The following is a 121896-nucleotide window of genomic DNA, read 5'->3' as shown; positions in this document are numbered from 1 at the left end:
CATATTTTTAGTAGAGACGGGGTGACGGGGTTTCATCATGTTAGCCAGGATAGTCTCTACGGTCTCTATCTCCTGACCCCGTGATCCGTCGGCCTCGTGATCTGCCCGCCTCGGTCTCCCAAAGTGCTGGGATTACAGGCGTAAGCCACCACCCCCGGCCCACTTTGGGTAGTTCTATATAAACAGAAAAATAACCATGACTCTTAAAACGTAATGGCTCAACACCATAGGAAAGGTTTAAAAAAAAGTAATGGAAAAACCATGTAGATTGGAATTGAAATAGTGCTCTGCAAGTTGTAGATAATAAATGTTGAAAGTAACATTTTATTCATGCATTACCCAAGAAGTTAGAGAGAGAGAGGGAAAAAAGTAAAAGCTAGTAGCAGCTGCTGCAATTACAATCAGACTTTGGAAATCAAGGCTGTTTAAACTGGGTCTTCTAATAGGATTACTCCTAGTCACTCATGCTCATGTGGGTTTTGAAGCACAGGGTGCCCCAAAAGCACTCTCTTCTGAACAGTTAGGCTGCTATGGATTTTTACACATCTGTTACCATGTTTAATAAATTTTCAGTTGTGAATGAATTTGGAAAGTTAAAGCTTTTTCAAAAAGTTTTTAAAAAATGTACAGGTTTCCAAATGTGCAGATAGAAGTGACACGATTTTTGAAATTATTATTGGTCTCATCTTTTCCTCCATTTTCCCCCTTAGCTCAATGATTCACTTCCACTCAGGAAGCCTTTCCCAACTTCTAACTCAAGTTAGGATAGATACCCTTTGGAGATGCTTCCTTGGCATACATTCCTCTTCTGTTACAATGTAAAAGGGGATCCCTTTACTCTTCTCTGTATTGAGAATGCCTAGCACAGAGCTCAAATGGATTCTGAAATGAAAAAATGCCTGCTTCTCTTCATGAGGCTTCTGAAAAACATGTTGTGGGGTCCCTCTTGTGAAGGTCACCAAATGAGAAGTGGAGACAAACTCTATATCCATCTTACCATTTGTGGAAGACAGAGGCAAGTTTCCATTATCTACCTCAAAGATGTCAGAAAAAATTGAAAAATCTTTTCACATTTATCATAATCTAAATCAGGTAGTACTGAAAAAGTAGTGAGGAAGGTTATGTGAATGATGGTGGAAGACGGGAATGAGGACAGGATGGAACAGCATGTCCTGAGGTAGCTGTTCACTGCCCCTCTCCCCAAGAGTGAAACACGCAACTGAGGAACACCTATAGAAAGGGGCATTCTGGTGGCATATGGAATAAACTCCTCTACCCCCAAAAAAGACGAAAGAAAAAGCTCTTTTTCAGTTTGACTCTACCACCTACATTAAGAAGCATCACAGCTTAGAAAGATATAGTCCTAATTTTAAACAAAAAAGAAACAATATCAGAAATGTTCATCAGAAGCTTGCCTTTTCTTGACCAGCTCTTGTTCAAAATGTTCTGTATAATTACTGTTAATATGCACTGAAGGGCAATGACACACCTGCAGGCATAATCCTGAAACCTGAAAGGTCACTAAAATTGTATTTCCCCATTCTTCCCTCACATTAATGTTAACATACAGACATGAAAGCAGACTTGAGGAAATTAGGACTTATCTGTGAACACATGACAGCTTTAACCAAGAATATTGGCCCTGTTTGTATTCTAGCCACATGTTCCTACCTTTTCAACAACCTTGAAAAATAAATATTTGAACTACAATCTTCAATAAAGTCCCTCTACATTTGTTGTCAGTCTTAATCACTTTTTTCTTGTCTGCTTAGTGCCTTTAACTCTTAGATGTTGCACCTGGAGATTCTTGCTTACTTTATGATGTAGGTTTATACACCCTTTAATTGAAAGCAAACCGCCTTAGATAATCGAGTGAAAAACAATGTTACAAGGTCCACTTTCCGTTCAAAGGCAAATAGAAATATTAGGCTGTTCTCTAAAATGAACGAAAACACACAAAAATACATCATAATCTACCACTCCATTTCCTTTATCAGAGATAAAATCCCACAGCCTAAAAAGGCCTCTTTTGTTAGCATGTTTTGTCCCCCAGCAGGGGTGGCAGATACAAGGGACTGCAGTTCTCAATGACTAGTCTTTTCTCTGTCCAAAGAAAGACTTTAGTCACACAGTATGTTAAATATTTTTATATTCACGTTTCTGCAATAACCATAAAAACTAACCCAAATTTGCTTAATACTTTAATTATCATGTACTGAAAGCACTTCATTAAAAAAAAAAAAAAGTAAAACTGATAACGGAAGGATGACAGGAACGTGTACCTCACCCTTAAGTAGTGTGTGATTTTTTTTTAATGTGAAGGTTAAAGTGAGTTTATAAACTGACAGGAAGAAACGATGATATGAGAATTTATCTTTAAGGCAATATCATTTGTATAAGATATCTTTAAATAGCAATATGACAATGGATCAAAGAGGAAACAGGGCCTATTTCTACATGACTGTGCAGAACACGTGAATGGCCATCCCTAGAGTTGTTAGTGTACAGTCTCCATGGATGGACCCTGTGACTGCATGCACTGAGTGGAGTTCTACATACACCAATGCAAAGAACTCATTAAAAAAAGAGAGACAGAGACAAAATAGTTACTGCTGATGGAACTGTTAATGCAATAAAAGTTCAAGCTTAGCACTGTCTCCTAAAAACTACTGAGACATTTCAGTTAACATTAAAAATTGTTACACTATGGAGGCACACACTGGAAATATTTTATTAAAAACCTAACAACTGTTTTCAAAAAAATCAGAGCAGGAAAAGCTTTCAAAGTTATATAAAGTTAAATGCATACAGTGAGTAGATAGATATCTATTCCTCTGGGATTACTATCTTCCACCCACATTTTTTTGGTTTTAGGGAAAAACCAGTAAGCCTCCAGCTTTCTTTTTGATTAAATGAAAGACACTAGACAAATGGATTCCATTCTTGACCCCATCAAACAGCACTTACTAGCCAAATCGCCCTGTCTAGTAGGCATAAAATAGGGACTCAAAATATGGTTCTATTTTTAGTGAGCATTATACAAATGTCAACATGTACAAGTTTGCCTGGTATTTCATGGGGTTGCTGCTCTGCCTCTAACAGTTCAGGAGCAAGTTGTTAAGACCAGATTTGTGGTGGTGCGTGTGTGTCATTAACATTTTTCCTGCCAAGGTTAAAACAACCAAATATAAACTGAAAACAAAATAAAAAGCAAGGTCTCCTTTGCATTCAATCACACTGATATTCAACATCAGATGGCATGTCACTAGGCAAATCATTCAAACTACAGTTGGGAGGCACCTTCTAAACACTGTGAATTTGAGAACAAGGAATTTAATGGTAGTGGAAATCTCTCTGTTCACTGTCCTCACAACAGTATCCATCTTCTCATGAATTAAGAAATCATTAAATTTTTTTTTTAATGGGAAAGCAGTTTCAAGATAAAAAAGTATTGCTATAAGTTATGGTAAATATCTTTATCTCCGACTTCGACCCTTTCCCACCAGTGTGAAAAGTGAATAAAGACAGCAAGAGTTTTTAGAAAGTTAACTTATATTAAAAAAGTATATAAACAATTTTAATACTACAAAGTAGTATTTCAATACAAAGCAGTTCAAATATTAACTGTTCTTTAAACTGTTAAACTTTATTATAAATTAAAATTTCTTTACAAAAAAATTGCACATAATATTTGACCACTCTTAGGTTCTGATGCACTGGCATTTGCAATAGTTTCTTTAATCTTCAAGTTAAACAGTCTCGGCAAGGAGTCCAGAACGTAGAAAGGGCAATAAACAACCCTGATAGAGCATTCAAGTGCAACTAGCAGACTTGTGGCCATGGCAGTTACACTTTCCTTAAGATGGACTGCTATAGTTTTAAATCCTGAAATGAAGAATCTCAAAAAAATTTAAAAAGGAAAAACTAAAAGGGACTGCCTGCTTTTTTACTGTAAACACAGCCCTGGATATTAAATCCCAAACAGGAATCTCTCAGGCATCAGAGAGTGTCAAGTGAATCAGGAATAACACAAAATAAAGGAATGGGGGAGAAAATAAAAAACAAAAACAAGGCAAAATTAAAATAAATGTCAGTCACTTTGAGGAACTATACTTACGTATATGATGTTATGAGAATCTGGCAGGGCCTAGAAGCAGGCCAAACAGGAAGTTCATTTATCCAACCGAAGAGGATCATGTTCATTGCTTCCGGTTTTGAGGACAGGATATTGTAGGGAACTTGGTATGATCAATAATGCTTGTCTGCCTTACACAGACCTTAGCCAGGGATCAGCCTAATCTTGAAGAATCATTCAAATAATTTTGGCAATTATTATAAGGACTTAGAACTGACTGCACCCAGTGTTCAGTGATTCTTGCTTTCTGTTTTGTTACTGTTTAAATTTAAGAGCTCATTTAGGCTGACTCCAATCTCTTGGCACTTGGAAACTAGTTTTCTCAGGTTATCAGTTTTACCTCCTTCTGATGCTTCAAACAAGAGTTGCTGTAAAAGACAGGGAAGCATAGAAGTAAGACTTAGCTAGAGTTTGAGCATTACCACATCAATGGATATGGCACATGCAGAAAATTTACAGGAAAACATCGAGATAAAATAAAAGATAAAAAGCATTACATCTTTCCACAGTGATGCACAAAGAGGTAACTTCTGTAAGGCTCTCTGATATAAACGGTGGACCTGTAAGATAGACATACACACAATTCCATCAGAAAATATAATGAAAAACACCTTCATAATTCTATCTGTTTAAAGAATGGTAATTCACAGTAACATCTGAGACAAAATGGTTATGCTGAGTTTTGGAGTTTCCGAATATTTGGTGCTCTTAAAATGTTAACTACTTTTGTTTCCCCACCTGGTTCTTAGTGTGCATGAAATGTTAACTTCTGTGCTTTAATTCTTTTAAATTGAGAAGTCAACAAAAGGGACAGAAAAACTTTTAAAAAGTGACCCATCTGAGATTCAACCATGGCTTACCTCTCTTTGTCCCTTTAGAACAATCTCAGCAGCAATGGCTCTAAGAAAAAAAAAAAAGGAATACAGAAAAAGGAAAAGAAAAATTTATATATCTTTGAACAAAATGAACCACCACCACTGGCAGAATACTGACTGTGGGAATCTGAGTACAAAACTTCCTGAAAGTTAACAGGCTAAACTTCCAAGGAGGAAAACCTATAGTGAAAAGAAAAATTCAACAATTTTTATCAACTTTACAAGAAAAAAGCAGATCAGTGTTTTGAACATAAATAACGTTCACGAGAGGAAAAAAAAACAAAAACAAAAACAAAACACCTCATAATTACTAGTCAAAAATACCTAGCACTAACACCTTTAAAAGAAAGAAGAAATCAGACTATAACAGGGTAGACACACCACATTTCAAAAGAGGCGGTCTTAAAATGACTGTAGCAGATTTGTTTGATAACAGTACTGTTACTTAAATGTTCTCCTTCGAAGAAAATTAAAAGTCTATGCTTTTTGCTTTTAGAGGCAATTTTGAGTACTCACTCTCATTAAACCTCAGTAAATGCTAAAAACAAATCTAAATTAAGAACAGCAATCTGTCCAGGAAAAAAAGAAAAAAAAATACATATATATATAGATGTCATTTCAGATTTACCTGTCTGGAGCAAACCTTATAAATAAAAGCAATAGCTATAAAAACATGTACATGATTGTTGCATTACATTTTCCAGGTGGCCAGGCATGTTGGGATATTATATGTAAACATCTTGGCTTGAAGTTTCAGAATCTGAACATTGCTTTCTTCCCATTCATGTTGAAGTAACCTGTAAAGTACATTCAGGAAAATGAACAAAGCATTGCAAGTGTAGGGAACCCCAAATGTGCTCTATGAGCACAATGATTAAGTATAAATCTTTTTTTTCTTTTTTTTTTTTTTTTTTTTGAGACGGAGTCTGGCTCTGTCGCCCAGGCTGGAGCGCAGTGGCCGGATCTCAGCTCACTGCAAACTCCGCCTCCCAGGTTCACGCCATTCTCCTGCCTCAGCCTCCCGAGTAGCTGGGACTACAGGCCCCCGCCACCTCGCCGGCTAGTTTTTTGTATTTTTTAGTAGAGACGAGGTTTCACCATGTTAGCCAGGATGATCTCGATCTCCTGACCTCGTGATCCACCCGTCTCAGCCTCCCAAAGTGCTGGGATTACAGGCTTGAGCCACCGCACCCGGCCAAGTATAAATCTTGATTAGTTAAATTCCATAAAGGCTACCCGGCAAATATTTCAGAATGTCTCTTACAAAAATTACCCTGGGACAGGAATGTGCAAACTACGAAGAGGTCAAGTCAAGATCTATGCTCATCTTACCAAACTACACTAAGGTGCATGTATTTCTATAGGACATGAAAGCATTCCCACCAAGTAAGAGTCCCTATTTCCCATCCCAATTTTTTTTTTAAACTAATGGCTTGATACTAATGCAATTTCCTGGTATTTTTCTTTCTTAGAGTATGATCAATCTTGAATGTTTCTTGAACTAAAATGCATGTATAGTAACTATTAAAGTTCTCTATTCTCCTGGAAAAAAAGAACAGGGATGACCAGAGGAAATAAGTATCAAAACACAAAGGTAGGGATTTACCAACAAAATAAACAAGTAAACTACCAACATTCTAAAATGCGTATCACAATAGAAAATTATGTCAAAATATGACCACATTTTCTATTTCACATTTTATCAAAGGTGTTTCATAATTAACATTTCTGTAATGAGCTTCTACAGATTGGCAGGCTTGCCTAAGAAAATTGTAAAATACTACCATTATGTTTGTCTCAACTGTAGTTTTTAAACTTTTATACGATTTTCCCCACATACATGCTAAATGAAATGTAAATCCTTTAAAACATAAGGGAACATTTTATAAATATTTTAGGCATCTTATGATCCATAAAACGATAAGATACAACTGATGCAGTGGGAATGACTGTACAAGTGGAAGCCAACGCATTAGCGTGCAGAGTATCTTTTTGAATTAAAAAGCATAATTCTTGTGGATGAAAGTGGGTTTGTTGTATCAGAGCAGAGAAAGTACAAAGAAAGGCTAAGAAATCTCGTTCTGATTGAATATATGAAATCCCTAATCAGTGCTTCAAAAATGTGGTGTGAGGGCTCAAGGTCAGGAATCTACATTTTAAATGAGCATCCCAGGAGATTCTAATGTTTGCCAATATTTGAGAGCAACTGACCTATGTGAAAATATGAAAACCTCTTAAATAATATTCCCTTGCCATGGAAAACAAGCTTACTGCTTATAATGCACATACTAAGGACAGATGGTGTGTGTTTAGGAAACACAGATGAACTTTACTTGAATGGAATTACTTGCTCCCTTGTAACTTGAAGTTTTCTGAAGCAACCAGAATTTTTACACTGACTTTTGAATGAAGAGCTATATATTGGCTTAACAACTCTGAAATTAAGTAGTATATATTCATGAGGACATAATGGAACAACAGACTATTTTTATCAAGTTTTCAAGAATAATTTTATATGAAGAGCCTATTCCATTAGGCAGAGAACCAAAAGAATGTTACTTTTTCTTACCTCAATGCAAGTCCAGAATTAGCTGGCATAATTGAACAAAACCGTTCCAAGGTTTTGGAATGCTGGGTCTTTGGAACACAGCTCAAATAAAATAAAATAACCTGTAAAGGTTGAGGGGGGCGAAAAATGAATGCAACCAAAATGTGAAATCCAATTACCTATGTGTTTTAACACGAAAACCAAAATGGTCTTTAAGATATGGATGTATAAATTATAGTAATGTATGATGTTGTAAGTTACAGTTCCTACCATTAATTTTATTAGTGACTTTCCAAATATGAATTAGGAAATATGGTCTAGTGATGAGAACCATGGGCAGAACACTGACAAGAAGCCAGGAGTCCGGGTTTTCATTCCTGAGTCTACCTTTACTTGCTGTATAGCTCGGCAAGTCATAGGGCTAATAATACCTGCCACATCTTGCTCATGGAATGCCCGTGTGTAAATGACTTAATGTCCATAAAGTGGTTTGAGATCCTGGGATAAAGAATGGCATAGAAGTACAAGCATAATAATTGGTTATCCTGATTAGCAACAAAACCACCCCACCAAAAATAAATAAATAAAACATATATATGTTTTAGTCTACAATGAGCTTTAGCAAGGAGCTTTTTAGCCTATAATGTGCTGAATAAAAGTCGTGCCTGAAAAAAAAACTTTTTAAAAAGGTAATCACAAAACTATCTTTAGATTCTACTTTTAGAATTATATGCAGCACCTAATTTTAAACTTCCTTATGCCTTACGTATAGCTATATTTGCTTGACAAAATATTTACAAAAAGAGCAGCTACAACATAAGCCCATTCTTACTTATTTTGAAGTTACTAAATTTTTCATTCAGTAGAATTTTCAACTACTCAAGCAAAACATTACAGGTATTACAATAGAATCTTTGATTTGATGTGTTTTTTCATTAATACGCATTACACCTTAATATCCCTTCTATTTTGCTTCAAATGTTAAATTTTCATAACTATAACATAGTAATTAATGCACATTTAAATTGAGCCTCAAAGGGTTCTATTGCTAGACTCGAAATAGATAAGAAACACGGTCAAGAATAATAGTGAATGTTAAGAAAGTAGTCCTAGAAAAAGCTCTCTTGATATAAAACAGGAGTTTTGCTATCATTTTTAAAGTCTCTTTGTTTTATACAAACATCTAAAGAAAAAAGTTTTGAGTTCTTACCCTATTATGAAATTCATAGTTGGACCAGTAATCAGCACTGCTATAAGGAATGGGGTATCGGGCAGGGACTGTAACCAAACATCTATTCACTAAATCAGTAAAAAATTTGAATTCTTGAACTTTGTTTCTGGATCCAGCAGCTCTATTATTCGCAAAGACAAGATAACTGCCAAAAGAAAAATATTATAATTTAGAATAACTAAGCCAGTAGTTCTCTCACCAAGAAAGCTGGTCACCCCTTTCCCAACCATACCCCTCTATCCCCAAATCCCATTCTTATCAAGAAAAATTAAACTTACTCCATCCATATCTTCTGTACTATATCACACCTCATGGCCACCCCTAATGCTGCCTCATATGCCTCCACTGTCTCTTTAATACTTGATTGAAGAGGATGACAAAGGCTGTTTAAAAAATGAAGGAAAACATGTCTATCATTCAATTCTGTTGGGTGAAGGAATGACAAAGGATTTTAAACATTACAGATGTTATTACAATAGAATCCTTCTTTTGACCTTTCTTCTTTAGTATATAGTAAACCTTAGCATCTCTTCAATTGTGCTTCAATGACTTTAACATCAAGTTAATTATAACAAACACAGTGTAATTCAATAATAAACAGCAAATGCAGGCCTAGTATGCAATATCTCTCCACAGTGGATGTCTCACCAGTAAATCAGCCACAAATAAGGAACTTGGTGGTTAAACATATCATCATCAAAATTCCCTTTACATAAACGAGATGGAATGTCAATTGGTCCTGGAATATTTAAAAGATACCTGAAAAAAAAACCAAGTATTGTTTTAAATTATGCCTATACACACATGAATTATACACCTATTTTTTAAAATCGTTAGTTTCACTTAAATTTCATTTAAATATTTTTTAGAAAGCAACGAGACTTTCTTTTCATATGCATACCATACCTCTTTGGTCACATCTCTAGGGTTACACGTTACTCACAATGTTTTTTTTGTTTGTTTGTCTTTCAGACAGAGTCTCGCTCTGTCGCCCAGGCTGGAGTGCAGTGGCACAATCTCGGCTCATTGCAGCCTCCACTTCCCAGGTTCAAGTGATTCTCATGTTTTAGCTTCCTGAGTAGCTGGGGCTGCAGGCATGCACCACCACGCCCAGCTAATTTTTGTATTTGTAATAGAGACGGTGTTTCACCATGTTGGCCAGACTGGTCTTGAACTCCTGGCTTCAAGTAATTCACATGACTCAACCTCCCAAAGTGCTGGGATTACAGGCATCAGCCGCTGTGCCTGGCCACAGTTTTATTATTTTATACCTATATGAAAAACTCTCCTCCTAAAATGAATTTTTTATTCTATCCCCAAGATTAAACAAAACCCCATAATCCTCTAATTAAATCTAGTTTAAAAAGAACAAATGAGTCTACCAAGTATCTGAATTTTTCCAATGAAATCTGTACTTTCTTGTTAAAAAAAGATTTACAAGGCCTTGGGCTGTGGCTCACACCCGTAATCCCAGCACTTTGGGAGGCCGAGGTAGGTGGATCACTTAAGGTCAGGAGTTCAAGATCAGCCTGGCTAACAACTTGGGTGAAACCCCAAGATCTCTACAAAAAACACAAAAATTAGCCAGGCTTGGTGGTGCATGCCTATAGTCCCAGCTACTCCTGGGCTGAGGTGGGAGAATAGCTTGAACTCAGGAGGCAGAGACTGCAGTGAGCTGAGATCACAACACTGTGATCCAGCCCATGTTAAAGAGTGAGACCCTTTCTTTAAAAAAAAAGGATTTACTAAACCTTATGTCTGAAAGTAGTCTCTCTCACATACAGCCATATACACATAAAACCCATTTAAGTTTAATTTTAGACATGATATCAAAGTGTATTCTGTAACACATTAGCCCATAAGGTACCTGTCAAAAGAGATCTATGATCAAATAAGGTTGGGAAATACTACAAATTATAGCCCCTTCTTGAAAAACCACAATACTTACTAGGATTGTAAGTCGATCCCAGTAACTCTAAAAAGTCAATCAGTAAAGAATTCTACTGGACTAAGTCCACTTTCCTTCCAATGTATTTTAATCTGTGTGTAAGATACCACCATCCTTAAGAATAACATTTTTAAAGGAAATACATTGATCACAAAAATGACAATCTAGTATAACTATTTGTCTTAAATTTTTAAATAACTGCAAGGGGACAAGTCTCAATGAATTAGACAGGCTGCATCAGGGGCAAACATAAGAAAGAGAAGAAATAGAACATCTAGAAGTCAGGTTATCATCCTGACTTTGCCAAGACAAGCTACATTACCATGAGTTAATCCCTTAACATCCTCACTGAAAACTGAGATGGTCAGAAGAGATAACTTCAAATCTAATCTACTTAAAGACTATAATCCCTAGTTTAACTTTAGTAAAGTAAATGATATCCCCAAATTAATTTTTCTAGCTATCTACTTAATCTTCAAATTGACTTGAAACACATGAAAATTACCTATCTAGTTCCTTCTGCCTGCCATCTTTATACTAAATGTCACATAGAGAGTTGATTCAACTCCAGGTAAAAATTACAGTGCTAAGTATTTTGCTTAACAATTTCTACTCATGAAATTTTTAAAGTATTTTGAACCAATTAAGAGCAGATTTCTCCTATTAATAAACATCAACAATTTATAAATTTTAAAAACTTGTATCAATATACAGTAAGTATGGCAAGGCCAAAAATTATCTCATCTATCGTCATTCTCCTAATATCTGATGAAAAAGACTTTCTAAATTAACAGAAATGCACAATCTTTGTGTAAACAAGGCTTTCATTATTGTCGAAATAAGCTATAAACAGAATACCTTTTTCTCTTAATTCTCAGTGAATTATGACTATTTCCACAAAATAATTTAATAAAGATGACTTAGTAATGAGAATATATATGGAGACAACTCATTTTCAAATTTTTATTGACGCTTATGTATTCTGCCTTATTAAGCTGAAGATCTGAAGATCTCTGATTAGTTACCAAGGCAGAAATTGGTAGCATTTTCTTTTAAACTAAACCAATTATCTCCGTGCCCAAGGGAAGACCAGAACCAGCAATCTCTAAAGAGCTTGGTTCAGCCTTGAATTAGTCCTTTGCCTCAGCTTGAGATGTTACAGTAAACTAATTTAAACGAGGAAGAAATTGAGTATGGAGAAGCTGAAAAGCCTCTAAATTCCTTATAGAAGTTTAATTATTTTCTATTAATTTGCATTTAGAATTATTTCATTTGTAATTATTTGTAAATATTAATATGGATATAACAGAGGAGAAAGAAGGGTCCTTTGGGAAGGGCACTAAAATCGCTATGGCAATAAATTGCTACCATAAGAGGACATATATAAAGACTCAAGTCTGGAAGGGAATAGTGTCCCCAAATCTCAAATGAAACTGCCATGTTCACAAAAAGTTCCAGGGTGGGCCGGGCACAGTGGCTCACAACTGTTAATTCTAGCACTTTGGGAGGCTAAGGCAGGCGGATTGCCTGAGCTCAGGAGTTCGAGACCATCCTGGGTAACACGGTGAAACCTGTCTCTACTAAAATACAAAAAATTAGCCAGGTGTCGGGGGTGTGCGCCTGTAATCCCAGCTACTCTGGAGGCTGAGACAGGAGAATTGCTTGAACCTGGGAGACGGAGGGTTGCAATGAGGTGAGATCGCACCACAGCACTCCAGCCTGGGAGACAGAGTGAGATTCCATCTCTTAAAATAAAATTTTTTAAAAAAACAAAAAACAAAAAACAAGGTCTAAGTTGGATAGATCACTTACTTAACAAAATTTGGGCTTTAAGATTCTATTTTCACTCATCTGTATTTTCTACAATAAATTTTTTTGGGAGATATTCAGCTTAGGTCTTTCTTCTTTCAGTTCTTCCTAATACAAAATAGAGTATGTCATGATAAAATATTTTCCTTTTGATGCTGCTTTAACTTAGGATCAGCAAACCATGCCTATTTTTGTAAACAGCTGTACTGGAACACAGTCATAACCATTCATTCACATTTCATCTGTCTGATTTCTCAATAAAGCAACATAGTAGAGTAGTGGTAATAGACTACATGGCTACATGGCCTGCTAACCTAAAATATTTACTTTCTGGCTCTTAAGAAAAAAGTTTGCTAACCCCATAAAGAGATGAGGAGGACAAAGGAAAGATAATTTTAAGAGGCTCCCCCCCAAAAAATCATTATTCAAAACCTGCCACAACCTCTTATTGTTGGAATAGGAACTCTCAGGAAAGACAGTAAGTACAGCTCTATATGAGCTATTAAGAAATTAATGGTTGAGAAAAGGATGCTCTGAAACTTCTTACTCCATGACATATCAGGGGCTAGAGTAGTTCTCTTCAGAATTAAAAAAAGAAAAAGGCGTATTATTTACATTCACTTTGATTGAAAATATATTTTGTAAAAAATCACTGAGATTGCCTTGGGATAACTAAGTGCTATAATATTCAGTACTAAAATTAACAACAATAACAATAAAGTAAAAGAATGAGTTACTATGGTTATAATATATGCCTTACTTTGTATAGTGTGTTTAATCCAAAGAATGTTAAAGAATTTTCCATCTTGCCTCCATTTTTATTGTTCTATTTACTCTGTTTCGAGTATTCTGTTAAGTGGGTATTCAAGTACTAAAAAGTCAGTCTAAAATATAATCATATAAGAAAAAAACTGTAATCTTTCTACTGAACTGTGCTATCTCTCATTTCTCTACAAACTAAGAATTCTACAACTTACCGAAACAGATCCAAGTTATTATACTTCTCAAACCCCGGTTTAAAGAAGGATGCAATAAATTTCCGCAAAAATGGAAGAAGATTATCGCCTCGATTCTATTTTAAAAAGAGGGAGGGGGATATATATCAGGCTTACAATGTTTAATTAAAATGTCACAAGGGAGAAAAAAAGCCTTAAAAAAGTACTCATTAGATTAAGTTTCTTGGGTGGGTAAGGGGCGGAGGGGATGAGTTTGAGACATACTCAGAAAATTGTTATTATATTTTACTCTCTGAATTGAGTTCCATTAACGATTAAACAGCTTAACCTCTAATACTACCATAGGCTCACATTTCATCCACCAATTACGTATTAGCCATTTAGCACTGTGGTAGGCATTGGGCTGCAAATATGAGTAAACATGTATCCTTGCCTTCAAGAAGTTTAGTATAGCATATATTAAAGTAGCTAGGAATAAAATTACAATGCACTGTAGTAAGTATTAAGGTAGAACTATGGCAGAGAGAGAAGGAACACCTAACACAGCTTGCAAAGGGTAAAAGGACCAGGAAACACTTCCTGGTGCTTACAGGGAAATTTGAAATATAAAAGCATCATATTTAAGAATTATGCATTATTTTTTACCTGTAAGATGAAGAATTTGCACATATGATAAAAAACCTCTGCATTCTGAGGATTTTTTTCAAATGCAGTAAGCCACAATGTTCTGGCTTTGTCATGCTGATTTGTTTTCAAATATAATGCAACGAGGGCTTCCAGCAACTGGCAGTTAATGGGACATGATTCCAGTAAAGATTTACAAAGCTCCATTGCAGCCTCATACCTTAACAAAAACAAAAACAAAAAGGCTAAAGACATGAAAATATCACTTTTTAATACAAGGTTAGCTGCTTGGCAATTAAGTTGTACCTCTCCAGGAGTTGGTGCAGAGCAATCATGTTTGTGTAAAGTGGAAGGCAGGCCTCTATTCTTTCCTCAACAGTAAGGCTCTCATCTGTGCAAGCTTTCACCGCATCTACTCAAAAACATCACATGAATCGTGTCAATCATAAAAATGAAATATTTGACTGTGTTACTTCAACTCCTAGAGGCCAATGGGAAAAGATGACCCCTCCCTTTGATTACCCATCCATCATCTTATTTTCCTTTACTGAGCTTCTGGCTTTTACTCAAAGGAAGTTATTCAAGCAATCTCCAAAATCCTAAAATTCAATTCCTTTCAACTTTTCCTCAACTTCCCTGGTAAGAATAAAGTCATTCCATATGAGCTTTTGCATCTATCAGTGTTTTCATTTAAACAAGTATCTCTGTTGTAATTATCCTAAATTCTTTAAAACCCATCTCAAAAAAAAAAAGTTATAGAATAAATTATCTTTTCATCTTTCCCTGACAACTGCAAAGGAAGTCTTGCCCTGCTGCCCCACAGCCATTTGAATGTCTCTCCAAACTAGATCCTTTCCTTACTCCATCAAAACACACTTTTCCCCTTGTAAAGAGTTCTTTCTTGATCTTGTTGCTACTTACTAAATGGTACAGTGTTTTACTTTGCACAGCTGTGACCATTTCCTCCTTACCCAATGGTACCACAACTTCCCAGATCCGTGGAGTTTAAAAGTGAATGCAATCACTTTAAAACTACACTCCTGAAGTTCACTTATAAGGACTCCTATCTAACCAAACAAAAGCTCACCTCTACCTTCATTTTATTTAACATTTGACAGTGTTCCTCCCCTTCTTCTTAATTTCTTCTTGCCTCTGCTTCCAAGAGATTGTTTAAATTTCCTCTTACTCCCATTTTAATGACTCCACTGTCCCTTTTACTCCTTACTGTTATGCTCTTAAATCTCATTTCCTCAGAGAAAATATCCCATAGCCTCAATTACTGCATAATTTACTTCAAAAGCACATTATAAAAACTGTAAAGCATTCTGTAACACAGTAACTTCTATGTGAATAACACTCAAATCCACTTATGTATTGATAATTGTCCAAGTAAGGTCCACTTCCTTTTTTTTTGAAACAGAGTCTTGCACTGTTGCCCAGGCTTGAGTGCAGTGGCACAATTTCAGCTCACTGCAACCTCTGCCTCCTGGGTTCAGGCAATTATCCTGCCTCAGCCTCCCGAGTAGTTGGGATTACAGGCACACACACCACCATGCCCGACTAATTTTTGTCTTTTTAGTAGAGATGGGGTTTCACCATGTTGGCCAGGCTGGTCTCAAACTCCTGACCTCAGGTGATCCACCTGCCTCAGCAGATTATCAAGTGCTGGGATTACAGATGTGAGGCACCACGCACGGCCAAGGTCCACTTCCTTATTTCCTACCGCCAACAATCATTTCCACTTGAATGACCAATTACAATCACAAATACTACTCCTACCATCAAAATCAGTCTTCCCAACTTACCAGTTTTCTACTAATGACATTTTCCTTTTCCCAGTCTCAAAACTCTGAAATCTTTCATTACTCCTTCTCCTCTTCCCTGATATTTAATCTGCAACCCGCCCCCGCCTCCCCCACCTCCCCCTCACATATTTCTATGTGATAACTTAAAACGTCTCTAATATCCTCCTTCCCAGGATACTTTTCTTGTACTTCAGTTACTGCCATCAGCTTCTGGTTGGTTTTCCTACCGTTGGTGTAATTTCTCTTCAAGCACATTCTTTCTTAAAGAACCTCTACTGCCATCAAGTCTACCACATTTTCAAGGTTCTTAAAAATCAAGTATCATTCTACTTATCAGGCTTAATCACTACGATTGTCCAGCACAGAACTCCCAGTTTGATAAGACCTATCCCTTTTCCCAATCACACTTCAAATCCATCGCATAAATTCCCATCTACCTGTTGCTTTTTGTTTAACTCCCCTAACAATAATGTCCTTTCTTTTCTTTCCTTCCTTCACTGGGTATTTAACAAGCATTTAATAAGCACTTAATATTTTGTCACACATCCTTACAGGCCCTTAGAAGTAAAACGATAAATAAGACAAGGGTCCACCTCCATCTCTGAGGAGACCCACTTTGTCATATTGATAGCCATGCTTCAACATCTAGCTCCAGGTCCCCATTCTTCTATGAAGACTTCCTTTATCATGTCAATCTATAATAATCTCTTTCCTTTGGGTTTATGGCCAGTATCAAATAATTCTATAAATCACAGATCCTAGTCTCTTTTTTTTTGAGACTGAGTCTCAGTCTGTTGTCCAGGATGGAGTACAACGGCGTGATCTCAGCTCACTGCAACCTTCGCCTCCTGGTTCAAGCAATTCTTGTGCCTCAGCCTCCTGAGTAGCTGGGAATACAGGCGTGCATCACCACGCCCAGCTAAATTTTGTATTTTTAGTAGAGATGGGGATTCACCATGTTGGCCAGGCTGGTCTTGAACTCCTGACCTCAGGTGATCTGCCCACACCTCCTTGGCTGGGATTACAGGCATGAGGCACTGTGCCCGGCCCTAGTCTCTTTTATGTAGCATACAGTTTAGACTATATACTAACACACAGTTATATGACCTTGTATGTTTAATAATTATGACAAATGTATAGATTTTATCTTCTGACTAGGCTATATACTTCTTTTAGGAACAGGTTTTACATCTTTTAATGTGTTCCACAACAGGCCTATCATTTAATATAGAGAAGCAACCAACCTCACTGACTCCTGGAGAAAATATTAATTGGTTGAAAAGATACAAATCTTTAAACTTCCACCTTAATGGACTGCTAAAAAAAAAAAAAGGTGCCTAGTTCTCTGATTTAATCAATTCATCAAACTTACATAATTTATTTTCTCTACACATTTAACAGATACCCTTTGCCACAATCAGAAAGATAATGTAATATCATGCAGTTATTGGTTTTCAAAGATGCCAGTGTCCATCTTCTCTGATTCAATACTTAATTTGCCTTATAAATTATGAAACTAAAACTTGCAATACAGAGATATCACTTTGCTCCACTTAATTATGGAGAATCACAATAATGGGTAGTTAATGTTCTAAACACTGATGTTATAATATAACAGTTGATATTAAAATTTATAAACTTTATACTTACCTTCAAAAACTGCTAACAACATGTCAGGATTAGTCTTTACATCTTTAACTGCTTGCCATGGCATTACAAATGATTCTGTGTTAACAATTCTTGAAGGATTATCATTAGATGGATCATAAAATTTTGAAGGGAGAATGTTGAATTCAATAAGATGTATGTAGGCCAACCATGCCAAACATCGATCACTTGTTTTAAGGTATTCAGCAACTATTCCATCATTAGCAGATTTCAATGCATTCTAGGAAAAATTTAAAATTTTTTGATAAAAAAATTAATTAGAGATGTCAATACCAGATAAACATAATTTTTACCATGCTAAAGTTTATAAAATAAAATGGTCACATTTGTTGGTACATCTTAAGTGTCCTGATACTTAAAATCTAGTAAGACAAAGACAAAATAGTAAAAAGAAAAAAAATTTTTTACACCACACTCATATAGATTATTTTCATCAGACTGATTTTTTTCCCTTATGGCTTGAATCTTGAAGTTTATCTGTGGATACTTAACATAAAATACTTTCATTGAAACCTTATAAAAACTCTACTTATTATAAAACTCTACTTATTAGTATCTTATAAAAACTCTACTTATTAGTATCTTATAAAAAAAGATACTACACCCATCAGGCAAATGAGGAAATAAAGTCATAGACTTACCCAATGTTACACGACTTAGCAGTAAGTGGAAAAACAAGGATTCAAATCCAAATCTTGTGCTTTCAACCATTAAATAATGCTATGGATAACGGTGTAGACCTTTTAAACTTTTTCTACAAAATGCAATTAAATGCTGTAACAAGTGCTTACCTGTAAAATTGCCAGTGCACTTTGGCATCTTCCAGTAAATATGTGCAGTTGAACTCTAAACAAAAGAGCCTCTAAAAGCTGAAAGGACAAAATATTGGATGTTTCCTGCTTGGCTGCTCCCATTAGAAACTCCAACATTCTCTCACATACGTAATCCTTCTCTTCAAAGGTGCTTTCTAGGTGTAAAAACTGCCCAAAGGGCCTTTATATTATTACTCTTGACTTACAGGAATAAACCAAAACTACAGACTTTACACATTTCATTAAAAAACCATCTCATAGTAAATCTTCAACTTCTGCAAAAAGGATAATTGTAAAAATGTATAAATCCATCTTCTAGTACTACAACCTAGACTCCCTCTTCTATCACATATCGAAAAGTGGAATCAGATGAAAACTAAAACAATACAGATATACTCTTATAGTCATTACTGAAGCAATTTCATTTTTCTTTTCCCTGATTTAAAAGGTAAATCGCAGCAAGATCAGGATGAATATCCAAAGTTCACATTTATTATCACATACAATTTGTGTTGCTTAGGTGTGTGACTATATAAAAGTTTTGAGAATAGATTTATATTAGAAATATGCTGGGCACAGTGGCTCACGCCTATAATCCCAGCACTTAGGGCGGCCAAGGTGGGTAGATCACGTGAGTTTGAGATCAGCCTGGCCAATATGGTGAAACTCCATCTGTACTAAAAATACGAAACTTAGCCAGGCTCAGTGGTGCATGCCTGTAGTCCCAGTTACTTTGGAGGCTTAAGCAGGAAGACCGCTTCAACCTGGGAGACGGAGGTTGCAGTGAGCCAACATCGCACCATTGCACTCCAGCCTGGGTGACACAGCGAGACTCCGTCTCAAAAAAGATTTTTTAAAAAAGAAAGGAAATGCATGACAAAATACATTAAAGACCAAACAACTTCAAAGAAAAATATTACAACTTTTGAATATTCTACACCCTATAAAATCTTGTGGTGATCAATAGCATTCACTTTGGTACAAAGTGCTCTAGGTTTTAAAAAAGAAAAAAAAAAAAAACAAGCATCCTTTACTATCTAAATCTGTTCAGTACCTACGTTCAAAGAGTAAGAAATAGAGTAGGAAGTTTATTAAGGGGTATCATGTTATCTAAATCTATCAGGTTCACAACTTCAGTTGGTAAGTAAATGACACATCTGACAGCAACAGACTTATTTAAAAATTTATCTGAAACTAATGGCTCCCAAGTTCAGGTGATAAAAGTTCAGGTGAATATTTATTTTATTTCTCAAGTGGATCAATTATAATTTTAAGTCTGGGTAAAAAACATCCCATTCTTGGCTGGGCATGGTGGCTCACATCTTTAGTCCCAGCACTTCGGGAGGCCCAGGCAGGAGGACTGCATGAGCCCAAGAGTTCAAGACCAGTCTGGGCAACAGAGCAAGAACCCATCTCTACAAAAAAATCTAAAAACTATCCAGGCATGGTAGCACCCATGTGTGGCCCCAGCTACTTAGGAGGCTGAGGTAGGAGAATCGCTTGGGTCCAGGAGGTAGAGGCTGTAGTAAGTCATGACTGCACTACTGCACTCCAGCCTAGGTGACATAGTAAGACCCTGTCTCAAAAATTGACAGCCAAAAAAACCATCTCATTCTCTTGGAGAAAGAAGAAGAGGCCACTTTTTCTCAATCAAATGTTTTTAGCTTGGCAACTTTAGATATTAGTGTGAATTACAGATTGGGATTATTTCTATAAGCATGGAAACAAATAATAAAAAGACAAAAATGTTTCCTGGCAGTCATTATAATTTTATAGAGGCAATTTAAGATAAATTTAAAAGAAACAATTATTTCAGGTGTTTTGCAAAAGCTACACTTAACTTTGCCCAAGCTAAAACTGTGTAAATATAGGTAAGTGTGAAATTTTTAATAATTTTACATTTTTTCTTTACTAATAAAGTTAACAAAAACAAAAAAAACACTGCTTCACTAAATATTTTCTTCTTGCTTAGTCTAAATTCTGATCCAGAAGTGGCTTTGTGGTTACTAGAAACTGAAAGTAAGGTTATTATATCCATATTCGGATAAGGCATATGCTCTATTAAGCGACATATCAATATTTAAGATGATCCAAAGGATTACACACACACGCACACACACACACGCACATGTACATTATCTTTTCTACTCACAGTCCAAAAGCTTTGATAATCTGGAGCATATTCAACAGCTGTTTCACACATTTCCTGCACCTCGTCCTTGGTTCCTCTTTTTGAGAACAATCTGAGGTAATGGCACCAAATTTCTGGATTATCTTTGTTATTTTCCAATGCTCGCGCCAGAACGTTTAAAGCAGAATCCAAGGATTCTGAGCACTCCCTGTATATATAAAAGAAAAGGCGGGAGTGCTTTTTAGAACCTGCTTGAAAATTTAAACAGGGCTAATACAATGAATCAATTTTAAAATTCCATTTTTATTAGAATTTACCAGGAAGCCAGGATCACTTATGAAAAGGGGTACTAGATTAAGATTTTAAATCACGTGTCTGAAAGTTTCTGATTTTCCACAGACTCAACAATGTTTTAAGTGAATGTTCAGTAAGTATTTACCACAGACAAAAGTACAGTGTTATAAAACCACTAAGATTATCAACTTCAAATGTGCTTTATGTCCATATTCAGCAACACCTTTTATGATTTACACTGTTCAAGAATGGGAAAAGTTAAACAACTCTCTCTCAAGGCCAGCTACTGCAAGTACAAAATATCAAAGCTTTCAGTATAATAGTTCTTTTCAACGGTCAAGGGCTTGCTATCTCTTGGAGAAGATAATTCTTTCTCATGATCCTATTCATAAAATAATGTACGGTTCTTTTGGTCTTCACTCAGCAAATGAGTCAGAAAAGAAAACACTGTACTTATCCCATTAACATGGAAATGACACACAGGAAAGTTAAATAAGCAACACATCCAGGCATGTGTGGGTTTATTAGCACTCTGCAGCACTGCTTTATTTAAAAGCTTTTAAGATAGTCAAATATTTCAAAGAAATGTGTAAAAAAAAAAAAACCCTTGAATTATTGTAACTATAAAGTTATAATCATGAAAAGACTATTCTTGGCTTATTTATACTACCAAGAAGTTAGAAGATGCCATTTGCAATACAAACTATTGGTTGTATAAGTTATTACTATTTACCTTATTTAAATACATATAATTTAATACGACACTGAGACAAAGAAAATTCACCATAACTTGGAGGTTCTCAGATAAGCTTTAAATATCCATTACAAATTAACAAAATTTAACCTGTTCCACCATTATTTTATCATAATTTTATTTAAAAACTATGACTACTATGATTTTTTAAAAAAACAATAATCAATCATTCCACCAGTCAGAATTTACTGTTTTAACTAATCCTACTTTGAAATAAGAGCCTACTGGAGTAAAAAACTTTAGTATAATTTATTACCCATACACTGAGCCATGCACACAAACTCAAGATCTAATCTTAAACTTGTCTAATAGCTTTTAAACAATAAAATGCTTTTGGCTTTGTCAAAAAACAAAGACTCCATTGATACTAGAAAAGAAACCTAACTGATTACCAAAGGTAAAAAAAACCTCAAACATAAAAATATAAATGTGCAACCGTTTACACAAAGATTTGAAGCTGACCTACCCCTCATTTTGATTCAAGTACTTGTACGCAAGCTTGAGCCAAAGTTGTACATGAGAAGGATTTTCAAGCACACTTGCTTCTAAATTAGCGATGTCATCAGTCTCATTTGTAAAGTATCTGACATCATCTGGAGTGACAACTGTATCCAGAGCTGGAACATTTATTTGGTTCTCTGGCTGGAAAGCTATTTAAAAAAAAAGTGTTATTAGCTTCATATTTTCTTTAGTCCACAGATGCAAGAAAAAGAAAACAATTGTTCTCATCTTTAAAATAATTTAAAAACCTAAAGATTCTAATGATATGTACTAGCTCATAGCTTTAAGGTAGAGCTATGACATAATTTACTGCCCAAACCAGGACCCTTCTGAGTGGAAAGAGGAGCTATTAAAGATTACACCAGAACAAAAGGAGTAATTAGGCCTCTATTATTTTAAGGCTAAGTGACATTACCTTTTCAGTCGACTTATCAGTAACCATGATTCAACTGCTTTTTCATTATTATCAAATGAATTCACATTTGTTAAATTGCAAATTATAATTAAAAAATTAACAGTCATACTTTATAAAGATTATTTTACTATATCTAAACTAGAAAAAAAGTGTTACATTAGTGTAAATAAGTATATAATAGTATTCATCTCTTGGATACTTGCTAATTCACAAATAACGCAAACTTGAAATTAGGAAGTAAAATGTGCCAAACATACAGGCACTCATTCATACATTATTCTGTTCATTAGTTCATCTATCATTTGTTCATTCTCATTTTTTGAGCCTTCTGCATGTCAGAAAACATATTCAAAGATTAAGTAAAATAGAACACCTGCCCTTAAGGAGGACACAGGCTAGGCAGTGGTTCTCAAATGGAAGCTACCTTCCCAGACAAATAATGTATGTTTGGAAATATCTGAAGCAGTCATAATTATTTACTAAGCAGTACTGCTTGCATTTACTGGAGAGAAGCCATGAACACAAATATTGTGCAATTTCAGAGGAATCCTGCACAGTGAATTAACTGTATTGCCTAAAAACCCAATGGCATCGTTTTTACAAAAAAAATTTTTTAACTAGGCAAGCTGATACACCAAAGGATTAGCAAAGTGTTAAATAAAGATGGAACACCACAATTTAATAATTCTGGATCTTAAATTACATAACTTCTTACCATACTTAATTGGTCCTGTAGACTGTTCCTCATCACTACTGACGCTATTATCTGAAATAGGTTTTCTCCAAAACTTTGGCTTCCACTTTCTTTTATCTTTGTAGGTTGTAAATGGAGGAGCTAAAGTAGATAGGAGAAGATTGTTAATTGACATAACTAGTTTTTTTTTTTTTAACATTTTGAAGGATATTCAATATTTGAAAAGAACTACATTCACTCCATCTTAAAAACAGTACGTATTTTTTTTTTTTTTTTTGGACACAGAAGTCTCGCTCTGTCACCCAGGCTGGAGTGCAGTGGCGCAATCTCTGCTCACTGCAACCTCTGCCTCTTGGGTTCAAGTGATTCTCTTGCCTCAGCCTCCCAAGTAGTTAAGGCTGCAGGCACACGCTACCACCACCCAGTTACTTTTTATAATTTTAGTAGAGACGAGGTTTCGCCATGTTGGCCAGGCTGGTCTCAAACTCCTAACCTCAAGTGATCAGCCCGCCTAGGCCTCCCAAAGTGCTGGGATTACAGGCATGAGCCACCGCACCCAGCCTGAAATGATATGTATTTTATATTAAGAACATAATACCAACAAAATCTGTCATACAGAAACTAAAAAGTCCTTTTCATAAAGAGATGCAGTACACACACACACACACACATACACATACACACACTCTTATATATGTACTTACTATGACCTTTACTTTCATTGATATTGCTAACAAGGAGAACAGCCATCTGGTCCATTGACATTCGATCTTTGTTTACTCCAAAAAGTTTCTCAATGTATTTTTCTGAAATACATGCAATGCAATCTTCATGACAAATATCAATTACAGACTAGAATAATTAACATGTATGACGTGAATTCGTTTAAGAATTAAAGGCGAGTATATGGTACTAGGCAATAACACCTATGGCATTTGAAAGGGCAAAGCCTGTATTATCTTAACTACTATAGCAAATCCTACCACATCATATACCCAATTTGGGCTAGAAAAAAAAAAGTTCCTGAAATGAACTAAATAATTAAGTTAAAGTTCCAATTTGGGAGCAATAAAATAGATTCAGTGACATTACAATCACTCTGGGCTGTGATAACACCAAATTTAGTAATTATTATTTCCTTTACTTTCAAAAGATTTGTAGCTTAAGGTTTATTACTTGGCACCAAATCTGAGAAAAAGTTTAATAATATTTGTGCACAATGTGTGACAGTAATCTCTGCTTTCTACAAAGTGTATGAAGTCTTATTTCATTATAGAATTGGAAACAACAGCCATCGTAATTTCCAGCCTTCCTCTATTTTTGAAAACAGTAAGTAAAAATAGGGTCCTATGTTAAAATCAACAGGAAAGTTTCTATACAAACAGCTTAATATTTTCTTTTAAATAAATGGAACTAAATATTTAAATGAGCTCTGTCCAAAGAACTTTCTGCAATGTTGGAAATGTCTTAAATCTGTGCTGGCATGCACTTGCCACACGTGGCCACTGGGTACTTGAAATGTGGCTAGTATAACAGAGGAGGTAAATTTTTACCTTAATTATACTGGATACAGCAAATCTAGATAAAGCATTATGGGTAAACACACTGAATTATAGTAAGTATTTTACAATTTCAACAACTAAACATATAATTTTTAAGTTGCCTAAATTCAATTTTCATTTGAGAGAGAATAAGAAATCTTTAAAAACCTGCTGCAGCAGTAATTTCTTCACTAGTACTTGTCTCTGCACAACCAATCAAAGACAGATTATATGACAGAATGTCCTGGAATAATTGTTTTCGGCTAAGCGTATAGTCTTGTATATGCTGCCTAAGATAAAAAAAAAAAAACACAGAAAAGATAATCATGTACATATCAAAGTTAAGCAAACAAGGCCGTTTTTCAAATTACAGAAGGTTCACAAAAACTACTCACCATTGACAATCATCATCATTACATGTTCCTGTTAAATCAAAACGGCAGAAACACTGATCTGGTTCAATCATATTGCTGTAAGATACTGAGCTCAGGGGAAGTTTTTCCTTGGTTCGATAGTATGGACTAAATCTAAGGTGAAAAGAGTGAACAGGTATATTATGCCCAATTAATATTCCTCTGAAAACTAAGAAAACTTTAGTTTTTCTTTTTCAAGTTAAAATTTCCATACTTACTATTTATGAGGTTTTTATCTAATTACATTAATGCCAAAATTAATTCGAGAAACGACCCAGAATATCAAGTGATAGAAACAAGCCGCTTACCAAAAGCATAAAACAGTTGAAATAGAAAAAACCTTGTATTCTAAAAGTAGTTTCTCACCACATGATAAAATACTATATAATACTGGTATTTCTTACACACATCACCAGCTAAGACAAGAAAATCTGGAAAAAGTCTATACTACCTGGAAGGTGCTTTACAATTTTCAGATAAAAACATGCAACCCTTTAACATTCTCACAACTTTTAAATGTCTAAAAACTTTGGGGGACCCACAAAGTTAATCATTTGAAAACATCTAAATACTCTGAAGGCTGGCCAATGCACTTCTTACCCTGAATAACAGTAAAATTAAAAATCAAAAATCAAAAAAACCTCTAAGACTCCAATTATTTTTCCTAAAATCCCTAGCAAACAGAAATCCAAAATTCTCCACATTTCTACCAATAGCCAGAAACTGGAATTTGATACGAATTGATAAATCCAAGAGTGTGGTTTGAGCCCAACAGCAGGACACTTAATTTTTACGTTCCTTAAAAGGGTAAGTCTGGTTATCGAGAGCAATGATTCAACTGCTTTTTCATTATCATCAAATATTCAAGGTAAAATATTAAAAACCAAAGAGAAATCCTGAAATTCAAGCTTATTGAATCTTTCTTTTATACCTGTAGGACTTAAAAACTAGAAGAGGACTATGGTAGGGTCTAAAAGGACATGGCTTCACTTCCATTGTTTTACTTTGTGCTGTGACAAAATCCACATCTACAGAAATCTCCTGCAAAAGAAAATAATAATTCTGTAAGGCAAATAAGGCCGGGGTGAATTTCAGATTTTAGAGAAAACATGAAATGTTCAATTACCTGACCATGCAAAACCTTCTCTGTAATGCCTGTGGTGGTTTTTAAAATCAGCTGTTTTAGGCTGTCAGCTTTTGAATATAATTTTTGCAATTCACCAATTTTTAACCCTAGAAAAAGTTCTGGTTTTTCTACCATATTTTTATTAAGCTTGTTTATGCATTCTTTGTTAGTGGTATCAGTGTGCTTAAGGTTAGGTTTAGTAAAATAATTGGATTCTAAAAAGGATCTTCTTCGCTCTCTGCTTGAACCAGACAAAATTTCATCATCAACATCATTTTCTTCAGTGTCCAGGGTTAATTTATCTTGTGTCAGATCATGAAGTGAGGGTTGAGGTAAAGAAAATTCGGGTTCCTCTTCCACAACTGGAGAGATATTTTGTTGTTCCTTTGCTTTAAGGGCCCGGGCTTCTTTTAATTTTTGAATTTTCAGGGCATATTCATATTCCAGCTTTTGTAACCGTCTTTTCTCCATAGCAATTAGTTCTGCTGAATGCTTTCTTGGACTTGATACTGGAGAACCGTCCAGTCTCATCATTTTGTTTGGCTAAGGGAGAAAAATGATATAAATACTTTACATCACTGTGATTTTATAAACAACTTCTGGTAAGATAATTGTGCTATCCCCACCATACAATGCTAACATTCCAAAACTAAATCAATATGGAGAATAAAACAGAGTTTAACGTAAGTAGCCAAAAGTTTTGCTAGTTAATCTATGACTTATGAAAAAAACAAAGTCAAGACAAAATAACAAAGTAGGCATCCAAAAATGTGGATGTCATTTAAAAACAAAGCTTTAATCTTAATCTCTTGGAATTTATAGCAAAGAGTTACTTTATATATACATCTTACCCTTAAAACTATCATAAAAACTTTCTGCTTTCTAAAAGTAAAATATTTCTATAAAAAACTCACCCCAAAGCGATCTTGTTCCAGTTTACGTTTTCCTATTTCTTTACTAGCCACTGCCTTTGCCCGAGCAAGCTCTTCTCCATATTTTAGAGTCAAAGCTTTCTTAATTGTAACACGCTGTTGAACTCTGTGAATCTGAAAATATAGAATAATCCCGAAAATGTAAATGAAAACCTTAAAACAGGAAATTTCTTCTTCTCAAATACCACAGCTTTATTCAACTGAAAATAAAAATATTCCAATATTATTTATCAATAAGAAACTATAGGTTACACATATTTTGCTGGCTTTAGTATATGGTGGTTTGTTTTACAGAAAATTTGGCCTATAAAAATGTGTAGTAAATGGGAGGCTAGAGTATTTTAAAATAATTACTTGTTCCTGAAGCTTCTTCAAAAACATTCTGTTAACATTAAGAATTTTTTCAGTTGCTTGAAGCTGTTCTGTAAGTTTTGTAATCTTTGCTTCAGCATTTCTAACAGATTCTTTCTTCTTGGCTTCTTGCTGCACAAGATTCTTTAAAACAGATTCATCTTTCATCAAGAGAATCCTAAATGAGAAATAACAAAATTCTTGTTAATGTTTCCCTACAAGAGCAGACTAACACTGTCAGAATAAAAAATTTTCAAAGTAGTAGCACAATTTTTAAAAATGCATCTACAATGAGACACAGATAAAAATTTTAAGGGATGAATATTTTTATATTCATCACACAGGTATTTGAAGTAACACCGCTGCACTGATAATAGTAACTATGAGGCTGATCTCTTAAAAAAAAAAAAAAAACCATTTAAGCTTGAGGTAATGTCAATTACTGTTGAAAACTTATAGTAAATATTCAATGTTGGGCCAGGTGCGGTGGGAACACATTTCCCCGGTTGAAGCGATTCTCCCACCTCAGCCTCGCAAGTAGCTGGGATTACAGGCATGCACCACCATGTCTGGCTAATTTCTTTTGTATTTTTAGTAGCAACAGGGTTTCACCATGTTGGCCAAGCTGGTCTCAAATTCCTGACCTCAAGTGATCCACCCACCTCGGCCTACCAAAGTGCTATGATTATAGGAATGAGCCACCACGCCTGGCTGGTATTTTTATTTAAACATTAATTTCATTACTTTATGTAAATGTAGTATCATTCAACAAAATGACAGACTTCTACATTCTACAAAGTTTAAGTGAGAAAATGTATAATTCTACAGTATGCTTATTAATAACATATATCACAAAAATATATTTCTCTACTACAGGAACAATTAGATATGTGAAGATAACAAGGCTCACCTATGTTTTTTCAGTTTTGATTCTGCATCTGTAACCTGCTTAGTAACCATTGCTATCCTGCCAATACCATCAATTTCCACATCAGAGTTTGCTGGAGATGATGAACTTGTCTTCAGCTGATCTGATTTAATCAAACGCTGTTTCTCACGGCTAAAATTATCAAAAAGGATCTATGCATTATACCCAAGAATAAACTTAAACTAATTTTAAAACGTATTCTATTTCACGCAGTAACAATATTAATCACACCGACTAATAATAAAGATGATGACCAACATGCATGACCCAAGTTAACATTCAAAGTTGATAGTGGAGTCCTTCTCTTTGAGAGTTTTCATCCTTTTTCTAAGCTGGTTATGTCGCAGCACATCACTCTATTCAAGTCTATGTATGACCATCCAGCTCCCTCTTCTGTGTGAGTTATAAAACATTAACTCTGTATCTTGGATAAAACTATCATCACTCATTTCCCAGTGCCAACGAACTCTGTAAGAGAAGTTTTGAAAACATCACATACTTTTAATGTAAATTACATAAAATTACACTTACTTGGCAATCTCTTCCTTTAACAATCTATATTCAATCTTCTTTTCTTCAGGCAAAGCCTCCGGTGTTCGCAAAGGATCATTTTCTTTTTCAGATTTTGGAGGTACTTTCGGTTTTGAAGCTTGCTAAAAAAAAAAAAAAAAAAATTTGAAGTCAACTAGATCATCAGCTTTCCAAAATTCCATACTAAGATTTATATTTTACATTGCAATCCAGCATATACTGAATTTATTTAGAAATACCTGAATGTCTTCATCATTTTCTATTCTTTTTTCTAAAACAATGTTGGTTGATAACTACTAAATTGTATATGCCACCAAGTAGTCAAGATCTACAGTCTGAAAATCATTGTATTAAATAATAGCTAAACAACAACTGAAATAGGGAAAAAAGGATAAAAGTTGTACTTAGATAATAAATTTTAATAAAAACTGTTTTCTGGTAATACAACACAACTCTAAAACAACAGTCTCTCTACTACAAAGAACAATTATCCAACCAATTTTCCTATTTTGAAAAAGGAAGTACTTAATAGGAAACACAAATAATGGAAACTTTTAATAGTAAAATGAATCTACATTGATACATGCTTCATTACATAAAGTCCTAATAGCACAAACACTTAAAATATGTCCACAAATCAATGCTATTAAAAATCTATAACTTTATGGTTTAATTTTCAGGAGAAAATAAATTTTACTGATTGTCAAAAGGTCATCTTTCTTACCACCTTTAATTATTGCACTTACCTCAGCAGTTCGTCTTGCTTCTTTAATCATGGACTCTAATCCACCAAAAACACTATTTGTTGACTTGGAAGCCTCTCCATCAGATTCGCTATCATCTGAATCATTTAGTGTTACAACCACTGATTTATGCTTTGGAAGCTGCAAAGACAATATATTTATTACTCGTGATAACGAAAGGACATCATTTAACCTCTCTGAATTTCAATCCACAAAAATAATGGGCTCCAAGTAGACAGTCTATGTCTCCTTCTAGGGTTGTATTATATAATCCACTGTGTCAACCAATACTGGTTATATGCCCGAGACATAAAATGTTGTATATTCTTTAAGTCTTTCTATACCATAATTACTCTCATTAAAATTTTATTTTCGCTTTCTATATAAAGAACCACAATGCAATTTAACTCTTTTAAAACCAAAGAAAAATTATTTTGTTAATTTTACATAATTATCAAAATTCTGTACTTTGTGGTTACATATAGAGGGTAAATTGCCAAAACTGGCTTACCTAACAGAGGCAAGATTTCAACTTGTCTTTGTTCTATTTATTTTACTTTGAAGCCATTAGAAAACAAGATAGAAACAAACTATCATTTCAACCTCCTTAATAAACATCACTAATAATTTCTTTCATAATAGTGTAGTCATTGATTGGAAAACATACACAAAGTATACAAAGAGATGGGAGAAATAAAAAACATGTAATTTGTTAAAATTTTGACTCCAAAAAGATAGAAAATCTGAATAAGCCAATTTCTATAGAAAAAAAGTTGAAGAAACGACAGAGGAAAGTATACCACTCTGATGAAAACAATAACTCCCCCAACACACTATCACCAAACTTTACCAGTTTTCAAGTGAAGGTGTTGCTCTCATTTTATCAATAAATTAAAAATAAATTTTAAAAATTTGTATTTATATGTGAATATATGTGTGTATATAAATAAACTAAGGGGTAGAAAACAGGACAACTAAACTTCATAGAAATTTCTCACAACTGTTTGAATAAAAGTAGCATTAAATTTTTGTTTTTACCGAGATCACAGTTCGTGGAAGACGAGGTCCTCTGTGAAACTTTGGATTCTGTATCCTAGGCTGAGACACTGTGTTAATACTGACTATTGATAGATTGCTTCTTGGCACAGTATGTGAATTGTTCAGAACTGGAGGTGAAGGTGGGTCACTATTACTGGATGTTTCCTATATAAGGAAGAGAAAGATATGAAACATTCCTAAATAAAAATAAATTTCTGCCACCTTTAAAAATCTGGAGCATGTTAGAATTATCCCCACTTGGCAGAAAAGTCCAATGAAACCCAAGTAACCAGAAAAAAGTAGGACTACCATAAAGCTAAGCTCAAGAGCACCACCTAGAGGTTCAGGTACCTAAATTACCTCTGGCTTAAAAGCTCTTTTATTTGCTAGAGATTTAAGTAGTTCTTCTCGAAGCAGCATTTCTTCCTCCTCTTCCTCATCTGCAAAAGGTGGTTTTGGAGGCTGTTCTGGATCTTCAGGTGGGAGAGGTGGTAATGGTGGTAGAGGAGGTAGAGGTTCAAGAGAAACACACAAGCCTTCCACATAAGGCTGGCTCAAAGGTGGCAGAGACTATGTTTTAAAAAAAGAAATAATTACAATGCAAATTTTATCAACTCAAATGCTTATCTCTGCAGCAATATTAAACTAGAAAAAAATAAACTTTATATTATTATTTTAGCTGTAAGTATAGTAAGCTAAGTATATGTTAACCTCAAAACAAACCCAGAAATCAATAGCCAACCACGAAAAAGTGTTATTTTTACAATAAAAAAAAAATCAACAATATTTGAAACATTTATTAACTTCAAGGAAAATTATAGAAACTTCTCTGTTCTCATTCTTATATACATTTAGCATTCTAGAAAATACAGATATCAAACTATACAAGGTCCTTCCTTCTAGATGACTACCTGAAAGCAAGAAGAGATACTGAAACCCAAGACATATTTCAGTAAAAAATAAAAATTAGAAACCAAGGGATTCTGTGAATAATAGTGCAGAGTACCTTAATCATTAATTAAGTATCAAGAAGAATCACCACTACTCTCTTAAAATGGCTTCTTAGAGAATATCTATAAAGGAAACTAATTTTACACAAATCCCTGAATTTGGGTATGTATTTGCATCAAAGATCTTCCAGTATTTCTCTCGGCATTTAGTTCATTTATTTATTTCCCAAAAAGAAAACATTACAACGAATAAAGTGCTGTTTTCTCTCTCACTACTGGCTCTAATATTCGCCTCACCATATATGTTCTAGAAACACACTACGCATCTTTCCTGAAACGGAAAGTTTCCCTCTTACACCTACTGAGTGAGAGATACTCAATTTGATCTCTAGGCTCTCACAATCTAAAAATAATGTCAAAACTTTTAATGTCTGATTCCTCTACTTCCTTTTTTTCCTTTTCCTGTGTTTTCGTTTTTTTATTTTGTTTTGTTTTTGTGGGAGGACTGGAGACAGGGGAAAAGAAATTAACTTCATAGAAAATGCTTTTCTTTTGCTGGATTTTCAAGTTAAAAATAACCATCTTTATGAAAAGAGGAGAAAGGAGAGAATATTAATTTTTAGAAGCATCCTAATGCACATAAATTCCAATTCCCTAAAAAAGAGACAGTCCAAAACAGTAGATAACTTCTGTTTTTGAATAAATTTTCTGAGTAGCTACTAGATGAGAGTAAAGAGAAGAAGGAAACATGATAGGTACCGAAAAGTCAACATGAAATTAAAAATTAGCTATGAAAAAAATCTACCAAACGGATAGCTTGCTGCTTTAATCAACTGTTTATTCTACATATTTCAATGCTATTAATTCTCGTAAGCAATTCTGATTTTTTAAGCCCTCTTCAAACCTAACCATTCATTTGTTTTTAAAAACAAATTAGAAAAGACAAGACAAAATAATTTTCTTAGAAATCAATTTTGACTTACAGAAACCTGAGGTGGTGGAGGCAAAGAAAGAGACGGTGCTGGAGAAAAATACCCCAATGAACATTCAGAGAAAAATGGCGGTTGCACTGGTGAAGGAGCTGTAAACAAATTTTTTGTTAAGAGTTTAGTAACAGAAATATTTCACCAGGAATACATTAGATTTATGTTATGTTTGAAGAAATACATCTAGGTGGAGTGCAAATTAGATTTTATCAACCTCTGACAAAATCTTTAACGCTCATAAGTCCATCTCCAGCCACTTAAAATTGTCATATCATCATAAAGTCAGCCATTCACTTCAAACTAACGATTAGTCCCTCAAAACTCTCACTTTGTTCCACTTTTAACCTAATGATAAGAGCAGGGAATAGAGCAGGAAAGGCTAGAAGCATACTTTAAAAAAAAAAAGAAAGAAAAAAAAGCACACACATACACACACACAAACAACAAAACCACAAGCATACTTTTCAAGAAATAATGAAACAAAAAATTCCCTTGAATCCTGCCAAAGTGCCCTAGCCAAAGGAAAACAATGATGTGGTGACTTCATTATTCCCTTCTTGTGGAGCAAAAAGAAAGTTGAGGACATGGACTATATAAGCTGTGTTGAAAGCAAATAAAACCAGGAATGAGAAGAATTACTTAGTGTATTTAGTCATTAAGGTGGACATTTTTTCACATTTTAATTTTGAAATAATTACAATTGATGCATCTCAGCATTTTTCTTCCTTGGTAGCAGATAAAAATAATTGTGTATTTTATCTTCAATGACTTGTTAGGCTCACTGAAATATAGCAGTTTCAAAGACTACTCTTACTACCCTACCCACTAACTATATAATCTTAGAGAAAATCTAACATTTCTTCTTTATCCCAGTTGTCTCACAAGTCAATACATTATTATCCACATGCCTTATATGGGGTTGACTTGAGTCCCAAATGAGATCATCTGAATATACATTATCTTTGGAACATTTTACATAGTGCTGCAAATGTGGCTGCTGTGTCACATTTCTGTTATTAGGTGGCAGAGAGAGGCTATGTCTATGCTCAGTGTTCTGCCCCATGAACATCTGAATGTTTAATAGTCTGACATTTGATGGTGCTCTCATTTTATGGACTTGGCATGTTTTCCCTTCCTAGTATCTGGGAGAGAGGGTGGACCTAGTGAGTGCACTGATCTCCAAGGAAAGCCCTCCAGCTTGCACTGTCCTCATCCAGATTTAACCAGCCCTGACTCACTGCCAGGTGCCAGGAAAGGCTTCTGAGGACTTTCTAACCTTTGTGTTGGGCCCCCACTAGGGGGTCTGAAAGGACAGTGGGAAGGTAGAGGGTGCCCTCAGCAAGAGGAGCCTTCATTCATGAATGTTAGAAACTACTGGCAGGAAAGATGAAGTCCATTACGTGCTGGTTCATGCTACCCACCATGTCAGGATCATCCAGGAGGACAAAGAACTGGGAGTGTTTGCTGGTGTTTGATTCAGTTAATAGTATTAACAGTAAGTACTTCTACTGTGCTCTTGATTCTGTGTCAAGCTTTCTTGTTATTTATTTATTTTTGAGACACAGTCTCGCTCAGTGCCCAGGCTAGAGTGCAGTTGCGCAATCTCAGCTCACTACAACCTCCACCTCCCAGGTTCAAGTGATTCTCCTGCCTCAGGCTCCTGAGTAGCTGGGACTATAGGGGCGAGCCACCACTACTGGCTCTAATTTTTGTATTTTTAGTAGAGGCAACGTTTCACCATGTTCATCAGGCTGGTTTCGAACTGTTGACCTCAGGTGATCCTCCCACCTCGGCCTCCCAAAGTTCTGGGATTATAGGTGTGAGCCACCGTGCCCAGCCATTCTTGTTTTTCAACACAGGAAGGAAGTTGACATAACTTGTGATTGGCTTATAGTATGAGCACTGGCCAGAATGATGAGGTGGACCAGCCCCAGCCCAGATCAAGATGCAGAGGCCAGGATGTGGGCCTAGCCCTGTGCCAGGAGGCTAGTTGGAACAGAGGTGCAGATACAGGCTCCACCTGCTCTGGGACCACCAGTGGTACTCAAAGTATTTGCAGCCTCAAAGCCTGGCTTTCCACAAGTCCACCCGCTCCCAAGGCCATGCAGCTGCAGTTCCTGCTCTGCTTTCATTACATGGATGGGCAGGCTGGCATTGGGATGCCCACTGTCTCTGACCCTGGCCTCTCTACCTTGGTGGCACTGTGTGCTCCAGCTGGACGGGGCAGCTGCCGGGACCACCCCATAATTTTAGTATTCTGATTTTTAAGTTGTTCTGCCATTGTGGTATCCTGGTGAAAAAAAAAATAACCTTCCAGGAATTTTTGAACTGCCTGGAACCTCAGATCCTAAACTGATTTTTTACTGTATTTGAATTATCTTGTTTTTTTAAACTTTTTTTTAATACAAGATAAAGTGAATTAAAAGACAGTTTTAATGCACATTTCTTCAAATAAAATACGTTTGTGTTGGCAAAATTTGAGAAAAAATTGATCTTGAATGGAAAAAAATACATATATATAAATATCTGCAGTTAATGTGGCAAAAAAATTAAAATTTGACAAAGCTGCATAGAGTACGTTCTCTACATGTTTCACAAAATCATTTAAAAAGCATAGATCATAAAGTTATTTTATAGAAATAAAGTATGAATAACATTGTCGATACTTGGGAATTACAAAAAATCATCTCCAAAAATCTGAAAATAAGAAAATTAAAGATTGACCAAAGCAAGTTAAAATATGTTATCAAAACATAATATAATATAAGACTATCACATACCAGCTTACAATAACAACCTGAAAACTGAGCATTTTGGTAAACACTAGCCAAATAATACATATTTTGTTTTGTCTCTAGTCTAGATACACCAAAGTAGGATTCTAGTTTTGATTTGGTCTCACCATGTGACTACAGGGAGAAATACACTGATCAGGTGTTCTTCCAAATTCTCCAGTTCCTGGAATGCCAACTGCATTCTGCTATCTGCCTCAGTCTTACGTGTTTTAAATTATTTGTGAAGGAATAGGTCTCTCACAGCCAATCACCACTGAACATCAACAAAATCAAGTCTCTGGCCCTCAAAGATAAATCAGATTCTAGACAATGCAACCTAAAGGAGAGTTACAGCCCTGACCAGTTCTAACTAGTCTTTCCTGAGATGCCACTAGTATAATTTTGTCTCAAAATTTCTACAAATTGTCATACTAGAAAGAGACAGGAAGCCAAATAGCAAAAAAGGTCTTTTGTTCTTTGACTAAAGCAGAATGAATCTTGGATATAAACATCAAGAGTTTGTTTTTTTAAAGAGTAGTGTTCTCATCTTTCCCATTCTTCACTTTTCATTTTATTTTTTGAGACAGAATCTTCTCTGTTAGTCAGGTGGGAGTGCAGTGGTGCGATGTCAGCTCACCGAAAACTCCACCTTCCAGGTTCAAGCAATTCTCATGCCTTAGCCTCCCAAGAAGCTGGGATTACAGGCACATGCCACCACACCCAGCGAATTTTTGTATTTTTAGTAGAGACGGGGTTTCGTCATGTCAGCCAGGCTGGTCTCCAACTCCTGGCCTCAAGCACTCTGCCCACCTCAGCATCCCAAAGTATTGGGATTACAGGCGTGAGCCACTGCATCCGGCCCAATCTTCACTTTCTAGAGCAATAGTTAACAGAGTTTAAACAATGCCTTATTTATTTATTTTTTACTTTAAAGGCTATCTAGAAACACTTGGAAATAAAGATTACTATTACTTATTTGAGGTTTGCTCTCTAAGTATTCACAACAACAAATAATGTCTATCATCATACAGTTCATCAGCAAATCTCACTTGCATTACACATTTCTTTCAAAGTTTTGAGTACCATAATGACTATTCTCTACTTAATACATGTAAATACACAAAGGTTTCAAGTTTTGGCTCATACCTGGAGAATTGGTTTCACTATCTGTATCCATAGCAACTTCTTCATAGTTATCATACTGATAAATGCCTCCTCCACTATCAGTAGGTTGCTTATCTAAGGATCGCCTCAGGTCAGGATCTGAAGACTAAGTATACAACACTTTTTTTTAGTTTCAAAGCATTTTCTCTCTTGGGTTACAAATCACAAAAGAACTGATGGTTATCTTCTAGGGAAGAGTATCAAAAATCATGGTGATTCAGTTAGATGTGCCTATCACATCTTTGGGAGATTCAATTTAAATGACAGCTACACTGGCTGACATTTCGTAACTGTATAATGAGATAGATAATGGAATTTCCAAAATACTAGCTATACAGATGAAATCCCCCACTGTTAGCTAAGCCACTAATTAGCTCTTCTTGTAAAAATGACATCAAACTCTTGTACACTTATGACTTCTGTATGATTAAGAAACTAGAGGAATATAAGCAAGTTTTACATCATCATGACTACATAGAGAACATTTCTCTAAAAATTCAAAAACATTTTAATTATGAATAAATTAATGATACCTGAAAACTACAAATTCTGGGTAAATGTGTTTACCTATTGTATGCTGTTTTCTTATCTACTTCTTACTATGTTTCACTCAGAGACAGTTTATAATAAACTAAAAACTTGCAAAACCTCTTGAGGAGGTAAAGAATAATGTGCAAATAATACCATATTTATCTCTAGTAAAAGATTCTATTGGCCCGGTGCGGTGGCTCATGCAGTCAGGAGTTCGAGACCAGCCTGGCCAACATGGCGAACCCCGTCTCTACTTTTAAAATACAAAAAAATTAGCCAGGCGTGGTGACGGGCGCCTGTAATCCCAGCTACTCGGGAGGCTGAGGCAGGAGAATCACTTGAACCTGGGAGGCGGAGGTTGCAGTGAGCCGAGATCATGCCATTGCACTCCAGCCTAGGTGACAAGAGTAAGACTCCCTCTCAAAAAAAAAAAAAAAAGTTCAAAGTATAAATATTTACAATATTCCTTGCTTAAGCAAATCTAACTCCAATTAATGAATTTACTCTTTAATATCCCTCTATTCTTCATTAATACATTCTCAAGTGTACTCTTTTTGGGCTTTTTTTCTTCTTTTTGGGTGCACAGGGTAAAAGAAGGGAGGGAGAGAGAAAAAGAGAAGACAACAAGTATATTCATATACATAGTAAATGTTCAACAAATGCTTGACCACTAAACACAAAATAGCCCCATGCACTAAGATTATTACTATATGATGATTTAACATTAAAATAGTCCATACTAGTCATGACACAATTCTCAATCTACATTACTAAACAATGAAAAACTAATGAAATTCTACCCCTGTACTTAAGAAACAGCCATTTTGTTTTCACAATTTAGTAATCCTACTTTCACCTAAACAGAAAATGGTAAGAAAGCTAAAAGTAGTCTCTGCTAATCATAATTTTAGCCTTCATTTTGTCCTCTAATACCTACGACTACAAAAGATGCTTTCCCAATTATAACCTACCTTCCTTTCTTCCAAGAGTTATTTATAAAATAAGCTTTCTTATTTGACAGAATCTATGAAATAAGACTTTAAGGAAACTTAGAGTAACGTTTTGATTTTATATTTTTGCATTTCTTACTTTACTTCTTGATCTCCTCTTGCCACCAACCAATTTCATGAATCGATTGTACTGTTCTTCCTGATTTGAGAGATCTCGAATTTTTCTGATTTCTTCCTCTCTTTTCCTTCTCTCTTCTTCTTCAGCTTGTTTCCGCTGATCCTCTTCTTTCTGTCTTTCCTGTTCTTTTTGTTGTTGTAGTTTCTTCCATGCCTTTGTTTGCTGCTTCCTCAATGCTTGTTTAGCTTTAAATAAAAAATACATAAACATTAGTATCTGTCAGGAGATAAAAGAAAAATAAGAGTCTTTAAAAATATTTTCATTATCGATTCATCAATGATGATGCTCCTCTTAAGTTGTTTATATAAGACTGTTTTCCATTTTAGGGCCCTATAATTCCCCAAACTCAAAACTCTGATTTAAAATCCCAAAACTATACTGATACATGAATTCAGCTAGAAGAATTTAACAAGCAGTGGCTCACACCTACAACCCCAGCACTTTGGGAGGCCAAGGCGAGCGGATCACCTGAGGTCAGGAGTTTGAGACCAGCCTACCCAACATGGCGAAACCCCGTCTCTACCAAAACTACAAAAAATTAGCTGGGCGTGGTGGTGGGCGCCTGTAATCCCAGCTACTTGGGAGACTGAGGCAGGAGAATCACCTGAACCCGGGAGGTGGAGGTGGCAGTGAGCAGAGATCACACCACTGCACTCCAGCCTGGGTGACAAGAGCAAAACTCTGTCTCAAAAAACAAAACAAAACAAAACAAAAACAAAAGATTTAATAAAAATGATCACCTGTAGTGCTAACTTTTTTGGCCGAATGTGTTTTTGTACTTGTTTTAACTTTTTGCTGTACAGTTTTCGTCTTAGTCAACTTTTCTTTGCTTTCTTTCATCACCTGCTGTTCTTTTTGTTGCCATTTTTTACTGGCTGACTGAAGGGCCAAAAGGCGAAGCTGTAATTCAGATAGTTCCTCTTCATCTTCACCAAGTTTCTTTAAAGCAAAAAGAAAGAGCTAAAATTTTTAATTCTATTATTTAGCTTATACATTTTATCAAGTCAAATCCTTTATAAGATAAAAATTTAAAGTTTGAAGGCAAATATGACAAGGCAAATACAGATAACATAAGTAAACTAATTTACTTCCCACAGCCTAAGACTCTAATGTAATTCCTAAAATACGAATAGAAGTTCAGTCTGCAGAAGGTATGTGTATATAGGTAATGTAGGGTTGGTGAGGCGGTACAACTGATAGAACAGGATAATGCAAAAAATAAAAGAGTTAGTAGCTAACATTTAAAAGGGCTTCCCAAACCTGAAAGAGTAAGTCTGATGGCAGCAAATGCAATGAAGAAATAAGACCCAGGAGAGGTAAGGAAAGAAGAAGGAAGTGGTTCCCTGATCACGTGCTTTGCTGGCCTCACCAGTAATAGAGAACAACAGACATCCTCAAGATTCAAATGTACAAATTTTCTTTTATGTGTATATTTTTTAATTCTTTAAATTACTAGTGAAGGGAAAAATCTACAGAGATTTGCTTACAGCTGACTGTTATGTGTTCTAAGGCTACAGATATTTATCTGAATATTTTATATATTTTGAAAACAGACTTTTCTTCAGGAAAGCTAAAACAGGACAATAATGTTAAAAGCAGATGTCTGAGACTTTTTTCCAATTGAAATAACTTTTGCATTTCACTTTCGAAATATTCTCCACATGATAGCAAAAACAGAACTGAAAAATGGCAGGTTCCGAAGAGGTTCATAATTAGAGTCCATTGATTTTAATAAGGGGTGGGAGGATAGCTTTGGCTTCCCCACCCTTGAAGTTAAACACAAACTCTGCTTTTTCTTTATGTATGCGCAAGAAAGGGAAAGGAAGAGTCAAAAAAGATTCCAAAAGATGAAGGCCTACTTATCTAATAACTTTTTCTTATAGGTAAATTATAATTATATTTTCTCCTAAAATCCAATTAAATTATTTCTATTGTTAAACATAAAGAAAACAGTGGATACTAACTAATGATTTCACCTGAATATGAACTACTATAAGCCCTAAACTACTGTCATACACTTCAGTACTTCAATTTAACCAAACCAGAATAGTTACCCTTTCCACTGTTGGTAACTACATGTAAGCAATAATTGTAAAATTATCATGATTCTTTTTTAAGTTCTCAGTCACTTAACTGTATCAAATTCTATTGCCTAGTACTGAAATTCTAGAGCTGTGCTGTTCAATATGGCAGTAATGAGTCACATGTGGCTATTTGAATTTAAATTACCAAAACTGAATTTAAAAATTTGGACCTAAGCCACACTAATCACTTTTCAAGTTCTTCATAGCCACGTGTAGCTAACAGCTACCATATTGGAGAATACAGCTATAAAACATTTCCATTATTGTAGAAAATTCTATTAAATAGTACTCATGTAGAGAGTTTAACTAAAATAAAGCTATCCTCACTGTTCCACTGAGACAAAGTCTTTTTGTTTTCTTTTGTTTTAAATTATTTAATTTTTTTCAAGTTGGGATCTCACTATGTTGCCCAGGCTGGTCTCAAACTCCTGAGCTAAAGTGATCAATCCACCTCAGCCTTCCAGAGTGCTGGGATTACAGGCATAAGCCACCACGCCCAGTGAGACTTTTGATTATTTTTTGCAACTACTTCCTTTGGAATGAAAGAAACCACTGATTCTGTCACCCACCTATATGATACGTGAGGTAGTTACTTGAACAGCAAGAGCACAGAGCTAAGCTCGTTAGTTCCCATTAGTCAGACATGCTCATTAAATTACTTGCTCTGACACTTAATTCCTATATAACTTTAGGCAAGTCACTTAATCTACTCACAGGACTCTTACATCATCCATGAAATGTACATAATGTCAACTTGATTCACAGGGTTATTGTGAGGGTATTAAAAATGTGTATGTGTACGTTATAGTATCATTTCTAAATTCAGGGCCATCTTTTTCCTAAAGCTCCTAGACCATTTAAATCATTTCAGTTTATACAGAAAAACAAACTGAAATCTCAAAAGAAAAAAACTACAGATATTTCAGATCTCTAATTCAACAAACTGAAAAGGCTTAGGTTATTGAGTGACTGTTACATGTCAAACACAGTGCTTGATGCTTCTGTATTTCATTATACTGAAGCTTCACAACAACCCAGAGGACAGAAGACATTAAGTTCATTTTGTAGAAAAGAATATAGAAGCAAGCAAAGGCTAAATAGTTTATACAAGGTCACTCAGCTAACAAGAAGTGGAAATAGAATTTGATACCAGGTGAAGGTCTACCTAACTCCAAAAGCTTACCCATACAGGATAACCCACAAAAAATGGAGAAAATATCTGGATCAAAATTAAAGGTTTCAAAAAAACAAATGATAAAAAAAGATCCTGTATGAATATATATAACATTTAATTAAACATCATTTGCAGAACCCAGGGAAAAGAGACTCCAAGATGTCACTACAGAATTTCTTATCTTTAAGGCTTATGTCCAAATGGAGTTATAGGAATGATGAAAGAAAATGAGTGAAAGTAAGACAATTTCCCTTACAAAAGAACAAAATAAAGCAATGTGAAAATGGGTCTTACAGAGATGATACAGTCTCACAAAGCAGCATCTTACCTTTTCAGACAGAATATCTGAGGTACTAATTCTTCTTGTTAAATTTTGTTCTTTATCTTGTAATCCTTTAAAATAAAATAATATTTTTTGAATACTCCAAAAGATAGCCACAATCTAAAATAAAATAATCCTATATAATATCTGGTAATTATTTTAAAGATATCATTAAAGGGTCTCATTTTCTCAATCTCTCAACCAAAGGAAAATACCATTAAAGAGAACAAAAATCTGAACAAACTTCTTATCAGCCTCATTCCTGAAAGTTATAAGCCAAAATGATTCAAAATATTAAAATAAAGCCACACTTTTAATAAAATGACTTCTGAACTACAGTCATTTCAAGTAAGAACAGAATTTATAAAGCATAGAAACAAGCAGCAACACTTAATTATCAACTGGATTATCCACACTGATAGATTATAATGATGACTAAATTAATCCAGTCCTCTAAACTGAAATAAATTCAATGTCTACATTTGTGCATTAGAGAACTGGTCTTTTATTTACCTAGAAAAGCATCGGTAGAGGCAGCTTAAGTATCAATAAAATTAAGTCCATCCATACATTTTTTTCTGAACATCTAGCCTTGGGCCCAGATGACTGATGAAACAATGTACAAAACCTTATTTATATATTATGTAATCTACAACAGCTTTAAACATCACATAATAAAGTTACAGAATATCTACAATCCTGTTGAGATACTTTTGTAGCTAAAACAGATTATGTTAAAAATTCAGAAATCTTTCCTTAAGATGACAAAACTGAAGTTGCAAAGCTAGGATTTAAATTAGATCTTAACTTCAAGCCTAGTGTTTTTACCATAACACCACACCTGTCAATGTTCCAAACATCCTAATTTGACTGCTCAAGTGAACCAAAGAATATGCAACTTATTCAATAAATAGAGAAATGACTAATCAAGCACCTCAATCAATGTAAATAGAAGGCAATGACCAAATTTCAAGACAAATGAGTTCTGTTGAAAGGCTTAGTCTATAAATGTGAACTTGTTGCAACATGATTGATACAGTAGAAAATAATTTGAGCAACCAGGTGCAGTGGCTCATGCCTGTAATCCCAGTGCTTTGGGTGGCCGAGGCAAGTGGATCACATGAGGTCAGGAGTTCGAGACCAGCCCGGGCAACATGGCAAAACTCCGTCTCTGCTGAAAATACAAAAAATTAGGCATGGTGGTGCGTGCCTGTAGTTCCAGCTACTAGGGAGGCTGAGACAGGAGAATCGCTTGGAGCTGAGAGGTGGAGGTTGCAGTGAGCTAAGATTGTACCAATGCACTCCATCCTAGGCAACAGAGTAAGACTCTGTCTCAAAAAAAAAAAAAGAAAAAAGAAAAGAATTTGAGCATAACACAAATTTATATGTGTGATTTGTCTCAGAGAAACACTAAGACTGCAGAAAACTGCACCCAAGTGATCTGAGCCATGTAGGAATACACAAACATACACTTCAAACACCTATCAAATACCCAAGTTCATTGTGTGTGTTATAAGGCACATACATCCACATCTGGTACTACAATTTACTGTCTGATTTCAGGTAACACTCGTTGTTTTACTTCATAATAACTCATAAGTAGCAAACATTCCACTTCCACAGGTATACTTCAGGTCTATTTCATGGAATGCTGACAAGTTTACTTTAATATTTCACACTTTTTCCCCCCCATTTCACATGCAAAGCTGTGCTATCATTTTTCATTTATTCCTATCTTTTATGTGCCACGGATAAAGTTTTTGAGTGCTGATCCTCTAACCTCATTTTCTCCACACACCCTATTGTTTTTATTGCACAATTTTGCAGTGTGGTAATTTTGGGGAATGCATATGTCCCACTGTAGCAAAAATGATCATGCTTTTAAAAACAACACAATAGTAATAACTATCAGACAAAAATAAACAGGGAAACATTAAACACTAAATTATTCTCCTACATGAGAAACTTATGAGTTTCATTAGGTCATGAGAAATCTACTGGTCGATTAGGATCTCACTTGTCTATACAAAATGGCAGCACCTCCCTTTAATGTAGCATAGAGGCAAACATCTATTAACATAACAGGTACCTTATGACTACACTGCTACCTTCAAAATAAACACAATAGGCCGGGCACGGTGGCTCACTCCTGTAATCCCAGCACTTTGGGAGGCCAAAGGCAGGTGGATCACGAAGTCAGGAGATGGAGACCATCCTGGCTAACACGGTGAAACCCTGTCTCTACTAAAAATACAAAAAAATTAGCCAGGCATGGTGGCGGGCACCTGTAGTCCCAGCTACTCAGGAGGCCAAGGCAGGAGACTGGTGTCCATCACAGAGATGGAGCCTGCCGTGGGCTGAGATAGCGCCACTGCACTCCAGCCTGGGCAACAGAGCGAGTCCGTCTCAAAAACAAAACAGAAACAAAAACAAAATAATAAATACAATAAATTCAATAAATACAAATTTCAGACAATAAATATAACTTTACACAAAGATTATAAACGCAGGTTTAAAGTGATCAAATGGGTAGCTAGATATTGTTCTACCACTGTCATAGGTCTGTACAATAAAATTATCTCAAGTTTTACTCAAAACCTCCAAAATGAACACTGTTCTTGTCACACAGAATTTAAAATATTACCCACTAAAAGTCTAATGTGAGCTAAAGTCACCAGCACAGAGGTAGTAGTTAAAACCACAACAATGAGAATACCTCTAGAAAATGGGACACTGAGGACATGACAAATTAAGAAATTACATAGGAAAAGTAATTATTTAAAACAAACAAAAGACAGAAAAGGAAAATCAGGAAGTTATTTTTAAAATCTATTACAGAAATCCCAAAATTTCAAAGGAAGAAAAACATCACTGAATATAGGTGAGATGTCTACCCCAACAGAATATTCTCAACAATGCAGCCAGAGTGATGCCTTAAAAATATAAAACAGATTATGTCAGTCCTTTGCTCAAAACCCTGTAAGAGGTCACCATTTCACTAGGAATAAAAAAACAAAGTTCTTATAAGGCTCTGTCTATAAGATCTGCCCCCTCTTGCCATCTCCAACAGCTTCTCTCCCATTATTCATTCCCCTCACTCTCTCTTCTGTATTAGTACAGGACTCCTGGTTCTTCCCCAAACATGTCAGGCATCCTTCTGTATTATGGTCATTTCTCTAGTTCAGCAATGCCCAAACTTCAGCATGTAGCATAATCAACAGAAGGGCTGAATACAGATTGCTAGGCCCCATTTCCAGAGCTCCCAGTTCAACAGATCTAAGGTAGAGACTGAGAATTTGTGTTCTATCAAGTTCCCAGATAATGCAGTCCCCAGAAACCACATTTTGAAAATCACTGCTCTAGTTATTCCTTTTGTGTAGAAGCCTCTTCCACCAGAAATCCATTTGGCTATTCCTTTACTGTCTTCAAAGTCTTTCTTTAAATCTCACCTTCAAATAGATACCTATGCTAACCACCCTATTAGTGCTGCAAGCTGTATCCTCAATATCCCTTTCCGACTTACCCTGCTATACTTTCTCTCTTTCGTAACAGTTAATTTACTCATCATGTTTACTGTTTTACCTTCTAAAACGCAAGCCCATGAAAACAGAAGTGACTATTTTGCTCACCAATTTATTTCCAAGAGTGTGGAATAAAGTGCTCAACTAATTTTTGAATGAATGGAAGAATGAAATAAAAAACATCCACTAAAATTTGCAATTAGGTCACAGAAAACTACCATGAGTAGTTTCAGTATTGTGATGGGGGTAGAAAAGCAAACTGTATTGGGCTAGTAAGGAAATGAGAAGTAAAGTGAAAAGCTGGTACAGACTACACGTCTCAGAAGTCTTACTGAAAAGAGGAAGAATACTTGACATAATTTAAGACAGAATGTAGGATAAGGTGGAAGAGGATTTCCATTTTTGGATGGAAAAGTCAAATATATTAAGAACACTCTAAGGAGACAATGGTTCAAGATAAAGTAGAATAAATAAAGCAAGGTCCCAGAGAAGGCAGAAGAAGTTAGAGCCAGGGGAACAAGTTAAAACAAAATGGTCATGAACAAGAGAATCATTACCCTCAGGATGAAAGAACTGAAGTGAAAATTGATATGGATTACAAACAAGTTTATGGTCAGGAAGTGAAAAGCTGGAATTGAGTGTGATTACCTCAAATAAGAGACAAGCTTATATACTGACAATAATAAAGTTTGAGTAAAGGGCCTGAAAAAGTTATGAAGGTATAGAAGAGTTGTCAAGAGATATGGAAAAAAGGCTCACCAATAAAATAAGTTTGATAGTAGAATCTTGGTGAGGATTGGTGGGGAAATATACATGTAGAAACAATTATATAATTTACTGATTCAGATGACATTTTAGCTTCTTTGATTTTCCTCCAATCACTCTTCCATACTGATGCCAGTTATTTTTCTAAAACACACATCTGATCACATCATTTTCTTGCTTAAAAATATTTAACAGCCTACCCAATGTTTAAAGGACAAAATTCAAAATCTTTAGCAAAATATTAAACATCCCTCCCAATCCAACACTAACTTGTCCTTTTATAATTTTATATCCAACCACTCACCTAAAAAAACACCATTATCTCTCACACTGCATACATATTTGATGAATCTCAATGCCCTTAAAAAGCCCTCTGTGCCTATCTGCTCATTGGGTTCCTTCTCACTTCCCCAGTGGAAAAGATTCATTTTTCCAGAAGTATATCAAACATTTACATCTCTACAAAACCTTTCTAAATCCAGGTGAGGATATTTAATCCTTCCTGTGTTACTCTAGGCTTTCACACATAACTCATATTATACTCCATGATAGTTATTTGTGTGTCTTTTCTTAATCATCACTTAGGTTTACAACCAAATTCACACTATACGGGCAGCCAGTGAGGGCTGAACTGATTTCAAGGCTAAAGTCTTTAGCAAATTCTCTCTGGGGAATGTATCTTTGTCCCAGGTCTCAAAAACTTCCCACTACTAAAATTCAAAAGAAAATGACCACCTCACATTAAAACAAAACAAAACAAAACCACTAAATGTTCAAGAAAGAAAGTACCAAAAATGAGTAATAACAAAAACAAACATCAGAAATCAAACTCCCAAAGACCTCAGATATTGAAAATTAGCAGGGATAGGAGATAAAACAAAACAGACCTATGGTTAATTTGTTTAAAGGAACAAAGATAAAGCTGAAATTATAAGCAGGGAGAAGAAAAGTGCAAAGAATGATCAAAGTGATTTGAAAACAAACAAAAATGAAATAAAAATAAAAACTGTAATTGAAATTTAAAACTCAGTAAGTGGGCTTAAGGCAAATCAGATACAGCTGAAGAGAGAATCAGTAAAATGAAAGATGTATCAGAGAAAATTTTCCAGAATATATCAATTACAAAGTGACAGAAACTTAGAGAAATTAGGAGACATGAAAGATAAAGTACGATGACTTAACATAACATACATCTATACAGAGTTCCAAAAAAGAGAGAGAATGGGATAATATTCTAAGAGATAGTGATCATTTTTTCAGAACCAATGCAAGATCCAATGCAGATTCAAGAAACAACAAATTCCAAGCTGGATACAAAAAAAGAAATCTACAATCAGCACATCACAATTCAACTACAGAATATCAAAGACAAAAAGGATATTTAAAACAATCAAAGAAAAAAGATTATCTTCAAATTGGAAATCATTAAGACTGATAACTTTTGAAAATCAACAATGGAAGTCAGAAAATATTGTTAGTAAGAACATAATTAGGGGCTGGGTGTGGTGGCTCACACCTGTAATCCCAGCATTTCAGGAGGCCAAGGCAGGAAGATCACTTGTGCCCAGAGTTTGAGACCAGCCTAGACAACATACTGAGACCCTGTCTCTACAGAAATTTTTAAAACATAGCCGGGCATGGTAGTACATGCCTGTGGTCCCAGCAACTCAGGAGCCTGAGGTGGGAGGATCACCCAAGCCCAGGAGGTCAAGGCTGCACTGAGTCATGATCACACCCCTGCACTCCAGCCTGGGTAACACAGTGAGACCTTATCTAAAACACACACACACACACACACACACACAAAGAGAATGTATTTATACATATATAATTCCAGACATAATACAAACAGTGAGCCAAGAAAGTGCTAAAAATATAGGCAAAACTTAGCAAACATCATTCTTTGTATTTTGGGGAAACGGTAAGGTTCTTGATTAACTTTAAACATTGGCAGGAATATAAGACCAGAAATTTAGTATTTAACTTCCAAACTAGCAAATGAAAAAAAAAATTGTGTGAAGAAAAATAAGAGACTAAAAAGAAAAAAAAAAAAAAGAAATAAAACCAAATGTCAATAATCATAAAAAATGTGAGTAGACTATGTTTAAGCTAAAGGACAAAGATTGTCATACTGAATTATAAATTAAAACCAGCTCTATACTATGTACAAGTAATATCTGAGACATGAGGATATAGAAAGACTGAAAGGGTGGGAAATTATATAAAGAGAAAGATGATGTGGCTATTAATATGTAAGACAAAATAGTCTTTTAGGCAAAAACGTCAGAGATAAAGTCACTACATAATGACTTAATTACCCAGCTTCAAAGTATTTAAAGCAAAAAGTAAAAATCACAAATCCATCATCACACTGGCAAATTTGAACAAACTTCTCTTAGTAGCTGATCAAGCGTATCAAAAAATAAAAAAGTGAACAACACAAAAAGCTCAAGTAATCTACAAATTTCTTTCAAACATACACAGAACTCTTACAAGAACTGATTACATACTAGACAACAAAGGAAGTCTTTAAGTATTTCAAAAGATTGGGTATCATAGCAATCTTATTTTCTGACAGTATGATCGACTTAGATATCAATAAAAAACACTGCTAGACAACCTACATGTTTCGAAGAAACATACTTTCAAGTAGCCTACAAGTCAATGAAAAATAAAAATTTAGAAAATATTTAGAATGAATGAAAAAAGTTAAAACATCCCAACTTGAGACAGAACTAAAGTCAAATTTGATGGCCTAAAATGATCTTAATAGGAGAGAGGCTGAAAAACCTCTGTACTTATTTCAGGGGAAATTAAAGAAGACAGCAGGGAAAAAACCTATGTACTTATTTCAGGGGAAATTAAAGTTTAAGAACCTATGTACTTATTTCAGGGGAAATTAAAGAAGAGAGCAGGGGAAAAAAAGGTACAACTTACAAATACTACAGATAAAGTAAACAATTCTTAAGAATAATTTTTATAACTTCTATAACTTATAGGAAAGACACATTACAAAAAATATATAGTTTACATAAACTGCCTTAACAGAAATAGAAAACACAAAAAGTCAGATTAAAACCTTCTTGGAAAAAAACTCTACCCAGGCCCAGACAATTACCAGCAAGATCTACCAAGTATCTCAGAATGTTTCCAATCTTAAACTATTGCAGAGAAAAAAGATGAAACCAGCCCCAATCGATTTGAGTATCACAACCTTACACTACAAACTGGCAAGGAAAAAGAGGGGGGAAAAAATTACAGGCTATGAACATAGCCTGTAAAATTCTAAATAAAACACTAGCAAACCTTCATTTGTAATTGCTGAAAGTTGGAAAAACCCAAACATAATTGGGAAATGGATAAACTATAGTATGATGGGATACTCAACAAAAAAGAACTACTGACATATACAAGTACATGAATGAATTTCGAACACATTATGCTCAATGAAAGAAGTTATAATCAAAGGCAATATACTGTATGATTCCATTAATGTGACATTCTGGAAAAGGCAAAACTATAGGGACAGATCAGTGGTTACTAGGTGAACTAAGGGCTGAGGGAGGGGATAACTACAAAGACACTTGGAGAAACTGTTTGAGGTTGATGAAAGAATTCTGTATATTAATGGTGGCTGGTGATGGTTACACACTGTCTGCATTTGTCAAAACCTGAAGAACTACACACACATTTATAACGTTAAAAGGTAAGTTTTACTGTATATAAATTATATCTTAAAAATAAAGAGGAAAAGAAAAAACAAGCCAAATCCATGATTTAAAAATGGTATATCATAAACTGTATTAAACGCAAGCATACAAGGGTGGTTTAATACTAGAAATAAATTACATAATTCATTACACTAACAAATTAGAATAAATTAGATGCTCATCCCAATAATGAAGAAAAAGGATTTTGTAAACTTCAACATCCATTCACACTGAAAATTTCAAACTAGGAATAGGAGTAAAACCCTCCCTTACCCCATAAGGGATACCTACAAAAAAATTAACATCATATTTAATGACAAATGTCAAAACCATTTTCTTTAAATTAGGAAACAAAGGTGTCCACTATTATCACTTATGTATAACATTCTATTATAGAGGCCAGCATGTCAGGCAAAAAAAAAAAATAAAGAAATAAAGACTAAAAGTAAACAAAATTAGTAATTATTCAATAATATGTCTACACAGAAAGTACAAAATTTACAGATAATTACAATCATTTAAATGAGCGTACAATCATTTAAATGAAGTACACTACCAAAACAAGTAGTTACTCCTTTAGAGAAAGAACAGTCATTACTAACTGAAATATTTAATTCCATTACCTTGACTAGAATCAGTAGTGTCGGATTTCAGGGAAAGCGGTTTTGCTCCATCTTTAACTTTTTTCAAACGGTTCTTATCTCCTGGTAAAGTCAATTTTTGCCTGAGTGGTTTTAATTCAAATGCCTGAAAAGTTTTGACTTGTGTTTTCTCCTCAGGAGCTATTTCTTTACTTGAATCCTTTGTAATACTGACATTATCAGTGCTAGTTTGGTCCTCAAAGTTCAATGTTTTAGGATCTTCCTGCACATTCTCTTCTTTGCTACTCAATGCTAGTTTTTCATCCTTATTGATGCATTCTAGTTCCAATTGTATTTGCTTATACTTTAGAAGCAAATCTTCAAAAGTTTCTTCCACACAGTTTTCATTTTTTGATGAATAATTTTGTTTTCTTGATGGAGACCTTCCAAAACTTTTGGCTGAGCAGCATATTAAGGAAACCAGTTTCCAAAAATTTTCCACAGTTAAATTTAACAACAACAAAAAAAAAACCACATAGATTATGGATGAATTTTCTCCCTTTTTAATTTTTCAAGAAAAATGAATCAATATTTTTAAATTACTAAATTCCATTTAATGTATGTGCAGCTAATACCCACTTTCATTATGTGTCCATACTTGAATTTAGTAAGTACCATATAAATAGTACACTTACAAAATCACTAGTGTCATAATTACCAGTAGTATCCATAGATAGTCCACCTAGTTAGGTTATATAGCATCCTTCCTTCTGTAAGTGCCAGGAAAGTCATAATTAGCTGTATGTTAAAGATTATTTTCTGAATGAAGAAGGGAGAAACTGAATGGTTTGTCACGGATGTGGATAATTTACACTTCAGGGGGCCGGGTGCGGTGGCTCACGCCTGTAATCCCAGCACTTTGGTAGGCCGAGGCAGGAAGATCACTTGAGGTCAGGAGTTCAAGACCAGCCTGGCCAACACGGTGAAACCCCATCTCTACTAAAAATACAAAAATTAGCCAGGCGTGGTGGTGCAGGCCTGTAGTCCCAGCTACTTGAGAAGTTGAGGCAAGAGAATTGCTTGAACCCAGGAGGCGGAGGCTGCAGTGAGCCAAGATCCCACGGCTGCACTCCAGCCTGGGCAACAGAGGGAGACTCCGTTTCAAAAAAAAGAAAACACTTTAAAATAGTACTCAAAATATATCTCCTATTTTTCCCCTACAGAGAAGGGAAAATGTAATGAAAATAATCTGAAGCAACTGTTCTTATTTTCTTCTCTAACACAGTGATACACGAAAAGTAACTTCTTCCTTAGAAACAGCTACACAATTTCAAACTACAATTTTTATTCTAAACAATTCATACATGAGAATTGTTATACCTCATTTTTCCAGACCAGGTATTAGCAAGAGAAAAGACAGCACTTCCTGGGATTTTAATATACCATTTATAGATTTTTTCCTTTTTTTGAGACAGTCTCACCCTGTCAGCCAGGCTGTAGTGCAGTGGCGCGATCCTGGTCACTGTAACCTCCGTCTCGCAGGCTCAAGCAATTCTCCTGCCTCAGCCTCCTGAGTAGCTTGGATTACAGGTGCGTGCCACCATGCCCGGCTAATTTTTGTATTTTTAGTAGAGATGGAGTTTCACCATGTTGACCAGGCTGGTCTCGAACTCCTGACCTCAGGTGATCCACCTGCCTTGGCCTCCCAAAGTGCCGGGATTACAGGCATAAACCACCACACCCAGCCTATAGATCATTTTCAGTTGGCTAGGATGTAACAATACAGTACCCCAAATATGGTTCTTCTATTTAAACTCCTCACAGGACAAGCAGCAGAAAAGGTTTTTAAACTCTCCTGATGATCAGTTCTAAAAATGAAAATTACCATCATTTGAGAAACAAAAATAAGCAGTAAGTACATCTGAAAATCTTAACAGTTCTACAGCAAAACTGTTCTAGTAAAGCTCTGGTTTTCTGATCTCTTCAAAGTCAAGTTTCTTGCAAGAAAACCAGTTTCTCTGTATCCTTCTTACCAAATGGAATCTGGTTTCTGTCCCATTAACCTAGAGAGACTGCTGTGGCTAAGTTTCCTTATCAATGTTTCCAAACCTTATTTTTTTTTTTACCTGACCCCTATGAGAATCTGACACCATAAACCACTTCTCTTTTGGCTTCCATAACTCCGTTTCCCTTTGTTTCCCTGTTTGTTTTTTGTCTTTTAAGTCTCCATTGAGTCCTTTCTAACTTGTGAAATAATGGTGCTCTTCAGAGAGCACTACTTAGCCTCTTTCTCTTCTTATTTTGAGCATTCTAATGCACCTCCACCGTTTTACCTACCACAGGAGAGTTTACCCTGGTGAAAAGATATTTCTCTTATCTCCTACAAGCCATCCTTCGTACTGCTGCTGCCAGAGTAATCTTTCTAGAATAAAAATATAAGATTACTCCCCTTGTTTAAATTTCACTAATAAAAAAGTCCAAAATCCTGAGAATAAATATAATCTGACCTGTGCTTTCCTTTCCAAACTTACTTTTTCCCTGTTCATCACAATTTTTGCATAGCTTTGTGTCTAAGTTTGTCTGTTCTTCAACTTAACCCCAATTCGAGCGTCACCTCTATGAAGCTGGAGTTTCTCACTCCCCCTTCCCCTCTTATGCACTCTTTGTACGTAAGTTCTGTAATTATCCGCATTTATATCTTACTTTTCACTGGAGTCATTTAAAGGCACAACTGCAGTTAAAAAAAAAAAAAGACTGAAGACCTTGGAAATATCTGCAAAGGGAAATGATTAAATATACTAATAAAAATGCTAAATAGAAAAATAAGGAAAAGCAATTGAGTTACAACTATAACTGACTAATCTCCTTTAAGGCTAAAGAAAATCTATCCCTATCTATACAGAATAGCTAAGATCAAACCAACACTTACCAGATTTAATTTTATGCTTGTCAAGATACAATTTCTAACTGAACCTTGGTTTAAACAAAAAGAAGTGCTATTCAACCCCTTCAGCTACAGCTGAAAATGGAATGACTTTTTACTGATGAGAGACACTGGCCTAATTATGTTAGCTCTCATCAGATTTGAAAGTTTAAAAGAGCAGTCATTCAAGGGAGACATGCTAAGATGTACTGACAAAGTGTCTATCATTAAGAAAAATTAAGGATGAAAATAAGAACTGCAATTGAATCTAGTTTATTCTATTTCTTTAAAGTTGCAACTAGCATATCTTAGTTATTACAGTGAAAGGAGTTATGACAAAAACAGAAATAAATAAACCCTATACTCAGGCTACTTTACTTCTAAATTATAGAAATATGCCACAGAGTAACCTGCATTATTTCTTTATACAGTATTTGCAAAATAAAAAAGGTATTATTATATTATTATAATCACACAGTGGAAATATGAATTAAACTGAGTACAATCTTGATATTAAATAAATTTAAATAAAGTGTTGTAACAAATATTTTGTTTGCTCACATTATACAAAAGTAGCTGGGAACTACGTTTTCCTTCTCAAATTCTTAAAAAGAACACCACCTCTAGGATGAATCAGTGATACTCCATGAGGAAAACAATGAGCAGAGAAATAAGCATCCTTTTAAGTGCAGCATCTGTGAAAAGAAAAACAGTAAGATACCTTATTTATGACAAGTTACTACAGAAATCAAAGTCACACAAGACTGGATATTTCCCGGTACTTTTTTTTTTTTTTTTGCAACATCATATGCCAGTTTACTAATAAAAACGTACAAGCTTATCAATTAATAAAAGTCTATGGTAGAGGCCCAAAATAGTAGTGAATAAACACGCAGAAGGAGGACAAAAGCAGAAAGCCCACTCACCTCCCCCTTTTCTAATACAGAATAAAAATTTTAAGAAAAATTTTTGAGCTCCCATAGTACTTTTTATACACATACCTCAGTTTCAACTTTTTACACTAAACTACAACTACTTATTTTCATTTGTTTCCCTAATACAAACTACAGGTTTCATCTTTGTACCTTTACAAAACACATAGACTGGTGGCTCTCACCTATAAATCCCAGCACTTTGGGAGTCCAAGGAAGGAGGATCTCTTGAAGCTACAAGTTCAAGATCAGCCTGGGCAACATAGCAAGACCTCGTCTCTTCAAATTTTCTTAAATAAATTTAATAAAAAAATTTTTTAATTGAAAAAAATTTAAAATCATACACACACATATGCTCAAACAGCCTTTCTGGCTTTTGGATTGAAAATAGACTACAAATCCATGGATTAAGAAACACCGTGGGCAGAGGTTTTCTAACCTTCTTGGAAGAACCATTTTAAAAAGTTAAATATCTACATAATTTTCTTTTCTTTTCTTTTCTTGAAACGGAGTCTCGCTTTACCTTGCAGGATGGAGTGCAGAGGTGCAACCTCTGCTCACTAAAACTCCGCCTCCGGAGCTCAAGCGATTCTCCTGCCTCAGCCTCCCGTGTAGCTGGAAATACAGGCGCCCAGTGCCACGCTGGCTAACTTTCTTATTTTTAGTAGAGACAAGGTTTCACCATGTTGGCCAGGCTGGTCTCGAATTCCTGATCTCAAGTGATCAGCCACCTCGGTCTCCCAAAGTGTTGAGATTACAGGCGTGAGCCACCACGCCCAGCGCCTACATGATTTTCTCTGAAACAATCCTAAAATGTTCCTAACCCAATTTTTGGTTGCAGAAGTAAGGTTTTTCGGGGGACTAGCATCAGAAGCTGCCGTTTCTTACCTAAATGTACATTCCTTGCCCCTTTTACATCATGACATTTGAGAAAGACCTATTTTGGACCTAAGTGTTCTATAAAAGTAATTCTGATTGTCTTCCAAATAACTGTCATTACTTTTAAGTTTCATATATAATGACGAAATTAAAAATCACACTATGGGAATTACAACCAGTAATGAAAGTCTTTAAATTTTTGCAATGGTCACAGTGTAAGTCAAGATAGGTTTTACAAACCCATTATAAAACAGGAAACCTTCAGATGATTGATTCCTCTGTATAAATCCTGAGTAAACTCAGTAACGTTTAAAACTGAGAATAAGGTTAGAAGTAGCAAAAATCTGGTATGTTACTATTTCCTTTCTCAACGTATCTGTAATCTCCACCCTCGCATACACATTCCTTCACTCTAACATATTAAAATAAAAATGCTGATAAGTTTATCTTTCTCTTTCTGGCCCTCATTTGGTCAGCACGAAGAGTTACACAATGCGCGAAAGTGAACACAGATACAAACGTAAAGGAGGTAAAGCGTTCCGAAAAGATCAAATGAATCAAAAAACTCTGAAACAGACTTGTTAAAGACACCAGAGTGTTTTTTTAACCTCCCCACCCCCCCCCTGCAATTTAAAAGGCAGCAACCGGAATAAATCAAGATAAAAACAGAATCACGAAAATAGTGCAGGACTGCGCAGACTGAAACTTTTACAATTTTCAATGTCAAACCGCAATATGATAAAGCAACAGTATTTTTTGTTTATGAATATTTTTTCTCTAACAATATGTCAACTTCGCATAAAATACAAAGTTTCTGTCCCAGCAAAAATACAAATGCTAATGAAACTTGGGCTTCTACGGTATAATTACAAATCAGACTTAACTGTCTTAGATTTCATTAGCTTAACCCAATCCATAGCACGTTAATATATCCAATGAAGCAGTCTTAAGAATAACGCTATAGTGTGACACACGGGGAATTACCAAAGAACAACTTACTTTAAGTATACTGACACAGGGAGAAATCAGCGGTTCTGATGATTCAAAGTTACACTCGTCTCACAGACCTAGTAATGACGCTAAAGGGAACTTTGGTAAGTGACACACCCAGCGCCGACCGCCACGTTAAGGATACAGCTCTTCCGAGGTGGAGAGGGCTCTCGCCAGCTCTGACTGCTGCTGAACCCGGATCCTGCTCCTCCTCCCAGAGGGGGTCTGCACCCCGGCTTGCCTCCTCGCTCACCCACTCCTCGCCCCCGACTCCAGCGACTCCCACCCCGGTAAGGCCTGCCTCGAAAGCGGAAACGGTCCAAGGCGAGGTGGCTCCGCTCCCAGAAAGACGGCCGGGGACTGCTTTCGGACAGTGAACTCGAAGGCATCCGTACAGAGGGCGGATGAGACCGGAATGGTTCTTTGGGTCGGTAGCTGCTGGGTCCCCTGAGGTGGCCCCGCTCAGACGCGTGCCGCGAGCGTGAGAAATTCCTCAGCTGCTGCTGAGAAGAGGACGATGACGAGGAAGAGCCACCGCCTCCGCCGGATCCACCGCCCCGGGCCGAGTGAGGAGGCCTTCGCCGCGGATAGGGTAACAGCCCGCCGCCACTGCTGCTGCTGCTGCTCCGGCTCCGTATCTGGCTGTTATTATCGTCGTCACTGATCTCCCCATCTTCAAGCTCCCCTTCTTCCTTCGGCGAGAGGCCACTGGAGGCCGGGGCCGGAGTATCTGCGGTCGCCATCCGGGGAGCAGCGCCTTCCACACAACCTTAGCTCTCCGGCCGGGGATCCACCCGATAATTGCCTCGTTTCCGCCGGGTCGGTGCGGTCTTACCCTACTCGCACACCTAGCGGCCTCTGTTCCCCAACTTCCCCACACCCCAGCTTTCTCTCGCCGGACCGTCGCAACCCAGTTCCTTTTCCTAGCGCCCCCTTGCTCCTCAGCGATCGGGGTTCTTCCGCCTCGCGAGAAAGGGACTCTGGTAGCGGCTGTACCCGAAACGTCACTTCCTGCGACACGCAGGAAACAAAGGCTCACAGTTCACGCGATAATAAGACCACTCGATACTCACTAGGATTTGTAGTCTTTCTTCTTTCTTCGGGTTCACTCTTCCGGTCTACGGGTCAGACCCACTGCAGGAGCTGGCCTGGTACAGCTGGGTGCATGCAGAAGTAGGTGGAGCTGCTCTTAGTTGCATCCTTGAGAGAGTTTTATTGTAAAACTCTTATAATTTATAGTAATCGGAGGGGAAAACACTTCCTTTTAATTGCTGTGAGGACCGCTGCCAAAGAAACGCAGTAGATCCGCTCTCTTTTGGGGGCGGGGAGAGAGAACGGGGTTGTGTCCGCCATGTTGGTGAAGTCAAGCGAAGGCGACTAGAGCTCCAGGAGGGCCAGTTCTGTGGGCTCTAGTCCGCCATATTAATAAAGAGAAAGGGAAGGTTGGCCCTCCCTCGCCTCCGCCCCCACATACACACCCCTTCTTCCCACTCCGCTCTCACGACTAAGCTCTCACGATTAAGGCACGCCTGCCTCGATTGTCCAGCCTCTGCCAGAAGAAAGCTTAGCAGCCAGCGCCTCAGTAGAGACTTAAGGGCGCTGAATGAGTGGGAAAGGGAAATGCCGACCAATTGCGCCGCGGCGGGCTGTGCCACTACCTACAACAAGCACATTAACATCAGCTTCCACAGGTAACCTGGGCAGGGAGTGGGGGTGACGGAAATTGGAGTTCCTATTCTGGCTATCGCTTGTGTGGAAGGAACAGGAGGATTCTCCTAATTCTAATAACTTTCCCAGCTGGTAGCAGGGAAGCATGATACGTCCTTTGTTTTTCTCAAAGCCGTCCAATTTTTCCCTGCTTTCGGGGAAGCTTTACTCATTTTCTAAAAGAAATCCAAGTACTGTTTGGTGATTACCCCTTAGTAAAAAAGTAACAGGAGGATATCGTAATTTTCTACTCTTTTATTCCTCTGTTAGACCGGGTCTTGACATGAATGACGCCGTAAGGGAGAAAGAGATCTTCCCATTCAATCAGCAATCACCGTAAAAGCCTGCTGTGTTCCCGTTAAAATTAGGAAATTCTCACTAGATGAATTGACTTGGGAGGCATTTAGATTTCTAATAGTCACATAGTAATTCTGCGAAGGAATTGAGTCATCTTTGATAGCCATGGAATTAAGCGATGTTAATTAAAGTGCAAAAGATAACCTTTCTGTTCTTACTAGAACAGAGTAATAAAAAGAACCTAGGTTTTCTTTTGTTTGCTGGAAGAAAAATCAAAATTATTTAGTTCTGTCAAACCAGAACTCTTGAAAGCACTTTGAACAATGCTTGGAAAATAACAGGTACTCTGTAAATGTTTACCTTCTCTGCAAGTGCCTGCCACGTGCCTGAAGAAAAGACACATTAAAAAGTTAAGTGACACCGGTCCTGATTTGATATATTTTATATACCTAACAACGTATGTGATGTTAGTATGTAGAAATTATATCCTTGACCTTTTTCCCTACCTCACTATTACGAACTGTACTTTTATTAAAATCTGCCACTTAAAAAAAATCTTGTGATGTTTCTGTTTTTAAACTAGTTGATGCATATATAGTGCTTTGTTCATTCATCCATCAAGTATGTACGGAGTTCCTAATTACCTGACATTGTGCTAAGGATCCAGAAAGGTCTAATCCTCCTGGAGTTTAGAATTTAGTGGTGGAGAAAGACATAAATCATTATAATTAAGTGCCACAGAAGAAACATTCAGAGACCTGACTTAGTCTTGGAAAGTCAAAAAACACTTCTCAAAGGATGTGATATTTCAAATGAGACCAAAGGATGACAGATTTGGTCCTGCATGCTACTTAAGTATTTTCTGTTTTATCCTAAGAGTACTTAAGAAGCCATGGAGGGTTTAAAAAATGAATGGCACGATTACATTTGCATATTAAAAAGTCCTCTGGTTGCAGTGTAGAGAATCGTAGTATTACTGAAAGTGCTGGTCAAGCATCATCGGGAATGAACTTGATGAGAAAGGAACTTATTACAGAATATTAATGTACCTATTTTTTCCTTCACAGGGAAATCTTGTTACAATGTCAACTAAACTAAATCCTGTACTCAGTTGCTGGCACAATCAACATTGGATTAGGGAAGGTGTGAGCTGACAGAGAAAAACTAGTTAGGAAGCTGTAGTAAATAAAACAAGGAAAGTCCACCCAATTTTCTAGACTAGGGTGATATTAGAGTAGAATTGGAGAGGAGGGGACAGATTTGAGAAATGTTCTAGGAGAAACTACTGAATTTAGTAATTTGGATAGATGAGGGGGGGTAGTCCAGACACCAATAACAATGTTTAACCCAGTGTGTTGGCTCACACCTGTAATCCCAGCACTTCGGAAGGTCAGGGTGGGCTGATCACTTGAGCCCAGGAGTTTGAGACCAGCCTAGAAAACATGGTGAAACTTCGTCTCTACAAAAAAATTAGCTGGCCGTGGTGACGCGTGCCAGTAGTCCCAGCTACTTGGGAGGCTGAGGTGGGAGGACTACCTGAACTGGGGAAGTTGAGGCTGCACTGAGCCGGGATTGTGCCACTGTACTCTAGCCTGGGCAATACAGTGAGACCCTGTATTGCCAGGGTCAAGAAAAAACAAAAAAAAAGATGGATGGTGGTACAATAACATGCATAAAATTTGCCTATGAATTGAATATTTTCATGTGTAACCTCAGAAATTTAGGTCTTAAAATAGTATTCGTTATAATAAAAATACATTCCTATTTCGTAAATACAAACCAGGTTCAATTGATTCACTCCTTTACTACTGGGACATTAGTAGACTTTTTTTTTTTTTTTTTTTTTTTTTTGAGACAGAGTCTCATTCTGTCACCCAGGCTGGAGTACAGTGGTGCGATCTTGGCTCACTGCAACCTCCACCTTCTGGGTTCCAGCCATTCTCCTGCCTCAGCCTCCCGAATCGCTGGGACTACAGGTGCATGCCCACATGCCTGGCTAATTTTTATATTTTTTAGAAGATACTGGGCTTCACCATATTGGCCAGGCTGGTCTCGAACTCCTGACCTCGTGATCCGCCTGCCTCGGCCTCCCAAAGTGCTGGGATTACAGGTATAAGCCACTGTGCCTGGCCATTAGTAGACTTCTGTATCTCCATGTGCAAGTTATTTTGTCTAAACTTACTGTCTCTATCTTTTTTTACCTCTTAGCCAACTCTAGTCTTAAGTCTCCCCAGTAATCTGAAATTGCTCTTGCTAACATGACCTTTATGTCTCTCTACATTCATTTTTCATGGTGTGTGATCATTTCCTCCTTGAAATACTCTCTACTTTTAATTGACACTAATTTTATGGTTATCTTCTTACTTTTTTGGCCTGTCTTCAATCTCCTTTGCTACTCTTCTTTCTACTCCTTAACCCAGGTCTTCACACTCATATCAAAATAATTTCAGCTGTTCTGTGGTCTCAGCATCTACCTGTTGATGCCTCCCAAATCAGTATCTCCAGTCCATCTCTGTCTAATGAGTTCTAGACCTATAGGCAAGTGTCTACTCAGTATTTCTCTGGTCTTTTAGTTACCCAGATTTGTTTTTTTTTGTTTTTGTTTTTTTTGTTTGTTTGTTTGTTTGTTTTTGAGACGGAGTCTCGCTCTGTCGCCTGGGCTGGAGTGCAGTGACCGGATCTCAGCTCACTGCAGGCTCCGCCTCCCGGGTTTACGCCATTCTCCTGCCTCAGCCTCCCCAGTAGCTGGGACTACAGGCGCCCGCCACCTCGCCCGGCTAGTTTTTTGTATTTTTTTAGTAGAGACGGGGTTTCACCGTGTTAGCCAGGATGGTCTCGATCTCCTGACCTCGTGATCCGCCCGTCTCGGCCTCCCAAAGTGCTGGGATTACAGGCTTGAGCCACCGCGCCCGGCCACCCAGATTTGTTATCTATATTGACAAACTGCCCTTCCCCAAACATACCCCCACTTTCTGTACTCTGTTTCTCAGTAAATGAAGACACTACCCATCTGGAAACTTGGAAGTCTTTCTCCCTTGACTTCTCACCATTACACCTTGATTAGATTATTACAGTAGGCTTTTAACTGGCTCACTGTTTCCATCCATGCACTCCTAGCCACTCTTCTATAATCAATAGTATGTTGCTAAATATTTAATAAATGGTTTTCTAGGGAAGAGAAAAAGCCCTGATTTGTAGTGTTTCCCCACCTTCTATGATGTAAATACTACTACCAAGTCTAGTTTCAAGCTATCAATATAACGTCACTGATTATGGAGTTGGGAAGAGATGTGCAGTCTCACACTATTCTATAGTATTTCCACCATACAGATACAACAGACAACCTTAAGAGTAAAGATAACAGTAAAATCACTAGGAAATTTGGGGATTTTGGTATTCATTACCTTTTCATTTTAATTTATTTAATTGCAACTTTATATTTCATTTTAATAACGGCTGTGTTTAATAACAACTGGCTCACAGATTTTCTGTTAACAATCAGCTCTCACAATTCAGCCTTTTAATGGCTTACCATTGCCATTTTGGATAAGGTGGACAAGGTTCAAAATTACTCTTTGACTTAGAACGTCCTCCAGCATTATTTCATAACACTATTCTCTGTCCCCAAGATATTCTTAACACTCTACTGACCCACCCTAACTTTCCTAGCTGATTCCTATAATTTTTAAGGCCTCCTGACTAGACTAGCTCTTCCTGTTTTATGATTCCATACAACCTTGTACTTACCCTTTTATAAGACTCATGGACACTTGTAGTTACTTTTATTATAATAATAAATAGCATTTATTTAGTATTTAGCAGGTACTGTGCACTGGGCTAAGCATTTACTGACATTTTTTCATTTAATCCTTATGACCACACTAGGTGCCATTCTTATTACCACTTTATATATGATAAAAAAGAGACCTAAAAAGGTTAACTTGCCTAAAGTCACCCAGATATGCAGAGGAGCCAGGATTGGTGCCCTGGTTTGAGTCCAGAGACAGTGACCACTGTTCTATTGCATCCAACTAGTTGATTCCCTACCTTCCCCATTACAGTATACACTCATGAAAGAGAAGTACTATGTCTATTTTGTTTACTACTGTGTCTTCAGTGCCTAGGACAGTGCTTGGAATGTATGAGGCATTCAACTGATTATTGAAGATGCACACAACATAGCACTGTTTAAACTACTGAGTGACTTTTCAAAACATCAAATATTTGTAAGAGCCTGGTTCTATTACTGTATAGATAAGAATATATCCTTCTCTTACCATAATATTAATTTCGTCATATTTATGTGATGATTTATTATTAAGGTGAACTTAAATTTAGCATATGGCTATATCTCCCACTCTTTGAATGTGCTGAGAAAAGTCCAAACAACACATCCAAAACATGATCAAGGTTAGTGCTGTACAAAAACATTACACCAAAATTAAATATAAAATCATTGATTATTCATATTCTGTTTCAGCACAGAAAAATCTAAAGACTAGTAGTGCCAAATTAACCCCATTAGTTCATTGATTCATTGATTCAGAAAAGTTCATTGAGTGCTTAACAGGTACAATGCTAGATACTATGCTAAACTCAGGGACAAAGCAGTGAAAAACATAGCTCCTACCCTAGAGAAACTTACAGTCCAGTGGGAAAGATAGAAAAGTAACCAAAAAACTGTGATATCAGTGCTATAGCAACATCTAACCCAGTCCTCTGATCATGGAAAACTTCCTTAATAAGATAGGATTCCTTAACAGTCTTAAGTAGAATTTGGTCAAGTTAAGGTTTGATACAAGGCATTGATTTCCTAATTAAGGAGCTAGTTTTTAAAAGAGCTTTAAAAGAAAGAGAATTAAGGACCTGAATAATATCTGAAAGACAGTCTTAGAGTGGAAGAGTCTTACACAAATAATACAATGATAGTACTTATTTATTGAGTCTTTATCGAGGCCCTGACAAGAAGAAATATGTTTAAAGCCTGATTTTTAGCTTAGTCTTTAGGAAATATTTCCAAACTGTCAAATACTGGGACAGAGATCTTTGAAATGAGACTAGATTGTTGTTAAGAGGTGAGGCTAGGCAGAGTAAGTAAGTTATCAGAAAATTATTCAGCCAGGCGCGGTGGCTCACGCCTGTAATCCTAGCACTTTGGGAGGCCAAGACAGGTGGATCACCCAAGGTCAAGAGTTCGAGACCAGCCTAGCCAACATAGGAAACACCGTCTCTACTAAAAATACAAAAAAAAAAAAAAAAAAAAAATTAGCCAGGTGTGGCGGGCACCTGTAATCCTAACTACTCAGGAGGCTGAGGCAGGAGAATTGCTTGAACCCGGGACACAGAGGTTGCAGTGAGCTGAGATCCTGCCACTGCCCTCCAGCCTTGGCAACAAGAGTGAAACTCCGTCTCAAAAAAAAATAAATAAAATATCTATTTTCTTGTAAAATAGAAAAAAATGCATATGTGAATTGTGGAGTGATATACAGATGTTAGTATCTTCAGATCAGGGTGCCTATAGGGTTGAGGGGGATGGAGACAGAAGATGGGAGAGTGTTGACTGTAAATCCAGACATTCATTTCTTTGTGCCCCTCATTGCTGGTAATGTTAGCAAACCTAGTATATGCGATATACCCAAAGCTGTTACCTAATGAGGCTGCATTTGGGGGCTTCTGAACCACATGATCTTCTAACTTGGATTTTGTGGTTTTTTTTTAAGCACCAGTCATTTAATAATTAATATCTAAAGGATAATGTAGTCAAACCAAAGAGTTTTACACAAGCTTACTACATGCGACTGTTGATTCTTATATTTCCAAGTTACTGGTATAATTTTTAGAGACAGCCCCTTATATTTGTCTCTTCCTTAACAGGGACACACTGGATGCATATCAGTATATAGTTGACCCTTGAACAATACAGGGTTTAGGGGTGCAGAAGCTCCCTCACCACACAGTCGAAAATCAGAGTATGACTTTTGATTCCCCCCAAATTGAACTAATAGCCTTAAACAATAACACAAACAATCAACACATTTTTTATGTTACATGTGTTCTATACAGTATTCTTACAATAAAGTAAGCCAGAGAAAAGAAAATGTTACTAAGAAAATCCTGCCAGGCATGGTGACTCACCCCTGTAATCCCAACACTTTGGGAGCCCGAGGCAGGTGGGTCACCTGAGGTCAGGAGTTCGAGACCAGCCTGGCCAACATGGTGAAACCCTGTCTCTATTAAAAATACAAAAATTAGGCGGGCGTGGTGGCAGGTGACTGTAATCCCAGCTACTTAGAAGGCTGAGGCAGAAGAATCACTTGAACCTGGGAGGTGGAGGTTGCAGTGAGCCGAGATGGCACCATTGCAGTCCAGCCTGGGCAACAAGAGCAAAACTCTGTCTCAAAAAAAAAAAAAAAATCTTAAGAGAAAATATATTTACTATTGATTACGTGGAAGTGGATCACTATAAAGGTCTTCATCCTTGTCGTCTTCACATTGAGTAGGCTGAGGAGGAGAAGGAAGAGGGGGGGTTGGTTTTGCTGCCTCAGGCATGGCAAAGGTGAAAGAGGTGGAAGGGGAGGCAGGAAAGGCAGGCACACTCGCTCTAACTTTATGGAAATACATCATAATTTCTGTCTTGCTTTTTCATTTCTCTAAAAATGGTTTTATATTGTACCAATCCTTCTTCCCTGTTTGCTTTAGTTTCAGTGACCCTATTATAGAAGGGTCCATGTCATAAAAGAAGTCAAAAGCAGTCTTAAATAATCAGAACCCTTCTGCCAGATTTTCTAATGTCAATTTTTCTGGCATTGCTTCTTCTTCAACTTCTTCCTCATCATCTGGCAGTGGTTCAGAAGCACTCAGCTCCATCAAGCAGTCTTCTGTTAATTCCTCTGGTGTGGTGTCTTAAATCAGTTCTTGAATTTCTTTAAGATCCATATCTTGAAACCTGGCATTGTCCACCTTTTTTGCCATATCAACAATCTCTTTCATGATTTCCCTTATCAGCTCTGTCATAAAGACTGTGAGGTCACGCACAAATACACAGTTTTCTTTAACAGGAATTTATTGTTTTGGGCTTGGTGTCTTTCACCACTTTTTCTGTAACAATTTTCAATGGTGCAGTCCTTGTATACTTTCATGATGTTTTCTATCTTTGTTGGGGTTTTTTTCCATCACGTTGGCAATCCTTTCCATAGAGTACCATGTGTAATGTTAAAACTTGTGACCCTCTGATCTAGAAGTTGAATTAAATACATTGAATTTGAGGGCAAATAGACCACTTTGACATTTGCTGTGTTGGACTCACGGATCTTGGTGGCCAGAGGCATTGTCCAAAATGGAAAGAACTTTAAAAGGCCGTACCTTACTGGCAACGTGCTTCCTAAATTTAATGGAACCAATCCAGAGAAAGGGTTCTCAGTGTCTGGGCCTCTCATTTTACAACAAAAAGACTGGCAGCTGGTGTTTATCTTTCCTTTTCAAGGCTCAGGGTTTAGCAGGTTTGTAGATAAGGGCAGAATTGATATAAACCCAACTGCATTTGTACAAAACAGTGTTAGCCTATGCCTTCTTGCCTTAAGTCCTGATGTTTGCATCTCTTCCTTACTGATAAATATCTTTTGTGGCATTTTTTTTCAAGAAAGAGCATTTTTGTCTGCATCAAAAACCTGTTCAGACAGATAGCCTTTCTCTTGAATGAACTTAATGGCATCGGGGAACATCTGCAGCCTCTTGGTCAGCAGAAGCTGTCTCTCTCTTATCTTGACATTTTTTAAGCCAAACCTCTTTCTAAAATTATCAAACATCCTCTGATGGCATTAAATTTGCAGCTTCAGATCATTCACCTTCCTTTTGTTTTATCATATGACAACCTCACTTTTTCTCCAGAGTTCTATATAAACTCTAATATGATTTTTCTAAAAAATTTTCTTTCTTAAAAAAAACTACCTGTAGCCCTGGAATATAGGTATGACTTTCTTACAGCAGTTGTGCACTCACATAAAAGCTGCATTTCCAATATAGAATAGAAAGACATTTCACAAAAAGTGCAAGATCTTTGTACCTGCTGGCATAGCTGTAGCAACAGCTTGACGATTTTTTTTTTTTTAACAATGGTCCTGGATTTATTTATTTTGAAATGGCAGGCAACCACAGCTGCAGACCTAAATCTGTGGGGGATATATATATCTCTCTCAAGCAATTCAACTTTTTCTTGTATTGTCATGACTCTGCTTCTTAGAGCATATCCATCATCACTAATGGCACTTCATATGGGTATCATGGTGTTAGTTAAGGTTTATGATATTGCACTAAATACAATGAAAAATATGCAAGAACTGCGAGAAATCACTTTCTGCCATGATACACAACTTACTGGAGAGACAAATTGCTCAGACAGAGAGAATTAGCATCACATGGCACTTTAAGTGAGTACTCACAGCACTTATTGAGCTCACCACAATAGAAGATGGCTATGAAATTATTACAGTAGTACAGTATGTACTGTAGTTGGTTTTATGCAGTTATCATTATACTGCATCTTTGCAGTATAATGCATTCTTCTGGACTGAATGATGCCATGTATGGTCTCTGTAAAATTTGATAATTTTAACTTTTTAAAATCTATATATTTCACGGTAGTAAATGACAAAATAGACTAGTATGTGTACATTTTATGGTAGTAAATGATAAAATAGACTGGCATCTACATATATTTTCTATATTAATGACATACCTTTGTCTTAATTTTTTCAATGTTTCCAGGCTACGTGGTTTGTCTGCAAGTTTTTTCCAATTGTTTCAAATTCCAATGTATTTATTGAAAAAATGCACATATAATTGGACTTGTGTAGTTCAAACCCATGTTGTTAAAGCGTCAACTGTATTTTATACTTGAAATATGAAAGGAAAAACATTGCTACAAAGTATTTTACGTTTTTGTAAGTTTGCTTTCTGCTGCACTACATAATTAAAGAGTTGACTTTTTAAAAATATTTGCTGTTTACATACAGAATATTATTATTCTGTATTTGTATTAATTTAGCAAATTTTGTTGAATCCCTGCTGTTTACAAAGCATTGTGCTAAGTGTCAAAGATAAATACATGCCAAGATATAATGATCCCTGTCCTCAAGAAGTTTATAATCTTTATGTCATTGGAAATTAAAATGGAAAAATTACAAAATAATGTGGTAAGTGTCATAATGATGGGACATAGAGGAAGGAGTACCAGCATCTGCCTAGGCTTTCCTTGACAAAATTTAATCTTTAGATATCTGACTTTTCTTGACTACATATATCAGCAGCAGATTAAAGCATGGTGAAATTACTCCTGCTTATAATGGTTCTACTTAAACTTGATCTAAATCAGTTTAGTCATGTTTTATTTTACTGCCCAGATTAAGGGCTAATTGGGAAGAAGTGTCTCTTTTTAAAAGCCCTGAAATATAAAACGACTCAAGTCAGTTTCTGACTAAGTTTTTCAAACTTATAAAACATTACCATGAATTGGTTTCTGTTTCAGTGTCTGGATATTGTGAGTTTAACATTTTCTGTGTAAATGGGACACACTTTTAATCATCTTCGAAATTTCTTTTAATCATTTAGGTGCAACCAGAATTATGATAGTTGGAACTTGAGTTGCATATTTTTTTTGTTTAAGGTTTCCTTTGGATCCTAAAAGAAGAAAAGAATGGGTTCGCCTGGTTAGGCGCAAAAATTTTGTGCCAGGAAAACACACATTTCTTTGTTCAAAGCACTTTGAAGCCTCCTGTTTTGACCTAACAGGACAAACTCGAAGACTTAAAATGGATGCTGTTCCAACCATTTTTGATTTTTGTACCCATATAAAGTCTATGGTAGGTAATGTTACTCTCTTGTTTTTAAAACCATTTTTAGAACCCATTCCTTTTTGTTTATGCAGTTATTAACTGAAATTCATTTATAGTGATATGCCTCAAAAAAGTTGCAGACCTTCCTCTTGTACAGTAAAGGTACAGGCTAGAATCAGAGTTTGGGTTTCCTGACTCCAATATTCTTTCCCCAATCCAAATTGTTTTACTATATTGGAATTTTACATTATTACCAATTATTATTAATAATTGCACCACTGGTAAAACTGAAAAATCATATGAGTAATGAAACTTCCAGCATCACTGTGTTCTGATTTTAAAATGACATACAAATAACATGTGTAAAGTACTTTAAGAGCAGCACAGCCAGAGTTACACCAAAGAATGTAAGTTCAGAGGGAGGCAGACATAACAGAAATCTTCAGAGAGCTTGGGCATTTAGAGTGGGCTTTTGAAGCCTTGGGAGTTTAAAATAGAGGAAAGGGATCTTGGCTTTGCACAGAATAATTACAGTTGCATGATGAGATCAAAAACCAGTGGGCTGAGGGGTGAGTAGGAAATGTTAGCAAGTGATATTTGAAAGGAAAGAATGAAGAAAAAATGAAGCAAAAAAAGTAAAATTTAAAAATGAAAGAATTAAGATATAAGATGAATGAATTAAAACAATGTTTTATCTAGTTAGGGAAGATCTGACCAGAGAGGAAAACCTAGCTGGGAAAGACAGGGTCACCAAGGGTAAGAAAGGGTAAAATGAACACAAATAGTTTAGCTTTGAAAGGCAGGGCAAACATGCTTTCCTCTGAGAGAGGAAAAACTACTGTTTTTCTTGTTTGTAACAGTTAAACTTTTAAATGTATATGAGTTATTATCTGAATGGGAGACCAGGTTGTAGTAAGCTAATTACCACTGATGTTAGAAAAGCTCCAGGAGGGCAAGAACTTAGTCTTTTTCATGTGTGAATCCTCAGCACCTCAAACAGTGTCTGGGACATAGTATATACTCAAATACTGAATTTGAAATGTACCTTATTTTTGACATTTTGATTATTTATTTAATAAATACAAGTAAACTTTCCATTATGCCAGAATCTAAGCTCAGTGCTAGAGATACAAAGATCAAAAAAGAGTCCCTGTCAATTCCCTAGGCAGAGGGACTAACTGAGGTTTCATGAGGATAGGAACCATATTGTCTTATTTGTTCAGTGTTGTGTCCCCAGGAATTCATAGTATGTGTTTCAAAAATGTTTATGAATAAAAGACACAGACTTATGAGGACATGATATAATCTGGAAACTCTCAGTGGCTTAGTATTGCTGGAGTATAAATCAAGATGGTAAATTGCAGAATGGGGTGAGATCCTAAATTGTATAGTATGCTATGTAAATATTTTTTTTTCCTTTAGATAATAGGTAGGCAAAGAATAATTTGGCCAGAATAGAAATGTCAAATATTCTAGAAAAATTATTCTCATGGCAGAATGTGGATTAATGAGGATCAAAATGAAGTGCAGAGATCAATAAAGAATAATACAGTCAGAACAGATATGATAGAGGCCCAGTGTAAGTAGTGACATCGAGAATGACAGTGTTCAGCCTTACTGTGGAACAGAGAAAGGAAAAAAAAGAATGACGGAGAGGAGAGGATTCATGGTAGGAATATTTAGTGGGTAGAATTAACAGGACTTGATGACCATTTGAATGAAAGAGATAAAAGCAAAAAAAAACTCCTGATTTTGGCAAATATTCCTAGCCAGATTTTAAATCCTTGAAGATGTAACCATCAAAAATTAATAGGTAAATATATTTAGAAACTTGATACTTAAGAATATATTTCTCCAGATCCTTCAGTTTTCATTAAGTAGGACCCTGGTTCTAAAATATTCATCAGATTGAGAAAATGGTATTTAATTAAAAGGGGATCAAATTAATATCATAAATAATATCTACATATATTCTAAATTGACCTTAGTAAATTGGAAAGGATCTTTAAAGTCTCTATAGAATCATAGTCAATAATTTGGAAAAAACCTTGGACATCCATTGTCTATTTCCAAATCAATGTTTGAATCTCTCTGGATATGGGACAAAAAGAAGTAGGTGACTACAGTTTATTCAGCCAGTTAAAAAACTTAATCTTGGATTACATGAGATGGCTGCTGCTGTTTCCTATTAAGGTTTTGATATTGACTTTTAAAAGAACAGTTTAAATACTCTGTTATCCAAAACTGGACACTATTTGCTTATTTGTGATATTTCATAATTTATGTTCAACCCTCTAATTTTATTCGGCTCAGAAACTCAAGTCAAGGAATCTTCTGAAGAAAAACAACAGTTGTTCCCCAGCTGGACCATCTAATTTAAAATCAAACATTAGTAGTCAGCAAGTACTACTTGAACACAGCTATGCCTTTAGGAATCCTATGGAGGCAAAAAAGAGGATCATTAAACTGGAAAAAGAAATAGCAAGCTTAAGAAGAAAAATGAAAACTTGCCTACAAAAGGAACGCAGAGCAACTCGAAGATGGATCAAAGCCACTTGTTTGGTAAAGAATTTAGAGGCGAATAGCGTATTACCTAAAGGTACATCAGAACACATTTTACCAACTGCCTTAAGCACTCTTCCTTTGGAAGATTTTAAGATCCTTGAACAAGATCAACAAGATAAAACACTGCCGAGTCTAAATCTAAAACAGACCAAGAGTACCTTCATTTCAGTTTAGCTTGCACAGAGCTTGATGCCTATCCTTCATTCTTTTCAGAAGTAAAGATAATTATGGCACTTAACGCCAAAATGCATTATTTAATAAAGTTTTACTTGAAGTAACATTACTGTATAATTTGTGAAAACTTGATTACAAAAGAATAAAAAAATTTGTATGAAGTTTTTATTTGAAAATGAATGGAAGTGCCTTACGTTAGAATTATGGACTTAAAATTTTTGCCAATAAATTGTATGTTTGAAAGGTGTTTTTTATTTCTGTCTTTTTAAACTACTATTAAAAGAACAGCTTATGATAAGTAATATGTTTAACTTATATTAGAAAAGAATTTTTTCCTGTACCAAAGTTGGCATATTGCATTCTAAATAAGATGCTAAATAAGAGTTAACCAACATTTACATGACCTTAAAACTGCTGGGTTTTGTATTAAATTATAATTGGCACTGTGATTTGAAAAATTTATAGAAAAAAAGGTACAGGGCAAGTTTTTAAATTAAAACTTTCTGTATTTTGTTTTACCAGTGAAAGTGAGCTTGTCATGGCCTCTATCGTAAGAATATTAGATTTTAAAATAGGTTGTAAAATATTTTGAAAATATTTGAATGTGAAGTACCATTGAGTCATCCAAACTAGGTAAGGCCTCAAGTACTTTAAACTAGTAAAATCTAGTAGCTGATAATATTCACCTAGGAAAATGTTGTAAAATAATTCAGAGTTCAGGACCTAGCTAAGTAAATGTATACTACTCTTTTTCTCATATTAAAAACCTTACATTTCCAACTTCAAAATTGGTGCTTACGTATTTGTTGATAACCAAAACTAAGGTTTTCTGTTTTCTTTTTAACTACTTTCTAAATGCATGCTATACCTCAGAAATAGTATATCAATATAGTGGGATTTTTTTTTCCTCTTCATAAACCCACAGTAAAATTTAATCACAGGAAACTACTTATATCTTCACAATTTATATTAATAACTTAAAATGGCATCAGTTTATCTTAGACATCAGCTTGCTTTTTATCTCCTTTTTTAGTGAGTGAAATAGAGCAACCAGCATGCCTGTGTTCCCAGCTACTTGGGAGGGTAAGGTGGGAAGATCACTTGAACCTAGGAGGTTGAGGCTATGGTGAGCTGTGATTGCACCACTGCACTCCAGCCTGGACAATGGAGTGAGACCCCTGTCTCTAAAACAACAACAACAACAGCAAATACAAATAAAGCAACCATAGTGCGTAAGGGAAATTAAATGTTCCCTATAGAAATATGCGTATATCTGTGATAGTGGTATGCAAATGCTAATTATTTTACAAAATAAAAGTATCAGAACTATTCTTATCATTGGCACTTGAACAATTAAAGGGTTTGCTTTATTTCACTAATGTTTAATAGGAACCCTTTGCTTCAAACAGCTTTGTTGAAATCATGTAAAAATGTGTTAATATATAATCAAGTTATTTAACTCAACCTATTTAATTCAAACTTGTGATACTAACATACGAAGGTAGCATAATTCATAATTATGTCATAAAAAATCATAAATTGCTGTAAAACTTTCCTGTAAAGTAATAGCTACTTTATGATTAAAAAGAAAAATTCCCACTTTTTGCCAACTATTTAGGATTGCATTTGCTTGATCCTAGTAAGAATTCTTTTACAGTTTTAGCACTCTCTTTACTAAGGAATGCCTCCCAAGGAAATGCAAAGGTAGGAAAAGTCTCTTAGAATGCCCATGAGGTATTTAAAACAGATATTTATGAAAATCTTTTTGTGGATGTTATAAATCTTGCTAGTTATTTTATCTTTATCTTAAGTATTAGATGTAGTTCCTTGGAATTGTCATTACACATTTATTTTTTTCTAGTATGGTTTCAAATAACTTTTCACCAGCATATAATCATCATCAAACATTTACTGACCACATCTACCTTATAACTCAAAATAAGTTGGACAAATAATCATTTGAATAAAAACTATTTTTTCCAAGTATAACCACTCTCATGTGGTTCACCCTTCACCCCAGATACAAAACACTTACTTATGTAGCCCAGTTCCCATCTACAATAATACCTTGAAATCTTAATAAATTTTAAAAATCATAAAAATAAAATATTGCAAAATACAACTTTTTGACAAGGTTACTTCATCTTCATTCATTATTACTTGACAGTATTAAATAAACTACTACTCAATAATTTTAGAGTGAACTTTTCTGTGTTTTCTCTGTCATTTTCGTTTTACTGTCTTGACAACATGCTCCAAACTCTTTGCATCAAATTGTTTTATTAGTATACATTTGTCTACCTTTGAACTAGCTTTATTCACAGAGAAAAACCTAAAAGGAGTCTATTAAAATCCTGCTTTCAGTTCGACAGATTTCTTTTTATCACCCTGACCATAAAACTAACTGAAATTATAATAGCTTTTTTTCCTCTGCTGGTCACAACACAGATCTTCTGTTTATTTGTCCTCTGTCTATTGGGCACCAACCTCTACAAAGAACCAGCCAAAGGCTAGGTACTTGATATACAAAGGAATATGACATTATTTTCTACCCTCAAGTTGCTCTATTTCCTGAGAGAAACAAGTAATATTTATAACACAATATGATAATGCTACAAAATAAATAGCTATAAAGTCCCTTTGGTAAATGCTGTTGAATTGGAATTCAGTAAGAACTATAAACTGTAGACCTTTTATAATCAAATGCTTTTGTTTTGAAACAAAACAGATTCCTCCTTGTATTGACTTAGCAAAGGAGGTACAAGGACATTGGCATTTGACCTGAATTATGGTGTTTTATTGAAGGAGCTATAAGACAACATTTTTACCCTTTAAAATGAACACTGAACAAATGTGTTGTTAATGGTATCTTTGTTAAAAGGAAAACGTAGCTATAAATAAAATAGTACATCAAAATCCAGTACTGGAGTTCATTTGAAATTTGGTATTTTGTGTAAAATAACAAACCTATGAACACAGATTTTTAAAATAACTCAGAATCTTATAAAGCACTTTGGTATTTATTTGTTCTCTTTTTCCTTACATTCTGTGTGGTAGGTGGTGTTACCTCTGATTTACACATGAAGACATCTTTGTTAATTCAATTTATTTATTCATTTGGGCATTTACTATGTGCCAACTTGCACAAGGAATAGAAATGTCTGTGATCTAGATAGTTCTAGATTGAACATAGATCTTCTGCCAACAAATCCTCTCTGCTGTTCACATTACCCTTTGTTTAACATGTGAAGCAGGTTACTAAAATAGGACAAATCATGTGTCTTAAAATATGAAAATAGTAAAGTCTTTGAGGTCACTTGATCTTTTCTATAAAGTAGACTTTATAATACTGTGTTTTATCTCATTTCTCAATGTTAGAATACGGGTAGATTTTAATTTTGCTATAATATAGGAAATGGTTCATCTTTGTACCAAAATATTGGATTCTTCTGATATTTAGACAGTTGGAAACTTTCTAAAATTGAGGATTTTGTAATGTATACTAAAGAATTGCATATTCACAAGAATGTATTCTGAGTATGGTGATATTAAACATTTTTCCCCAAGGAAATTACTGTCATGCCTGTTATTTCTAAGAAATGTACATAAATATTTCTGTGAAAGTTCTTTTACACTGACCCCCTAAAAGATTTCTGTGAAGTCCTTCTCCCTAAACTGAAGCAAATGGTAAAACAAATAAAGATAATGTAAAGCCTTGAAGAGAAATTATTTTCATTTTTGTTGCTCAAGTTGTATCTAAATGTACATTATAGTTTATTTGCACTGTTTTAGATACTGGTTAGGCAATCTAGACGAGATATACGAAGGGCTATAAAAATGGTAAGAGTCTATCTCTATCCTGACCATAATTTGAGGCTCACACAAAAATGTATTTGCAAGCTAAGTACAGGGGTTCATGCCTGTAATCCCAGCATGTTGTGGGGCTAAGGTGGGTGGATCACTTAAGGCCAGGAGTTTAAGACCAGCCTGGGCAACTTAGTGAGACACCCGTCTCTACAAAAATAATGAAATAAAAATTAGCCAGGCATGGAGGCATGTGACGTAGTCCCCTAGCTACTCAGGAGGCTGAGGCAGGAGGACTGCTTGAGCCCAGGAGTTCAAGGCTGCAGTGAACTATGATTGCACCACTGCACTTCAGCCTGGGCAACAGAGTGCAACCCTGTCTCTTAAAAAAAAAAAAAAAAAAGACATTATCAAAGCACAATTTTACTAACAAAAGGGAAAGAAGATTGTGATATTTTATTAATTTTTTTCTGATTAAAACATTGTTTCGGGCCGGGCGCAGTGGCTCACACCTGTAATCCCAGCACTTTGGGAGGCCGAGGTGGGCGGATCACGAAGTCAGGAGTTCCAGGCCAGCCTGGCCAACATAGTGAAACTCCGTCTCTGCTAAAAAATACAAAAAATAAGCCAGGCATGGTGCCGGGTGCCTGTAATCCCAGCTACTCAGGAGGATGAGGCAGGAGAATCGCTTGAACCCGGGAGGCGGAGGTTGCAATGAGCCGAGATTGTGCCATTGTACTCCAGCTCCGGCAATAGTGTGAGACTGTCTTAAAAAAAAAAAAAAAAAGGCCGGGCGCGGTGGCTCAAGCCTGTAATCCCAGCACTTTGGGAGGCCGAGGCGGGCGGATCACGAGGTCAGGAGATCGAGACCCTCCTGGCTAACACGGTGAAACCCCGTCTCTACTAAAAATACACAAAACTAGCCGGGCGCGGTGGCGGGCGCCTGTAGTCCCAGCTACTCGGGAGGCTGAGGCGGGAGAATGGCGGGAACCCGGGAGGCGGAGCTTGCAGTGAGCCGAGATGGCGCCACTGCACTCCAGCCTGGGCGACACAGCGAGACTCCGTCTCAAAAAAAAAAAAAAAGAAAGTTTGGAATACTGTAATTCAAAAAATGCTATCTTTTTTTCTTTTCTTTTCTTTTTTCTTTTTTTTTTTTTTGAGATTTTTTGCTCTGGTTGCTCAGGCTGGAGTGCAATGGCACAATCTCAGCTCAACAGAACCTCCACCTCCCGAGTTCAACTGATTCTCCTGCCTCAGCCTCCTGAGTAGCTGGGATCACAGGCACGCACCACCATGCCCAGCTAATTTTGTATTTTTAGTAGAGACATGGTTTCCCCATGTTGGTCAGGCTGGTCTAGAACTCCCAACCTCAGGTGATCCGCCCACCTTGGCCTCCCAAATTGCTGGGTTTACAGGTGTGAGCCACCGTACCTGGCCCAAAAATACTATCTTAAAACTCACTAAGAGACACTGATCAAACTAGGATGTGCCAGACAGACATAGTGTCTGTCCTCAAGGCTACTGGAAAACAGTATTCCATTTATTTATTCCTGCCCTCATTGCTCCCCACCCTCTCCCTAAGGCCCTGTTAGAATGAGCTCAATCTAATACAACAAATGCATCTTCAAATTGCTCCCTAGTCTTTTAAAATCTATACTACAAACATTTAAAAAACAAAATATTTGGGTTTAATGTCAAGAAGGCACATATTGGTTGGATGCAGTGGCTCACACCTGTAATCCCAACACTTTGGGAGGCCAAGGCAGGAGGATCACTTATAGCCAGGAGTTTGGGACCAGCCTGGACAACACAGTGAGACCTCACCTCTATTTTTATATTAAAAAATTTTTAAAAGAGGTGTCTGTTTCTCAGATGAATTTTTGGTTTAATAAATTATTTAGCAAACATTCCAAAATGTGTTATTTTTAACTCTTCTCCATTCTCTTGAACTTCCTGTTTTCATGTTCTTCTTAACCACCAAACAAACCTTTACAAATTGACCTTCCTTTAGCTTAGTCACTGAGCAAACTCTTTGTCATCTTTCAATTCTTACCTTGGATGCTCCCCTCTCTTGTGTGACACCATCCCTAAACATACCAAAGGGACATAAGTGCTTTTCTCCTTGAGTCCTGTTTATATATGACTTGGATAAAATCATCATCTTATTATAATGTAATGGTCTACATGTCCATTTTCATCTGCTATGCTCCTTCAAGGCAGAGACTGTGGTATATGTGTGTTGGCACTCAAATCACTCAAATATTTGCACATTTCAGAAAATCGCAACCAATCCCTTTGGATTAGATTCAAAGGGATTGTAAATAAAATCTGATAATTTCACACAGTAAGTGCTTTTTGCCATTAGGATAATTTTTGTGATTGGTATTGAATATAAATGTCTATCACAGAAAAATCCAAACTTTATATCAAAGAGCACTTAACCATAAATGGGTATTTATATTGTGAAATTTAAAGAGCAGCACAACAATGAACTTTCAGTTTATTCTATGATGGCTATAGTAAGTCTCAAACTGCATGTTTTCTACAGGAAAGAAATCTCGGGAAGACAATTAACTGTTGGAAGCATTTAAACAAATGTGTTTGTTTCTTAACTTCTTAGAGTCATTAATAATACACTTTAACTATCCCATGTAGAGACAATCTTTCTCAAATTTGATCACAGGTATCTTTGAGTGGTAGGGATGCCTACTAATAAAGAATAACTACTATTAAGTTAAAGAATACAGTTTAGGAAATGCCTAACCAGAAATTTTCCATTGCCAGAAAATGGCTTCTAAAGTAAATAGAAAAACGAAGACTTTGTTGAAATTTTTAAGATTGATAGTCTATAAAATTTATAACAACAGATTCTTTTAAAAGTATACAATAGCCCCTCTCCCCTTATCCTTGGAGATACATTCCAACACCCTCAGTGGATGCTTGAAACCCTGGATAATATCAAACCCTATATATACTATGTTTTTTCCGATTCCTATATACCTATGATAAGGTTTAATTTATAAATTAGGCACAGTAAGAGATTAGGAGGAATACCTAACAATAAAATAGAACAATTATAACAATATATTGTAATAAAACTAAAATAAGGGCACTGTGATACTGCAACAGTCCATCTGATAACTGAGATGGCTCCTAAGTGACTAACGAGAGAGTAATGTTTATTGCATGGATATGCTAGATAAACAGAGGATTCACGTCCCAGGTGGGATGGAGCTGGATGGCATGAGATTTCATCAGGCTACTCTGACTGGCATGCAATTTAAAACTTATGAATATTGCCGGAATTTTCTTTTTAATATTTTCAGATTGCTACCAGTGGAAGGTGTCCAGGTTCTTGGCGTTTTGAACGAAGAATTGGACAAAACAAACAAAGCAAGGAAATATTGAAGCAACAAAACCAGAGATTTACTGAAAACAAAGTAAACTCCATATGGTGAGAACCACCTGAGCATAGGGGCTCAAGAGCCTCCTTACGGAATTTTCTAGGGTTTAAATACCCTCCAGAGGTTCCCATTGGTTACTTGGTGTACACTCTATGTAAATGAAGTACTAGCCCGCAATCAGTGTGATTGGTTGTGAAAAACAACCAATTAGAGACTGAAGTGAAGTTACAAAGTTACACTCCTACCCAAACGTCTGATTGGTTGCAGAAAGCGACCAAGCAGAGATACTTTCAATTTTCTATCTGCCACGCAGAAAAAAAAAAGGGGGGGGAGTTGCAGAGGGAGTAGCTTCGGGTCCTTTTGTTACTTAGGTGTGGAAAGTTGGGGTTTTCCTTTTGATTTAGCTCTAGGAAGTCAGCATGAATCAACCTTAGGTTCCCTCCCTCCAGACCCTATTCTCCTGCTTCAAGATCATGTTTAACCCTTGGTAACTGAAACTGCCTATTGCATGTAAGGAAGAACTACCGTATTTTAATTATATTAACTCCTCTAAATTATTTTGGTCTTAAGCTAGAATAACTTTTATGGAGAAAAACATCAATAATAGGTCACTAAAAAAAAATACAAGGGAAAATACTCATTTGAAGGGTCAGTTCACTAACACTACTATTTAATATGCATTTTTAGCCAGATCTACTAGTCATGAGAAAATCATCCCTGACATCCAGGAATTGACCTGACACAGCTACACCCCAGTGTTGGGAGATAGCTTGACATTCACAGCTAGGCTATGATTTTCCTATAGAACACCAACTAATCAGAGAGGGTCACTCTGTGACTATGGTGAAGCAAGGCCAAAAAACAAAAACAAAAACAAAACAAAACAAAACAACAGACCAGTTTATAAGTTTGTCTAAGCAGAGACAAAAACAATGCCACTGCGCAAACCCCCAAAACATTAGCTTTTATTATTAATAATTTTACCCAATAGTCTGGTAACATTGATATTGGCCAGTCAGCTTGGTAAGTAAGATAATCCAAACATTTACCTATGCAGAACAGACTAAGACAAAAAGAAAGTAGGCACATAATAAATTTCAGCATAAAGACCATATGTATATTATCTAGTACAAGAAGCCCACTACTATTTAGTCCTACTTCACAGATTTGTTATTAGTTAACTACTTAATTAGATGCCTTACCAAAGAAAATGACAAGCAGTCTTGGCATGTATTTTGAAATTTAAAATAATGTGAGCTTTTTTTAAAGTAACTACTCTTGGGGGTTAAAACACAAGTGCACACTGTGTCTGAAATGAATTTGGCTCCTCTTCTTACACTGTCAGCAATTAACTGAAAAAATTGATAAATAATGTGTAATTATCAGTTAGTTACTGTTAACCCGAGCAAACAAGTTAATTTCACATAAAACATGAAATCAGGCCGGGCGCGGTAGCTCAAACCCGTAATCCCAGCACTTCGAGAGGCCGAGGTGGGTGGATCCCCTGAGGTCAGGAGTTCTAGACCAGCCTGGCCAACATGGCGAAACTCCGTCTCTACCAAAAATACAAAAATTAGCCGGGGTTGGTGGTGGCGCCTGTAATCCTAGCTACTCCGGAGGCTAGAGTAGGAGAATCGCTTAGAACCTGGAGGCGGTGGTTGCAGTGAGCAGAGATCATGCCACTGCACTCCGGCCTCGGCAACAGAGAGAGACACTGTCTCAAAATAATAATAATAATAATAATAATAATGATGATGATGAAATCAGCCACGATTCAGAATTTTTATGCTAACAAGACGTTTTGCTTTCTAAATGAACACACTTTAAATATAAGGGGTGTGAGGACAGGTATTTCCACAATTTAAGTGGTGTTATGACAATAATAACGAGAGCTCAGTAACAGAATCTATGTTTAACTTTACCTCGCTAGCAGCCAGGAGTCTAGCACATTATAGGTACTAAACAATGGTGTTTAGTACCTATAAAGTGGTTTCGGAGAAGCAGTGCAAACGCAGCCGGCGAGGATGCCAGCAGTGCCCGCCCACTTCAGCGAGGTGACGTCCCCCTAAGCAGCTGCCGCGCATGCCCACAGCGGGGGAGGCGCTAGACGAGGAGGCGCGCGGAGGCGCGGGCTTTGCTCCTGGAGTCTCGGCCTTGGCCAGTTGGACCTGGACCCTAGGGCGGCTTGCGCAGCTGTCGGGACGTGACTGCGTTCAGCCGCGTCAGGCTTGCTTCCCAGACTTGCCCAAGTTCGGGTGCCCTAGCTGCCCCTTTGCAGCCGCGGACCTATGCCGCCCGCGGGTGAGAAGGTTGCGACGGGAGGTGGGTGGAGCTCGCCAGCGCCGGGACCGCGGATTGGCTGCCTCGGCTTTCTCTTTTCCCCCTGGTGCTTCGGCGTGAGGCGCTGAGCAGCCTGGAGCCCGCCCTCACCGTCGATCGGGTAGCGCTTTGCTTTTGCGGTGAGGCGTTGACCTCGCCCATACGAGTTGGAGCTCTCCGTCCAGCAGGAATTTCCGGAAGGAGTTCGAATTTTTGTGATTTTTTTGCTTGTTTGGTCGGTGGAATATGTTGGGATTTATGTTTGCCTCTGAACAAGTGTCTTGCTCACATCGTAAATGACTTTCTCTCCGAAACGCTAAATATTCTGTCCCGCAGGAGCGCATATCCTTATTTTCCATGACAGATCTTAACGACAATATATGCAAAAGATATATAAAGATGATAACTAATATAGTTATATTGAGCCTGATCATTTGCATTTCCTTAGCTTTCTGGATTATGTCAATGACTGCAAGCACCTATTATGGTAAGTATGAATGTTCTAAGTTGTTTCTCTGTAATCTAGTCAGTGAAATTTAAAACCATACCATTGTGAAATCCAAAACTCATATCCTCTGAATGGTTATGAATGGTTGTGTTTACTTAACTTCCATAGCCTGATTTAACTTAGTAACATGATAATATAAACAGTGCCTTTAATAAACGCTTGTTGTGATAATTCGAATTATACCTATTTCTTTTTTTTTAATTTTTATTTTTTATAAGATGGGAGTCCCTCTGTGTTGCTAGTCTGGTCTCAAACCCCCAGGCTCAAGTGACCCTCCCACCTGGGTCTCCCAAAGTACTGGGAATACAGGCCACCACTTCTGGCCTAGTTATACCTATTTCAAAATGTCTTTATATGTTAAGTAACTATTCCATCTGTCTTGGTGAAAGATAAGTGAGGTGAACATAGCTTTGTAAAGCAATTACGGTCATGCTTTTAATTTTGAATAAGAATATTAGTAATGGACCAGAAGCAGTAGCTCACGCCTGTTATCCCAGCACTTTGGGAGGCAGAGGCAAGAGGATCAACTGAGGTCAGGAGTTCAAACCAGCCTGGCCAACATGGTGAAACCCCAGTTCTACTAAAACTAGAAAAATAGCCCAGGCGTTGTGGCACGCACCTGTAATCCCAGCTACTCGGGAGGCTGAGGCAGGAGAATCACTTGAACCCTGAAGGCGGAGGTTGCAGTGAACTGAGATTGAGCCACTGCACTCCAGCCTGGGCGACAGAGCGAGAATACGTCTCAAAAAAAAAAAAGAAAGAAATTAGTAATGTAGTTTATCAGTTTCACATGTTCTGTTAATATAATAAGAATTAAAGACGGTATAACATTTACATTTGGAGAGCTGAAGGACTTACCTGCCATTTGGCTGCTTCAAAAGAATAGACTCCTTTTAAAGCCTAAAGCTACATTGCTTAAATATAAGGTACTCTGGACTCAGATCTTTAAGGTTTTGAAGGTGCTTTAGAGCGTAAGCCTCCATTTACACAAACTTCCTTCTCCTATGAAAACAAAATACTGATCAGTTTACAACAAGGGAAAAATGAAAAGGAGAATGAGAAAGTGAACTCTTTTAAATGGTTATATCGTAAGGGATTGCCATTTCAGACTGTAGGCTTTTTGCAAAGAGAACACGTGAATAATTGGAAAGGGTTCTCTGGGATACAGAAGCTCTCAGGGCTGTTCATTCATAATGATTCACAGTGGGGCGTCAGAGTTTTAGGGGAGGGGTATAAGAAGATTCTTGTTAGTGAATGGTTGTCATGCAGTCATAGTATTTACTATGACTTGAACTAAATAGAATAAATCAGGATTTGTAAACTGAAATATCCCTCGGACCAGTCACCTAATGCAAATGAATGAAACTGTGCAAGTTTTTGTGTGTTAGACATGTGGTAATAGTTTTCACTTCCAGAAATAGGATATTTCTCATCTTTTGTTGAATGCTTGGGCCCTCTTTGTCTTTCATTTCCCCCCTTTTTTTTTCTGAGACGGAGTTTCGCTCTTTTTGCCCAGGCTGAGTGCAGTGGCACGATCTCAGTTCACTGCTACCTCTGCCTTCTGGTTTCAAACAATCCTCCTGCCTCAGCCTCCCAAGTAGCTGGGATTACAGGTGCCCACCACCATGCCTAGCTAATTTTTGTATTTGTAGTAGAGACAGGGTTTCACTATGTTGGCCAGGCTGGTCTTGAACTCCTGACCTCAGGATCCTCCTGCCTCGGCCTCCCAAAGTGCTGGGATTACAGGTGTGAGCCACTGCGCCTGGCCCATTTTCTCATTTTTGATAGAAACATGGATACAAGCAGTGGTTCACGGTTTTCTTTACCAAAAGGAAATCACTTAGCCTTGGCGTTTAGGAGCCTTCAGGAGTGGTGGGAAGTTTAAATGGGAAAGCCATGGCCTGTTTAAAGGAGGGGACCTCTCTTTACCTTCAGTCAATCCTACCATGTTGGCCAGAACTTCCCAATTTTGAAACAGAAGCCAAGAATCTGGATTTTTATATGATATCTTCTAATCTTTAAATATTGCTTCAAATTATTTGAAAACACTCTGCTAGCCAAACATCTGTGAGCAGATGCAGCCTCTGGAATAATCAGTTTCTAACCATTGAATCAGGTATCCTCTAAAAGGCAGAGAGGAGTAAGACCCTGTTACAGAAAGAGTTCATTCTAGGTAGTCCTTGAAATTTAATATATGCCCCCTTGAAAAAAAATGAACTGGAGATTCATTTTAAATATCTAGATATCCATTATTATCATAAATAGCAGTAAAAGGTTTTCAAAACTTGAACATAACCTATTTGGCCATTCTCCAGTAAGACTGCTTCTCTGAAAATATGCATGCATGTCTCAACATCAATACAGTCGTGCTCTGCCTAACAATGTTTCGGTCAATGACGGACCACACATATAACATGTTCCCATAGGATTATAATACCATATTTTTACTCTACTTTTTCTGTGTTTAGATACACAAATACATTCTGTTATAATTGCCTACAATATTCAGTGCAGCAACATGCTATACAGGTTTGTAGCCTAGGACCAATAGGCTATAGCATATAGCTTAAGTGTATAGTAGGCTCTACCATCCAGGTGTGTGTAAGTACAGTCTGATGTTTGCATAACCATGAAATCACCTAAGGATGCGTTTCTCAGAACATATCCCTATCTTAAGTGATGCATGACTATATTTTTCTTTGGTGACTTCATCTTGGTGTTTGTACTTATGACAGTATTTTAGTCCAAAAGCAGTAATGGAAGTTTACTGCCAAAACTAACCTGTGCAGACTTCACACAATTTGTGCTCCACCTTTATAATTTTTTAGGTAACTTACGACCTATTTCTCCATGGCGTTGGCTGTTTTCTGTTGTTGTTCCTGTTCTGATCGTCTCTAATGGCCTTAAAAAGAAAAGTCTAGATCACAGTGGAGCTCTAGGAGGTATGTTTTTATTTTGAATGTTTACAGTAACTACTAAGTGCTTGCTTATATAATTTAAATTTATGTTTTCTAAATTCTGAATATATGAGACTGACTACAAATCATAGTGTTACATATTTTAGACAATGATAAAGTTACATCTTGCTCAGCATTCCTATTGTCAAAATTTCAGAAACTAACATACACTTTTAGTGTATCATACAAATTAAATTTTGTGATTGATACAAAGTAAATTAATAGGATAGATGAACCTTGACTTTTCTGCTCCTTTAGTTTGATTAATTAGTCTTCTACCAGCAGAAACACTGGAGCACTCCTCCTAGATGTAAAATAGAGCATTTGGAGAGAATAAACTCTTGGAAGTTGCTGTTAGTAATCTCAAACAGAGCAGTCCAAACTTAGCATTCTGGATTAATTTTCCAAAACTGAGTTGAGAACAGGCCATGTATTCATTGTTTTAGCAATTTTTTTTTTTTTTTTGAGACAGTCTTGCTCTGTTGCCCAGGCTGGAGTGCAGTGGCACGATCGGCTCACTGCAACCTCCTCCTTCTGGATTCAAGCGATTCTCATGCCTCAGCCTCCGAGTAGTTGAGACTATAGGCCTATGCCACCATGCCCAGCTAATTTTTTCTGGTATTTTTATTACAGACAGGGTTTCGCCATGTTGACCAGGCTGGTCTCGAACTCCTGGCCTCAAGTTGATCACCTGCCTGGGCCTCCCAAAGTGCTGGGATGACAGGTGTAAGCCACCATGCCTGACCCATCTTTTAGCAAATTTTTATCGAACACTTACTAGTATGTACCACTGTTCTAAAAACTTGGGCTATATCTGTAAACAAAAAGAACATGGTGTCAGTTCTCATGGAACTTATATTCTTTTTTTTTTTTTTTTTTTTTTTTTTTGAGGCGGAGTCTCGCTCTGTCTCCCGGACTGGAGTGCAGTGGCCGGATCTCAGCTCACTGCAAGCTCCGCCTCCCGGGTTTACGCCATTCTCCTGCCTCAGCCTCCTGAGTAGCTGGGACTACAGGCGCCCGCCACCTCGCCCAGCTAGTTTTTGTATTTTTAGTAGAGACGGGGTTTCACCGTGTTAGCCAGGATGGTCTCGATCTCCTGACCTCGTGATCCACCCGTCTCGGCCTCCCAAAGTGCTGGGATTACAGGCTTGAGCCACCGCGCCCGGCCAGAACTTATATTCTTTAGGGCAGGTAGATAATATATAAAACTGTTCAGGTAATGATTAAGTTTATGAGAAAAATGAAAAGATAATTAAGTGTTAAGTGCGTATTTTGGAAGATGTGGTGCATTCTTCTGTAAATGGTGTCAGATGCTTTTCTGTAAGGAGGTCATTTTGCGCTGGCATCCAAAGAAGCTAGCAATGAGAGCTGACAGAATCATGTTCCAGGCCGACAGAATAACAAGTGCAAAAATCCAGATATTTTAGAGGCTTATTTGAGAGTAAGAATAATAAGGCTCATTTGACTAGAAAATAGTAACAATAGGAAAAGAAGTGAGAGATAAAATTGAATAAATAAACTCTAGCAATGTGCTCTCATGGTCCTATGGTTTTGTCAATTTTGCGTAGGTCAAAACTTTTGTACTCTTTTTCTTAAAGAGGGAACCCCAAATTATATAAGCTTCGGGCTCCACAAAGCCTGGATCTCCCCCTTATTTCATTTTTATGGTATAGAGAGAATTAAATGAGATAATTTAAAGTCCTTACCTCATTGCCTGGACACATAGCCAACATTTATTCAGTGCTTGTAACTATTATTATTAGGCAGAGTTCTTCAAAATCATGCCAATTCTCCTCATAATTAAGAAATATTGTTTAAGTTATATTGTGAGATTTCTTTTCCTTTTGTGGGGTAGTTGAGAATTAAAGTTAACTAGACATACTGATATTTTTGTATGAATTTTATTTTACCATATAATCAATAAGTATTAGGAATGGTTATGTTTTATCTATTTAACAAATGTTTATATCACACTTTCTATGTACCAGTTACTGCTGTTAGCACTTTGGCAGTATTAACTCATTTATAACATAACTTGAACAATCTCTGCTTAAATATAATAACATGGAGTTATGCTTTGCTAAAAAAAGTTCTTTCTGGGCTGGTCGCGGTGGCTCACACCTGTCATCCCAGCACTTTGGGAAGCCAAGGCTGAAGGATAACTTGAGTCCAGGAGTTTGAGACCAGCCTGGACAATATAATGAGACTTCACCTCTACCAAAAAAAAAAAATCAAAAAATTAGCCAGGCATGGTGGTGCACACCTGTAGTCCCAGCTACACAGGAGGCTGATCATGCCACTGCACTCAGCTTGGGCAACAGAGTGAGACCCTGTGTCAAAAAAAAAAAAAAAAGCTCTCAGATATCCTCGCCTTGGAATTTATTATTCTTATAGAAAGAAAGGTCAAGTCCTTCTTGAAATTCTGTCTTCCTTGAGCTTCCGTGCTGTATATTGTCCTGCTTCTCTGGCATTTATGATCTCTACTGTTGTTTCTTTCCTGCTGCTGGAAGGGCTGCCTTCTAGCCCTTGGGCGTCTACTCCTGTCCTATGTTGATTAGAATTAAAAGATATGTATTTGAAACCTAACACTGCCACCTCTTATCAGTGCAAACTTGGGAAAGCTGCATAACTCCTAGGAGCCTCACTTTCTTCTCTCTTCTAAAATACCTCCAATAGTAATACCTTATGGGTTTATTGGTGAAGCTCAAACAAGATATTATGTGAGGCAACACATCTTTGTAAATGGTGCAAAAATGTTCATTGTTAGTGATTATGTACTTTCAACCATATTTTTATACATGAATGACTATTAAATTTGCATTGCCACAAACATTTCTTTCTTTCTCCATACCTCTGCTCACGTTACTCCTCCCCCTCTGACCTCTCTCCTACCTCATTATATATGCTGATTATTATTATCATCTGCATTAATAGACAAGTATATAGAGAGGTTTCAAAGATGAAGAGACAGTTCTGGGCAGAAAACAATGAGAACTGCAGAAAATTGAAACTAATGCTTTCAGAGTAAAATTAAATGAAGTATTCCCACTAAGAAAGTTTCTAGTTCTAGGCTTCTTAGTGCTTAATGAAGTATTCTTATTGAATAGGATTCAAATCTAATAAAGTCATTTATTTGCTGCCAGCCCTTAGAGATGGAAATGATCAGATGTAGTAGTAGATGGAAGCATGTCATTAACTTACTTTGAGTGGTAACTGATAGTTCTAAAGTCAGGTAGCAAAAATATAATATGCATGTTTCTAAAAATTATCATGGTGGTATAACATGCCACTTGATCTGTTTAAGCGTAAAGGAAATCTACTAGATTGTGAACTTGAGGACAAAGAGTATCTTATGCTTCTGTGTCCCATGTTTCTTTGAATAGTGCTAGATACATAATAGATGATTAGGAATAGATGTAGTCTGATTTTTAAAAACCTTTGCTTTTTTCCTAATTATTTCATTCTATGAAATGTTTATCTTTTTTTTTCTACCTTTTTGTGAAAAAAAAATTTATGGCCAGGTATGGTGGCTCACACCTGTAATCTCAGCACTTAGGGAGGCCAAGGCAGGCAGATCACTTGAACCCAGGAGTTTGAGACCAACCTGGGCAACATAGTGAAACCTTGCTCTACTAAAAATACAAAAATTAGCCAGGCATAGTGGCGGGTGCCTGTAATCCCAGTTACTTGGGAGGCTGAGGCAGGAGAATCGCTTGAACCCAGAAGGCAGAGGCTGCAGTGAGCCAAGATCATGCTGCTGCACTCGAGCCTGAGTGACAGAGCGAGGCCCTGTCCCAAAAAACAATGTTTTTTAGAGGCAGGGTCTCGCTCTGTCACCCAGGCTGTAGTGCAGTGATGCAGCCATAGCTTAGTGCAGCCTTGAATTCCTGGGCTCAAGCAGTCCGCCTGCCTCAGCCTCCTGGGTAGTTTGGACTACAGGCACACGCCGCAACACCCAGCTTTTCTGTTTGGAACTTTTTGTTTCCTTAAGGATAAAAAAAAATCTAATGCTGATTTAAAATATATCATAGTAGTTGGGAATACTATCCTAGAGTATGACTGCAAGTCACTTAAACCCTCAGTGTTGTACTTGTCCTGTCTATAAAATGTGAAGGAATAATGGTATCTATAGCAATGAATTATCTTGAAGTGTTATCCATGTAAAATGCTTAGCACAGTACTTGGCATACAATTATTTTATAGATGTTAGTTATTATTACTGTTTTCCTTCCACTACTGCTATCCACAGTGATACAAGTTTGACCATGTCCCCACCCAAATCTCATCTTGAATTGTAGCTCCCATAATTCCCACATGTCAAGGGAAGGACCTGGTGGGAGGTAATTGAATCATGGGAGCAGGTCTTTCCCGTGCTGTTCTCATGATAGTGAATAAGTCTCATGAGAGCTGATGGTTTTGTAAAGGGGAGTTCCCCTACACAAGCCCCCTTGCCTGCCGCTAGGTAAGATGTGACTTTGCTCCTCATTTGCCTTCAGCCATGATTGTGAGGCCTCCCCAGCCATGTGGAACTGTGAGTCAACTGAACCTCTTTTCTTTATAAATTACCCAGTTTCAGGTTTATCTTTATTAGCAGCATGACAACGGACTAATACACACAGTTATAAGGAATTTTACTTTGCTACATCATGACTTTAGTGTGTCTAGGATTGAGAAGTAAGAGTTACAGAACTTCCTCAGGATCTGGGTATTTAGAACCGTTCATGACAGAAACACATACCTCAGTATTGAGAGGATTGGGCAGGGGTTCAGTCACACTTAGTCTCTAAGCTGCACACTGAAGTGGAGGACTCTGGTCTTTTGGAGAGAGAGCAAGCATTGCCAGAATAAGGAGAGGGTCACGTGAGGGGGATTTGTGGTAAAGTGTTTGTGGAAGAGCACAGCAAGAGGGGGTGTTGTCAGGAGAGGCCAGTTGTGGTGCTCTGTGTGGTTTCACAAGGGTGGCCTGACCTCTTTTTGGTCACTATACGTTGGGTCTGGTTTCAGTCTTTCTGAAGTGGAAACCTCACTCTGTCATGTTCCCAGAGTTGATTAGAGCCTAGACAACTGGTTGAATGGTGCTCATTGTCATAAAGGATTGCTATATGAGCCAGAATGCCACTTTATTAATCAGATGGAAGAACTACCAGGCAGAAGAACACAAACATCACTGTTCAGGCATGCCCTATTCTTGTAGTCAGGCCACTTGAGAAGTCGGATTATAATTAGAAGGCTGCTTTGGTGAGTACAAAGTCTGAGAAAGTTATGCAAGTCCACAAATCAAAGGTTCCCCTCCCTTGGACGTGGTTCAAGAAGTCTGCCAACCTCTGGTTCTTTTGGCCTTCACTTTCTACATTTTGGGATAGCCAATTAAATTATCATAGAATATGTATGAATCAATAGGTTAGCCCTGAGTTTATTAAATTGCTATGAGGCCGGGCGCGGTGGCTCAAGCCTGTAATCCCAGCACTTTGGGAGGCCGAGACGGGTGGATCACGAGGTCAGGAGATCGAGACCATCCTGTTTAACACCGTGAAACCCCGTCTCTACTAAAAAATACAAAAAACTAGCCGGGCGAGGTGGTGGGCGCCTGTAGTCCCAGCTACTCGGGAGGCTGAGGCAGGAGAATGGCGTAAACCCGGGAGGCAGAGCTTGCAGTGAGCTGAGATCCGGCCACTGCACTCCAGCCTGGGCGATAGAGCGAGACTCCGTCTCAAAAAAAATAAATAAATAAAAAATAAATAAAATAAATAAATAAATAATAAATAAATAAATTGCTATGAAATTCCAGTCCTGCCTCTCTTTTACACCTCCTGGAGATTACCCAGGTCACCCTGGTTGGAATTTGGAGTATAACTACTCCCATTGTCAGAAATTTGTAGACAATGTCATTTTACTCCCCTGATGCTATCTGTTAGGTATAGAATTTACCTGTTTAAGGCTCAGAAGGCAACCATAGTCCTCAAGTCTTCAAATTGTTTGGGAGTACCCTATTGTCATATCTGTGAACCCCTTATATTTAGAGATCTGCAGGACGGAGAGGTGGAAAAGATATGAACAGGAGATAGCAGTTACTAATCTAAAATGTAGACATAGGTGGGAGTTGCTAAAAGTTCCAAGCTCTCTTAGGACTACAGAAAGAAACCCTTCCCTCAAAGCTTGTCTTGTTCATTTCCTCAATCTGAAGCCATCACCAACATGAACATTGATCACCTCATGTGCTATTTTAAGGTGGTTGAAGTAAAAAGGATATAGATGCCATTTGTAACATCTCAGTGTATTTTGTTTAGGGCTCTTCTACTTTGGGTTTGTTTAGAGATGGCGGAACACATTGTTAACAGTGAATATTCATGAAGAGGAGGAGGGGAGACACTTTGACTTTGAATTTGTATACCTCCATATGTTTTGACTTTCCCCTTCAGTAGTTGCATACAACTTTTCTAATGTTTTAAAAATCAATTGAAAAAACTTAAAGATTGGATAACAATATTATAATATTTATCATGATTATTGTTGAGCTTTTGACACTGGAACTGTTGCTGTCATTAGTATCCATGACATTAGGTAACACTTATTAAGGACCTCTTACATCCTGGATAATATAATAAGCATATTGCAAAAATTATCCCTGACTTTTTACAGCAAGCTGGTAAAGTAAATTCTGATTATTCTCATTTCATCAGTGCAAAATTGAGATTTCAGGAGGTTGGGTAACTTATCCTAATCTTGAAGAGGTAAGTGAAGGAGCCAAAGTTTGAACTCTAGACTGTTCAACTCCAGAGCTGAAGCACTTTGTTATTGTTAATACTTTATATCAAATTACCCTATTTCTTGTACTCTCAATTAAAAGGTACCAAAGTTAAATACCAGTAATTGAGCATCTCTGGAAGAGTCGATGAATAACTATCTCATCGGTTATGATATCTGAACTTTGTGCTAAGCAATGGAAAGGGTTACTATAGAAAAAGAAGGCCAGGTGCAGTGGCTCACTCCTGCAATCCAGCACTTTAGGAGGCCATTGCTGGGCAGATTGCTTGAGCCCAGGAGTTTGAGATCAGCCTGGACAATATAGTGAGACCCCATCTCTATTTCTACTTTTTAAAAATAAAGGTATTTTTAAAATATTATCTAAAATAATATCTTATATTCATATGGCATTGCTTGAAACGAGATTAAAATATGGTAAAAAATGTGTACTCAAAATCGCATTCAGTTTACTGCTTGGTAACAACTTAATTGGCAAAATGCAAATTGTTAGAAATGTACATTTCAGGTTATAATATAAAAACGGAAAAATCCATCCTTTTTTCACAGCATTGATGTATGAATTGAATATAATTCTGTGTTTATATATGTTTCTTTCAGGGCTCGTGGTTGGATTTATCCTAACCATTGCAAATTTCAGCTTTTTTACCTCTTTGCTGATGTTTTTCTTGTCTTCTTCAAAACTCACTAAATGGAAGGGAGAAATGAAGAAGCGTCTAGATTCAGAATATAAGGAAGGTAAGATTATGTTTGATATTATTCAAAATAGTAAACTTCATTTCATCCTAACATAAGCTTTTTTTTGACCGAGTCTCGCTCTGTCACCCAGGCTGGAGTGCAGTGGCGCAATCTTGGCTCCTTGCAAGCTCTGCCTCCCAGGTTCACGCCATTCTCCTGGCTCAGCCTCCCGAGTAGCTGAGACTACAGGTGCCTGCAACCATGCCTGGCTAATTTTTTGTATTTTTAGTAGACGGGGTTTCACCGTGTTAGCCGGGACGGTCTCAATCTTCTGACCTCGTGATCCGCCTGCCTCGGCCTCCCAAAGTGCTGGGATTACAAGCGTGAGCCACTGCGCCTGGCCAACATAAGCTTTCAATCAGAATGTTGTTTAGACTGTCAAAACACATCAATTTTATATGAGAATTCCTTTAGTAGCCAAATTGAGTTTATAATTTATTTCACAACAATGGGAAATAACAGCAGACTTTTAGAAGCACTAGAGTCTATCATAATTTTTCCAGATTTGTTAATAACAGTATAGAATCCGGGCAAATGTACCATAACACTTTTACTGTTTTGAAATATGTTTTCGTTGTTTTTCTTAAACTTTAAAACATAAACACCTATAACTGCATGGTTTTTCTTCTAAGGAGAAGGCATTTGTTTGTCCTTTTCATCTGTTTGTTTCCAGGTGGGCAAAGGAATTGGATTCAGGTGTTCTGTAATGGAGCTGTACCCACAGAACTAGCCCTGCTGTACATGATAGAAAATGGCCCTGGGGAAATCCCAGTCGATTTTTCCAAACAGTACTCCGCTTCCTGGATGTGTTTGTCTCTCTTGGCTGCACTGGCCTGCTCTGCTGGAGACACGTGGGCTTCAGAAGTTGGCACAGTTCTGAGTAAAAGTCCTCCAAGACTGATAACAACCTGGGAGAAAGTTCCGGTTGGTGAGTCCTTTTCTTCTTTTTGACCCATTGGCAGACACAGTTGGTGAGTCTTGATTTGAGAGTCTTTAAAAAAAACCAAAAAACCTCTTGATTTAATGTATTTCTTATTTTAGAGCCTTTTAAAAACTTTATTTAGTCTCTTTAATAATTGGAAAATTTCTATAGGCTATTAAATTGGTAATAATAAATAGTATTTGCAGGAAATGTTAGCAAGACCTAGATAAGCAATACAGGAACACAGAGACTGATTTGCAAACATATCAGTAGGGAAGGAAAAGAAAGGGAACAATGGAATATTTATTGAGGGCCTGTTATGGTATCAGTGCTTTAACGTATATCTCAGTTCTCCATTATCAACATTATCAACAGCTACATAGGTTGAACATCGCAAATCTGAAAATCCAAAATCCAAAATGCTCCAAAATCTTAAACTTTTTGAACATTGACATGATGCTCACAGGAAATGTTCATTGGAACATTTCAGATTTAGGATTTTCAGATTTGGGTGTTCAACTGGTAAGTCTCTATAACGCAAATATTCCAAACTCTGAAAAAATTTGAAATCCAAAACACTTCTGGTCCGAAGCAGTTTGGGTAAAGAGAATACTCAACCTGTACTGCTTTTTCTTTTTGTCTTCTGATGCTTCTCTTTTCGTCCCCTTCTTTTCTTTCTACCCCATCCTATCCCCCCATCATCGCCTTCTCCTCCTTTTTCTTCTCCTCTTCTTCATCATCGTTATAACAGCTAACACATTTTAGATACCTACTTCAGAGCACTATTGTAACTGCTTTACACAGATTGCCACTTAGTACTCATAATAATCATATGAATTGATTCTTTTATTATTTCTGTCTTATAAAGAAACTAAAGGACAAAGAAGTTAGGTAAATTAACTACAGTCACACGACTTAAGAGTAGCAGAATTGGGCCTGGCAAGGTGGCTCACACCTGTCGTCCCAGTTAATAGAGAGACTGAGGTGGGAGGATCACTTGAGCCTGGAGTTGGAGGCTGCAGTAAGCTATGATCACACCATTGTACTCTAGCCTGGTTGATAGAGCAAAACCCTGTCTCTGAAAAGAGAGAGAGAGAGATTGAGAGAGAGAAGCGGAACCAAGATTGAAACCAGGGAGTCTGGCTTCATTGAACCATTCTGCTTCATTGCTTAAAATGTCGAGAGTTGCTGAGGAGAAAATACTATTTTCTAAATAGCTACAGTATTTAAGATTGCTTTAAAGAGAATGCTTTCTTTAAATTAGTCTTGATTAGATAGGTACCTTGCTGTCCTTGCCTTTATGTGTTTGCTGATTATTAACCAGATGATTTTCTACATGTTTCTTCTTCAGGTACCAATGGAGGAGTTACAGTGGTGGGCCTTGTCTCCAGTCTCCTTGGTGGTACCTTTGTGGGCATTGCATACTTCCTCACACAGCTGATTTTTGTGAATGATTTAGACATTTCTGCCCCCCAGTGGCCAATTATTGCATTTGGTGGTTTAGCTGGATTACTAGGATCAATTGTGGACTCATACTTAGGGGCTATAATGCAGTATACTGGTAAGAACATTCCTTCATTCTTGCAACTTATTGGTATGTTAAAGAAATAGGGAAAAGAAAGAAAAAATGTCAACAATGAAAACAAATCCAAAGACACAGGGTGTTGAGGGACTAGAAATGATAGGGCAAAGTCTCTCACAATTTTGGTTTTCTTATTCTTTTGTATTAAATTAATTGAAAGAGAATTAGTTGAATTAGTCCTGCACAGCAGTGATTCTCAGCTGTGTGGGGAAGATGCAACAGTGCAGAGAACAGACGCTTTTGTGTGGGCCATTACCTAATCCCAGAAAAGCAAGACATTTTGGATCATATCATTTTAACACAATTCCTTCCATTCATTTTTCTATTACATTTGAGGGATAATTGTACTAATCTGACTATACATACCACCTACTTTTTTACTGTGGTATCATGCTTGCTATTCTTGCCCCTGAGTTTTTTTTGCTTCAATCAAGATATACGGTCGATGGCTGGGTGCAGTGGCTCACATCTAAATCCCAGCACTTTGGGAGGCCAAGTGGGTTGGATCACTTGAGGTCAGGAGTTCGAGACTAGCCTGGCCAACATGGTGAAACTCCATCTCTACTAAAAATAAAAAAATTGTCTGGCGTGGGGGCGCCTGCCTGTTATCCCAGCTACTTGGGAGGCTGAGGCAGGAGAATTGCATGAACCTGGGAGGCGGAGATTGCAGTGAGCCGAGATCATGCCACTGCACTCTAGCCTAGGCAACAGAGCAAGATTCCATCTCAAAAAAAAAAAAAAAATGATATCTGGTAGAGTGGTAGAGTATGCTTTTCTCAAAATTTTCTGTGCTTTGCTTCTAAGGCTCTCCCATCCTATCAGTGTACTCACATATTCTGTTAGGTGTGTATTTGCTCCTCACTCTCATCAACCATGTTTCTCCTTTGATTGACATCAGGAAGAGGTTGGAAGGCTAGAGAAGGGTTCTCTCAGTACAGTTCTCCCAGCGCTCTTCATGCCTCAGAAAATTTATGTGCCCTTCCTCCCCTCTCCCCATCAGTCAGAATATTTGTTCTCCATTTTGTTAGTCTCATTTAGATTTTAAGGACGAAGCAATCTGATCTTAATTCTCACTAAAGGGTCAATAACTCTACACGCACAAACAGACAGTAAACATGTTTTTTAAAGAGTGTGACTTTTATTCTAAATTAGATTCTAACTGGGAAAGTTTCTGATTGCATTGAGTGGGTTGAAAAGAAATGCGTGCAGTAGGGGAGATTTTGTAAATCTTCGTGTGCCTTCTTTGTGCCAGCCCCATGCTCAACTGTGCGTTTACAGTACTGCAGCCACAGACATGATCCCTACTCCCAGGGACCTCATAGATCAGTCTTGGAGGGGAACCACTGGGAAGGCAGGCCCAACCAGCCATTTTCATGCCCTCTCTGCTTTTCATGTTCTCTCTTCCACTTCTGAAGCAATTCCAGAGGTATTGACAGAACATTACTGAGCATTCAAATGGGCCATTTGTAATCAAGGGTCCCATATCTCTCATCATATAAATGATCCATTAAAGTCATTTAGCAAGTCACTTAGAACCTTTCAAAGATTGTCTCCTTTGGAGGAAAAAGCCTATTTTGTTCTTTTTTAAAAATTAAGTACATGTACTCTAGAACTTAAAGTATAATTTAAAAAAAAGAAAAAAGAAAAAACAAAATCAAGTCATTTGGATTTTCTACCTCACTTGCTTCTTTTTCCATTCCAGGGTTGGATGAAAGCACTGGCATGGTGGTCAACAGCCCAACAAATGAGGCAAAGCACATAGCAGGGAAACCCATTCTTGATAACAATGCGGTGAATCTGTTTTCTTCTGTTCTTATTGCCCTCTTGCTCCCAACTGCTGCTTGGGGTTTTTGGCCCAGGGGATGAACTTTATTTCATTTCCACAGGTTGAAACTGGTGAGTCCAGCTAAATTTGCAATTCCAACTTCCATCCTAAGAATAATAATTGTAATGGCAAAGCAGAAATGCCAGCTCCTCCTATATTCCATTGTGATGGGATTTCACATTTTGCTCTCATCAACTCCCCTGTAACAGCTAGCATCTTTCTAGTGAAAGAGAAGAATTCCAAGAACTTACGCATATTTTTTTCTGCTGAATGGAAGTCTTGAGCAATGAAGCTATATTGTCCCTGCATACTGCTATATATTGAACTGAAAGTTCTTACATAATCAGTGTCAAGTTTTGTCTTGTTTTGTTTTGTTTTGTTTAAACTAGTGTGGGAAATAAAAGTGATGATATTTAAAATAGTTCTCAGTTGAAGCAGAGAAATGCCACTGTGCTAGTTGCCCAAATGTTATGTCTATTTTAAATAGTTCAAGCTGATGTGTGTGGAAGCCTAAATAAGTATAGTATCCCGAACTTCTCCCGTTAATTGCTATTCACAATTGGGAAAAGTATGGAGATTGGTTCCTAGTGAGTTTTGTGGCCTACTCCACATTTATTCTTCCTTCCTCAGGGTTAGTGGTGAAAAAAAGTAAATATCTTTTTCATATGACCATTTAGAATGTATGAAAAAAGTTATCTTAACTAAAAGCAAAAGAACTTTATCTTATATCTAAAAAATGTATACTTTACTATATGTTTCAGTTGCTCTCTGAGCAGAAATTATCTTCAATTTAATATGTGGAATGTATTTTCTAGCTTTCTTTGAATTATGTATGGCAGCCTGGTTTAGCATTGACGTCCTGAACAGTTAAGAGTCACTGGGAAATTATTGTGTTTCTTTATAAATTTACTATCATATCAATTGCTGGAAAATGCTATGGTTTTCTATTATTACCTTCTAAGTTGTATTCTCTCTTACACTGTAGCCTCAACTAAGGCAAATTCTGCTTTTCAATTTTGTTCTTCACTATGATTTACTGTGTGCCAAAGGAGTTTTGACATGGTACAGAGTATTTTACTAAAAGTATTTTTAAATGTTTTTCATGTGATTTCTGTACCTTCTTCCTCCTGCCCCTTTTGCTTTTTTAAAGAAAATGGGGAAGGATTTATGAATGTACCACCAGCAGAGTGGATAATGCTTACAGTTCTTTATTGGTGGCCCTACTATGGTGATGATCTAGAACTGACTTACTTCAGGACAGAAAAAAAAAAAACAATCACACCCTTAATCTTTAAGCCAGTCAGATCAGGGGGTTGCAACAATTGGGTTAGAACTTTGGGTATATATTGGAAGCACCAGGGCATGTTTACTTTTTTTGTTTGTTTGTTTTTTGAGACAGAGTCTCACACTGTGGCCCAGGCTGGACTCCAGCACAGTGGCATGATCTCAGCTTACTGTAATCTCTGCCTCTCGGGTTCACACGATTCTCATGCCTCAGCCACCCAAGTAGCTGGGATCACAGACGTTCACCATCACGCCTGGCTAATTTTTGTATTTTTAGTAGAGACAGGGTTACGCCATGTTGGCCAGGCTGGTCTCGAACTTCTGACCTCAAGTGATCTGCCCACCTCAGCCTCCCAAAGAGCTATTACAGATGTGAGCCACTGTGCCCAGCCACCAGGGCATGTTTTTAAAAAAGTACTGATGTCTGGGTTTCACACTGCAAAATTCTGATTTATCTGATCTAAGGTACAGCCTGGATATTGAGACTTTTTAAAGCTCTGACTGTACATTGAATCATCATGTAAGGAGTTTTTAAAACACTGTTGCCAGGGCCCCTTTCTAGACCAAGTCAGTCAGAATATTGGACAATGAGGCCCATGCATGGGTATTTTTACAAAGCTCTCTGGAAGATTCTAATGCTTAACCAAGTTGGGAAACACTGAATAAGAATATCCTGGGCCAGGCACAGTGGCTCATGCTTGTAATCCCAGCACTTTAGAAGGTCGAGGCAGGTGGATCACTTGAGGTCAGGAGTTCAAGACCAGCCTGGCCAACATGGTGAAATACCGTCTCTACTAAAAATACAAACAATTAGTCAGGTGTGGTGGTGCGTGCCTGTAGTCCCAGCTACTCAGGAGGCTGAGGCGGGAGAATTGCTGGAACCTGGGAGGTGGAGGTTGCAGTGAACCAAGTTTATACGACTGTACTCCAGCCTGGGCAACAGAGCAAGACTCCATCTCAAAAAAAAAAAAAAGATGAAGAATATTCTAAGCACTAGAACTACTGAATAAGAATGTCCTAAAGCACTGTATGTAAGCACTTGGAAAGAATGGGACTTTTCAGTTTTTGGGAGATAACTATTAGCAACAACACAATATGTTATCTTTATGGATTAATAACTTCTGGTAATTACACAGTGTCATACAGCTACATCACTTATAAAATCATGGGTCAGTTTTCACACAGCCTGCACATTGTTCTCACATGCCCTTTTTCTTTTCCCGGAGATTCATCCTCATGACATACGAGGGGACAAAAATACTTATTGGAACTATCTTTGGATTTAGTAGAATCACTGTATCATTAACAGTTTGGGGAAATACTGCTTTGCCATCCTATATTTGAAAACTTAGTTGTGTTTTGCAATCAAAATTTTTGAGATATTCAAAAACTAATAGGATCTGTATAAAATATTTCACTCAAAACTACTGAAAAAAGTCTGGGATAGCAGCTCATTATCAAATATACTATTTTTGTGGTGATTTATGAACATCCCCACTAGTATAACTAAAGATCATAAAGAGCCTCAGATCAAGTTTGGTCAGGTTTTGTCACCAAACTTTATAAAGAAACTGGTTTTCATAGCTTTTTGGAGATGAGAATTGAGGATAAGAAATTATATCTCCGTCCTTTTTTTTTGTAAGTCTTACATGTAACATCTTTTGAATTGGGTATTTAACTAATTCAACATATTTTTCCTCTTTGCAGAATGGGCAGTTCATGTTAAAAACACTTTTCATGGAAAGAGCTCTATGTAACAGTATAATAAAACTACCTACCTAGCAGTATAAAGTATACTATTTCTTTTCATACTATTCTATGATAGAAGAGAGCAGATACATGTGGCTTGGGACAGCTCCTGAAGAAGACTTCCAGGAGTAGCGTGTTGAAAACTCATTAAATGGAGCCACCAGGAGACCAAAGAATTGATTCAGCACGACATTCTATTACTAGCTTTTCTCATTACTTGAGTTACCTATTTCTCATATATATCTTTCCTGTTTCTAGCTACTGTACACGTAGGATGCTGCCTGCAGAAATACCAACCCCACCCCAATTAGATAAAGGACTAGTATAGAGAGAAAGCATGTGAAATGATGTTTTAAACTTTGCCACATGCCTGTGATATGAACAGCTGCTGCCTGTTAGGCACAGTGGGTATACTAGGGCCCAATCATCTGACCGTCCTGATGCTTTATCTAATGTTCCCAGTGCTATCACAATGAAAATGATCTGTACTAGCCACCATATCTCAGGTGAATTGTGGTGCGCTTTAAAAATGAAAACAGCCAGGCGAGGTGGCTCATGCCTGTAATCCTAACACATTGGGAGGCGGAGGCAGGCAGATCATGAGGTCAGGAGTTCAAGACCAGCCTGGCCAACGTAGTGAAACCCTGTCTCTACTAAAAATACAAAAATTAGCTGGGCATGGAGGTGTATGCCTGTAGTCCCAGCTACTCAGGAGGCTGAGGCATGAGAATCTCTTCAACCCAGGAGGCAGAGGTTGCAGTGAGCCAAGATCGTGCCATTGCACTCCAGCCTGGGTGACAGAGCGAGACTCCATCTCGGAAAAAAAAAAAAAAGAAAAAAAAAAGAAAACACAATTATATGGCTTAATTATTTAATCTCCTTATGGAGTATCTATTTTTATAACTCCAAGTGGTTCTTGATATTTTTAAAATACTTAAGCATTCAATATGTATTCATTGAATTAAGTTGTTTGACTCTAATCATTGTTTCTTTTAAGAGTGACTGGAAGGTGATAATCAGCACCATATTCCTGGAGGAAAATAAAAAATGAAAAACCAGTTTGGCTGCCTGAATTTCTGAGAACTGGAATGTTTCCAGCATTTTTCAATCATGCCAAACAGTATTAATGGTTTTGAAAGTAATGAGTCAGGGATTATTGAAGAAATGAAGGAGTGGCAGGGCAAGGCTTGACATTATTTTCCCTGATAAAACTAAACTCTCCATTTATCATAACTACCCTCTTCAAAAAAAATTTGTTTTTGTAGATCTAATTGTGAATCCAGACAAGATTTATTTTTATTTATTTATTTATTTTTTAAGACAGAGTCTTACCCTATCGCCCAGGCTGGAGTGCAGTGGCATGATCATAGCTCACTGCAGCTTCAACTTCTCCAGTTCAAGTCATCCTCCCACCTCAGCCCCAGAGTAGCTGGTACTACAGACTTGCACCACTATACCCGGCTACTTTTTTTTTTTTTTTAATTTTTTGTAGAGATGAATCCAGACTATGTCCTATGTTGTCCATATTGGGTTTGAGCTCCTGAGCTCAAGTGATCTTCTCACCTCGGCCTTCCAAAGTGTGGGATTACAGGTGCAAGCCATACACCCACCCACAAGTTTATTTTATAAATATGACAACTCTTTTTTTAAGTTTGGATTTTTAAATTTTTATTAATATTAAATAATACACTGACTCTATTCCTTTTTAAAAATTACAACATTAGGCCAGATGTGGTACTCATGCTTATAATCCCAGCATTTTGGGAAGCCAAGGTGGGAGAATCACCTATGTCCAGGAGTTTGAGACCAGCCTGGGCAACATAGCAAGACCCCGTCTCTACAAAAAATAAAAAATTAGCCAAATGTGGTGTACACCTGTAGTCCCAGCCACTCAGGAAGCTGAGGTGGGAGGATTATTTGAGGATGGGAGTTGGAGGCTGCAATGAGCCATAATTGGGCCACTGCACTCGAACCTGGGTGACAGAAACTCTCAATTTAAAAAGTAATAATAAAAATAAATAAAAGTTACATTAGACATAAAGCGAAAGTTTTTTTTTGTTTTTTTTGTTTTTTTTTTTTTTGAGAGGGTGTCTCGCTCTGTCGCCAGGCTGGAGGGCAGTGGTGCAACTTCAGCTCACTGCAACCTCCGCCTCCTGGGTTCAAGTGATTCCCCTGCCTCAGCCTCCTGAGTAGCTAGGACTACAGGTGCACCCCGCCATGCCTGGCTAAAAAGCTTAAATGTTCTTTTGCCCCCACTAACCCCTCAGCAACTGAGCTCCTCCTGTCTTCCCCAAGCTAATTATTGACATAAATTTGGGATATGGGCCAGGCACAGTGGCTCATGCCTATAATCCCAGCACTTTAGGTGGTTGAAGCAGGAGGATTGCATGAGGTCAGTAGTTTGAGACCAGCCTGGTCAACATAGTGAGACCCCCATTGCTACAAAAAAATTTAAAAATTAGCCAGGTGTAGTGGTGTGTGCCTGTAGTCCCAGCTACCCAGGAGGCTAAGGCAAGAGGATCACTTAAGCCCAGGAGTTCAAGGCAGCAGTGAGCTATGCTTGTACCACTGTACTCCAATCTGGGCGGCAGAGTGAGACCCTATCTTTAAAAAATAAAAATAAATTTGCAATATTTTGTACATAATTTGTTCAAGTGTGTTTTAACACACTTTAAACTCAATGAAATTGTTGTAATTAGTATTGTCTTTTTGCTGCTTCAAGTTAGGTGCTTATATCCTAGAAAAATATAGGAAGAAGGCCAGGCACGGTGGCTCATGCCTGTAATCACCCTAGCACTTTGGAAGGCCGAGGTGGGCAGATCACTTAAGGTCAAGAGTTTGAGACCAGCCTGGCCAACATGGTGAAACCCCTTCTCTACTAAAAAATACAAAAATTAGCCAGGTGTAGTGGTACATGCCTGTAATCCCAGCTACTCAGGTGGCTGAGGCACGAGAATCACTTGAACCCAGGAGGCAAAGGTTGCAGTGAACTGTACTCCATTGCACCAGAGATTGCACCACTGTACTCCAGTCTGGGCAACAGAGTAAGACTCCATCTCAGAAATAAAATAAAATAAAAATCTAGGAAGAAAGATTAGAAGGATGTACACCAAAATACTATTGTTATCTGAGATAATTACAGATGTATTTAATGCTGTTAAAAATACACATACAAAATAATTTTAAGTACTTTTTTATAAAGTCTATAATCAAATTTATTTTTTCTATGAATCAAAAACATGCTCAAAGTAACAAAATAATCTCTGGGAATTACCCCCTTTCCCCTCCACCCCCTCATCATTATTTTAAATCGTATTTCTTCTCTTAATAAACGACTTTATTAACAATGAACTGAAAGAGTAAAATGGAATTTTAGTATAAATAAAAGTAACAGTGGATACTCAAGGGAATTTTTTGATACCTTTGAGGCGGGATACTTCCCTTGACCTCTTCACAGGACTTGTGAAGGGGTAGCTCGTTTACTCAGCCCGAAGCTCTGAACCCCTCAAGAAGGGGGAGCACACAGGTGAGCAGGTGTAGCTGCCGGAGCGAACAAATGCTGGAACCATCCGGTCACTTCTTTCTGGTAGGATCAAGCTTCGAGCAGGCCCCATGGCAGCGTCCAAGCGTGTTACAATGTTTAGCTTTGCCATCCGGGAGCGTGTGTCTGTGACCCCCAGAGCCCCAGAGGACATGTGTTACAATCAGTGCTCTTTTAGTGTTTGCTGTCCGCAGATGGCTAAGTGTTCACTACCTCAGTGGAGGGTGAGGGTCACAGCCCTTTTTTTTTTTTTTTTTTTTTTGAGACGGAGTCTCGCTCTGTCGCCCAGGCTGGAGTGCAGTGGCGCAATCTAGGCTCACTGCAAGCTCCGCCTCCCGGGTTTACGCCATTGTCCTGCCTCAGCCTCCCGAGTAGCTGGGACTACAGGCGCCCGTCATCTCGCCCGGCTAGTTTTTTTTTTTTGTATTTTTTAGTAGAGACGGGGTTTCACCGTGTAGGCCAGGATGGTCTCGATCTCCTGACCTCGTGATCCACCTGTCTCGGCCTCCCAAAGTGCTGGGATTACAGGCTTGAGCCACCGCGCCCGGCCGGGTCACAGCTTTTTTTATACTCTTCCATCTTGGTACTCAAGTTCTTGTCCAGCATCCAGGAAGAATCAGGTCATACGAACCAGTTGAAGGGTGGTGTATGCGGATTGTTTTACTGAGCGATGGAAGTGGCTCTCAGTGGGAAGGGGAGCTGGAGAGGGATGGAGTGAGCAGATTACTCTTCCCCTGGAGTTTGGCCATTGCTGGCCAAACTCTTTGAAGTCCTGCCATCAAGCCATCCCTCTGAAGTCAAGCTGCTTTTCTCCAACTGCTTCTTCTCTTCTCTCCTTGTCTGCTGCTCCGCTCTGCTCTCCTGCCGGTGGAGCTTGTGGGTTTTATGGGTACAGGGTGGGGGTGGGGCGGGCCGGGGTGGTTTTGGAAAAGGCAACATTTGGGTGGGAAAACGGGGATGTGAAGTTCTCATTTAGGGCTGCAGGTCCAGGCTTGAGGGTGGAGCCCTCACCAGGGACCACTCCCTTTTCCACCTAGTATTTCTCTGCTTCTTGTTTGTATCACCTTCGCTTTCAGATTCTTGTAGAAATTAATGTAAGTATCACCTGCCTTCTTGCCCATGTAGCGAATCTGGTATGAGACTGGAGTTTTGGCAGGTTTTTCAAATTCTTCTGATCTTGCTTAGCAGTTTACATTTGGAATAATACATGGCAGACACCTTATTGCATGACAAAATTCTCAACACATTGTCATAGAATTCTAGAATAAAGAACCTTAAGGAACCTTTTTACCTCACTGCCCAGACTTGAAGCTAAAAAATACATATACTATTCATATGAGTGAGTATATTCTTATCCAACTCTTGAATGTTTCCTTTCCTTTATGTACCCATCCATTATGGCTAGAATTCTTTTCTACTCCCTTATTGATCCTTCAAAAACCAGCTCAATAACACTTCCTCTGAGAAGCTTTTTCAGAGTGTAAGAATTTTCTCTTTCCATTAAAAATTATTTGAATATATTTTTAATGGCTGGGCAATCCAGCTTAGAGATCACCATACTTTCATTTGTTATTTGAGGGCATTTAGTTTTTTGTTCTATATGTGTTATAATAAATAGCATAGTGATACTGCTTTATGGAAAAGTCTTGGACTACCTTGTGGAATTATTGCATCAAAGGCTATTGTTAAGCATTACTTAATTGCTCTTTGGGAAGATTTCAACAGTTTCTAATAACTCAGTGTATGAGTGTACTGGTCTCACTGCAGCTTCAGCAGCACTGAATATTATTGCTTCCTTAATCTTTACCATTTAGATTAAAAATGGTATCCTGTTTTTAATTTATAAGAAATGAATCTTGAAGTAGGACATAGAAAACTACACAGTCTATGTAGTCTTCCAAAGGAAAAACATTTTGGAATAATACTAGTAGTAGTTTACTCTGTGCTAGGTACTGTTTTAAACACTTTCATACATTAACTTACTTAATTCTCACAACAACCATATGAGGTAGGTACATTATTCATTTTTGTACCGATAACAAAACTGAGCTCAAAAAGGCTAAGTAAGAAAGCATGGGTCATAGACACTCAGATTAACTAATGATAGAAGGAAATACTGAGCAGTTAGGGAATTATTATTTGTGTTGTAATAGCAAAGGAATAGCTTGTTCAACCAGCACTGAGATTTTCCAAAAGAAGAAAAAAAATCCAGTAGATAATTGTGCTAATGGGACAGGAGAATTGAGAGAATTGAACTATTGCCATTCAACAGCCCCTCTAATTGCCCTCTGACTGAAGTTTTTGTTTTCTCTAAAGCAATTGGCAGCAGATTTAAAAACTTTCACATTCACGGTTAGTGAATTTAATTACACTTCTTCTAAGGACAAAGGCCAAAAGAAAACCAGTAAGTGGGCCGGGCATAGTGGCTCACGCCTGTAATCCCAACACTTTAGGAGGCTGAGGCGGGCAGATCATCTGAGGTCAGGAGTTCAAGACTAACCTGGCTAGTTTCACCATGTTGGTGAAACTCCGTTTCTACTAAAATACAAAAAAGTAGCCAGGCATGGTGGCGCGTGCCTGTAATCCCAGCTACTCAGGAGGCTGAGGCAGGAGAATTGCTTGAACCCAGGAGGCAGAGGTTGCAATGAGCCAAGATCATGCCATTGCACTCCGGCTTGGGCAACAGGAGTGAAACTCTGCCCCCTCCCCTCAAAAAAAAAGAAAAAAAAAAAAAAGAAAACCAGTACGTGTCAAAATAATTATATCTTGGGTGAGTACAATGTTAAAAGGAATAGTATTTAGTTAAAAATATTTAACATACATAGTTGTTGATGTGAAATATACTCATAATGTATTAAGCAAAAAATAATTCAAAAACCAGAATTGATGGTATGGTCCCATTTGGTTTAAAAAATATATTCCTAGAGCCTGGGCACAGTGACTCACACCTGTAATCCCAGCATTTTGGGAGGCCAAGGCGGTTGGATCACTTGAAGTCAGGAGTTCGAGACTAGTCTGACCAATATGGTGAAACCCCATCTCTATTAAAAATGCAAAAAAAAGTTAGCCAGGCCTGCTGGCGCACACCTGTAATCTCAGCTACTTGGGAGGCTGAGGCAGGAGAATTGCTTGAACCCGGGAGCTGGAGGTTGCGGTGAGCCAAGATCGCACTATTGCACTACAGCCTGGATGACGAGAGCAAAACTCCACCTAAGGGGAAAAAAAAAACCTATATATATATATATACACACACACACACATACACACACACACACACATAGATATATAGCCATAGAAAAGAAGTCAGGATGTGTATATACCTCCAAGGAGTTGAGATTGTTGGGGCTTTAACATTTTCTTTAACTGTATGTTTTTGCATCTCCTACAATGAATATTCTTGCTTTTGTAACTAAATAATGCAGTTTTTTTTTTTTTTTGGGAGACAGAGTCTCACTGTGTCACCCAAGCTGGAGTACAGTGGCACAACCTCAGCTCGCTGCAACTTTCGCCTCCCAGGTTCAAGCGATTCCCATGCCTCAGCCTCCTGAGTAGCTGAGACTACAGGTGTGCGCCACCATGCCTGGCTTTTTTTTTTTTTTTTTTTTTTTTTGGTATTTTCATAGAGATGGGGTTTCACCATGTTGGCCAGGCTGGTCTCAAACTCCTAACATAAGCAATCCACCCGCTTCAGCCTCCCGGAGTGCTGGGATTACAGGTGTGAGCCACTGCACCTGGCCTAATGCAGTAATTTTTTATGAAAAGGGAGATGGAGAAAGGAAGTGGTCACTTGATTATCACAGTACAGTGCAGAGGGGATATGACGGTTTTTTGAGTAAGTGGTTCTGGGTCATTTGATATCTGGGTGAGAAAATACATAAATATTTTGACCCCTTTCTCATACCACAAAGAAAATAAATTTCAGATAGATTATAGACTATATTGTTTAACCTTGTGAAAGGTTAAACAATAAAATTTTGGGGAAAAACAGAACAACTTTGTGACTTTGAAATGGGAGGACATTTCTTATTTATTTATTTATTTAGACAAGTCTCCCTGTCACCCAGGCTGCAGCTGCAGTGTGATGATGTGATCCTAACTCACCACAGCTCTCAATTCCTGAGTTCAAGTGATCTGCTTCAGCCTTCTGAGTAGCTGAAACTACAGATGTGCACCACCACACCCAACTCATTTATTTTTATTTTGTTTAGAAACAGGATTTCACAGGCTGGGCGCAGTGGCTCACACCTGTAATCCCAGCACTTTGGGAGGCCGAGGCAGATCGCGAGGTCAGGAGATCGAGACCATCCTGGCTAACACAGTGAAACCCCATCTCTATTAAAAATACAAAAAATTAGCCAGGCATGGTGGCGGGCACCTGTAGTCCCAGCTACTCAGGAGGCTGAGGCAGGAAAATAGTATGAACCCAGGAGGCAGAGCTTGCAGTGAGCGGAGATTGCACCACTGCACTCCAGCCTGGGCGAGAGAGCGAGACTCCATCTCAACACAAAAAAGGAAAAAGAAAGAAACAGGATCTCACTATGTTGCCCAGACTGGTCTTGAACTCCTGGCCTCAAGCGACCCTCCCTCCTCAAACTTCCAAAGTACTGGGATTATAGGTGTGAGCCACAGTGCCAAGCCCCAGTTTATTAAATAGAACACAAAAGAAGTACTAATCAGAAAGAAAGTAAGTTTGGCTATGTTAAAATTAATAATTTCTGGTCAGCAAGGCTGTATTAAGAGTGGAAAAGTTGCTTCCAGAGTAGTAGAAGATATCTGCAGCATTTATGTCCAACAAAGGATTCATATGCAGAGTATAAAACAGACACCTGCAAATTAATAAGAAAAGTCCCATCAACTCAATAGAAACATGAGCAAAACAGTCACTTCATAAAAGAGGATATCCAATGGCCAATAAGCATCTGAAAAGGTGCTTAACATCTTTAGTCATCAGAGAAATGCAAATTAAAACCACACTGGATACCCCACCTACCACAATAGCTAAAGTGAAAAACAATAGAAAATACTAAATTGTTGGAGGAGATGCAGTTCAACTAGAACTCTTGTACTGCTACAGGGAATATGTTTAGTACAACCACTTTGTAAAAGTGTTTAGCAGTATCTGCTAAAGTTGAACACATGCACTTTGACCCATTGATCTCATGCTGAGGGCACGTTCCCAAAAGAAATACCCATACAAGTTCTCTTCCTCAGTTTTCACAATGTCATGTTTGCTGCAGTTATTGATCATAAAACTCACAAGGCCAGTAAGACTCAAGGTATAAGGAAATATATTCCACCTCTTGATGGAAGGAGTAGCAAAGTTAGATGCAAGGGGAAAGGTGGCAGAGAGGTATTATGCATTGGGGGTTGTTATTCTTTTTTTTTTTTTTGAGACGGAGTCTCGCTCTATCTCCCGGACTGGAGTGCAGTGGCCGGATCTCAGCTCACTACAAGCTCCGCCTCCCGGGTTTACGCCATTCTCCTGCCTCGGCCTCCCGAGTAGCTGGGACTACAGGCTCCCGCCACCTCGCCCGGCTAGTTTTTTGTATTTTTTAGTAGAGACGGGGTTTCACCCTGTCAGCCAGGATGGTCTCGATCTCCTGACCTCGTGATCCGCCCGTCTCGGCCTCCCAAAGTGCTGGGATGACAGGCTTGAGCCACCGCGCCCGGCCTAGGGGTTGTTATTCTAACACTATACCATGTTGTTGCTTTCTCAGCTTCTGGGTATCTACCCTCTTTCTGCTAGGCAGTCTCCCTTCTCTGGCAGTGATCTTGGCCAAGACTTAAGACAACTTCGTGATAGGGTTTCACCAGGTCATCCACATGCTCCATGGGAAAAATCCCTTGCTTTGACAGCCCCTGAGAGTGCTAGTCGATCTCAGTGTAGCAGCACCTTTCTGGTTCACCATCAGAGAGGCAGGCATTTTTGTGTTTTCTGGAATCCCTGGCCATGAGTCAGCCCCCAGAGTAATAGTCCATTTAATTTTCTCAGGCATGAGTCAGGCTCCAGTCATCTCTCTCTCCAACTAAAGGAAACACTCTACAAAGGTACACTTAATGCCCCCTCACTAGGCGTGATGTTGGAAGATGGCAATCTCCCACTCCTCTCCAAGTTGGAGATTTACAGCCTGACTACCACTCCCTCTAAAGAAACTCTTCCCTACTCTTACAAAAGCTTTTTCCTCTCAGATCCCATTTTATGACCCTTACCTAGCTAAGGAGTCTACAAGTTTTGCAACACCTTGTAGACTTGTGTCTAAACCATTCTTTTTATAAGTTCTACATAGAGAGATGTATGTCTCACCCTCAGTTCAGTTTCCTGTTGTCTATTATACCACTTCTCAAGCAAAACTAGGCAATTAGAGCCAATTCTATCCTAAAACCCCATTTGTTAGCAGTGTACACATATGATGTGTGGCTAATGTGTAGCAAAACACTATACACTGGTGTATATGTATGATAATAGAGGGTATGACAAAGTTCAGTGAGACCTCTCTACCTAACTGCTTGGTGACTGAATCGTGAAGGGGCATGACAGGTGTGAGGGGTGACTGTGACTATAAATCAGGTGGAGGGAGTTGTGTGAAATGAAGCTAGAGAGGTATGATGAGATCCATTTGTAAAGGCCCTAATGCTAGTATAACCCTGGGGCAAAAAACAAATCTGTTAGTCTTCCTGTATGGAAAAGTACTGTAATTTCTATTCCACCACATTGTTGATATTAAATGAGTTAATATATGTGAAACTCCTTTGGAGAAACCATGTATAGTAGACAGTTAGGGTCCCCCCAAAATGTCCATGTTCCAATCCTCAAAAATGGCAAATATTTGCCTTCTGTGGCCAAGAGGACCTGTAGACATGATTAAGGTTAAGAATTTTTAAATGGGGAGATTAACCTGGATTATCCAAGTGGACCCAACCTAATCATGAGTCCTTAAAAGCAGAGGACCAGTCAGCAAGATAGTGGACTAAGAAGCTACAGGCCCTCCTCCTCCCACAGAGTCACCAAATTAATAGCAGTATACTGACCAGAATACCTCTGTGGGGATGCTAGAGGTCAGTTGAGAAGCTACAGCACCAAAGTTACTGTAAAACTAAGAAGGGGGCTGGGTGCAGTGGCTCAAACCTGTAACCCCAGCATGTGGGGAGGACAAGGCGGGCAGATCACCTGAAGTCAGGAGTTCGAGACCAGCCTGGCCAACATGGCAAAACCCCGTCTTTACTAAAAATACAAATAAATTAGCCAGGCATGGTGGCAGGCACCTGTAGTCCCAGCTACTTGGGAGGCTGAGGCATAAGAATTGCTTGAACCTGGGAGACAGAGGTTGCAGTGAGCCAAGATTGTGCCACTGCACCCCAGCCTGGGTGACAGAGCGAGACTCCATCTCAAAACAAAACAAAAACCAAAAAGGGGGTACCAGCAAAAGGGATAAGAAAAGAAGGACATTATATAGTGATTGAAAAGTCAATGCTTTAAGAAAATATAACAATTTTTAATATTTATGCACCAAACCTCAGAGCACTTAAATATATGAAGTAAACTTTGACAGAATTGGAGATAGAATTACATAGCCACATAACAGTAGGAGACTTCAATACCCCACTTTAAAAAAAAATGGGGAGAACAACTGGCAGAAGATCAATAAGGAAATAAAGAAATTGAACAACACAACAGATCAATTGGACCTAAAAGATATATACAAAACACCCCACCCTAACAACAGTAGAATATACATTTCTTTCTAGGGTGCATAAAACCACATGTTAGACCACAAAACAAGTCTTAACTAATTCAAGAAAATTGACATCACAATGGATTAAACTGGAAAGCAATGGCACAAAGAATACTGAAAAATCTAAAAATACGTAGAAATTAAACAACATACTACTCTTGACCAATAGGTCAAAGAAGAAGTCACAAAGCAAATTGGAAAATATCTTGAGACAAATTAGAATGGAAACAATATTTCAAAACTTATGAGATGCAACAAAAGCAGTACTAGGAGAATTTTATAGCTATAAATGTGTACATTGAAAAAGAAGATCTCAAACCAACAACTTAACTTTACACCTTAAGAAACTAGAAAAAGATGAACAAACGAAATCCAAAGCTAGCAGAAGGAAATAATAAAGATTAGAGCAGAGCAGAGAGAAACTAAATAGAGAACAGAAAAACAGTAGAAAAAATCAACAAAACTAAGAGTAGCTTTTTGAAAGGATCAATAAAATTGACACCCCGTAGCTAGATTAACTTAAAAAAAGAGAGAAGACTGAAATAACTACATTCAGAAATGAAAGAAGAGACAGTGCAATTAATGCCAAAGAGATAAAAAAAGAATAGTATAAGTGAATACTATGAACAATTGTACAGCAACAAATTGGATAATCTAGAAGGAATAGATGAATTCCTAGAAATATATGACCCACCAAAACTGAATCATGAAGAAATAGAAAATCTGAGCAGACCAATAACAAATAAGAGGATTGAATCAATTCAATAATCAAAAACCTCCCAACAAAGAAAAGTCCAGGACCAGATGACTTCACTGGAAAATTCTGCCAAACGTTTAAAGACTAATTAACATTTATTTTCCTCAAACTCTTTCAAAAAATTGAAGAGGAGGACACACTTCTAAGCTTAATCTATGAGGCTATGATTACCCTAATACCACAGTGAAAGACACTACAAGAAAAGAAAACTACACACAAATCTCCCTGATGAATAGTGATGCAAAAAATCTTCCACAAAATACTAGCAAACAGAATAGCACATGAAAAGGATTATACAGCACAACCAAATAAAATTTATTCCTGGACTGCAAGGATGGTTTAGCTGGTGAAAATCAGTCAGTGTAATACACCATATTTACAAAATGAAGAGCAAAAGCCACAGGATCATTTCAATGGATGTAGAAAACACATTTGACAAGATTCAGCACCCTTTTATAATAAAACACTCAACAAACCAGGAATAGAAGTAAACTACTTCATCATATTAAAGGCGATTTATACAAAGTCTACAGCTAGCATTATACTCAATGGTGAAAGACCGAAAGTTTTTCCTCTAAAGTAAGGAAGAAGGCCAAGATACCCACGCTGGTCACTTCTATTCAACATAGTTTTAGAATTTCTAGCCAGAGCTATTAGACAAGAAAAAGAAAAGTATCCAGAGTGGAAAGAAATAAGTAAAACTACCTCTGTTGGCAATTAACATGATCTTATATGTAGAAAATCACAAAGATTTCACCAAAAAACCTATTAGAATTAATAAATGAAGTCACCAAGTTGCAAGATACAAAAACAACACAAAAATTAGTTGCATTTCTGTACACTATCAATAAACAATCTGAAAAATAAATTAAGAAAAATTCCATTTACAATAGCATCAAAAAGAATAAAATACTTAGGAATAAACCTAACCCAGGAGGTAAAACACTTGTGTGCTGAAAATTATAAAACATTGCTGAAAGAAATGAGAGAAGACACAAATAAGTTACAAGACATCTTGCATTCATGGATTGGAAGACAATATTGTTAAGATGTTCATACTACCCAAAGCAATCTGCAGATTCAATACAATCCATATCAGAATTCCAGTGGGGGCCAGGCACAGCGCCTCATGCCTGTAACCCCAGCTCTTTGGTTGGCCAAAGCGGGTGGATCACTTGAGCCCAGGAGTTTGAGACCAACATGGGCAACATGGCGAAGCTCAATTCTACATAAAAATGCAAAAATTAGCTAGATGTCGTGGCATGCTCTTGTAGCCCCAGCTACTCAGGAGACTAAGCTGGGAGGATCTATTGAGCCTGGGAGGTTGAGGCTGCAGTGAGTCATAATTCCACCACTACACTCAAGCCTGGGCAACACATCGAGACCCTGTCTCAAAAAAAAAGAAAAAAATTCTAAAGACGTTTGTTATAAAATAGAAAAATTCATCCTAAAGTTCATATGGAATCTCAAGGGACCCTAAATAGCTAAAACAATTTTGAAAAACAGTAACAAAATTGAACGACTCACAAATTCTTATTTCAAAAATTATTACAATGAGACAGTAATCAAACTGATGTGTTCTGTCATAAAGACAGACAAATAGACCAATGGAATAAAATAGAGAGCCAGAAATAAATTATCTAATATATGGTCAAATGATGTTTGACAAAGGTACCAATAATAGACAATGCCAAAGGATGGTTTCTTCAACAAATGATATTGGAATACTGGGTATCTGCATGTAAAAGAATGAAATTGGATCCTTACCTTACACTGTATACAAAAATTAACCCAAAGTGAGTTAAAGACATTAACATAAGATCTTGGCTGGGTGCAGTGGCTCACTCCTGTAATCCCACCACTTTGGGAGGCCAAGAAGGGTGGATTGCTTGAGTCCAGGAGTTTGAGACCAGCCTGGGAAACATTGCAAAACCCTGTCTCTACAAAAAGTACAAAAAATTAGCTGGACATGATGGTGTGCCCCTGTGGTCCCAGCTCCTCAGGAGACTGAGGTGGAAGGATCTCTTGAGTCCAAGAGCAGAGGTTGCAGTGAGCCAAGATTGTCCCACTGGCTGCACTCCAGCCTGGGCGACAGAGCAAGATCCTGTCTGGGAAAAAACAAAACAAAACTCATTAACATAAGATCTAAAACTTTAAAACTCCTAGAAGAAAATGCAGGAGCAAGCTTCATGGCATTTGACTTTGCAATAATGTTTTGGATATGACAACAAAAGCACAGGCAAGAAAAGCAAAAATAGACAAATGACACTACACTAAATTTATAAATTTTGTGCATCAAAGAACACAATCAGAGTGTTCTTTGGGGAAAATAATTGCAAATCATATCTCTGATAAGGAGCTAGTATTTAGAATATAAAGAACTACAACTCAACAACTGAAAAATCAAAAAATCCAATTAAAATATGGGCACAGAACTTGAATAGACATTTCTCCAAAGATGACATACAAATAAATAAGCATATGAAAAGACACTCAACATCACTAATTATTAGAGAAATGCAAATCAAAACCACAAAAAGATGTCACCCATACCCATTGGGATGACAACTCAAAAAAAAAAAAAAAAAACAGAAAATAGCAAGTGTGGACAATTATGTGGAGAAATGAAACTTGTGCACTGTGTTGGGATGTGAAACAGTGTGACCACTATAGAAAACAGTTTAGGGGTTCCTCAAAAAATTAAAATTAGAGCTACCATATGATCTAGTGATTCCATTTCTGGATATATATCCAAAAGAATTGAAAGCAGGATCCCAAAGAGATAGCAGGGTCTCAATCCCATGCTCATGGCATTGCTATTCACTACAGTCAAGAGATGGAAGCAACCCAAATGTCCCTCCATGGATGAATGAATAAACAAAATGTATTATATACATACAGTGAAATACTATTCAGCCTTAAAAAGGAAGGAAATTCTGTCACATTCTATAACATGGATGAAACTGGATTGAGGACATTATGCTTAATGAAATAAACCAGTCACAAAAAGATAAATGCCATATGATTGTGCTTATATGAGGTATCTAAAGTTCACAGAAACAGAAAGTAGAATGGTGGTTACCAGGAGATAAGGGGAAAGGGAAAACAGATGTTTAATGGGTACAAAGTTTCAGATTTCAGGGGTGAAAAAGTTCTAGAGATCCATTTCACAGCAATGTGAATATACTTAACACTATTGAACTGTACAATTAAAAACGGTTCAGACTGTAAATTTTATGTTTTTTACCACAATTCAAACAACATAGGTAAATACAAAAGAGAACTCTTCGTAACTATGGTCAAAGAAAGTGATGTAACAACAGAGGAGTCAGAGAGATGCTGGTTTTAAAGATGGAGGCAGGAGGTTATGAACCAGGGAACATGGGTGGTCTCTAGAAGCTGGAAAAGGCCAAGAAATGTGTTCTTCCTTATAGCTTCCGGAAAGGATCACAGTGCTGCTAAAACCTTGATTTTAGGATTTCTGACCTACAACACTGTAAGATAATAAATTTGTGTTGTTTTCAGCCACTAAGTTTGTGATAATTTGTTACAGCAGCCACAGAAAACTAATACAGCATGTCAGCTTTGAGTGACAGGGTAATGCAGCACAGACTCTGGAGCTCAATTGCTTAGGTTCAAATGCTAACTCTACCACTCTCTAGCTTTGTGAACCTATTTACTTCACCTCTCTGTGTCTCAGTTTCCTCATCCACAAATTGTTTTCTGGGGTGGGGGTGGGGGCTGGAGTCTCACTCTGTGGCCAGGCTGGAGTGCAGTGGTGCCACCTCGGCTCACTGCAGTCTCTGCCTCACAGATTCAAGTCATTCTACTACCTCAGCCTCCTGAGTAGCGGGGATTACAGGTGCATGCCACCACACCCAACTAATTTTTATATTTTTAGAAGAGATGGGGTTTCACCATGTTGGCCAGGATGCTCTTGATCTCGTGACCTCGCTATCCGCCCACCTTGGCCTCCCAAAGTGCTGGGATTACAGGCATGAGCCACCGCATTCGGCCTGTTTCTGTTCTTATTGTTTTTATGAGACGGAGTCTCACTCTGTCATCCAGGCTGGAATACAATGGTGCAATCTCGGCTCACTGCAACCTCTGCCTCCCCAGTTCAAGCGATTCTCCTGCCTCAGCCTCCCAAGTAGCTGGGATTATAGGTGCCTGCCACCACGCCCAGCTAATTTTTGTATTTTTAGCAGAGACAGGGTTTCACCATGTTGGTCAGGCTGGTCTCGAACTCCTAACCTCAGGTGATCCACCCACCTCGGCCCCCCAAAGTGCTGGGATTACAGGCATGAGACCATGTCCGGCCTATAAATTGGGGTTATTAATAGTACCTCATGACGTAGTTGGGAGGATCAAGGGAGTTAAGTCGCCTAAGGTACCTAGTACAGTTTCTAGTAGACATTAAGTAGTCAATACGTTTTACCATTACTATACTATTCAACATGACTAAAGAGCCATACAACTGCAAGGTTCTTCTTTTATATTTATTAGTGTTACTATTCTGTGAAAAAAGATGAGTCCCAATCTGATATGCATAAAGTGTTTGTGTAATTCACTTTGCAAAAAATAATTTTTTTACACCAAGCTATATTAACCAAACCTCATTCTTAAACTTTTGGGGTCATTTTTCTCCTGATGAGATAAGGCATACTAATAGGCACAAGGCCCACTATGCTTCTTTAGCCTTTTCAATATTTATTCTCCTAAAATGCCTCGTGTATTCAGGGCATCCTGACTATTACTGGTCCCAGGATATACTCTGTGCTTTCTAATTTCACCACATTGTTCTGCACATTCTTTTTAGAGGGCTGTTGGTTCTGTACTGGTAGAAAGTTCACTGGCATCTGTGAGAATGTATATGTACTTCTGCATTTAGAATTAGATCCTGGAGTGATTCAGGAATGGTAAACTAACCTGTGCGCCAATTTACAAATTCCTTTCCTCTCGTTTAATTTTCACCTCCACCCTGACCTCCAAATGCTCCTAGAGCCCTTAAGGGAAGAAATAGGAGGTATTACAAAAAAAGTAGGAGGTCCTCTCTAGATGTCTAGATCACTGTGTTGCCTGCTCAGCTTCACTCTGGTAGAAAGGGGGAAAAGTCAACTGACTTGAGAGGACACATGGTCTCTGAGCCATCTTTGTGCCATGATTGCTGTCCCATTTTCCCTAAGAGCTGGATGGATTTCACCAGTTTTTACATGAGTAATATGACATTTTGGAGGGTTGGGCTGTTGGAGGGTTTTTTCACTACCCACCCATCAGAAGTGGGTTGAGAAGCCACTTTTGGCTTCTCAATTGTAATTAAGATTGTTAAGGTGACTTTACCCTGTTGGTGTGTAACTAATAATGCAGCCTCCACGAGATGTAAATGCTATTTTAATTAGCATGGTAAAACAAAAGGGAAGATACACTCTTACACAAAGGAATAAGAAGCTTATTACACAAAACAGTTCGGGTTTTGTTTTGGGGTTTTTTTACTTTTCATTTGGAATGTTTAAACACATACAGATTAATATAATATACATTGATAAATTCCATGACCTAACTTCAACCCTTATGGACATGCTGCCATTCTTGTTTATCTAGACCACCACTCATTCCCAGTCCCCGCTAGATTTTTTTTATGGTCCTATCCTTTTGAGGTGAATGTTTCTACGTTGAAATACACACATATTTTTAACTGTACAACTTTGACAAATGATAGGCCTATGTGAAGCACTCCCTTGTCAAGATATAGAACATTTCCATCATCCCAGAAATTCCCTTGTGTTATGTTCTGTCAATCCCTCCTCTTTTCAGATGCAAGACCATAGTTTTGCCTATTCTAGAACAACATACAAATGGAATTATGTAGGATATACTCTGTTGTGTCTGGCTTTTATCACTATAATATCAGAGCTTTCTGTGCATGGTGGCATGTATAAGTAATTCATGGCTTCCCATTGCTGAAACGTATTCTATTGTATGATGTCATCGACAACCTCCAGGATGGCACCTTTTTAGTCCCCTCCCAAAATGAATAGGTGACTAAATATTGATCTGTGTTACCAATAGGACATAGATGAAATGACGATGTGTGACTTCTGAGGCTAGGCCATAAAAGACATTGCTGCTTCCACCTGCTTTCCCTGGGATCACTCATTTTGGGGAAGGCCAGTCACCATGTCATGAGGATGCTAAGGCAATCAGCAGAGAGGCCCATATGGGGAGAAACTGAGGTCTCTTGCCAACAACCAGCACTGTGTAAAATAGATCTGCAGTCATTGTCAAGCTTCCAGCCTGGCCAAATGTTAACTGCAACCTCATGAGGGACTTCAAGCCAGAACCACCCAACAAAGCTGCTCCTGAATTCATGACCTACAGAAACTATATTCATGGGAGATACGGGTCTGCAGTTTTTCTTGTAATTTGGCATTAGGGAAATGCTGACCTTATAGATAGTGAGTTAGAAAGTGTTCCCTTTGCTTCTATTTTCTATAACAGTTTGTAAAGAACTGGTATCTTTTGTTCTTTAAATCCTTGGTAGACTTCACCAATGAAAACATCTAGGCCTGGTAATTTCTGTTTGGAAGGTTATTAATTATTGATTCAATTTTTAAAATAGAAAGACCTGTTCAGATTATCTCTTTTTCTTTGTGTGAGTTTTAGTAGATTGTGTCTATGCAATAATGGGCAGTGGCCAGGTCAAAGGTGGAACAGGACACAACCAGCAGAAAAGCCCTGAGGCAGGAAAGAGCTTGGCATGTTAAAGTAAGGGAAAAGTGGCTCTTTTGTCTGGAACCTAGTGAGCCATAGTGGGAGTAAGACAGGAGGTGGGAGCATCAGGCACAAAGAGACTAGACCAGTGAGCTTTGCCTTGACAGAATTTAGGACTCTATCTTAGGGCAATGGGAAATCACTGACAGCTTTTACGAATCTCCTTGAATCTGAGATGTAGCCACATTCTGAAGTCCTCATTCTCTTTAAGATCTGCATTCTGCAAAGCCAAAAAATCTGTCTGGGGAAATTCAGCAATGACCAGTATGAGAGTAGATCAACAGGCAAACATTGATTTCTATTTTTTGGCACAGGTATTAAAGCAGTTGTTCTCAACACTGGCCTCAAAGGGAATCACCTGGGGAGTTTTGAAAATTCTTACTTCCTTGAAACCCCAAGTTTAGAGACTTGATCTAACTTGTCTGAGATAAGGTAGGAGGATTTCTCAGTGCTTCTCAGTGATTCATCTGTGGAGCCAAGGTTGAGAACCACTAGCAGGGAAGCTAGAATGTTCACAGATTTAATAATTTGTATTCTACTATGTATGCATTCATTTTCAGAAAGAAGTTTTAAAAATAGCCAATATGTTTGCCAGGAACTATACTTAGTGCTTCAAAAAGGTAGGCTTTTTTAATGGTCATGACAACCCCTCAAGAATTTTCTTACATACAATTAAATTTTTTAAATCTTATTTTCCCCCATTGGATAGATAAGGAAATTGAGATATAGAATTTGAATAATTTGTCCAAGGATTCATCACTAATAAACAGAAGAGCTGGCATTTGAACTCAGGAAGTATGGCTCCTAAGTCCTCTTTTGCATCTACTGTTCCCAAACCTCTATTTATGGAGTCAAAATTAAGATGACAACCTGCCTGCTTTCTACATTGCCAGCACAAGGAAAGAGAACTGCTTCTTTTAATTCAGGTCCTCCAAAAACCAGACCCAAGCCCAACGGGAAAAAGTCATAAAATAATAATCTCCACCAAAAGGGAAGAAATTTTATATTTATATATTTTTAAATCACATAATGAAATTCAAGTGTTATAAAGAAAAATTGCTAGAAATATAAAAAATGAATTATATTGGTAGGTAAACTGAAAAAGAATTAGGTCACTGTAGTGGCCTAGAAGGTAAAGTAGAAGAACTCCCTCAAGGCATACAGCAAAAAAAGTGATATGGAAATTAGGAGAGAAAAAATAAGCAACTGGAGGAAAAAGTTGAGAGGTCTAATATATAAAATTATAGGCATTCTAGATACACAAAAGAAACATTGCAGGAAGGCTAAAGACCTAATTTTATAAATTAAAAGAGCTCCCAGAAATCCAAGGTAGACTAAATTAATGAAAAATGATATATACAAAATCAGGTAAAATTCCTGAACTTTGAAGAGCAAATTATTATTTGCTACCATTTAGAAAGAAAAAGTTGTCAAAAAAGAAAAAGAATCAGACTTGCATTGTACTTTGTTGGAAACCTGAAAGCAGTAGAATATCATCTTTAGAGAAAAGGCAAAATTCTCTACTTAGCCATGATATGTGAAGTATATCCTAAGCCCCTGACTGGCTGAATGGACCCCTCTTGGCCAAGGAGAACCCAGAAAAACTAGAAATTGAATTTCTAGGCCATGACAAGACAGGAAGTCAGTCACAGTCACACCTCAGTATACCCCTTTGTTCATTAACTGTTACCAGATCTTTTCTTTCTTCTTCTTTCTTTTTTTTTTGGAGATGGAGTCTTGCTTTGTCACCAGGCTGGAGTGCAGTGGCACAATCTCAGCTCACTGCCATCCGCCTCCCGGGTTCAAGCGATTCCCCTCCCAAATAGCTAGGACTACAGGCATGTGCCACCATGCCCAGCTAATTATTATTATTATTATTATTATTATTGGTATTATTATTGGTATTTTTAGTAAAGACGGGGTTTCACCGTGTTGGCCAGGATGGTCTCGATCTCTTGATCTCATGATTCACCCGTCTTGGCCTCCCAAAGTGTTGGGATTACAGGCGTGAGCCACCACGCCCAGCCCTGGATCTTTTCTTAAGAGTTAAACAGAAAGCAGCCTTGGAAAACAAAGAATGGAAAACCCTTCCACTAACTTCAGCTTCAACCACCACCCGACACCATGGCCAGACTCCCCTCCCTTGTGCAGTATAGACATGGCAGCTTACCAGTTTCACAAAGTATTCCTTCCTGATGAATAACCACTGACCATGGGCTGTTTCTGGCCAGTTTACAGAGGCTACCCACACAGCACCTCTGTGTCCTAAGTTTCACATTTTGATGTATAGATCCTAATTTTACTGCATTTTAACGTTAAGTCTCCACCCCAAAGTGAACGTATGTGACATGTATGTTTGCTTACCATGCATTACCACAACCCCCCGCCCTTCATGAATATTTATAGTTTCTCCTTTAGCCTGTTAAATATGTGTTTAGCCAACCCATTTAGCATAAAACTCCTGTCCCACCCTACCTCCCTCAAACTGTCTGCTTTTGGTCTTAGCTGGAGGCTCTGCTTCCCAGACTACAGGTTGCAGCCCTGCTCAAGAAATAAAGTTCTCCTTTCCAGATTTATAGATCTCATGGTTTTTAGGTTGACAGATGTAACTAATCTGTCAAAGGAAAAAAAGGTCTTTGAGAATGTGCAGTAATACATAGGTTGACAGATACAATTAATCTGTCAAAGGGAAAAAAGGTCTTTGAGAATGTGCAGTAATTCAGAGGGTCACTCACATGACTCGTCTGAGAAAGATATTAAAGAAAAGACAACAGTTAATCTGTACAAGCACCTCAAAATTGAAGAAGGAAAAAACAGAATGAGCAAAAATACACCCTGCCGTGTATATGCATAGTTATACATAAATGAATAAGAATATACTGGGTGTATTATTCTCACAATGCTATAAAGAACTACCTGAGGCTGGATGTGGTGGTTCACACCTGTAATCCCAGCACTTCGGGAGGCCAAGGCGGGCAGATCACCTGAGGTCAGAAGTTCAAGACCAACATGCTGAAACCCTGTCTCTACTAAAAAATACAAAAAAATTAGCCAGGCATGGTGATGGACACCTATAATCCCAGCTACTTGGGAGGCAGGAGAATCGCTTGAACCCAGGAGGTGGAGGTTGCAGTGAGCCGAGATGGTGCCATTGCACTCTGGTCTGGGTGACAGGGCGAGATTCTGTCTGAAAAAAAAAAAAGAATGTAAATATAAAAGCTGTTCAAAAGATTAAAATGATGAAGTTAACAAGATAGTGGGCAAAATATCTCAAGCAAATGCAAACAAGAAAGCAGAAATGCCACCAATAATATAAGAGTAAGTGGAATTTAAAATAAAAAACACTAAACAGGATAAAGATTGACATTATGTAATTTTTAAAAGGCACAATTTGGCCAGGCGTGGTGGCTCGTGCCTGTAATCCCAGCACTTTGGGAGGCCAACACAGGCAGATCACTTGAGGTTGGGAGTTCGAGACCAGCCTGGCCAACATGGTGAAATCCCATCTCTACTAAAAATCTAAAAATTAGCCAGGCTTGTGACAGGTGCTTTTAATCCCAGCTACCCAGGATCCTGAGGCAGGAGAATTGCTTGAACCAAGGAGACAGAGGTTACAGTGAGCCGAGATCGTACCACTGCACTCCGGCCTGCGCGACAGAGGGAAACTCTGTCTCAAAAAAAATAAATAAAAAATAAAAAGTACAATTTATGCAAAAGGTATAATTTTATTGTACTTATTTTATTTATTTTTTCAGAGGCTGGGTCTCATTCTGTCACCCATGCTGGTAGGCACTGGCATCATCATAGCTCATTGCAACCTTGAACTCTTAGACTTGTGATCCTCCTGCCCCAGCCTCCCAAGTAGCTAAGACTACAGGCATGTGACAGCATGCCCAGCTAAATTTTATTTTATTTTATTTTTATTTTTTTTTGTAGAGACAGGAGCTTGCTATGTTGACCAGGTTGGTCTTGAATTCCTGGCCTCAATCAATCCTCCTGCCTTGGCCTCCTGAAGTGTTGGCATTACAGACATAACCACCACACCTGGCCTGAAAAAGGTAGAATTTTTAAATTCTATACACCAAACATCATACTGGTAAATCATGTAAAACAAAAACATTAGAAATGCATAATATAGATAAGTATTTAGTGGCAGACATAAGTGTATTTCTCTTAGAATTGATCAATTCTAGGGGAACTGCACAATAAATTACCTTGCTTTAATGGCTACATTTATAATCTTGTATTTCTCTAACAGACAATATTCTCTCTTTTTAAATATGTCCTTAGAACATTTATATATATCATGTATTTTCTCATGAAGAATATTTAAAAAAATAAATTTTTAAAAGTAGAGATACTAGTGACTACCTTCTCAGATAAGAACATAATAAAAATTAGGGGAAAACCAAAGGTAAGTTAGAAACTATTTTGGAAACAGTGAAAAGAA

General features: G+C 37.5%; 3 protein-coding genes and 1 non-coding gene across 7 annotated transcripts; 3 read left to right on the top strand and 1 right to left on the bottom strand.

Annotated features, from left to right (window-relative positions):
* Window positions 1-3534: 3534 nt before the first annotated feature.
* ZFC3H1 (zinc finger C3H1-type containing) lies at window positions 3535-57175 on the bottom strand. 2 transcript variants are annotated; one of them, XM_033221263.1, is made up of 35 exons: window positions 56363-57175; window positions 50536-50952; window positions 41923-41987; window positions 39077-39275; window positions 38298-38521; window positions 36660-36783; window positions 32737-32834; window positions 31164-31373; window positions 30804-30968; window positions 29769-29906; window positions 29023-29144; window positions 28474-28623; window positions 27567-27741; window positions 27195-27326; window positions 26281-26823; window positions 26086-26195; window positions 25137-25268; window positions 24910-25031; window positions 23905-24006; window positions 23222-23341; window positions 22057-22240; window positions 20564-20750; window positions 18391-18579; window positions 17582-17819; window positions 14433-14538; window positions 14148-14346; window positions 13524-13618; window positions 9438-9548; window positions 9068-9172; window positions 8769-8934; window positions 7580-7680; window positions 5706-5807; window positions 4996-5035; window positions 4633-4695; window positions 3535-4503 (listed from the first exon to the last, which is right to left on the bottom strand). In XM_033221263.1, exons 1-35 carry the CDS (start codon window positions 56958-56960, stop codon window positions 4366-4368), a joined length of 5970 nt encoding a protein of 1989 aa, XP_033077154.1. In that variant the 5' UTR covers window positions 56961-57175; the 3' UTR covers window positions 3535-4365. The 2 variants fall into 2 exon arrangements, with proteins under 2 accessions (XP_033077154.1, XP_033077155.1); XM_033221264.1 differs by lacking the exons at window positions 50536-50952; window positions 56363-57175 and adding exons at window positions 53978-54111; window positions 56227-56347.
* Window positions 33709-33832, top strand: LOC117091239. The gene has a single exon (XR_004440348.1). It is a non-coding gene; the product is annotated as a small nucleolar RNA SNORA17 (small nucleolar RNA).
* Window positions 57176-57289: 114 nt separating the features above from the next.
* THAP2 (THAP domain containing 2) lies at window positions 57290-74361 on the top strand. Of its 2 annotated transcripts, none has more exons than XM_033221266.1 (3): window positions 57290-57390; window positions 67883-68078; window positions 70365-74361. In XM_033221266.1, exons 1-3 carry the CDS (start codon window positions 57383-57385, stop codon window positions 70788-70790), a joined length of 630 nt encoding a protein of 209 aa, XP_033077157.1. In that variant the 5' UTR covers window positions 57290-57382; the 3' UTR covers window positions 70791-74361. The 2 variants fall into 2 exon arrangements, with proteins under 2 accessions (XP_033077157.1, XP_033077156.1); XM_033221265.1 differs by having other exon boundaries at window positions 57330-57908.
* Window positions 74362-80082: 5721 nt separating this feature from the next.
* TMEM19 (transmembrane protein 19) lies at window positions 80083-99702 on the top strand. 2 transcript variants are annotated; one of them, XM_033221261.1, is made up of 7 exons: window positions 80083-80299; window positions 80766-80804; window positions 83654-83767; window positions 91145-91282; window positions 91956-92210; window positions 93556-93765; window positions 95489-99702. In XM_033221261.1, the coding sequence occupies exons 1-7, from the start codon at window positions 80287-80289 to the stop codon at window positions 95650-95652; spliced, it is 933 nt and encodes a 310-aa protein (XP_033077152.1). In that variant the 5' UTR covers window positions 80083-80286; the 3' UTR covers window positions 95653-99702. The 2 variants fall into 2 exon arrangements, with proteins under 2 accessions (XP_033077152.1, XP_033077153.1); XM_033221262.1 differs by having other exon boundaries at window positions 80083-80804.
* The last annotated feature ends 22194 nt before the right edge of the window (window positions 99703-121896 follow it).

Source organism: Trachypithecus francoisi, unplaced genomic scaffold, assembly GCF_009764315.1.
Source record: "Trachypithecus francoisi isolate TF-2019V2 unplaced genomic scaffold, Tfra_2.0 Lachesis_group11, whole genome shotgun sequence".
Classification (NCBI taxonomy): Eukaryota; Metazoa; Chordata; class Mammalia; order Primates; family Cercopithecidae; genus Trachypithecus; species Trachypithecus francoisi.
Note: the sequence above shows the minus strand (reverse complement) of the source record. Positions and strands in the feature narration are given on the sequence as shown.

Bases quoted from the DNA above. Each gene is read 5' to 3' on its own strand.
- ZFC3H1 (XM_033221263.1), bottom strand. From the start codon at position 56,960: ATGGCGACCGCAGATACTCCGGCCCCGGCCTCCAGTGGCCTCTCGCCG. The intron at 26,824-27,194 runs GTGAGTTTTTTA...TTTCTCCCTTAG, and splicing joins TGGAACAAGATCGCTTTGGG to CCAAACAAAATGATGAGACT. The intron at 5,036-5,705 runs GTAATGCAACAA...TTTTTTTCTTAG, and splicing joins TGCCTGGCCACCTGGAAAAT to AGCCATTGCTGCTGAGATTG.
- TMEM19 (XM_033221262.1), top strand. From the start codon at position 80,675: ATGACAGATCTTAACGACAATATATGCAAAAGATATATAAAGATGATA. The intron at 80,805-83,653 runs GTAAGTATGAAT...ATAATTTTTTAG, and splicing joins GACTGCAAGCACCTATTATG to GTAACTTACGACCTATTTCT. The intron at 92,211-93,555 runs GTGAGTCCTTTT...TTTCTTCTTCAG, and splicing joins CTGGGAGAAAGTTCCGGTTG to GTACCAATGGAGGAGTTACA.
- THAP2 (XM_033221265.1), top strand. From the start codon at position 57,838: ATGCCGACCAATTGCGCCGCGGCGGGCTGTGCCACTACCTACAACAAG. The intron at 57,909-67,882 runs GTAACCTGGGCA...TTTTTGTTTAAG, and splicing joins ATTAACATCAGCTTCCACAG to GTTTCCTTTGGATCCTAAAA. The intron at 68,079-70,364 runs GTAGGTAATGTT...TATTCGGCTCAG, and splicing joins GTACCCATATAAAGTCTATG to AAACTCAAGTCAAGGAATCT.